This window comes from Xyrauchen texanus, chromosome 9 (assembly GCF_025860055.1).
Source record: "Xyrauchen texanus isolate HMW12.3.18 chromosome 9, RBS_HiC_50CHRs, whole genome shotgun sequence".
NCBI lineage: Eukaryota > Metazoa > Chordata > Actinopteri > Cypriniformes > Catostomidae > Xyrauchen > Xyrauchen texanus.
The window spans coordinates 29340486-29447330 of NC_068284.1; the positions used below are offsets into that span (position 1 = coordinate 29340486).

General features: G+C 37.1%; 5 protein-coding genes across 16 annotated transcripts; 2 read left to right on the top strand and 3 right to left on the bottom strand.

Annotated features, from left to right (window-relative positions):
- The first annotated feature begins 5774 nt into the window (after positions 1-5774).
- Positions 5775-17559, top strand: LOC127649400 (plexin domain-containing protein 2-like). The gene is made up of 13 exons (XM_052134472.1): positions 5775-6148; positions 8657-8883; positions 8969-9109; positions 9540-9609; positions 9690-9812; positions 11496-11614; positions 11710-11809; positions 11959-12054; positions 12334-12415; positions 13273-13333; positions 13417-13636; positions 15898-16058; positions 16197-17559. The coding sequence occupies exons 1-13, from the start codon at positions 6061-6063 to the stop codon at positions 16290-16292; spliced, it is 1584 nt and encodes a 527-aa protein (XP_051990432.1). The 5' UTR covers positions 5775-6060; the 3' UTR covers positions 16293-17559.
- A 50-nt stretch (positions 17560-17609) lies between these two features.
- Positions 17610-56508, bottom strand: LOC127649828 (rab effector MyRIP-like). 3 transcript variants are annotated; one of them, XM_052135099.1, is made up of 17 exons: positions 56322-56508; positions 52806-52967; positions 34469-34690; positions 31660-31796; positions 27762-27842; positions 26608-26705; positions 26434-26514; positions 26176-26301; positions 25860-26022; positions 24876-25465; positions 21981-23456; positions 21761-21820; positions 19789-19974; positions 19461-19622; positions 18581-18658; positions 18403-18463; positions 17610-18254 (listed from the first exon to the last, which is right to left on the bottom strand). In XM_052135099.1, exons 2-17 carry the CDS (start codon positions 52913-52915, stop codon positions 18241-18243), a joined length of 3645 nt encoding a protein of 1214 aa, XP_051991059.1. In that variant the 5' UTR covers positions 52916-52967; positions 56322-56508; the 3' UTR covers positions 17610-18240. The 3 variants fall into 3 exon arrangements, with proteins under 3 accessions (XP_051991059.1, XP_051991058.1, XP_051991060.1); XM_052135098.1 differs by having other exon boundaries at positions 18560-18658; positions 56322-56507; XM_052135100.1 differs by lacking the exon at positions 21761-21820 and having other exon boundaries at positions 18560-18658; positions 56322-56506.
- A 4069-nt stretch (positions 56509-60577) lies between these two features.
- Positions 60578-78276, top strand: LOC127648984 (atypical chemokine receptor 4-like). Of its 7 annotated transcripts, XM_052133851.1 has the most exons (4): positions 60578-60677; positions 61963-62145; positions 63727-64801; positions 77144-78276. In XM_052133851.1, the coding sequence occupies exons 3-4, from the start codon at positions 64638-64640 to the stop codon at positions 78261-78263; spliced, it is 1284 nt and encodes a 427-aa protein (XP_051989811.1). In that variant the 5' UTR covers positions 60578-60677; positions 61963-62145; positions 63727-64637; the 3' UTR covers positions 78264-78276. The 7 variants fall into 7 exon arrangements, with proteins under 7 accessions (XP_051989811.1, XP_051989813.1, XP_051989814.1 ...); XM_052133853.1 differs by lacking the exon at positions 61963-62145 and having other exon boundaries at positions 60590-60677; XM_052133854.1 differs by lacking the exon at positions 60578-60677 and having other exon boundaries at positions 61589-62145; positions 64736-64801.
- Positions 78277-80666: 2390 nt separating this feature from the next.
- On the bottom strand, positions 80667-88682 carry e2f5 (E2F transcription factor 5). Its single transcript, XM_052133858.1, has 8 exons — positions 88385-88682; positions 86389-86498; positions 86012-86176; positions 85529-85634; positions 85074-85359; positions 83451-83588; positions 81620-81658; positions 80667-80815 (listed from the first exon to the last, which is right to left on the bottom strand). Exons 1-8 carry the CDS (start codon positions 88523-88525, stop codon positions 80706-80708), a joined length of 1095 nt encoding a protein of 364 aa, XP_051989818.1. The 5' UTR covers positions 88526-88682; the 3' UTR covers positions 80667-80705.
- Positions 88683-89259: 577 nt separating this feature from the next.
- lrrcc1 (leucine rich repeat and coiled-coil centrosomal protein 1) lies at positions 89260-105948 on the bottom strand. 4 transcript variants are annotated; one of them, XM_052134301.1, is made up of 20 exons: positions 105781-105948; positions 105115-105179; positions 104786-104991; positions 104516-104581; positions 104226-104393; positions 103922-104091; positions 102639-102788; positions 102312-102511; positions 97529-97703; positions 97257-97405; positions 95585-95807; positions 94728-94867; positions 94356-94557; positions 93262-93447; positions 92823-92997; positions 92573-92736; positions 92264-92472; positions 91946-92083; positions 91729-91864; positions 89260-89987 (listed from the first exon to the last, which is right to left on the bottom strand). In XM_052134301.1, exons 2-20 carry the CDS (start codon positions 105156-105158, stop codon positions 89877-89879), a joined length of 3012 nt encoding a protein of 1003 aa, XP_051990261.1. In that variant the 5' UTR covers positions 105159-105179; positions 105781-105948; the 3' UTR covers positions 89260-89876. The 4 variants fall into 4 exon arrangements, with proteins under 4 accessions (XP_051990261.1, XP_051990262.1, XP_051990259.1 ...); XM_052134302.1 differs by having other exon boundaries at positions 95585-95789; positions 105115-105207; XM_052134299.1 differs by having other exon boundaries at positions 105115-105207.
- Between the last annotated feature and the right edge of the window lie 897 nt (positions 105949-106845).

The following is a 106845-nucleotide window of genomic DNA, read 5'->3' on the forward strand; positions in this document are numbered from 1 at the left end:
TATTGATTCCACGGAGCCGCCGGGAAATGATTTTCCAGGCGGCTCACTATAATCCTATGGCCGGTCACCTAGGGGAAAGGAAGACACTTCTCCGCCTAATAGCCCGTTTCTATTGGCCGGGCATTGGCGGTGACATCCGCAGGTGGTGTGCGGCGTGCCGCGAATGTCAGCTTGTAAACCCACCGGCCACCCCAAAAACGCCATTGCACCCCCTTCCATTAATTGAGGTCCCCTTCGAAAGAATTGGAATGGACCTCGTCGGGCCATTAGAACGGACAGCACGTGGACATCGCTTTGTGTTAGTCCTGGTGGATTATGCAACGCGATATCCGGAAGCAGTGCCTCTGAGCAACATCTCAGCACGTAGTGTTGCAGGGGCACTCTTCAAAATAATCTCCCGGGTAGGGATTCCGAAAGAAATCCTCACCAATCAAGGCACGACTTTTATGTCACGTACACTTCGCGAACTTTATGAACTGTTGGGCATTAAGTCGATTCGCACTAGCGTTTACCATCCACAGACTGATGGCCTAGTGGAACGATTTAATAAAACGCTCAAAAATATGATTCGTAAATTCGTGCACGAAGACGCTAGAAATTGGGATAAGTGGTTGGACCCCCTGTTGTTTGCAGTACGAGAGGTTCCGCAAGCCTCCACGGGGTTCTCCCCATTTGAGCTGCTGTATGGGCAACGCCCACACGGGGTCCTTGACGTCATCCGTGAAACTTGGGAGGAGGGACCTTCTAATAGCAAAAACGAAATTCAGTACGTTCTTGATCTTAGAGCAAAACTCCACACACTGGGGCAATTAACACAGGAGAATTTGCTCCAGGCTCAAGAACGCCAACGCCGGCTGTATGACAGGGGTGCTCAGCTACGGGAATTTGCACCGGGAGATAAGGTACTTGTATTACTCCCGACATCGAGCTCTAAATTGCTTGCCAAGTGGCAAGGACCCTTCGAGGTCACACGACGAGTAGGGGATCTCGATTATGAGGTTAAACGTACCGATAGAGGGGGCGCACGCCAGATTTATCACCTCAACCTCCTCAAATTGTGGAGAGAAGAGGCGGCCTCTGTGACGTTGGCAACGGTAGTTCCGGAGAGGGCGGAGCTCGGACCGGAGGTAAACAAAGCCCGCAATCTCAACACCCCGGTTACTTGTGGAGACCACCTCTCACCACGCCAACTCACAGAGGTTTCCGAGTTACAAAAAGAATTTGCAGATGTGTTTTCTCCGCTATCAGGCCGTACGAACATCATACAACACCACATCGAGACCGAGCCGGGAGTGGTGGTACGTAGCCGCCCCTATCGCCTGCCCAAACACAAAAAGAAAATAGTTTGGGAAGAATTGGATGCGATGCTTGAGATGGGAGTAATAGAGGAATCCCACAGTGATTGGTCCAGCCCGGTTGTTCTTGTTCCTAAGAGCGATGGGTCTGTACGAATCTGTGTGGATTATAGAAAAGTCAACGCGGTGTCTAAATTTGACGCGTACCGAATGCCCCGTGTTGATGAACTGCTCGATCGGTTAGGTACTGCTCGATTTTATTCGACCTTGGATTTAACAAAGGGCTATTGGCAGATCCCCTTGACACCAATGTCCCGTGAGAAAACAGCCTTCACTACGCCGTTTGGATTACACCAATTCGTGACGCTTCCTTTCGGTTTGTTTGGGGCTCCGGCCACGTTTCAGCGGCTCATGGATAGGATCCTCAGACCTCACACCGCATATGCCGCTGCCTATTTAGATGATATTATAATTTATAGCAATGATTGGCGGCGGCACATGCAACATCTGAGGGCCGTCCTGAGATCGCTGCGGCGGGCGGGGCTCACGGCAATCCCTAAGAAGTGCGCGATTGGGGCGTGTGGAGGTACGGTATCTGGGGTTCCACTTGGGTCATGGCCAGGTGCGTCCCCAAATTGATAAGACCGCGGCGATTGCGACTTGCCCTAGACCTAAGACCAAAAAGGGGTTGAGGCAGTTCCTGGGGCTGGCTGGCTATTATAGAAGGTTTGTGCCTAATTATTCGGACGTCACCAGCCCGCTGACTGACCTCACTAAAAAGGGGGCTCCAGATCCGGTTCAATGGTCGGAGCAGTGTCAACAGGCGTTTATACAGATTAAAGCCGCACTTTGTGGGGGGCCGCTCCTTCATGCACCTGACTTCTCTCTCCCTTTTATTTTGCAGACGGATGCTTCAGACAGAGGGCTGGGGGCCGTACTCTCGCAGGTGGTGGAGGGGGAGGAGCGCCCAGTGCTGTACATTAGCCGGAAGCTCTCTTTGAGGGAGACTAAGTACAGCACTGTGGAGAAGGAGTGTTTGGCCATCAAGTGGGCGGTCCTCACCCTCCGGTATTACCTGCTGGGGCGGGCCTTCACCCTCTACTCGGATCACGCCCCACTCCAGTGGCTTCACTGCATGAAGGATACTAATGCCCGGATCACCCGTTGGTATCTGGCTCTCCAGCCCTTTAAATTCAAGGTGGTCCACAGACCGGGGGTGCAGATGGCTGACGCCGACTTTCTCTCCAGAAATGGGGGGGAGTGGTAGACAGGCCGGATGGCGCCCCGGCCTGAGTCGGGCGGTGGGGTATGTGACAGCGGGGGCGTGGTCAAGCGCCCATCCGGGAGAGGAAAGCGGTAAGGGCGCTTACACCTGAGCTAAATTATGCCTAACACCTGTCTCTGATTCCAGTGAGCACGAGGAGAGCGGCATAAAAGCAGACTGAGAGCCCCAGTAAGGGAGAGAACCCAACACGCAACCCAGTGTACTGTGAATTGTGGTGATTAATATTGTAAACAAAAGAGAAAACGGCAATAAAAAGCCTACCTTTAGTTTACAACCCTGTTCCCTGTGTCCTCCTTCACGTAACTGTGTTACAGGTTATTACTGTAAAACCATGTTTCAAATACTGTAGCCTAAGAAACTTTAAGAATCTGTGTCTTTTATTATAAATACCAGGTCACCATGGTGCGGTTGATACATGTTTGTAAGCAATGGATTAAAATGAAAAACAAATCAGTATCTAGCAATTAATTGGCTAGTAGCTTTTAACCTATTTAAAAATACTTCTGTTATAATTTTATTAGCACATTACATAAACAAAAGAGCAGAGCACTGAATTCAATAAAAACAGGAATAAGAAAAAACGCCAAGGTATCGGGGAAAATATAGATATATCATTTATAATATTAAAATAAAATAGATAAAATAAAATAAGTAAACAACAGAAATTTTCAATCAGAAAGGAAAATAAGGTCATAATAGGCCTACTAGAAATGTGTTATGCTTGCCATTATTTAACAAATTTGAGATTGTATGCCTGTAGCCATGATACATTTCAAGTAAAAAGATTTTGAATCCATGTAAAGAATAAAGAAATGTGTTCTCAAATATAAAGTATTTGCAATGCCAAAAAAAATTCTAATTCAACAACATTATTATTAATTACCTTATTTTTAAATAGATAAATATACCCTCAGTGACAATATTGCCTCAGCAGTTTATTAAACGTGCACAAGTAATGTTTTCCTCCTAAATGTTTTTTTTACATTTTGAAACAGATGTATAAAATCATGAGGACTCACATGAGATGAAGGCACCCATCATATCAGGAACCTTATAAAATCTTTTCTACATGGGGAGGGTCCCCTCATGGGGGCTGCCATATTAGGATTACATGACCAACCAAATACTGTTCGCTTAGGCCGGGCATACAAAGTGCGAGTTCAGACTCTCGAGAGGTCGGGGGCCCTAGCACACGTTACGAGTCGTGCATGACACGACTTTACGATCTTGCGAAATACAGAGCAATCGCATGAATTTTCATGCCATTTAGACATAAAGCCAGAGGAGGATATTGCTTTAATTCCTTGTAGCTTGTGATTTAGAAATGAAAAATAGACTGGCATGGCCAGGGGCTGCATTAGCCGATTTAAAAAAAAATAAATATGGATAATCTGAGATGCTGTCCAACATTTGATGGATTCAGATTTCAAAGGGAGGCTGTGTGATTTCATGAATGCATACATTAATTATAACAACAGTGTGTTGCTGCTGCTAGTTTTTCCATGATAATGAAGTGCACATAAATGTACAAGATTAAAAAGTGCAGAATATTTGCGCACCGTTTCTGTTGGTTATACTTGGATTTAATTTAAGCGCCAGCATGGCATTTAGTGCAGAATTCTGAGGTGTTTTAATGGAGGTGAGCAGGCCACCTGTATTATTCAGATTTAGATGTAGGCTACTCCCTTCTCATCTGTGTCAATGCTTGCATGTTGATAGCAGACATTCTGAAGAAGATCTGTGAGGTTTTGTTCATGTGAATGTGATTTAAAGCCACAAGTTATTGTTTTAGTGCAGTGGTTGATTGACAGGAAGAACATTCAACCTATAAGTCCTTTGTTTCACCACTGTTATGGCACACCTTCCTTGGTCTAGGGGTATGAGTAGGTGGGTAACAAATGTTTTGGCAAGAGTGATCCTGTCTCCAGGTCCCAGAGCAACCACAAATTGCATCAACATGCAATAGAGCAAAAATATAAAAAACAAATATTAAAGAATTCAGAGGGATAAACAGACAAACTTCAGGAGCGGAATTGGCAAAAATAACAAGACATTCTTCCTAGAGGATTTAGAAAATAACTTACCTATCGAAAAGAAAAACACAAATCACTTCCCCAACTCTTTATAAATAAACAGGAGAAAACAGAATCTTTCAAAGTAAATGGTGTCCACCTCCCTTCTAAAGAATCCCACAACATAAACAGCTTAATTATGTTACACAAAGTAAAACTGGTGTAATAAAACTAGTGTAGAAATTGTCAAGTATTTCAACAGGAGTATAAGCAGTACACAAATTGCAAATGACAAGATTGTTATACACTTTAGCACAACAACAAATGTAAAGCTGGGACCAAGAGATAGAATAACTCATGCAGGAGAAAATATTCTCTGTCCTTTTCTCTCCAAGGTGAAGAGCTGTGGGCCACTTGTACTCTCCATTCCTGGGCTGAGCCAATCATAGGTAATGAACAGCAGGTGGGTCTCATTATCCTGCTTAATGGACAGCGAAAGTGACAAGGAAAGCACAGGGAGACACATCAGTACTGCCGCTTCCTATAAGCAGACTACGCAGTCTGCGAAGGGCACCAACTCCCAAGGGGGGCACCAGAAAGTCCAACGGCTGCCCTTAATCACATGTTATACGTTATTCAAGGAGCCTAAAGCAGTTGCAGAACACAGATGTTCTTCATGAACAGTCAGTTTTCACTGATTGTGTGAGTCGTAAAACCTTCTACTGATTGGTCAACTTCAGGTAGATCACTAAATCGGCTCATTCAACCGCAAACACCTCACGAGTTCAAGCCGATAGCACTCACATTTTTTCGACGGTATTAAAAATTACGAGGTCATGAGCTGTTCGTAAGCCGCTTGGCTGCGCTTATAATTCCTCTCACACAATGCATGCCACGACCACACGAGCACCAGCGATTTCCAAGCGATCTCTCCTGACTGGAAAAAAATGGTCGGGAGCTCGCATGACAACCGATAATCACACCGCGTACGCCCGCCTTTAATCCCAGAAACTGCCCTATTATTGGACCCTATACTCATGAATTTAGTTATTATAGTGAGTTTCTATAATGGCATTGGTAACAGAAACCTATTGCGTTTAAATGATACTGCATCCACACCACTAGGTGTCAGTGTAAGTTCAAGACGACAAATGAAAACAAAAATTTACCTTTCACCTTTAAAGGAGACTAATAAAACTTTATTTACACTCCTGAAACATGAGATACAGAATTTCTTCCTCCATTTTACAGAATACACAAATTCTATACATCACTCAGCTATAGCTGAAAGTCTCAACTCAAAACATGCGCGTCACTACAGCCTCGGTATAGACGGGACAGACTGGTGGGTGTATCGAGGAAGCTGAAGGTAATCGCATTTGCTTCTTGTCAGACGTGTGGAATAAACATTTTATTCGGCATCTCCTTCCATTTAAATTTACAAGGGCGCTTTAGAATATAGTTGGGCATGGAACTAGCAGCAAGACACCATGTTTTCTATGGAATTTCCGTAGTTATTCAGATTACATTTGCCATACAGGAACTTTCAACAAATGGTAAGGCATTCGTTTATTTGTTAAGTTTTTATTCAAAGCGATGCTTTGTTGCAAGAATAAAATAAGATTTTCCTATAATTAAATAATCTACTAATCTAATAATTTACCGTAGCCTAAATAACCAGAAATAGGCAAGCTCCTTAAATGATCTTTGCCCCTCATATCTTTGCCATATGATTCTTATTGGACTCTATATTAATTGTCTCGTGTCAGTCGCTTAATTTGTATCAGTTTGGTATAAAACTGCAATTGTTTGCAGTATATAATGTTACTTAAATTATTTGTTTTTGTAAAGTTATTTTAAAATACATTAAAAATGCAGTTCATACAAAAACATTATTTGAATATGCCTCTACTACAATGAATATCTGTTCAATTTATAATTTTGATATTTTTCTTAAAGTCAAACGTTTCTAAGTGGTGCAACCATCCGGAGACAGATAAACAAGTAAAAATTATTGAAAAAAAGAAATGCTGACATGATTGGAATTATATTTTATTAATATCTATTAAAAGATAAGCAGTGAAACAATTTTGATTAAAATAGTATTATTATTTAAAACACTTCTGTCCAGCTAATCAGTCATGTGGTGTTACCAACATGCTGGTATTCTGTGGTGATGTGACAAGAAAATTATAATACAGAACCAACAAAACCTTTACCTTCATGGTTTTATGTTTATTTTTTTTAGATATTATTTTTATATATTTTTGTAATCAGCTATTTTTTTAATTTTTGTGAAAAAGGCACACTATTTTCAGATCAAATGGAGTAACCCTATGAAAACATCTGATATATGTCTAAAAAACAATTCTTATAAAAAAATATCTTTGAAAACGTGTACCTTTTTCTTGACATTTGACACTATTATAATTGTTTTATTTATTTATTTTTGGGTAGATAATGCTGTAAAAAAATGTTTTTGAAAACGTATGAAATCAACATGGACACAAAGATTACATATCTACGAACCTGACACATGTCCTTTAAATTCAGATTTTTTTATCACTTAGGACAATCTTATTTTTGAGTAATGCATAATTCAGATGTATACTATCAGATGTATGTAGTATTACTGAGATAATAACAAGGTAATAACAAAGATTACATGAGAATAATGCTTGGCTTAGTCATTAAGAGGGGGGGATTACAGAAAATGCTTGACAATTCACAGGGTAAACAAAGCAAGTGATGCTAATATTTTTTTAATGTTATACAGTATGTTTTAATAATTAGAATTATTTACCTACAACCAAGTAAGTTATTTTTTTTTAACCATAATTCTTTTAATCATCCAGTAGCAACCATCCAGACCATTTTTGGAATGTCCTAACTCTAGACTGCGGTCTTTGACAGCATGTTGAAAATAAATGTGATAGACCAGCAGGGGTCACATCACATAGTTACAAAGCCAAACAGGGGGAAAAAAAAAAAAGTGTCCTCCTTCGCTGAGGTCCAGAATCCAGTCAGTTAACCTTCCCTTAAAGGGTAACTAAACACCTCCTCAGAGTCTGACTCCACCCACTAGAAATATTTGAAAATGCTGGAAAAGTGGGCAGACCCCGGCGGGGATAGAGGGAACGAACCGAGTGCGGGGCTGAGCGAGGGGGGGGCCACCTGAGACTCGTAGTGACGGATTAATTGACAGCTGCTGTCAGACTCTATGTTATTATTATTCCTCACATGGTCGCAAGATGACATGTACATGAATCTGGCATGGTGAGCTGGAACCTGCTTACGTCAGCTGTCACCGCTTACGTCACGCAGTACCGCAAACAGCCAATAGGAAAATTCAACTGCAGTAGCCACCGTTCAACCTGAAGAGGGCAGCACTCAGACGTTTTTACACCATATATTGTAGAATTAAAACACTTTATACACAAATGTCAAAAAAATTACTTGAATCAATGACCAGTACTAATAAAGCCCCATGCTTACAGATCATTAACTAAAAAAAGTTGGTTTAGGGTTTAGTTACCCTTTAAGAATAGGCCTATACTCTGATATTAACTAATAGCAAATCACATTAGGGATATTATATCAAAATTTTAAATGAGAAGAACAAAGGAAGAACTTTGCTGGATTCCTAAGGAAAAAGAAACTCTATGTTACCCCAGTCAAAGCATTGCCCTATCCTCATACTCCATTCCACCTACTGCCATGAGGAATGCTAAGCATGTTTCACCCTCTCTTGTGAAAGAAGTACTTTGGACACACTCCTGTCACTGGCAGGATGTGACAAACTGTGTTTATTTGCATTGTGGATTGTTTGCATCCATAGAGTCTCACAGATGCTAAACACAAGACAATCACCTATTGTCAATATTTCATTCTTCGATACAGTAGTTGAAACACCTACTCAACTATCATATCAGATCACAATAAGGTGACACAGATGTTACTTTCAGTTCTTAGACCAATTCACATTTAGGATTTCAATGAGTCCCCTTTTGCCAGCAATGCAAACAATCTAGCATAAACTGGTTTAATTAATCACCATTTGTCAGGGGTCTCCTACTTTGATTTTGAGAGGCTCTCCAAGCAAGAGAGTGTTGATGTATACTTCAAGCTTGTCCATAAAAGATGGAGGAGATGGCTGTTCTCATCTACACCAGAGGACCAAATCAGTCAGAAGAACCAGGATCTGGAACGGTATGAAGTGAAGAGCAGATTGGATTCAGGGCGCTTTCCAGAAGTTGTGACTAATAAAAATCATGACAACTCATCCATTGAGGTGAAGATTCAAAATAATGGCCTCCTTCTCAGACATACATCTGCGCTCTTACACTTACTGTGTTTAAATGTTCTGTTTGCTTCAGAGAGATATGGATCATATCTACTACACATCCAAACTCTATGGGCCCACACACAGTGCAAGCAAGGATTTGTGGGTCAATCTTGAGCAAATGGACATGGGAAAAGTTCATGGAATTCTCTCCAACACGCATCAACAAACTTCGGTATGGACTGGACTACAACCAAAATGTTATTTTTGATATTTTGTAAACATTGCAGGTGAAAATGCATGTTATAACAACATTTTTAGGCAACACTTCACAATAAGGTTGTATTTGTTAACATTAGTTAGTAATAGCAACATTAGTTCACATGACTAGCAATAAACAATACATTATCACCACTTATTAATCTTGGCTAATGTTAATCAAAAGTTGTATACTATAACATTAGTTAATGCATTATGAACTAATATGAATTAACAATGAACAATTGTTTTTTCATGTTAGTTCACTTCATATGATAACTAATGCATTTACTGATGTTAACAAAAATAATCTTATTGTAAATTATTACCCATTTCTGTCATTTTTATTTATTTTAAAGACATTTTTGTAAGGAAAATGTTTAATTGAAATGTGTTTTGTCTTATAGAGATTGAATCTGTCTTTCGATTTCCCTTTCTATGGACATCTATTAAGGGAAATACATGTAGCTACGGGAGGCGAGTGCTACACAGTATAGAGTGATTTATATATTATTTTAAATTAAACTGTTAAATATAATAATTGTATTTCTATTCAGGTTTCATCTACACTGGAGATGTAATCCACAAAATGCTCACAGCGACTCAGTACATTGCTCCTCTCATGGCTAATTTTGATCTCAGCATCTCAAAAGATTCATCGGTCATTTACTGTGATAATGGTAAAATGTGACTAAACATGATTTTTAAATATGAATTATACTGATTCATTTGCATTACTGAATTGGTTTTATTTGAATATACAACAGTTAGTTCCAGTATTCCAATCTGATTGGACGAGAGACGTTTTAGGAGTGCTGATGTCTCAGAACAGCAGCACTCAGACACTTTACTGTTTGTATCTCTCTGCTTGTGTTTGTGTTGTTCTAAACTAAAGTGTAAGAACAGCACAGATTTATAAAACAGCTACACGTGAAATTTATCCCTGTGACTTTAGCCACAAATTGTAGCCAGCAAGTGGCGAAAAAAGAAAAGTTTTGTGTGTAATGAGCCAGTTAAGCTGACGTTCATTTGAGTCAGCTCTTCCAGTCAGCGAGCGGTTTCTTTGAAGTCATAGGCAATTGCGTATCACTCCACGATCACTTGTATTACTACAACAAGACAGCTGGGAAACAGAGTTAAACTAACAGCTTCAGAATTAGCCTGATCTCACAGTGAAATTGGAAAAAATAGATAGACTTTTCTTTCGTCAAAATCGGTATACGTTGATCGAAATTCGGATTGAAATTCGGCAAAATGTTGTAGGGCATATGTGTGAGTTCCATTTATGTCCAGGAGAGGTCGCCAAATGCTAGAAGTAAAGCAAGTTATTTTCAGCTTATAAAAAAGCATATATTTATAGATTCTATCCCAGAACCTTACCTAATCCATTAGTGGAGTGAAAAAGTAACGTTATAGGGAAAATTTAAACCTCCGAATCATGCTCATCATTGATTATTCAAATATGGTTACTGCCAGGCTTTGAACCTTAGACTCCCACGCAACTGATGCTAAGAATGCTGCATGTCAACACGTCGGCATAGTGTCGCTGATCCTAGGGTACCGAAACTATCTGCCAACTTCACTTGTGATCATGTTGTCAGAATTAAGGTTTATCACATTTAAAAGACACAACAGACTGAGTAATAATGCATACAATTACCTGATACTTTTGGATAGTGGAGTGTCCACTTTAGGAGGAGATGTAAACAAACATTCAACATGGTGGAGGGAAGTACGGTGTCTATAGTGGACTCTTACGCACCACCACTGACAACCACGAAATGGGGAGGAACACCCCGGCTTGGATGGCTATTTTTACACAGAGAAAATAGGATGTATTTGACCAAAATTACATTATCTTCAGCAAGGTGGCTAACACTACACTACAGCTGAGGAATAAAGTGAAACATATAGCTTTGCTGTTCAGCTCTGCTTGAGAGTTGCGACAGACGTAGATAATCTGACACGTTCAATCTCTCTCTCAAACAAACACACACAAGCACTCTTGTTTCTTCAATAACTTGTAAGAAACAGCCCAAGCCATCGTTACTAGTTCTAAATTGATGTTTTCGAATTAGTAACGGAGGCTTTGGCACATCTTTTGAACTAGAAACGTCCGATTCTGATCCGTGGTGCAAGTAGTTCCATGCACGAGTGTTTTTTTTGTGACAATCCTGTTTTTCCTCATACTTTAATTTACTTGTTCACTGAACTGTTGTATAGAAGCAATCATGCTATATCGCCCTAAATCCGCACTGCTGTGATGTAGCTGAAGCCTTACAGCATTCTTGCTCGTATGATGTTGCTTTAATATTTTAATTTGAAATGTTATTTATTTATTTTATTTTTAAATTCTCTTTTAGGTACAGCTCTTGTTGTGCAGTGGGACCAAGTTTATCTCCAGGATGCTTCTCATTTGGGCAGTTTTACCTTCCAGACAATTTTGCACAATGATGGCAGAATCATATTTGCATATAAAAAGGTTGATATTTGTTTTTTTTACATAGTTCTTGGTTATTACTGCTACCATCACATCATTCTTGTGGATAAACCCAACAGACTCTTGTCTGTTTTTAGATTCCCATTGACATTAGTAAGATTAGCCCAGTGAATCATCCTGTAAAAGTTGGGCTCTCTGATGCTTTTGTGGTTCTTCATAAGATTGACCAGCTTCCCAGTGAGTAACCACTCAACTTCTCAATACTTTCGCCCACTAAAGTGATGTCTCTTTGCATATAACTGTATAATTGCTTTGGCCTCTGTACTCTGCCATTTCTTAGTTGTGTATTAAATCATGTCTTGCTCTTGTGGGTTTTCTTGTGACAGATGTTCGACGAAGAACAATATATGAATACCATCGTGTAGAGCTCTTAAAATCCAAGATCACCAACTCCACTGCTGTCAAGATGCTTCCTCTGCCAAGTGAGTCTGAGTGGCTGACAAAACTGAATCAGCCAAGATGGAAAACTTTTCATTTGTGGAAAATAGCTCTGCATACAAATTTGAGCTCACTCCCCCAAAAAAAAACAATAAAATTCCAGTAACCAGACATTGAAGCTTCTGTAACTCTATACACATTGTCTTGTTTATTTAGGCTTGACTTCAGTATATTTCTTCACTTAGTGTGAGAAAATAGAAATTAAACACATATCTTTATCATGTGTTTGTTAAAATATGCCACGGCTCATCCTGCTGTGTCAGCCTGCCTCCAGTTCTCCAGCTGTGAGATGTGTGTTACAGCTTATATTGGCTTCAACTGTAGCTGGTGCAATCGCCTACAAAGGTATACATTTTCTTGGTTTACTTGTATTTTTCGATATGCAGATCTAATGTTGTAATTTAACCAAAAACACTAAACTGTTACATTAACACCATGTACTAATATCTGAATCTGTGTAAGCACTTCTGTTGTTTAAAAAGATAGTTCACACAAAAATAAAATTCTCTCATAATTTACTCACCTTCATGCTACCCAGATGTGTATGACTTTTCTGCAGAACATAAAATTTGATTTTTAGAAGAATATCTTTGCTCTGTATGCCCATACAATGCAAGTGAATGGTGACTAGAACTCCAAAACCTCCTAGAAGGAGATAAGAGCAGCATAAAAGTAATACATAAGACTCCAGTAGTTTAATTAATGTATTCTGAAGCGATCTAGTTGGTTTTGGGTGAGAACAGACTAAAACATAACTCCTTTTTCACTTTAAAGTACATCTTGTAATTGCATTCTCTAGACATGATCATGATTTCAAGCTCGATTACACTTCCTAGTGCTTAACGCATGCGCAGAGCACTAGATGGTGCTATAGGAAGTGTAATTTAGCCTGAAATCATGATCGCCAAGGAGACTGCTGTAAAGATGTAGTGAAAAATGTGTTACATTTTAGTCTGTTCTCACCCAAAACCAACTGGATTGCTTCAAAAAACATTGAATAAACCACCAGAGTCTTATGGATTATGTTTATGCTGACTTGATCTCATTTTTGGAGCTTGAAAAGGCCTAATCACCATTCACTAGCATTGTATTGTCCTATTGTATGGACAATTGTTAATTGTTAGTTCATGATACCTAATGCAATGTTCAAAAATATTACCTTATTTTGAAGTGTTACCAACAAAACATATTCTCTCTTGCAGATGTTCCAGTGGATTTGACCAGTACCGTCAGGACTGGGTTGATAGTGGGTGTCTAAATGAGGTGAAGAGCCATTCTTGAGCCATTCCTCTTTTATAATTCCATCATATCTCATTATTACTAACTTATTTTTAATGTGTTTGAAGATAAAGAACCAGAGCTGTGGTCAACATCTAGACAGAAAACAACCTCTCATTAAAACCAGCACTCCAGCAACACAGACAGGAACAAAAACAACACAACTGATCAGAATTTCCACAACCACAACAACATCAACCACATCAATTGGAGGCTTCTCACTTACCACCAAAATAACCAGCACACCCTTATTCTTAAGAAACCCGCCAACCACCATCCTCACTAATGGTAGGTTTCGTGGTCTGTGACCCCCTCACATTGCTCCTCTCCCTACCCTCTCAAATGTGTGTATCCTCCAGGGTACAAAAATCTTTTTAGGGTTAATTTAGAAAAAGATCTAAATAAGTAGTCTAAATTATGCTAGAAATCAAATTCATGGAAATTAATAACAAAATTGTTTTTATATTCTTCCCTGGTTACAAAACTACAAAAGGTGAATCCTTTTTGAGGAGGGAATATGTGAAGGAAACATTGTTGAAAAGAGTGACAAAATGATACAAACCCACAATCATTGAGTTGTCATTTTGTTTCTCTTGTCCTTAGATTACAAAAAGTTCCCATTTGTGTGAGAAACAGATTTCCCGCTTAGGCTACATCTACATTAATCTGAATGTATTTGAAAACTGCATTTTTCGTTTTCAAAACGCTCTCCATCCATACTGCCATTTTCAAGTGTTTTCCAGAAGTTGCTCATCCACACTAAACTTTTTAAAATAATAAAACAAAAAAATTGCAGTTCCATATAAGGGCTGAAACTCAATTGTCCTCATGTTTCTTCAGAATCCCTCAACAGTGCAAATGAATGAGCAACTAAAGTCAGATTGTCAGATTCATCAGCCAATCAGATTGATTTATTTGTTCTTGGTGGGTGGGATCTTAAGGATATGTCCCGGTCAAGGCCTTTTAGCTGGCACAGTGATGCAATCACGCTTTAAGTGACGCAATTTGAAAGCAAAGAGCATAAGATCGTCATCACTGCCTCTATTGCCATTTAGAAGGTGATCCTTATGGATTTAAAAACACAAGATGTTCTGCATGACTGTGTGATTGCTTAATTTATTAATCACGAAAGGAGGACTGATTTTCACTTCAAGCAAATTGGTAAGTGTGTTTTGCATTGTTATAGCAACATCAGGAGTTTTCTAAGTGTAAATTAGGCTGCTGGAGCATTCAGTGTCAGTTTTGAAAAGTAGTGCTGCGTTCCATTCAACTTAGAATGTTGGATTTTCCTAATAGGAAAAGTGCAATGTAATGCATATTGAAATCAGAATTACAACTTGTAGGTTCGTGCAGAAATTCTTAACTCCGATTTCGCCAAGATGTAGGGGCATGAAGTCACACAAACATGTCCACACTCAAGGAGATATACAAAGTGAGTGATAAACATTCACTTTATTAAATAATATCGATAAATGAGTTCATTTCCACATTACATGATATTAAAGCTTTTTTAACAAATGCCTGCAGAAACCGGTGTATAAAACATTATAATCTCTTTTGATAATCGTACACCTGAAGCGCAAATGCTAGCGCTGCAGCATTGTTTATTAGTTGGGTTGCTAGGAGACATATAATATAACATAATAAGAGTCAAACACCTGCTAAGCTCAGGGGAGCACTGCAGTTTTGTATCCTTAAACGTCATCTTCCAAATATGGGGGAATGGAATGCATTGGCGGAGATATCAAGTTGGAATATCCCTCATCCAACCTGAATGGAATGCAGGATAACCCAAATGTATTGCAAGAAACATTTAAATCTCAAATATTATTAGATAGATTTTTACAGGTATTATAGACCTCCTTGGTTGACTCATATGAACAATTATCATTTTTGAATGTCTGTTCGGGAGAGGTTCATTTCACAAAAAAGTCATGTTGAAGTTAAAATTAGGCTTGCTTGAGCATTAAGTGTCATTTCAAGTTCTGGCTTTCGTGCGTAGACATATTTTTAAAATGTCAATTGGTATTATTAGTTAGCTACAAAATAATGTATGATGCCCAAAGGCATGGGGTGTCTTATTCATTGTGAAACTGTGTTTTCTTAATGGCATGAATCACACTGAAGTCCTAGACTTTAAATGCACGGCCCACCACCGATTCCTTGTATGTAGTTATAGCAATGGGAGGCACACACGATGTTATCAGCAACAAACTAGAGTTTTATTGAAGAGCATGTTCACTCAACTGGAGCACAACACTGAGCTAAAACAACTGAAGGGGAAAACATACTAATGCACTGACATGCTTCACTAACAGTTGCACATAATGTCAGAACCAAGCATTACTAGTATCAGTGTATAACACAATACACCTACACAAGCTCTCGTTTCTATTCTGATAAAAGATTGATTTTATGAAGCCATATCAGTTCAAATGAAGAACACGATTAATCAGAAAATCTATATTTTTACCCACGCACACACTTTTACTCAGAGTTCTTGTTGTAATTGTTGTTGTTCATCTTTACAAGCATGTTTTGATTTTCAGTGTCTAAGATTGGCAGTACAGAGAAACAGACTGAGGAGCAGATGCAGACTGGTCTGTTCATTAGCATCCTGGTCGTCATGATCCTTATGGTGGCAGCTGTGTTGGTATCTATATACATGTACTACCATCCCACCTCCAGTGCTAGTCTCTTCTTAATAGAGGTGAGCCTCAAGCAAAAACAATATATGAGTGTATTTATATGTACAGTATAAATACCTTTCAATAATTAAAAGCCTTTCAAAGCATATATTTTGCAAGTGCTCTAAAAATACAATATTTATATATCTATCTATATCTAGAGAAGGCCAACAAACTGGCCAGCCATGAAATTTCGGAGGGGTTCAGGACACCCGTCATATGCAGAGGTTGAGGCCATGGGGAAGGACAAAGAATGATTCATCATGATGGAACCTAAAGACAGTTTTATGGTATCAGACAGGAGAAAGAGCTCATTCCTAACTGACCAGAGAGAAGGATTTATTGTGGCTGACCAAAGAGAACGCTTCCTCATCATGGAACGCTGCTGACATGAATCCCATACTTTTTGAGAGGGAGTTGCACTGGGTACTGGAATGTATGTGGTATGTGACTATGTAATATGAAATGCAAACACTGCACAGTACTTGACGTATTGCAGCCTCAAACCATCTGCAGTGTAAACAGTGTCTCTAGGGTATGGGACATTGTTCCTTGTTCCCCCAGTCAAAGCCCCTATTCAGAACACATGGGGCTTTTAAGCTAAGCTCTGTAACTTTTTTGTTTGTATCATCTTAAATTTACACCAACACTTGGTTTGGATGCAGCATCATTCAAATTAAAAAATTTTCAGTTTCAGATGCTATTGTAGAAATGTACTTTTCGCAGTCAGGCATGATTACTTTAATCCATGAGTGAAAGTGTCAAACAACAGTGTGAGTACTGAGATTAAGCGAGTAGTATTCGGACATGCAATTCTAACATGGCAGCCCCTGTGAGGGGACCCTCCCCATGTAGATTAAAACTGCTTTTATAAGGTTACTGATATGACTAGAGTCTTCATTTTAATGTGAGTGGTTATGATTTATATATTTCAAAGTTACAATTTATTTCTTTAGGAGTAAATCTTTTTTAATGAGGAAAACATTACTGAGTGCACTACACTGGGAACAGTGAAGCAGAGAAGCTGAAAGGATATATTTTGCAGCATAAGTTATATCTTGTGTACTCTTTTTTAACTGATTAATAAATTAATAAATCTAAATTTATGTAAATAAGCCTGTTGTGGCTGAGGCACAGCTACAGTATAAAAAATTATCTTTAGAGAATCTTCTCTTATAAAGAAGATACTTTAGTGATTGTTTGAAAAGTTCTTAAATTAAATCTTTTTTGTAATTAGAATTTGTATTAATTTGTTTTAATAAGTTGATTACATTTTCTGTCCTACAACAAGAAAAACAACAGTGTTTATATTTCCAATTAACTGTACACTGGAGTGGTGGTGGTGTAGTGGGCTAAAGCACATAACTGTTAATCAGAAGGTCGCTGGTTCGATCCCCACAGCCACCACCATTGTGTCCTTGAGCAAGGCACTTAACTCCAGGTTGCTCCGGGGGGATTGTCCCTGTAATAAGTGCTCTGTAAGACGCTTTGGATAAAAGCGTCTGCCAAATGCATAAATGTAAATGTAAAGTGTAACTGAAATAAAAATTAACTAAAAAATTTAAACATTGACAAACATTTATTCATTTACACAGGTCATTTACAAATATATAATAAATCAATATCTTTACAATAGCTTGTGAATCCATCTTGTAACAAATCTACAATAACACATAACAGAATTTACATGATTTTTTATGCAAATATAAAAGGTTAGATGTTTGCGATTTTGATATATATGTATATATATAGCTGAGGCTTGGTCAGGATAATAAAATCTGCACTAAAATTCGAAATGTTAGTCAGCTGTGCAATAAATTACTTTCTGGAATTTCTTTAAAGGCTTAATTAAATTACTAGTTAAATTAACAGTAAATGATGACTTCCACATTATTATCTTATATATTGCATGAATAATTTTGATAACTATTTCTAAATTATTCTGACAATAGTACAGGCCATGATTGAGGTAATAAAGCAGCATGTTCCTGATCCTGAATGTGATCTTTGTGATCATTATGCCTTGTAAATGTAAGATGGAATCACTGCATCAACGATACTTCAGTCTTTGTAATCTATCCAACCAGATCTTAATATAATTTAACATATTCTATGACATACAGCTTCAAGGCACAGGTGAACATGGGCTTTGCTGAGCATAGTCATTTGATTCCTGACAGTTCCTGATGTCTCCCACAAACCTCTTTAGGCTTCTTTATCTAAAAGTGGCAGATAAAAATAAGTTTCCAATAAAGTTTGATCCCCCTCCATATATCACAAAGAAATCTATTGTACTTTTTAATTATGCCGATGTATAACAAAGTTATTTTAAAAAAAACATTCCATATCAGTAGCTCTTTTTTTTACCTTGTGTTGGGGGTGCTGGCAGTCGCCTCCTCAGTTTCCGGGATGAGCCAATGGTTTGTGTCTAAACAAAAGTATTATAACGGTAATATGAGTATGTTTACATTACTTACTGTAAGTAATGTACTACATAATATCATAAATACTGTGAAGACAACACCTTAGATTTTGAATTCTTGACCTTGGTAAATTGGGTCTGTGGAGCTACATTTAGGCCTGCGTTTTTCAGAGCAGCAATTCTGGATGCAATATCGAAAACCTGGAGAAGAGAAAGCGAGATCACACAGATCAAACTGAGCAGATCTGGAAATTAAAAATTTTTCATCTATTTTGTTTTTATTGTGTATAAACAATAAACAATTTTCTTATATCTTCAGTTTTAGGACACTTTAGTAAGTGTATAGTTCTATACAGTATGCATGGTGTTATAAATCTCTGGAAATCTACAATGCTTTCAGTAAAAAGTTGTGAATTATTATAACACTCTAAAGGACACAAAACCAAAACTGTGACAAAGCTAAAAAGTCATTTGATTAAATCTAATTAGAATACATAGTTAACTGGATACATAGTCTTAAAGGTAAACTCAATAATTTTTTTTTTTGTTTATGTTGTCTTGGACTTAAACTTAAATAGTTTTCAATTACTGATGCCATTGTAGAAATTCACTAGTTACATTCAGCCATGATCAATTTAATCCATGAGTTAAAGTGTCCAATAACAGAGATTACTGAGATTAAGCAAGTAGTATTTGTCAAGTCATGTGATCTCAACATGGCAGCCCCCATGACGGGACCCTCTCCTTGTTGGATAGAGCACCTTTTTATAAGGTTATTGATATGACGGTGGCATAATTTCATGTAAGTGCTCATGATTTTATACATTTGTTTCAAAATTACTATTAATTTCTTTAGGAGTAAAATGTTTTAATGAGGAAAAAGAACTGAGTGCACATTTAAGAATTAAAGAAGTGCTTAATAAGTGCCCCTCAATTCACGTGTTTGCAGCTTCAGAACTGAACTCCAGAGAGAGAGAGAGCACAGCATCCAGGTTGAACACACCTGAAGCTCAGATTGCTGCACCTGGGCTGCTGCAGAGGCCACCTGGTCCTCCAGGTGAGCAAGCTCTCTTTCAGAAGTGGATCCACAGATGCTGCGTGCACACTCCTCTAGATCTCTCAGTTCTGCCTCAAGCCCGTACACTGTACCTGCTGCCACATACACCTGCACACAGTTAAAAAAGATACACAGAAAAAGACCTCAATCGTACATTGTATACAAAATAATTAATACCTTATAGAGAGTTACAATTAGAATAAATTGTTAGAATAGATCCATTGTCACAGTGGTAAGTAGGAAAGTTACTCTGTATCTCAGAACGAATCCATACATTCTCCTCCAGTCTGCTGAGCTGTTCGTCCAGTCTCCTGGCCTCGACTGGGGGAATGGTTGAGAGGTCACTGTGGTTTGGCTCGCTTGTCCCGTCTCCCATTGATCCGTGAATCAGATCTTCTGTGGCGTTCAGTACTTTCAGCACCTCTGTGGTGATGCTGCGCAGTGATGCAGCAGAGTACCTCTATTTATGATAAAATATATGGATAAAGGCACATTAAGTGATAAGTCAAGCAACTTTAGAATGTAAAATAAATGCAGGAACGTTATGTTAGTCACAATGGTCAGACAGCACATGAAATGTACACTTACTGAGCACTTAGGAACACCTGTTTACCTACTTATTCATGCTATTATCTAATCAGCCAATCATGTGGCAGCAGAGCGATGCATACAATCATGTAGATATGGGTCAGGAGTTTCAGTTAATGTTCATCATCACAATGGGTAAAAAAAATATGATCTTAGTGATTTTGAGGATGGCATGATTGTTGGTGGCAGACGGGCTTGTTTGAGTATTTCTGTAACTGCTGATCTCCTGGGATTTTCATGCTCAACAGTTTCTAGAGTTTACTCAGAATGGTGCCAAAAACAAAAAACATTCAGCGAGCGCCAGTTCTGCTGACAGATACGCCTTGTTGATGAGAGAGGTCAGAAAGGCAATGGTAACTCCGATAACTACTCTGTACAATTGTAGTGAACAGTATATCATCTCAGATTGCACAACATGTCGAATCTTGAGGTCCATGCCGATAGGCTACAACAGCAGAGGACCACATCGGGTTCCAATTCTGTCAGCCAAGAACAGAAAGCTGAGGCTGCAGTGGGCACAGGCTCACCAAAACTGGACAGCTGAAGACTGATCTTATGAATTTCTGCTGAGGCACACAGATGGTAGGGTCAGAATTTGGCGCCAACGGCATGAATCCACTGACCCAACCTGCCTTGTGTCAACAGTCCAGGCTGGTGGCGTTGGTGTAATGGAGTGAGAAATGTTTTCTTGGCACACTTTGGGCCCGTTAATACTAATCAATCATCGCTTGAATGCCACAGCCTATTTGAGTATTGTTGCTGACCATGTGCATCCTTTCATGGCTACAATTTACACATCTTCTAATGGCTACTTCAAGCATGACAATGCACCATGTCACTGTGACACCACGTCAGGGTTTGTGTGTGGAAATGAGACGACGAGGAGCAGTGACATGCTTCAGGTCAGATTTTTTATTCTCTTCTTCTTTCTTTTGTGTACAGTGTATGTACTTTTTGTTGTTTTTCACTCAGTCAATAATTCACTCTCAACATAAACATAAATTACTTTGAAACACTCATTAGATCATGAATACTTTCAGAGAACACACACCAATGCTGTACACTCATTCTTCCTCCTCCTTCTCTGGCATATTCAGCTGTTTTAAGGGCTCTTTCCACTATCACTGTCATGAGAAACAGCTGTTAGAAATCATGTCAACCAGCTTGAAGTGCCACACCACTCACTCTCTGCCGCAAACAGACACATGACCACGCCCCTGTCACCACAGTCATAAAACAACATTTTATTCAAACTCGTTACATGAACATCACATTGAGTTCACTGTTCTTTAGTGGCCTTCCCAGTCACTGGATCTGAATCCAATAGAACACCTTTGGGATTTGGTAGAACGGGAGATTCGCAGCATGAATTTGCAGCTGACAAATCTGAAGAAATTGTGTAAATCAATCATGTCAACATGGACCAGAATCTCAAAGGAATGTTTTCAAAATCTTGTGGAATCCATGCAACAAAGAATTGAGGCTGTTTTTGTTTTACAGCAAAGGGAGGCCCTACCAAGTATTAGTATAGTGTTCCTAATAAAGTGTTCAGTGGGTGTATATACAGGAAAGGCAGGAAGGTGTACATTTGAAGATTATAAATGTCTTTTCCTCAGCATAAAATCATTCTTTCTTTTAGGATAGCCTACAAGTATCACCTGCTGTAGTATATTGGAGCTCAATTGTAGGTTTTTCCTCAAGTCCAGTTTGTGTGCATCCTAACAAGTACATAAAGAGGAGGAAGACAAACATGTATATAGAAAAGAAGACATAAGAAAGCAATAAACAGAGCTTCAGTGGAACTGATTACTAAGCAGATTAGAGTGTGTTAGTTGCAAGAAGGGTACTGTGGCCTTCAGCCTTTAGAATAGTTGTTACCTTGTAGATCTCCTCTGGTGACAAATACTCCTCCTGACCAGATGGGGTGCTATGCTGAAGAGAGTTCAGGGTTGTGAGATCTTTGTCTCTCAGTTCCTCTCTTTTCTTGGCACTTTGACTGTTGACAACCTTTTCCAGAACTCTCTCTTCGGATACTTTGAAAATAGTCTTGCATTCCTTGTCTTCTGTCCCCTCTGTATTTTCTTTGTGTCTTTCTAGGGCAACAGCTTTGTTGATCTTGTCCTCATTCATTTCTTTTTCCTTAACTTCCTTCAATCCACAACCAACAAAAGTCAGCTCTGATTCTATGCTGTCTTCCATCTCCTGTTTTACACAGTCTTTCTCGATTACGCTTTCCTCCTCTGCCTCTAATCTCTCTAGTTTCTCTCCCTCATTCTCCTCTGTGGTTAAAAATACCCCCTCACTAGTAAAAGCTTCTATCTTCTCTTCCATGTTATCCAAAGCCTTCACTACAGTATCAATTATTCTATTAAATTCCACCTTTCCATCTTCACTAATAAATCTAAATTCACTGGATAAGTTGACTGTCTCTATATTGTCAGCTCTGCTCTGCTCAGCTTCAACTGAGATTCCAAAATCTTTCATTTTTGCCTTTTCTTCTTCAGTCTGGACTTCTCTCTTTCTCTTTTCAAACATCTCATTTTGTGGATCTGTCTCAGCAAGTCTTTGTGTTTGGCTCCCAGTGCTCATTTCTTCTGACATTTGTGTCTTGCCATTAGTATAATTTTGCTCACTGTTTTCCTGCTCTGGCACACTGTCCTTATGTCTTTTCTCTGATCTCTCTTCTTCTGCTTTTTCAACTGTCATCTCTACATGATATTTGATTTTCTCTTCATCTTGTATTATTTTGTCTCTATCTGTCCATCCTTCATTGACCTCCAGAATATCAGTTTTCAACGGTTGATTTGTAGCTTCAGTTTCATACTCTAACCTGTCCAATTCATCTTCAGTGGAGGAAAGTTGTGTCTCGCAGACTTGACTGGTTAGCTCTCTGAGTTTGTAAGCTAGTGTATTTTCCTTCAGCTTCTCTGTTCTCCTTTGGAGATTTGTGGCTTCAATTTCATCTGATCTTTCTCCTGCATAAAACTCAATAACCTTATCTATCACTTCTGCTTTTGTTGAATCTTCTGGATACTCCAACCTGTCCAACTCATCCTCAGTGGAGGAAAGTTGTGTTTCTCTGACTTGACTGGTTAGCTCTCTCAGTTTATAAGTCAACTCCTGATCTAAAGAGCCAACAACACCAATGACCCCATGATTTGCATTGCTGGGAGCTTTGAGATCAGCTCCGAATGGGTCAGGGGTCACAGCTCCAGAGCTCAAGATGTCAGGGGTTGCAGTGTCTGAAGTGTCAACTTCCAGAGAATGATCACTTAGACTTTTTTCACGCAAGGCTGAGTCTTGTTTCACATTCCATCTATTCACCAGAGAGTTCGAGAGCTGGCTACTACAATCCTGCCAACAAAGAATCACAATGTCTTAGTATCAGGTTCTCACACTTTTGACAGATTAATTTCCATTACTTTTCCAATCATTTCATTTTGACTCAACTGAGTCATTCAAACTTACATTTTATTGAAATAAGTTTCCATTAGTTAACATTAGTTAATGTATAAAGTATCATCAACTAACAATGAACAAAATATTTTTACAGCGTTTATTAAACTTTGTTAATGTTAGTTAATAAAAACACAATTGTTAATTGTTACTCCATAGTGCAATAACTAATGGTAACATGTACAAATTGATTTAAAACATTTATTAAATGTGTGTTGAAATGAACATTAACCAAGATTAATAAATGTATTTTTCATTGTTAGTTCATGTTAACTAATATTGTTAACTAATGTTAACAAATGGAACCTTATTATAAAGTGTTACAGAATGATTTATTGAAACGAACTGACAAAAAATAAAATACAAATTGGAAATCATTACACAAATTAACAGTAACAAATTGTATTTATTTTTTGTTCCTGGGTAGTAAGTGTTATTTCCTAATTGCTTATGCCTCTAAAGTAACGAAAAGACACAAATGCACCCGTTTTCTCATTGGGAAAAGGTACATTTCAAAATATCACTGTCCTGGTTACAAAAGCAAAGTTTGTGGGGAATAATAGCCAGTTTCTATACTTTTGAGGCATAAGCAATTAGGAGATAACACTTACTACACAGGAACAAAAATTGTGCTACATAATGTTATTGCTGGCAAGCAAGTTTCACATGCTCTACTCAAGAGCAGTATCTTCTACCGAAATCTGATATATGGCCATATATGAACATACTGTACAGTATATATAAAATTATAGTTAATATATTTGAGCGTATACTGTATGTACATGTTCAAATTCTAGTATCTGTATTTGGGAAAATATGTTAATTTTTTTAGCATTTTGTTCCTTATACTGTATGTTCCATATTTGTTCCACATAATATATGTTCCATACACAGTATGTGACTTTTTATATCAGTGAAAACCATATGAACATATATTTCATATAGTATGTGTTTTACATACGTATATTGGCATATATCAGATTTATGCATGAGAGTGGACGAAATATTTTAGTGCAGAGCTTATATAAAAAAAAAGTAGAGCTACTATACCAATTTGTGACTTTAAATATTTAATTAATGCTCTTATAAGGTTTTTATTTTCCATGACTTTTAAGATTGTCCAGTCTATTTGAAGCCATGAAATTTTTTTTATTTTTTATTATTTTATATTTTCAGGTTTTCCGTGATATCAGAAACACTGTAGTATGAATAAGATCGTGAAAAATTGTCTCTCTGACCAAATACTTGCTTGTTTAACAAGAATATTACATAGTTCACAGCCAAGACATGTTTTATGACATAAATAATATTCCTCACTGGTACAGATGTAGACAATAATGACTGCCCTTTCCACTCTGCCTCCTCTCTCTTATTTTTCCTTCTTCGGCGTGACCTCTTGATCCTACTGTCCACTAGGCCATCCTCACTGCTCTCAGTCCCTGGGTTGAAATTACTATCCATGACACTTGGGCGGCGTGCGTATGATGGGCGTCTGTGTTCTGGAGCCACTTTTCTCTTCAGGAAGGGCAGCAGAACTTTGTGGGACTTGAGCAGTGGTCTGTCCTGGCCAGATTGGGCAGGGAAGTTATCAGTATCAGCGTTAAAGGTGTCTGCAATGAGCTGTTGGGTTTGAGCATCCAAAGGCAAAGTTGATTGACGGCTATAAGACTCAGGGAAAATTGATTTCTTGTTGGCAGACATTTTACGATGAAGTTCTAGCAGAGCAGCACCCCAGACCCCATCACCATCAGCCTGGGTTTCAGAGCCCATCTCGTCATAAGCAGACACAACACCAGACTCCTTTTCTAAGACACTGTGAACCAGGCTCTTACTCTTGGTTTGAAGACTTGGCCGAGACTGCAGGGTGTTCTGATTAGCAATCCAGTTCCAGTCAGTGCTCTGTATCACTGTAGTATAAGCATGTTTAGATATCAATACATTTACAATTTTAGTCACGTAAAGAAGTCATCACATTCTAAAATAGTTCCATGAGATGGCTAATTTAAAAAGTGTTATATAGTGCTCATATTTAGTATTTATCAAATCTTCAGCATATGGGTGAAGATGATAATTCACTTAAAAATAAAAATTCTCCAGTACAATTTTCTCTCTTCCATGGAACACAAAAGGAAATGCAATGAAAGTGAACTGAGACTGTCATTCTGTCCAACATCATTTTTGTATTCCATTGAAGAGTCTGAACATCATGAAGATGAATAAATTATATCATTTAAATTTTGGGGTGGACTATAGCTTTAAATAACTAAGTATATAATTTATTTAAAAGAAGGCTCTAACTACAATTGTCCATTCGGTCAACACTCCTCCATCTAGGCAAGGCCTGGACAGGCACTCCTCCGCCTTTCTTCATTTCCAGAGCATGTCCAATAGAGGCTGAGGGCCTTGAGCCATTGGTGACATGCTGGTCCACTCTCTCATCAAGACAAAAAGCTGATTGTGATCGCTGAATGGAGAGAACATGTATTATTCAGCTAATATCAAAGAACTACAAAAGCATTACATAAGCAAGCCAGAGTCAGTGTATGCAAAGGACCATTTCTTCTAAATTGCCACAATCACTGATTCAGTGATGGAAAGAAAGACATGGCAAGAGTACCCAAAGTGAAGCATTGAAGGCACTCTGATTTTGAACAGGAGAGTTCATTTCAGTGTTCTGGCCAGGCGAAATGTCCAGATTACACCCAGACTGCATCTCAGACAGATCCTTCCTCCGCCAGACAATCTGAGGTTTAAATATATTGTTTTTATAAAAAAAAAAACATTTTCAATTAAATATTCCCACATACTCCTCAACATATGATATCATATAATTAAATTCCCCATTGTCACACCAAGAATCATTCATGTTACTCACTTTTTGTACTATAGTTGTGGCCAGTTCCTCTATCAGCTCTCCTCTGTTCTCTCGCAGATAATGAGCTTCATTCCGCCTTTCCTTCAAAGAAAATATCAAGCAGTTGAAATTCACTTCATAAGAAAAAATAAACAATATACTTTTCCTCACTGAACATTAATGAGAAGGTCTTACTTCACTGTCAGCCTGGCTCTCAGCCTTAGCAATGGCCTCATCTATGGCCTCTTCTGCCACCCGCAGTGCCACACTGATAGTTTCAGCCATGCTGTGCTCTGGAGAGAGACAGTGTAACAGACTTATTAAATCCTTTACAAAAAAAAAAAATTACTTATACCTTGTCATATACGGTGGCCTCAAAATCAATTTGGACACTTAAGCAACACTCAAACGTCTGAATTTAATTTCATTAGATAAAATATAAGTGGCAACTGTAAATAAATTATCATATAAAGATTTCATTTTTGTGGATCTGTAAAGTTGTTAAACAGGGGCACACAGGAGCCCTACTAGAATAAACACAGTAGTAGTTTATCACATTAACTATGAACTACGACAACTAGGAAGTGCCAAATACATTTTGTCTTCATTTTGAACAGTACACACACACACACACACACACACACACATATACATATATATACATGTACATATATATATATACACATATACACACACACACACACACACACACACACACATATATATATATATATATATATATATATACACACACACACACACACACACACACACACACACACACCGATGAGCCAAAACTGCCAACAAATGCTGTTGGATTGGACTTGTTGGTCCAGCACATCCCACAGATGCTCAATCAGATTGAGATCTGGAGAATTTGGAGGCCAAGTCAACACCTTGAACTCTTCATTATGTTCCTCAAACCATTCCCAAACAATGTGTGCAGTGTGGCCTGCATGTACTGTAAGAGTCCACGCCATCAGGGAAAGATACCATTGCCATGAAGGGGTGTACCTGGCCTGCAATGATTTTAAGGTAGGTGGCACGGATCAAATTGACATCCAAATGATTGGCCGGACCCATTATTTAATGGTCAACAAACTTCTTTTTGTGAAATTTTTGCTTGAAAAGTGTGCTTGTGCTATCTCTCTTAAAAATATGTGGTTTGATATTTTATCTAATGCAATGACATTTGAAAATATTAAGTGTGGTGTAAGTGTCCAAATACTTTTTGGGGCCACTGTAGTTAAAATGTTCACTGAAAAGCAATTTATAGTGAAACTTCGTAACAGTGCATGTCTTATCAAAATCAAACCGTGAATAAAGATATAGTTCATATGACCACAAACCTTCACTTTGCCTGTAGAATGTAGAATCGCTCTCACATACACTGCCTTCATTGCAGATGCTCTCCTCATAAGTGCTTCCCTCTGTTGGTGGACAAAATATTACAGTTTATTGGATTAATAAAGCTTTATAACTAAAGGACAAAAATGTCTAATCTTTCCATATTCAGTGTTTAACATTCAGACAGTGTGTGCTTCATGCATGCCAAGAAGAAATGCTTAATGTTATCCTCAATTGCTGAGGGCACATCTTATATCAAAATGATTAACATGCACATAATGCAATTCAATGCACTGGGGTGCTCTGTAAGTTTCATATCAAGTGTTTACTAATGGTATTTTTCCATTAGCATTCCACTGTTCTTCAGCACACTATAGTGCTAAATGCAACAGTCTTGAAAATAATATCCTCAAGACTGATAAGATTAAGCAAGACCATAAGAAAGAGTTCGGCTCAATCTTAAACTAGGAAATTAAGTACAACCATATGCAATCAAACATTTTGTTGTTGTTTTTGTTTAAAAGACAAGCTGTTCCTATTACTTGGACAGCTTATTGATGGTTGGAGCATTTCAATTTGAGAGATACGACTGCACTTCCAACTCTGACACATGATTTATAAGCTAAAACGACTTTTTTCTCAGTGAAAGACATTGTCCCAGTCTCAGAGAGCTGATGGATGACAAATCATTTGATGGATAACCACTGACATATCAATATGGCCTCAGTTCCATACAGAGCCCTTTGAAGAGCTTCCCTTGAGCTAGTGAAGGTCAAAACGCCTCTAAAGTCGCCATCTACCACTTGCCCGTTACATCCAAGCCAATGCACAGATATTTAAACCTACTCTCCACTGAGAAGATTCCTGCTGAAAAAAAAAACAATAAAATGGGTCATGTGTCACCAACATTTACTGTGTTTCAGATGCTGGTCCCAACCAGGCTTCTTAACTAGCTTAAAATAATATTTCACCCAAAAATGTCAATTCATGTCATAATTTACTTGCATTTATTTAGTTCTAAACCCATATATTTGTATTTCTTTGTGCAGAACACATAAAAGTAGGAATGTTCATAGTGACTCATTTTATATGATAAAAAGCTTTTTTTCTCTCATAAAAGTAGCCTATGCGGACATAGACATACAATATGTTTTGGTGAGAAATAATCCAAGTCAATTTTCAAACATGAGAGCTCTGGCAGAAGTCAAGATTTTCCCAGTTAAGTAACTTAAATCTTGGCTTGTTTCACACCAAAACATATCATATGTCTTCAGAAGACTTGGAATATGATTCACAAGTTGCATGGACTACTTTCATGACACTTTTGAGACCTCTTTACGGTTTAAAGCTTAAAGTGAGTCAAAACCCCAAAAAACACCATAAGCCTTGACACATTTATATTGATTCCCCCCAAAAAAAGTATTAAGTATACTTAGTTAAGAATACTATAGAGGTGTGATATGAAGCACACAAGGCTCTTGGTGAACGGTTTACAATATCATATTTCTCACCTATATGGCGCAATGGGAATTTCGCTCCTGGTAAACTTCAAATTTTCAAATAAAATAAAATCACTTTATTGTCACACTACCATGTACACAAGTGCAACAGTAGGTGAAAGTCTGCACTGTAAGGGAATAGGTATGATTTGAGATCTATATAAAGATAACATTCTTCAGTCTTTTGACAGAGAAAAATACTGTATCCCCTGTGACGAGGAGGGCTAATCAGCCGGGAGGGGGATAAAGATGAGCCGGAGGAGCCAGTTCGAGAAGGAGAGAGAGATGCACATGGCCGCGCTGCATGTGTGTCTGTGTTTGTTTTATGATGAGATTTTATTAAACTTTTTGTGTTTAATGTGCAGCCGGTTCCGCCTCCTCTTCATTTTTGTTTGTTTGTTTTGTGATGTCTGTTTTGTTTATTCTTTTCTTTGTATAATTATTAATGCAGTTTTATTACTGCATGGGCAATGACAATTATGTCATCACTTACTCCCGCTCATGTCTTTTCTACATATACGTCTTTCTTTCTTTTGCAGAACACAAAAGGAGGAATATCAAAATCGACTCACTTTATATGCATACTATATATATAAATATATACATAAAGTGAGTAAAAATCCCTCCTTTTGTGTTCTGCAAAAGAAAGAAAGACGTACATGTAGAAAAGACATGAGCAGGAGTAAATGATGACAGAATTTTCATTATTGCCTGAACTATCCCATGACTTTCTTGATCTGGAGCTTTAGCAGAGAGATCATGCTGGTCGACCATGCTGGTGCATCAGTTAAATCAACATAAACCATCCTAGATCAGTTTGAAATTTCATTTTTGTTTGAGCCATTTTTTTTTTTCAGCTGAGAGCAAATTAAAGTACTGTTATGAATATAGCTTTAGTAAGTATATAATAAAGCTGAAGGCTGGTGCAGCTGAGAAGCAGCTTAAAAACCTATCCACGACAAGCTTGTCAATCCATTCTTAGCACTTGTCTGATGATAAACTCTAGCTTTTCTCTGTGTCAAATTTCAAAGGCCAGATCACATGGTATAATGTGTTTTGTAGCCAAAGCTCTTAATTTTAATCGTCACTGTAATGGTTTTACTCTCTTCCACATCAGTGATGTATTTGTCTTCTTACAAAGGCCTGCAGAGATGACAAACACCATAGCCATGGTCATCCATTGTTAATTTGGCAATGGCCTTGCTTTTAACTGCCTGCCTCTTCAAGCGCTTCAAGTCTTTATGGAAAAGATATTATACAGTATGTTCACTGACCACAGTAATGCTGGAATGGAGGCGGGGCAAAGATTACAACACTCAGTACATTTAGTGTTGTGCCCTCAAACACAAGAAAAGGAGCTTTAAGCTGAAAAGTGGAGGAGGAAAATAATCTTTAAGATCTTGTGATTCTGCAGCAGTTACAGTACAGAAAAAAGAGGTTTTAGTATAATTAAAACGTAACTCACACATAAGTGGGTGGCAAATATTATTCAATAAATCTCATTTTTAATTTCTAATCGATTTCTTTAGTTAGACCACTATAATAACTGCTGTAAATCACTTTAATTTTAGCAATGACTACATTCAATTATATTGTTTAGAACTATATGCATGTGTTGGATTTTGATTCACTATTTAAGGATCAGTTCATGTGTAAACTATCCAGTGACCTTTCCTCCATAAACATTAATAAATCTCTGAAATCTCGCTAAATTGGATACAGACGTAGAAACTCAGACTAGCGGATCACTGCCTGTTCTTTCCTTAAAGGAATAGTACACCCAAAAATTCACCTTTATGTAGTTCTAAACCCTTATGACTTTTCTTTGTTCCATGGAACACAAAATATGTTAGGCAGAATGTTAGAGTCTCAGTCCCCATTCATGGCATCTTTTTTCTCATTCAATGACTATCAAAGACTATTAGTTCATAACATTCTGCCTAACATCTCCTTTAGTGTTTCACGGAAGAGAGAAAGTTAAATGGGTTTGGAACATCATGAAGAGGAGTAAACTGTGATGGATTTTAATTTTTTAATTTAACCCTATATCAATTAGTGGCAAATGCATGCACATGCAAACATAAGGAGTCTTAAAAAAGACTGTCACATCTGTCATGATGTCTTTTGTGCTTTCAATCCAAGGATCTTCCACTCACAGAATTGTATATGAAATTAAAGCTTCCATGCAATAATCCTATTTTCCTGACTCTAGCATATCCAAAAGTTGACCTTTTTATTCTTTTATTCCAAAACCGAGGAGAGATTTCCATCCGGTGTGGGTGAACATTTATCTGTTACCCTCAGAATATAGCAAAAATACAGCAAAATACATTACAAAATACAGTGTGAAAACATATATTATTTTAAAGAAAGGTCATACAGCACTCCAGATGGACATTACCTGTAAGCTCTGCTAGCACTCCACGCTCTGATGCATGCCTCCTGTAGAGGTTCTTTAACACTTTGGCACTGCCAAACCTTTTAAAGCGCCTTCTCACATTATTGTAGAACCATTCCAGTGACTGGGTTTTCAGCAGCCTGAAAACAAATAAACAAAGGCACACTACCATGCTTAAAGGGTTAGTTTACCCTCAGGATGTTCCAAGCCCATATGCGTGGAACACAAAGGAGATGGTAGGCAGTTATGTTAGCCTCAGTCACCATTCACCTTCATTGCATCTTTTTTTTTTGCCACACATTCTGCATTCTGTTTCCATACATACAGTCATTCTGGCCTACATCTCCTTTTGTTTTTTATGGAAGAACAAAAGTAATACAGGTATAATTCAACTTGAGTTTGAGTAAATGTTGACAGGATTTGCATTTTTCGGTGAGTTGACACTTTACTTGAGACCCTTCCTGAATTTGTTTACATTACACTGGTTAAAAACCTTTGAAAAATTTAATAAAGTAACAAATATGTTTTAATCCAAATACTTTAAAAGATTCTAAATGAGTCAGAATAATTCAGCATAAATGAATGGCACAGTATGATTCCAAAGAATATGACATTAAATTATTGTTAATATTTATCACCATGTTAGCATTTTTTTCTTGGCAACCTACAGTAAATATTTTAATCATTTTTTTTTTTTTTTTAAATGGTTCACCAAAATAAACAGTCTGTCATCATTTACTCACCCTCATGTCATTCTAAGCCAATTTACTTTGCCTTAGATCTCATCATGTGCTCCACGGAAGACAGAATGTCATACAGGTTTTGGAACAACATGAAGTAAATCATGATATATTTTTATTATTATTATTATTATTATTATTATTATTATAGTATTTATAATGTTTTATTTTTATTTTTTTAGGTGAACTATCACTCTAGGCAAATGCAGAGAAATATGAATGATCATTATAATCATGCCTAAAATATCACTATGCATCCATTGACTAATAATGTACAGACACCCCCTGAAGATAAATTATATTTTCCCCATAGCAAAGAATTTTGCTTTAAAAGGCACTTTGTGCTGTTCATGGTAATTCATTTGCATATTTGTAACTAATTAGACCAGAGAAGCCCATGCCAAAATCAATACCAAACCACTGTAGGTGGTATAAAATGCATATTGTATCTATTGTACTGTATATTCCTCCTGTTCATAAACAAAGTAACATTTTGAATTGCCTTCTTCAATTCTGTAACAATCTAATTCTAATACATACTGAACTGATAGTTTGAATGAAAATGTGCATGAATGTGCATCAGTTTTATAACCCTTTATGTGACAACAGAGATAAACCTAGAGTGGAAGTGTCGTTGCATCAAAATTAAATTCCATTGATGGATATAATCTCTGCTTAAATGTGCGGGTGTGTATAAAGATAGGAATAAAAACAAATCCTCTTTCTGTTAATAAATAGATGTATACAATTATGTTTTGCACAAAAAAATACTAAATAAAGACTTAAATGTAATAATACCATAATAATACGCTTGTGTGAAGGTTCAACTTTTGGGTTAAACTGAAAATGATGCACCACAGCTTCAAAACATTTAGAAGCATAATATATCAAAATAAGACTGCAAGTTACCACATTCTGTCATAGCATCCAACACTGCTTCTGCTTGTTATTAAAACCCAATGACATAAACCTAAATCGTTCCAAAACATAATTGTGTATTTGTAGGCCTGTATGTGTCAGTGTGCATATTCAGTTAGGGGAACAAAAGTATTTTATGTGTTCCTTGTATAATGTTGTGTGTTATGACATATAGGATTCTGTACTCAGTTACCACTAAGTGACTTTTATAAAAAAAAAAATACTGCAATCTCATGCTATATGTGTATTGCACATTATTATTTTGATGACTGTAAAAGGGTCTGATACAATGAACCCTAAACAAAAGTGCACTGTTATAAGCAGTTAGCCCACTGCATTTCATCAAACCATAAGTGTAAACACACCCACACACACATTAATGTTCGAATGACTGCTAATATGCTTTGCCATACTGTATACAGTATATCATAACATATATCAATAGCAATAAGTGTACATTTTCACGCACACAGGGACTATTCATCCTGAACCCATCCCTACACCTTTGCCTGACAAGACCGATTTTATCTCCCATGTTGTTTTGTTGTTTCAACAGAAATTATTAGAGCTCATGTCAATTCACACTGATGTAGTTTAGTTGGATTTAAAGGTGTAGTTCACACAAAAGTGTAAATTTTATTTTCATAAATAATTTTCTCACCCTCATTTTGTTCCAAACCTGTATAACTTCTATTCTTCCGTGGAACACAAAAGCCAAAAATAAAGGCAAAATGTTAGCCTCAGTCATCATTCACTTTCATTGCATTTTTATACCATACAATGACAGTGAATGGCAACTGAGAGTAATATTCTGCCTGATATCGCTTTTTGTGATTCACAGAAAAAAAAAAAATGCAAATGCCTTTGAAATGACATGAGGGTGAGTAAATGATTAAAAAAAAATCCCATTTTGGGGTGAACCATCCCTTTAAATTATTTTCACTTCCCATGGATTTAGTTTAGATTTATTTAAAATAAGTGTGTACATCACCCCAATAACAGCCAATAGCATAAGCATCTTTAGTCATTAAAACCCAGGTGTTTCCCAAAAAAGCCCCCTGACTCTCTCTCACTGGCCTCCACTCATCAGTCACTGAATCACATCAGTTATAGCATAACTCTTGTAAGCGCTGCCCTTCTCCTGCAATACTGACCTGCTCTTCTGGCAGGCTGAGCACAGCCAGCCTTTGTCCTTCTTACTGTAGGTAGAGCAGCGTTTGCAGACGTTGTGGCAACAGTCCAGACAGAAGCGTTTGGGGTTGAGCAGGAAGGTGAATGGAGAACAGCAACGGATGCAGCAGCGCTCATTAAACCTGTGCTGCCGCGACAGCAAATCACATCGACTGCCCTCCTCAACCAGTGTCTGCTTCATCTCACTGGAGAAAGAGAGAGAGAGAGAGAGAGAGAGAGAGAGAGAGAGAGAGAGAGAGAGAGAGAGAGAGAGAGAGATGAACACAAGGGGAACAAAATGTGATGTACAGTATTTCACTATATAAAATGATGAATATATCCAGATATGAAAATATAAGTGGACACGTATTTGTCTGAGTATTAGAAGGATGCATTAAAGACCATTCACAAATAATCTTTATGTTAGGATGCTGTAGTGCCCTATAAGTGGATTATGTTCACATGACATGTGCGTGTTGACAGATGTGCTGCATTTGCCCTTCAGCGTCTTAAATCTGTCTGTATTTCTAGCTGTACAGCAGCCTCCAGAGATGAGTGCAGTTCTGCATCAGAATTGCTCTGGCATTTAGCAGAGAAACAAGAGACTTTACTCAATTTAATAGCGGGTTGACACATACACATTTTGTTTGGATATGGGCCATTAGATTTATGCTGCACAATTAAACTGATGCGAGTTTACGATATGAAATTAAAAGTGTAGTTTATGATAAACAAGACAGGACTGTAGGGTTCAAACACTTTTGCTACAGTGGCAAAGGGGGATATTGATAAAACAGAAGAGAGAAACTAAAATAATATAGTAAATAATACATCTTAAATCTTAAAGGGGTCATGAAATAGAGAATACAATTTTTCTTAATATTTAGACATTTAAAAGGTAACTGTACTATAAAAACATACTGTAAACTTAAAAACTCAAAACTTCCTCCCTAGTCTAAATAGAGCATTTATATTTGCCACCCTGCTGAAACATCTCGTTTTGAAATCTGTCCGGTGATGTGCGCCTCAGTGAGACCACAGTATGTGTGTGCATCATTTCACCATGCTTTGGAATATGATTTGTTGTTTTTTTCGGCTCATGTCAGTGTTGATTTTTTGTGAACAGTCATAATACGATTCCAGCTTTGCAAAGGTACTTTAATTGAAATACGGAGAGTTAAAAACCATTTTATTCATGTTTATTTAAACTGTCGTGACTGTTTGATAGTTTTTGGTACAGAGTTTTAACAGTTGTGCTTGAGATGAACAGTTTAATATATTCAGATGCAATGTGTAGGATATTATTTGTAAACCCTCAAATTTAGTTTTTATAATATTCTTCAGATCGAGTTTGCTGAATTTGAGGGGCTGTGTGATGTTAGCCAATCATAAAAGTGGGCGTTTATGATGAAGTTTTAAGGAGGCACTTATGCCAAAACTGAGCATTTCAGAGGGCCAAAAACAGGGTGGAAAATGATCATATATTACTAAATTGTGACTATTTTTGTGCAAAATCACTTTTATAACATTAATATTGGACCTCAGGGAAGATAATACAATTATAAAAAATAGCACATCATAAACCCTTTAAAGTCAAAGTGAAATTGTCATCTGCGACATTTTACTTCAGTAATGTCACATATTTATAGGGATCATTCATCCCAAAATGACAATTCTATCATCATTCATGTTCACACATGTTGTTCCAAACCCATATGACTTTATTTGTTCCATGGAACACAAAAGGAGATGTTAGGCAGAATGTTAGAATTTTGCTATATTTACACCCCTGTACACATTGGAATGACATTTTCCTCCACCAAAAAGACTTTATAAAACACTCTCTATAACAGCATACTTTGGAAAATTATGCCATTAAAAAAATGAAAATGAAGGTTTCAAATCAAGACAGCATCATTCATATTCAATGTATGGGAAACAGAGCAACACTGACATTATTTAAAACGTCTCCTTTTGTGTTCCACTAAAGAAATAAAGTCATTTGGGTTTGGAAAAGCAAGAGGGTGAGTAAATGATGCCTTAGGAGTGAAACAGGATATTCAACCAGACAAAATGTAAGGCTAAACTTAATTTTATCCATGGCAAATTGACTGGCTTGTGAAAAGTGGGTGTTACATACCAGAATGGATCAAGACCTGAATGTGAGTTTGCTAAAACGATGCTTAGCTATTTGACTGGTTAATATTATCCAACAGCCAGCACGACAAAAGTGATGTCAGTGGAAAAGGAAAGTCATTTCAAAAGGAAGTGCAATTTATAATTTTTGTATTAAATATTACAAATAATTAAATATGATTTTGTTTCTTTGGAATAACACCGATGAATCATATTAAGAATAGGAATGTGCATTAAGAAAGTAAACAGGGTCAACTGCTGAAATAAAATATTGCCTCATGATACACATGATGGAAAAGGGAATAAAATCAATAGAGATCGGAGAGGAGGTTGAGATAAAAAAGAAAAAGAATGCACTGTATTTAAAATTGCAGTTTGGTAGAGGTGTGATTTAACAATACAAACAGGAATTCATTAGGAATGATTAGAGCCAGCAGCTGGCTATCAGGACTGATAGTGAGATAGTGAGGCTTCAGTGGATAACGAGAGAGAGTGGAACTGAGGATAATCTAAGAAGATTAAAAGCAAAAAAGTAAAAAGGGAAAAGCAAGAAGGGTGTGTAATGACATAATACATATGCAAGGATGGATGCTATTTTTTGCTCTGAAGACTGTGTGCTTAGCAAACATAAATATACAGTGTAGTCCCCATAAGGAAAATAGCCGTTTGTACAGTAGTTCAATTTAACATGCTGCAGATAAAGGATAGAGATTACATACAGCCTTCTACCTTCTATACTGTATCAGTGGCAAGATACATTTACTGTAAAATACAGTATACTGCACTTAAGCATGATGGGGTAACAGCAAAGCACAAAAGAAGATCCATTTCATCTCAGTACAATCCCCTGCTGTGATCATATTCCAAAAGTCTCTCAAACAAATTTACAGACTAAATTGGATACTCAGCAGGCCATTTCCACAGAGTTCTGGGAAACATGGTCTGTTGTTTACATAGCAAGCTGTTGGCACTGAGGAGCAGAGGTGTCCTGTGCCAGTAGTAGCAGATCCAAGGGAAGGACTAAGTGACCCATGCCAGATAGCCAGACTGGACACAGGTGCGATAAACAGGGGGGCAACCGATGCCAATATTTTTATATATTTTCATATATAAAGTGGTGAGTGAGTGGTGGTGGTGTAGTGGGCTAAAGCACATAACTGTTAATCAGAAGGTTGCTGGTTCGATCCCCACAGCCACCACCATTGTGTCCTTGAGCAAGGCACTTAACTCCAGGTTGTTTCGGGGGGATTGTCCCTGTAATAAGTGCTCTGTAAGACACTTTGTATAAAAGCGTCTGCCAAAAGCATAAATGTAAAATGTAAATGTCATATATATTCACCCAGTCATCTGATCAAGCAGTATCTGTAACAAATGACAAGTTATATTATACTCTCAGAAAAAGTATTAAATTCTACCTTTCAAGGCACAAGGGCATTCACTGGGGATCTTTTTTGTACTTTGTTTTAAAGTTTGTAACTCATTTTGGGCACATAATTGTACCTAAGGAACTATTTTGTAACTTTGAATATGATTTTTTTTATGGATGAATGGATTTTCTCCATTTGTATGTGGCAGTTAGTAAAATCTTACTTCTGTTAACTATAATTTTCAAATAGGCAAGAGTCAAAATGTTGTTGTTGATATTGATATTACCAAAATGTACTGTTTTTATTATGAGGCCTATGTTGATATTAGTCTACCATTACGCCATGAATCTTTGCCAAATGTATAATTTTCCAAGTTAGAAGAAATTCATAATTATTTACAAAGTGGAATGCACTTAACACAATACTTGTGGTAAAATTAAGAGTTATTAACCCTCTGGGGTCTGAGGGTGTTTTGGGCCCTGGAGAAGTTTTGACATGCCTTGACATTTGTGCTTTTTTCAGTTGCTTAAAAACATATTAATGGCTAAAGTCTGATAACAATGTATTTTGCACAAACTGGGCTAAAATAATATTTTTGAGAAAATAACGTTTATGTGTGGTTTTTGAAAAAACAAAAAATTAAGTAATTTAAATAAAGGCCATATAACACATACTAAACATTTGTCCACAAGCCTTTTGAGAACTGGATCTTGTAGCCTAGAGTTTTTTCTACAAAATGATGTGAAAACCAAACAATATACAAATGTAACTTTTGTAAGACAATTTTAGTGTTGAAAGGCGATATGCAAGGAGGCGTTTATGATAATGAGGCAGCAGAAACACTAGTTAAAATATAATCTAAACATTCATATTATTTTTATATCATACAGCATACAATTTAAATACCTGCTTTAGCCAAAACAGCATTTAAATGTAACTAAAACTTGCTTATTAGGACATATTTCAAATGTCAATACACTGAATCCTGGCTGGCAAGTCTGGAAACAGTCCCACTAGTAAAATATGTACATGTTTATATAAAATAGCATGTCAGCTAAAGAAAACTAAATTACTTACTCGTCCGAAATTGTATCCTCTGCTGGATCAAGTCTCTCTTCAAAATACAAACGTTCATCGGAGTCCTGCTCTTCTTCTGAGGAAAATGTTAACTCTTCCTTAATATCCAGGAGTTTCATCGCCTGTGTAACATTTCAAACGCGCAGTAAAGTAAATGAATTGTTTACATCAAACCTCTGAACACTGTCGGGGGCATTTCTCATTTGCATTGATCGCCTCAGAACATTAGCGTATGAATGGTGCGCTCTGCTGGTGGATGGGATCACATTAGAGATAATGAGATGAACCGGTAAAAACTGTACATCGCTTTGTTTCATACAGATTACATTGCAGGAGAATATTTGTTTTAAATTTGAATTGTTTTATTTAAAAGTAGAAATCTTAAGCTTTCTTTAGACATATGTTTCATGTTTGTGTGATAAGTATTCACGGAGTTTCAGTTCATTTTTGTGACGCGTTTCAGAAATATGCTCGTAAACACAAAGACAGCTGAAAGCTCACCATTTTTATTTTCTTTATTTTACAAAAGCACAAGGTTTTGTTGTTATTGTGAGTGTACACAAATAAAAGACCCTTTATAGTCTCTAATGATGTCATACACGTATCTGTGTGCCCAAAATGACGGAGTATTTTAAGTTGTTTCCGCTGTTATGTCCAAATGACACAGTAACATTGGCATTTGTGGACAGGCATTAGGATGGTTTAGGTCCTATTTATCCGACTGCTACCACTTTGTTTGTGTAAACTAGGAGTTTTAAGATCAGGTAAAAGTAAAGTATGGAGTGCCACAGGGCTCAGTATTAGGTCCTCTGCTTCTCTCCTTGTTTATGCTTCCCCTGGGAGACATTAACAGGAACCATGAAATTAGATTTCACTGTTATGCCAACAACACTCAGTTTTGTATTTCATCTAAACCGGATGAAATTTCCAAATTTTTCAAGTTAGCAGAGTGTTTCAGTGATATCAAAGACTGAATGGCTAGAATTTCCTTCAGTTTCGATTCTGAGAAAACAGAGATACTAATTATTAGACCAAAAATCTCAAAACATAAGATTCTAGAACATAATTTGTCTCTAAATGGATGTACTGTTACATCATCATCTACAGTTAAGAAATTGGGTGTTATGTTTGATAGCAATCTGTACTTTGAAAAATCACATTTCCAATGTTTGTAGCACTTCAACCAAATATTGCAACACATGCTCTGTTTCTGATGCAGAAATGTGAATTCATGCGCTCATAACCTCAAGACTAGTTTATTGTAATGCTTTGCTGGGAGGATGTTCTGTAGGTTCAGCAAATAAGCAGCAGTTGGTTCAAAGTGCAGCAGCTACAGTGCTGACTAAAACTATGAAATATGATCATATTAGCCTTATTTTATCATCACTACATTGGCTAACCTGTTATTTTTGGTATAAATTACAAAATTCTGTATATTACTTGCAAAGCTTTGAATGGTCTAGGTCCTCAGTAATTAAGCAATCTTCTATCGTCCATCACGCTCACTATGATTGCAAAATTCAATCCTGTTGATATTCAATCCTGCTGACAACAAGTGGTAGATTATTTTCCTATTTAGCTGCTAAACTATAGAATAGCCTTCCTAGCATTGTTCAGGACTCAGAAACACTCTCTCAGTATAAGTCTAGACTCAAGACTCATCTCTCCAGCCAGGCTTACACTAAATGTATCACTCAACCCTTAGTTATGCTGCCTTAGCCAGGTCTGCCAGAACCCGGAAACACTTTTCATATTCTTATGACTAAGACTGTAATTCTTTCAGGCGAGATCTCATGTAAACAATGGAGAATATATCAATATTTCTCAGATTTATCACTTTTATGGCCAAAAAGTGCTATTGGATTTTTTTTAAATGAAGGCTTGTCATGGACAATTGACACAAGTGTGGCGAACTGTATTCATCTGGCGATCACGTTTTCATAAAGTTATGAAGTCCCGTTTTGATATTGCATGTTTTCATTTGTACTCCTGGCACAAATAACTAAATTGCTGTTTCTGGAGCATTGCTATCGTGAAACAGAGATCGGATATCAATGTTGAACCCTTAGACCTTTGAAAATATGTATAATTTTTAACATTAATTAAATTTACAGATGGTAAATTATATATTAAATGTAAGCAGAGGGACGTCACCACCACGTGTGGGGATACTGCATGTCAACAGGTTAAAGTGAATGGCATCTACGCTAACATTATTCAATTTGTTTCCCTGTCTCAACCAGATCTGCCGGATTCAGCTCTGGTCCAGCCCGATGTTCCACTCCTATCGCTATGTGTTGGTGAGCAATGACTACTAACTAAAGCCTGTGCCACCCAGACAGTGAGGGGGCGCTTCGTTGATCACTCTCTAGTATGATTGACTTCAGAGGATGAACTGTTGCTAACTCCAACTGTAAAACATGAAATACTTCACTGGACACTGCCTGAACCTCGGACTTAGGATGGACTTCACCGGAAAAGAACTGCCACAAGCTTCCAGCCGGACTGTGAGGCCAACCTCGCTGATTTCTTCCAGCATCATCTTGGTCATAGGATGGACTACACTCTTAAAATGGAATACATAGAAAATTATTTAACGGCAAATAAAGCCTTCTTCAACAAAATAAAAAGAACATTTCATCTATGCGCACTTCCGTAGTCGATGCTCGATGGAATTCAAAGACCAAAAATCATAAAAAATTGCCCAACAACATCTACTCCGTTTACTCACATAAAACAAGATTTGTACTGCATATAAATTTGTAATTTTGCCTTATTAGTCATGGTGTATCTCCAGAGGGGAACTGACTCCCCCAGCTGAGTCTGGTTTCTCTCAAGGTAATTTTTCTGCATTAACATATATCTTGTGTTCCTTAATACAGTTGCCTTTGACTTGCTCACTGGGGGCCTAAAGACAATAAGGCATGATTTTCAATGGCGTTACATTCATTTAAACCACACAATGAGCACTTAAAGACATATCAGCATTTTCTATTACAGCACAATTTTCTGCAACGCTCCTTTAAGAAGATGTGTGTTGTAAACAGCACAATACAAATAAAAATGTCTTGACTTGACTTCACTTAATTAACAAACTAGAGGATGCTGAATGAGCATTTAGTGGTACTGATGCTGCATTGGTCTACATATATTGTATGCGCAAACAGGAGCCATCAATCCAATCTACTGTTGTGTTATTACAGTGTAAGGACTCCAGCATTGTAGCAATTACATGCCCTTTTTCCTGGAACAACGTTTTAACAGATCAGCAATGCTCTGCCACACACTAACACATGGCAGTTGGCGCATTGGAAATGGCTCACTTCAGAGCAATGCCAAGAAACATGTTGTACTAATCTTGTCTGACAGTGTGTGTCAATCTGTCAAATGCATAGTTGCATAGATAATAACATTTGGAATGCTATGTGCATACAGCGACATATAAGCCTATATATAAGATGACACATTGCATTTCACACAACAGTGGCATTGCATAAGGGCAGGTGACATCAGCACTATAGAGAAAATCTCATCATCATCATTATCATTCAGTATTAGTGCAGTATAGGACCAGAATGACTATGTTCTTCACAATATGATCACACATTAAATCGACATGTTGATTCCGAATGTTTGTGTACCCTGAAATCAATCCGGAATGCCATCCCCCATCAGACATTTTTTAATCAATTCCAATGTGTTTACTAAGGCTGTCAAATTAAAATTCTAATATTTATAGAATTTAAGATAAAAATGCACATAAATTTTAAACTGCGCATTCAAATTTTGGATGTGTGCCAGGCACTGACAATGACATCAGACTTATCGTATTCTTGCAGTATAAAAGGATAGATGCAGTGCAACAAATACAGTTTAACAGAACGCAGATGTCTCTAGACAATATTTTAAAGGTTTAAGTTATCTTTAAGTTGACACAGAACACAGCAATCCTGCACGAGAAGCTAAAAAACCATAAAACATGGTGAAACGGTCAAAGATGTAAGTGTAGCACGTTAACATAAAAAAATATTTGAGAACTGTGTGGATGGATGCAAAAACATGCAGTGTGAACAGAGATCTGGAGGTCTTTGGTAGGGGTCTCAGAAACCATGGTGTCTTTCTCTCTTATTTGTGTTTCTCAGATTAAGCAGTGTTTTTAACCTTTTCAAGAGTATGGTCTAAATTCCTCTGCAGTGTCCTCTGGAGTGAGTTATTTTTACATATGCACTGCACAGCTGGTAGAAGAGGGCAGAGAGTAGAAGAGTATTTCTTTATTTTATTTTAATTTTTGATTTCTTGTCATAAAAAAATTAAATACTGTATATAATACAGTAAACATGTGAACAAATGGGTTATGTCTGCTGTACTGTATTTGTTTTATTTAAATATTTTTATAGCTGTAAAAACAAATGAACAAATAATATCAGAAGTAGGGTTGTGTCGATGGACGATGATGGCTGACCAACATCACGATGTAGAGCCACCATCGTGATGCCACGCCCCCTTTTGCGAGTCTTGCTAGTGTGACTCACTAATTCTAGTCTCTTCTATAGTTAACCTAAAAACTTTGCAGGGATTGCTCTGTAAATTAAATTGAGAATATAACTAATGCGTATATGCTATTTTAAATACTGTAGTATATGCCAGAGACGTGACGTGTTAGTCTGTGAAAATACCGTGTCAGGCAGGCTACACAAATATTGATCTTGACATTGTTAGCTTCTTGTCTTTTTTTTACATGTCTTACACTGTACATTTAGATTAAAATATTTTATGTTGTAGGCTACAAGAAAATAGCCTTTATTAATTAATTATTAGTAGTTAAATTGTCTCAGAAAATCTTGCTCATTGTCACATAGCTCTTGTATACACTGAAGCGGCAGTTTAAGATAAACCCAGACCAGCGAATGTCAAATAACTTTTGTCTGGTTAATACTTTTAAAGAAAAATTTCCTTGGCCATAAATCCATAATGTCAAATCAAATGAAAGAAACAAGGTGAATATGAATAACACACATTTATTAAAACATAGAAGAACAACACTCAGACCGAAACTCGGCATTAACATTTCACTTATAATTAGCAGCACAATTAACTTCAGCACAGGCTACAAAATAAATCATGTTATTGAAATATTGTAAAGTGGTCATATGAACTACACAAATGAACGTTTAAGAAATAATATGCAGAATCGAATAGCTCCGCAACGGATGGCGAAAAATGCAGATTGGTCGTCTGCCCATCTTTTGCGCGGATCACACATGAGCAGATCTTGCACAAAACTTCGGACGGGTCCCTTGGCTGTCCACTCTCATCAGGTCTAAATCCAAAAAATTGCCATATAGGCGAAGTAGTACCCTTTTTAGCAACCAACACCAACGCCATTGTATCAACTCTACGTGGAAGGAAGCTACTTTTTTTCTTACGTGCAATATATTAAAAAGCCCGGATGAGTACTAATTAGTTGGGCTAGTAAAATAACGAAATTATAGTTTTTCAGTAGAAAAAAAATATCTATGTAAAGAGATATATTAAAATAAAAAGTGCTTAAAAGTGCACAACTCTTCTTAAGTGGAAGAAATATTTTTCCCCTTACGTGCAACCTATTGGAAAGCCGGATGAGTCAGTTGGGATAGTAAAATAACGAAATTAGAGTTTTTAAGTGGAAAATAGTATTTATGTAAAGAGATATATTAAAATAAAAAGTGCACAACTCTTCTTAAGTGAAAGCTAAAAAAAAATGCTTCACGTGTCGTGCAAGCTACTGATAAAGTGCCGACGAGTCATTAGTTGGGTTAGTAAAATAACTAAATTATAATTTTTCATATAATTTTTGAAAATTATATGAAATTATATAACCCCCCGCCCCGCCCCACCCCACCGACGATATCATCGTCCATCGCGATGTTTTACTGTCAACATCGTCAACTGCCAATTTAGGGGACATCGCCCAACCTTAATCAGAAGTCCTGTTTACCTATATTTACTATTTGACTTCTCAGACATAATTTGGTGGTCTGTTTCAGAAAACAAACATATTATATGCCTGAAAAGACTGTTTTGAGTTGCTGTTTGTGTGAATGAAAACCGCATCTGCACCTAATAAGTAGACGTGGATGCGTGCATGGGAAGATCACGCTTTGATATGATGGCTGTGCATATACAAGCAGTGAAATGTTATCGTGGTACATTGGTGAAAATTAGGCTGTATGTTACATAAAATAAACATATTACATGCTTTAAAGTCTCTTTGTGCAGCTGTTTGTGGGAAGATCACATTTGGTGTATTGACTGCGTATAAGAGCTGTAAACTTTTTATCATGGTACTTTGGTGACGGGTTAGATGTACATATATAAAATAAATTTATTTTCTGGTTTAAAAAGACTGTATGAGTAAGTTTGAGAAAATACAAATTACAGACGCTTGACCAGTGCAGCCCGTGTCGGCGCAAAGCTTTTTTCCCCCTCGTTTCACTTTTTACTTATCATTTGAGAATACGAACTAGCTACAACTTTTTTATTTATGTATTTTTTTATGCACTTTAGTTTAAAATGGAATAAAAAATATTCAAATCCAGGATTGTACTTTGCAATAATCTAACATTGTGCTTAAAGGAATGTTCCAGGTTCAATACAAGCTAAGCTCAATCAAAAGCATTTGTGGCATAATGTTGATTACCACAAAAATTTATTTCGACTCGTTCCACATTTACTTAAAAAAAAAAAGAAGCAAAAATCAGTGAGGCACTTGCACAAGAAGAGAATGGGGGCCAGTTTTTTGTTAAAATTCTCACTTTTTTAAAAGTACGAGTGTAAACATGATTTTAGTGTGATTAAATCACTTACAAAATTTTCTGTGTAATGTTATAGCAAATTTTACAAATTTTATTCCATGATGATGTAATGTCAACAAACCTTAAAATGACTGTAAAAAAGATGATTTAAACAACTTTTAAGGTTTAAAAGAAGAATTAATGCAAGAGATTTTATAAAATTATAAGCTTTACATTTCTGTTTAAACCCTCAAAAAATTGGCATGACATTCTGGGTTGAATAGGAATCCCACTCTGTTCCTGCCTTAACCCATGGCACTACTGAGAGCGCTTTGCGTGAGCAATCTTCGAGCCACAGGTTTTGGTTTCATGGAAACCAGGAAATGATCATGTTCACTGCGAGATGAATTCACAGTGACATCAGTCTGGTTCTACAAACCAAACTGCCTGGTTAAACTCACGATGTTCTATCACATGTCCTCTTCATGTAATACATGAGAGAATTTAAATCCTAAATGAGTAGCAGTGTCAAAAATTTTAAATCTACCATCTGTTTGAAATCTATGATTTAATTAAACGAAAATCATGGATGAGTGCATGGATAGATAGAGGACTCTTGGGTTTCTCTCAAGAACATTTTAAAATGTGCTGTTATAGAGAACAATGTGTAATTCAGTATTGTTTTATTTTCATCACTGTTCAATTGTTTGTTAAATGTTGATCGAAGAACCATATTTTAATATTAAGAGATATTAGAAAGAATAAGGGAATCTGTAGAGGTTGGATAGGTTCAGACAATGAAAAAAGTACATGTATACAGAATGTTAAGTAAACAATCTACTTAACTATCATAATGAGGAATGATGTGGATCTAAATATACTACTGTGTTAAAGATAAAGTTTTGATAATTAACATTTGAACTCCATTTGAGGAGAAATTGAAATGTATGAATTAACGTGACTCAGTGAAATTTTCTCTAACAAAAAAAGGATTAAATATGAACTAGCTATTACAGGCTAAAGCAACACAAAAATTAACAAAAAATTATTCTTGTTATTGGTCATGTTAAACACATATCTGTGTGATGTCTCGCATTTCCAATGTTTATTTTTTTATTTTACTACATGTTAAATCAAATGGTTTCCTACAAGAGCTTTTCCTACTTTAAATAATAATTTCTACAAAATCTTTGTAAGCCCCTCTTTATGCATTTTTAGCATTATCTTTTTTTATAATCTTGCTTTTGTGCTCCTCCAATCTCTGATATCTCACTCAGCCCTGTTTGAAATTCAGAGATGCTCCCCAGGTGTCAGTGAGGATATTGAAAAGCTAGATGCATGCAGGCAGAACACACTTGGGAGAAGAAAGGGACAAAAAAAATGCAGTCTGCTTTTTGCTACATAGTTAACATAAAACTAAATCTGGCAAGATATATCTCAGATTCAAAAACACTGCAAAGTGTAATTCTACCATGTATTGCAGTTTTATAGTGCAATTGCCTGTGTATAGGCAATTGTAATTTGCACTATTCATCATTAACTTCATACTGTTTTCAATTGGTAGGTCACATGTTATCATCATCATTGTTATTATTGTCATACTAGATGCTGTCAAGAGTCTTTCCCATGCTTATGATCTAAAGTCAAACATCACCAGCTAACAGTTTATGGCTGATTTCTATGTTTATGTTTAAGGAGGATTTTAAAGGGGAAAAACATTTTTTGATTCCAAAACGAAAACAAAATCTAGTTTTAAAGAATAGATCAAAACAGATTTACACGTTTAGTGTGTCTTTTTATTTACTTATTCATAATTACTGTAAGTGTTGAACATTTGCCAGAATGTCTTCTTCAGCCAGACATTTGAACAGTTCTCAACAATAATTGATCAAATCAGATAAATTCTTCATTGAACTTTCTTTCCATCCATCCAAACATCCTCAACCACTTATCCAAAGTCAGGTAGCAGGGGCAGCAGCTCCAGCAAGGGGCCACAAACTTCCCTATCCCAAGCCATATTAACCAGCTCTTACTGGGGGACCCCCAGGTGTTCCCAGGCCAGTGTGGAGATGTAATCTCTCCACCTAGTCCTGGGTCTTCCCCGAGGCCTCCTCCCAGCTGGACGTGCCTGAAACACCTCCCTAGGGAGGTGCCCAGGGGGCATCCTTACCAGATGCCCAAACCACCTCAACTGACGCCTTTCAACACAAAGGAGCAGCGGCTGTACTCCGAGCTCTGGATGACTGAGCTCCTCACCCTATCTCTAAGGGAGAAGCCCACCACCCTTCTGAGGAAGCCCATTTTGGCCGCTTGTACTCGTGACCTAGTTCTTTCGGTCATGACCCAGCCTTCATGACCATAGGTGAGGGTAGGAATGAAAATTGACCGGTAGATCGAGAGCTTTGCCTTCTGGCTCAGCTCTCTTTTCGTGACAACGGTACAATAGAGCGAGTGCAATACTGCCCCGCTGCCCTGATTTTCTGGCCAACCTCCTGTTCCATTGTCCCCTCACTCGTGAACAAGACCCCAAGGTACTTACATTTACATTTATGCATTTGGCAGATGCTTTTATCCAAAGCGACTTACAGTACACTTATTACAGAGACAATCCTCCCGGAGCAACCTGGAGTTTAGTGCCTTGCTCAAGGACACAATGGTGGTGTCCGTGGGGATCAAACCAACGACCTTCTGATTAACAGTTATGTGCTTTAGCCCACTACACCACCACCAGTCCACTACTTGAACTCCTTCACTTGGGGATATACCTCCTTCCCTACCCGGAGTACGCACTCCATTGGTTTCCTGCTGAGAACCATGGCCTCAGATTTAGAAGTTCCAATCCTCATCCCAGCCGCTTCACACTCGACTTGTATCGCCCTAAGAAGGGACCGCCCCACCCCATACTCCCACAGTCTCTCCCAGGGGACCCAGTCATATGCCTTTTCCAGATCCACAAAACACATGTAGACCGGATGGGCATACTCCCAGGCCCCCTCAAGGATCCTAGCGAGAGTAAAGATCTGGTCCATCGATCCATGGCCAGGACGGAACCCGCATTGTTCCTCTTCAATCCGAGGTTCAACAGTCAGCTGGACCCTCCTCTCCAGCACCATGGAGTAAACTTTACCAGGGAGGCTGAGAAGTATGATACCCCTGTAGTTGGCACACACTCTCTGATCCCCCTTTTTGAAGAGGGGAACCACCACCCCATTCTGCCAATCCTTAGGCACTGTCCCAGACTTCCACGCAATGTTGAAGAGGCATGTCATCCATGACACCCCCTCCACATCCAAAGCTTTCAGCATTTCTGGTCGGATCTCATCAATCCCTGGGGCTTTGCCACTGTGGAGTTGTTTGACTACCTCAGTGACCTCCCCCAGGGAAATAGAATCTGATCCCCATCAGCCTATTGCTCTGCCTCTAGCATAGAGGGTGTGTTGGGATTTAGGAGTTCTTTAAAGTGTTCCTTCCACTGCCCAATAACCTCCTTGGTTGAAGCCAACAGAGTCCCATCTTTGCTGTATACAGCTTGGATGGTTCCATTTCCCCCTCCTAAGGTGGCGGACTGTTTTCCGGAAGCACTTTGGTGCGGACCGAAAGTCCTTCTCCGTGGCTTCTCCGAACTTTTCCCACACCCATTGCTTTGCCTCCCTCACAGCAGAGGCCGCAGCCCTTCGGGCCTGTCGGTACCTAGCAACTGCCTCCGGAGACCTCCGGGACAACAAATCCCGGAAGGCCTCTTTCTTCAGTCGGACGGCTTAATGACCACCAGTGTCCACCACGGTGTTCAAGGGTTACCGCCCATTGTGGCACCTAAAACCTTGAGGCCAAAGCTCCCCACCGCGGATTCGGCAATGGAAGCTTTGAACATTGCCCACTCCGGTTCAATGTCCCCAACCTCTGCAGGGATGCCTGAAAAGGTCCGCCGGAGGTGTGGGTTGAAGATCTCTCGGACAGGGGCCTCCTCCAAACGTTCCCAGTTCACCAGCACTACTCGCTTGGGTATTCAAAAGTTTTTTGGTTTTTTTTTTCAGAAATGTTGAAGGTTTAAGTGCTGTTCACCTGGGGGAGAGGTAATTTTTCAGCTTCAATACAGAACAGAACAACTTACAGGACATCCTGGTTAATATAATATTCACATTTTCAACCATACAAACCAGGGGATTTCTATGTGCAAATCGTGTCAGTACTTGCAACTATACTCTTATAACCTTCAAATTTTCAGGTCCTTGGATAATGATCCTCCGCTTCACAGCTGGAGGGCATAAACTCCACTGAACTTTAATGTTGTTTCGCTTTTCTCTTTTAAAGAGCGAATAATGTCGAAATTTCAAGAAATAATGCATGTTCTTCCGTGACCATCATGATGAAGCAGCTGTTTGCCTCGAGAGCAGAGTGCTGATGTGAGACAGGTGTTATTTGCACATGTGACAGTAGGAGGCGCTACTGACTCAAGTGAGTTATGAGAGAGAACCTTGGTTGATTTAAATCTATTCTCCAAAAAGCAAGTGTAAATGTCATATATGCGGCTTCGCAGGTGAATGCACATTTTTTTAAAGGATTTTTCAATATTTTAAACTATTTGTATTTTTAATATTATATTCAACAATCTCAGATAACATTTTTTCTTCTGTAGTATAGTTGCTAAAAAGAATTATGTTGTTTTAGGAGTTTTATATTGGAAAACAAACCAAATCAAAAACATTTTGTTGCAGTGTATAATGGGGCAAAGACTATCCTCTCTCACCTTTCTGTTCACTTCAATCCATCTTTAACAAAAAACTAAATCTCTCTTAATAATAAAGCTGCATATTGCCAACTTTCTTCACGAGAAGAAATGCACAGTGACATATGATTCAATAAGTCACAAGCTAATTACGTAGAAAATACGTTATAATCTAACTGCAGCAAGTGTGCTCTCGAGGGATGAGCGTCCCCACGACAGAATGTGCATCAGCCGGGTGCAGTTTCAGTCTCTCCCCCTCAGATCGGGACATTCATGCATAGAAGAGGTGCTGACTGCACAGAAAAATGCCAGTTTTGGAGTTTGTAGTTATTTACATGATCTGCTTCTTATTATTTGAACTTTAATAAAGCTATAACGCATTAAATATAACTGCATTTAAGATGTAACTTCGGGTTGTTTCCTTTAAAGATGCTCCACACGCAAGTTTTGCTTCAGCGGAGCGGCAGCTCCATTTAGTCCACAACGAGAGTGCTTCTGTATTAACTTACTTTGTATTTTTGAATTATAATTCTCTCATACTTTGAGATCTACATCACCTGAAGCTGTTTGGAAAGTTTAGAGTGCATCTGGTCTGTGAGCTGTGTACTTCTCCTCTCCAAAATCAGGTGCGAGCTGCGGTGCTGCACTCATCATTAAAGTTTAATGTGATCTCATGTTACATTAAATTAGATCAAACGACTATTCGACAATTAACATTTTTTTCGACTACGCCGATAATGTTGACTGATCATTACAGCCCTATTACCTAACGTGTTACAAGTAATCTGTTACCTCCCATGCCTGGTTATGACAAGGTAAGTGATACATTACATTGAAATTTTGAAATTGGGGTATAAAGTCCCAAGATTAGATGTGATGTTTTCTGAATCCTAGGTGACCTTTTAAATGCAATTACTCTGTCAAATAAAATCCTTGTTGCCTAGAGCTCAGCAAAAACCAATGCAAATTCTAGTCAATATTCTACCACAGAGAGTTACCAGCCCAATCAACCGCAGCCCAATCTACATAAATTTCAGGAAAATTGCCTAAAATCATGGAATCAACCATCTTGAGACCAGAAACCCTTTTATTTGTTTGTTTCTTTTATACATTTTTTGTATGTTTATTCCAATTTCCTTATTAATTATACAAGCATTCCCAGCAGTGAGGGAGAAAGTGAGTGGGATGAGAGAAGGTATGCTGTAAAAACAAGATGATTACAGAAGGCAGGGCATTTGTCTATCAGTCAGATAAAATCCTGTTGCCAAACAATCAACCAAAAGCACAGTACTGAGTAAAGTGCGTATTTGAGCCAATACGACATATTTTAAAAAAAAGAAGACAAAACAATAGTGGGAAAGATGGTAGGAGGGAAGGTTACACCAAGATTACAAAAAAGTGCAATAAATTAAAGAGTAAATTAAAATCACTAAATTAAGAGGATGCTAAATTTACTTTTGGAACATTCTTCATTTCTGATAACACTAAATAATAGAGTTAAAAAAGGCAAGTTATGTAAGACCATTAGGCAAGTATGCTGGCCATTTCCTGCAATTATACGTCGGAAGGTCCAGTACATCTGAATGAGAAACCCTAGGAACATCTGTTCATCTCTAGACAGGAAGAGTCCTTTCACTTGGGCGGTTTCAGTAAATGCAGAAATATTGGTTTCATATACAGCAGTGAACAAATATGTGGCCTAGATGCAATATTGATTCTGTCTAATTGATCAAAACTCTATACGGTATAATAAGTTAAAAGCATCTCCATGATGGGCTCAGGAAAGTGAGTCAAAACTAAAGAGGGAAGGGTGGGCCCATCCTGTCATTTTGTTTTTAAGTATAATGAAGAATAATGGGAACTTCCTTTTGCTCTCTAGCAATGATTGGAATACCATTCTGCCCACGCCACTAAGGAGAAAATTGTCAATAAGCTCATTTTCAAATATAGCCTAAACTTTTTAAATTGAAAATGATATGCTATTTACACACACATATACATATATATATATATATATATATATATATATATATATATATATATATATATAAAATGTATTAGTAGTATTATATATACACACATACACACACACTTGGCATTTACATATAACCATTTTTTTACGTATTACGTACTGTATTTTAAACACATAGTATTTTCACCATCACGTATTCAAAGTGGTTTTAAGAAAAGGGAGTTTTTAAAAGTTATGCTGCTAAGACAAACACGAGTTGGTGGGATTAACCTGAGCCGTGCCTCCTCTGTCCTTCGCAGCTGCATGTCCCGTTGCACTACCTGAAGTACATGGTCAGCCTCGTCATCCGTCAGACCAGAGAGATCCAGTTTACGCCCCATTCCTTCTCACCTTCATACAGTTAAAGGATACCTACCCTGTCCAAAGTGTTGGCTGAGGAAAGAAATAATGGGACAAGAGTCATATAATAGTAGCAAAAGCTTGGCACCAGATGCAGCACTGGCTTCATAATAATTGTGTAAAATTCTAGTACATCACTCTGTGCAGATGTGAATCAAAGTTAATTCTATTTTATTTATTAGGTGATTTCTTTTCTATAACATGCATTGCAGTTACAGATCTGTACAAACCTTCTAAAACGAGGCACTTCAAAATACAAAGCAAGTGGTTATTGGCGTAAAGCTTTTTTTTTGTCCAGATCTATTAAGTTATTCTAAAATAAATAAAAAATGTAATTCAGACAAAACAATTACTTAAATTTACCTCTTGATGAATATGTTTTTAATAACAGAGTTTAAAATCATTTTGAAGTTGTTTTTTTCTTCTGGGACTTAAAGGAAAAGTTGTCATGTGGTGTAACCATCCGGCAAAAATTAAAAGCTGAAATTCTTGAAAAAATAAATGTTGGCATGGGTAGTGCAGAATAATCTTTAAAATAAGCAAAAGAAAAATGTTTGTTGTTGTTGTTGTTTAATGTTTAAGCTGTGTGTGCGCTCTATGTATTCAAGGTGCAAGGAAAGTATTTAATTCCTTTTACATTATGGTTACACAACATGCCATTTTTAAAGTCATTAAATATATTTTTTTATTATAATTTTTTGGTAGAAAATGCTAATACATATATGAACTTGTCACGTGTGCTTTAAACTTTTTTTTTTAATATTGTATCACCTTGGACAACCTTATTTGTCAATGACCCACATATTTCAAAATACATAAATGACAGCTAAGATTTGCTTAGCCAACACAGATTTCTAAGTTTAACTTGAAATGTTGGCTGAAAACTATTACATTTCTTTAAAGAATACATTTGACTTGAAATGAAAAACTTCCATTAAAGCAGTGTATAAAAAATACAAATAAATAAAAGTGTAATTATTCATATTTCTGTTTTAAGGCAAGTACTTGCTTGTCTTATGTTAAGCAAACACTTAATTCTTAAGTTCCACAATTTTTCAGTGAAGTTGTCATGACCATGACAAGTAGAACAAAAATCTGTCAAGGTTTCTGAGTAAATGTTATCACAATTTTTATATATATATATATATATATATATATATATATATATATATATATATATTAGGGCTGTCAATCAATTAAAAATTGTAATCAAAATAATTACATGGTGTCCCGATTAATTAATTGCATATACAAATATTTGCTGAGAAAGCCCCTTATATAACAATGATTCAATATATAATGATTAAATAATTATACATAGTAATCTTTAAATATTAAAATATGATATATATATATATATATATATATATATATATATATATATATATATATATATATATATATATATATATATAAAATAAAAAATATTCAGATAAATAAAATGCATTACATTCTTGTGGCAGAAGAGTTAAACATTGATAAGACCATTCAAAAACCGGCTTTAGAATACAATGTATTGTTTACTACCATATTATTGACCATAAACCAGTCATTGGCATACAGTTCACAGCAATCCATTTCACAAGTGAATTTGTCAATCAGTTGGAGATTTATTTTGAGGGCTTGTTTAAGGACCCATCAATTTACACCTGCGTCAGACATTTTTTTTTTTTTTAACAAGCCAGGGGTATACACAGTACACAATACTACAGATATATTTTACAATAATAACAAGACATTATATTAATTACATAGTGCGATGCTTTTCAATGCTTTGGAGTTGTTGGAGGTACAAAGAGTATTTAAATAATATTTCAAGTCTTTTGCAAAGTGCAAATAGGGGCTTTATAGACATAAATTTACACTTATGTATAAAAAACCTGGCAAGAAAAATAAACAGATTAATCAGAAAATATTAACTTAAGTTATCAAAACTGTGAAAACCAAATAAAATGTCTTTATAAAGCAAAGAAAATCTAGTTAAAATAGAGGTATGTACAAACAAACAAACATTTTTCCAAAATATTACAGCGTGGACACATTCCCAAAAAAGGTGAGGGGCAGATTCATCTACAGCATTACAGAAAGAGCAAAGTGGAACTATTTCATGGAGCATGTTTCTTAAATAAAGATTGACTGGGTAAAAACGGTGTAACAGTTTAAAGGACACCTCCTTAACCTTGTTGGTAATTAAACATTTGTGAGGTAAAGACCATACGACCTGCATCAGACATGCGTGTCATGTCTCGGGTGTGTTGCGTCATAAAAATAAAATGTTTACGTCACTGTGTCAAGGTAAATATAGTTTAATACTCAATCTTTAACCACATCTTGAGATCCCTTCAAGTGTTTTGAACGCAAGAATGTAACGCATGTTTGTGTTGTGTGTCCGCTGAAGGACTGTTAATGTTTTGTTCACTGTAATAAACTGTGAGTTGCTCACACAGCTGAAATTTCACTTACTGCCCTCTGGAGCAAACAGGTGGTACTACAAGCTTGCATTTCTCAGGAATTTCTCAGGAAAGCATTGCAATTAATTGCGTTAATTTTTTTAAAGCATTTTTATATATATTCATATATATATATATATATATATATATATATATATATATATATATATATATATATATATATCTCCACCTAAAACAGTAAATTGCAAACAATGGAAAAGTAAACACTCTTACAGAAGGATATTCAGTCAGTCTGTACACAGATTTTGTGAGGGCCACAAGCTTTAAGCCCAACAATGCCATTTTTGTCCACTGTTGTGGATGTTTTCTTTCTTATTAATGATCTACTGTATGAGATCATACAAACCACATACAAACCAGTCTGGTGTATCTTTAAGACATCATGAACTTTTCCAAGTTACCACGTGCCTAGGGTTGTGACCTTACATCAAATTTTACAGTGATGTGAATAAAATGAAAATATAAAAACGTTTTTTTTTCTGAAAACTAGTAAACGGTGGCCCCAGCAATATACAACCCAATAGACTTTTGCACACAGTGCAATTAATAGACCTTTCTGTGCAATCTCGAAGCCTTGGACTGATCCAACTGAGAAAGCACACACAAACATTTTATTCATGAGGTCTAATTACAACTCTTCTGTCTAAACGTGGCAATGAGGACATCACATACAAACATGGAGAACAGTCACGTAATGTAGGCTGCGTTTGTGACAGCACAAAGTATTGTCCACAAAGGGCAAACATGGTTAAATCATACATTTGTTATTTAAAATAATAGGATTAATAATGCAGCCACATTGGTCTGATGGGCACTTGCAGTTCTATGCATGAAAATATCTATTGAAAGGAACAAAAATACAACCGTTATGCTAGGAAGAACAACTTAAGAAACACAGCTTGAATGCAGCACTCACCGTTGTGTCTTCAGCGCAATCCCTTACGTCAGATCTCTCTTCGATCAACCAGCAACTGCCAGAGTTGAAGGTGTTTAACTCTTTACGAATGCACGTATGTCGCTATTGCCGCCGCCTGCTTTTGGTGTCTTTTTGGAACTGTCAAAGTTTCGCTTTGTTTCAAGAGTTCAAGTGTTTAAAAAAAAAAAAAAAAAAAAGGCGCGGAAATGGTGCGTGTATCTACTGTGATCTCGTGCTATACAACCACGAGACCTACAATCCATCTGCCAGGAAAGTGAATAAAGATGCAATGAAAGCGAAAAAAGATGCAATGAAAGTGAAAAAATTATGGAATGAATGTGAAAAAAGATGCATTGAAAGTTAAAAAAAAAAGATGCAATGAAAGTGAATGGTTATGAGGCAGTAAGTCCCTAACATCATACCTTATATATCCTTTTGTGTTCCACAGAAGAAAGAAAGCCATATAGTTTTGGAACAAGATGAGAGTGTAAATTATGACAAAAATGTTATTTTGGGATGAGTAATTCCCAGTTTTACAAACACCACAGATTAATGACAGAATGTCACTAATTATTTTCATTAATATTTAGAGAGCTGTCTGGACAGAATGCAATTAAAAAACCCTCTCAACATATTTGAGAATGTTTTTCTTACAGTTTAACAGAGTGTGACTTGTTACAATACTGTTTTTGCAAATGACCATATTCCAAACAAATTACCAATGTTGACAGAGTATGTTCTTTCTAAAGGAATATTCCTGTTTCAACACAAGTTAAGGTCAATCAACAGTATTTGAGTCTTAATATTGAGTACCACAAAAATACATTTTGACCCTCATTTTCTTTAAAAGAAAGAAAAAAGAAAAATCTGGGTTGCAGTGAGGCACTTACAATGGAAGTGAATGGGGCCAATCCGTAATATTAAAATACTCACTATTTCAAAAGTATAGGCTCAAGACATAAAAAAATATCTGTGCTTACATGATTTTAGTGTGATAAAATAAAACCCTTTTAAACAACTTTAATACACTTCACAGCTCAAATACTATTTGAGTTTTAACATAATAATTAACTTAAGGGCTTTTATAAAATTAAAAGCTTCACATTTTTGCCTTTAAATATTCAAAAAAAATTCCTCATTCACTTCCTTTGTCCTTTCCTCACTGTAACCTCCATTTTTGCTTCTTTTTTTTTTTTTTTTTTTTAAAGAAAAGTAGGGACGAGTCAAAATTAATTTATGCTATGATCAACATTATAACACAAATGCTGTCACTGAACCTCTATTGAACCCAGTATTTTCTTTTGTCCCATCAAATTGGTCTGTCACAGATCTGCGAATTTAATCATGAAAATTCTGCAAATATATGTTCAAGCTTTTACAGACATTTACACTTATGCATTTGGCAGACGCTTTTATCCAAAGTGACTTACAGTGCACTTATTACAGGAACAATCTCCCTGGAGCAACCTGGAGTTAAGTGCCTTGCTCAAGGACACAATGGTGGTGGCTGTGGGGATTGAACCAGCAACCTTCTGATTAACAGTTATGTGCTTTAGCCCACTACGCCACCACCACTCCACATAAGCCTTGTCACATATAAATCCAGTCAGCTGGTTTGAGCAATGGCACAGAAAGGGCAAAGTTCTCTTTCTTTCTCTCTCTCTCTCTCTCTCTCTCTCTCTCTCTCTCTCTCTCTCTCTCTCTCTCTCGCTCTCTCTCTTCTTTCTTACACAACCCACCCAACATCTTAACACAACACTTGAAGACATTTAATCCCACAAAGAAATTGACCTTCTAAAGGCCCTTTTCCACTTTTCCCCAGGACTAGTAATTTTCATTTCTTTATCACCTAAGGAACTATAGTTCCTATTAACCGTTTTAAGGGGATTTTTAGCTCCTACTCTGGAGTAGGTTCTTTGGGGGCATATAGGGACTGTGACAGACTGTGAGCCTGTGATTGGTCAAAGATCTACGACACACAAAGCATTGAGAAAAGAGAGGAGTCCACTGCCAATTTGTAAACAATTAGCTGCACACGCATGCTACTCAGAGGATTCCACTAATTTTACAATTTCCTCAACAGAAATAAAATAAAACCAACAAAGTATAAAAAGAGGAACACCTGTTTCACATGTGTGTGTGTGATTTCATAGGGAAACACGCTTTGAGATAAAATTGCATTAGAACTGTTTGACTATACAGAAAAGAAAGTGATTTCTGGATTAGCACATTTTATTTTTCCTGGGATGACATATAAATATATATATAAACAGATATTTATCGAGAATGGGTAACTGAACTCACTAAGCCGTCATAAAATCTAGTTTAAAGTAACTGTGTGCCTGTTACTGTGTGGTAAATTTTTATCAAGACGTCTTTTTAAATTTAATGAGTATCTCAGTACAGTATTTGCTGAGTCATAAAAGACTATTGTAAAAGAATGTGTTGATAAATGGATTTATAGTGCATTTTCAACATGTTGTCCACTAAATTCTGCATGTAGTCTGACCGCTCGTCTCATTTTTCACTCCGGTTGCAGCACGCACAGCTCTCCCACCCAGTTTAAATTGTAACCTGAATATGAATGTCCGAAAATGAGAATGTGCTACCTTCAGTGGCTGTATAAGGCAGTAGGATGAAATTAGTTGCTTTTTAAACTGTTCAGAGACCAGTTTCTTAAGAGTTCCAGTCATCCAAAAACACTGTTGTTTAAACCATTAACTGATTAGGTCGTTGCCTACATTTTCTGATGTAGTTAAAGCTTGTGTACAACAGCCCCAACAAAAGGGTAACTCCGATCCTCCATCCTCCGTCGGTGCTGTTGAATTCTTTGTTGTTGTTGCTATTGAATCGCGCATGCCAACCACGTCACAAGAAACATTTTAGATACTAGATGACTTCACTACAGTGAATGCAAGAGGGAAAAAGTCACCTCTGGTGTTACATTCCTCGTAAAAGTTCTCATCTAGAAAGTTACTAAAGGAAAAGTACCAAGACTGTAGGTGGGAAAGGGCCTTAACTGGTAGAACACAACAATAGATAAACAGGAATGCCCCTTAAAGGTGCTGTAAGTGATTTTTTTCATGGATAGGAATGCAAAAACATTTCCCTACAACCTAAGAGGTATTAATGAAAATAAGTGCCCTGAGATATCTCACCAGCCTCTGTGAAAACTATAGGCTCTGTAAACAGCAAACAAATATGTGTCCTCGGTCCACAGACAATGAAGCTTTCTGCCTGTCAATAATTTTGCACGTTCTTATGGTATTGTTGTTGCAGTGAATTATTGAGGCATAATGCATTTTTATGCCATGTTGTTCATAACAGTTGTCAGTTGAGGGTGCTATTTTTATACTGTTGTTTTAACAACCATTTCTGCTCTCAATAAAGCTAATTTTGGTATCTTTACATTTCGGGGTTTCGGAAAGAGGGGGCGTGGCTAATCCAACGGTTCAGTCTAGTGGAAGTAGAATGGCTGAAATGGCTTAAAGCACCTTTAATTAAAGCTATGGTAATCATGAATGCATCTTGTGCTAGGCCACTGCCCCATCTTACTATTCTCTTTGAAGAAATCTCCTATAGGACACATTTAAATTATTTTTGGGATTTTACATTTGTGACTTTGTTTTCCTTAGTTTCAGAAAGAAAGAAAAATCGTAGGCCTAATAGCTGTCATCTATTTTCCAATTAACAAAATTATAAATCAATAGCAAGAACAATAGCTGGATGACAGAAAACAATAATAAGGCTATTATGGGAGACATCCTTCTCTATGTTCCTCAGCCAGAACAAATCACTAATGAAATGCTATATGTACTATTATGGGGTGCCAGAGTTCCCTACACAGGGTTGTTGTTCTCTTTAAACCTGCAAGTGTGTTTCATTAACAATGTTTACGAAAATGTGGTACTGTACTGCTCCCTCTTTGGACCAGACGCGGCGTCAGCCGATTTTGCCGGGGCCTCAACCCCGAATATTTTGAGTGTAGCCCCGAATGTATTTTGAAAAGTTGACTGACAAATATGAAACCGGACAATAGCCTATGTAAACCCCCAAAATCATAAGTTGCCTTATTTCATTGTGCTTTGGCTTTGCACATACTGCATACAGCCTGTAAAAATAGACATACAGTCTTAAAAATAATCTAGCCTATAGAATAAGTTTCTTTGCTGTCGGTAGCCTATGGGCTACTCCGTTTCTTCCTCTCTGTTGAATATGCAGCATGTAGGGGAGGAGCTAGCACAGTCGTTGACATCAACTAACGTTACTTAGTGGCGAGTTAACAGCAGTTAGCAGGAAAGACAGCAAAAATGAAGCAAATGAGGCTTTGGGGATTTTTCCAAAAGCAGTCAGTGGGTAAGAATTCACATTTTCTTTGGTCCTTAAAGCCTGAAGAGTCAGGCGCGTCGTTAGACATGGGCATCCGGGGCTTCAGCCTTTTTATAGCCCCGGATCTCAAAAAATTGAATTTATTGATAATTATTATTATTTTTTAATAATTTTGTATTTATTTAAAAAAATGTACCGGGTCTTTTAATCTATCCTTCGGAATCATGTATTAAAGACGATTAAAATGTGTTCAAGCAGATCAAAGTTACTATGGTTACAGAATGCTTGTATTTAGAGTGCGCACCAGAGGAGAGAGCCTGAAAGAGTCATCGGTTAACTTACAGCTTTAGTTTAGGGCTTGACTGTCATTGTTGTTTGTGGCTTCTGGTGGTAGCTACTATGGACATTAGACACTTTTTAAAAAGTAAAATAAGGAGTCATGAACGATACGAGGGAGGCAAGAAGAGTTATCTACTGGCGCCGTTCCCTCATCATTAAGCTCAGGTCGGTGAAGGCTCTTAAGCAAACCCTGGTCTAACTTACTAGCCCTGTAAGTTACTCACTGTGGTGTTAATGCAGAACATGTACTGTATCACTGACGTGCGGTCTGGGTAGGCAAACTAGGCACTGCCTACCCTGCCAAAATTCACAAATAAAATGTTTATTAAATAATAAAACTTGTATTAGTATTTTTACTTTTTATTCTTGTGATTTATATATGCAATATGTGTGTTATTCCAATTGTTTAGACGTTATGATGACAAATGTAGCAGTTACGCATAATCAACTAAAAACAAATGGTAGAATAAGCAGTGCTTTTACGGTCCATTCATTGCAGACGACACGCGGAAAACCCATGTTGCGCATGCGCACTTCGATCCTGTATTCTTTAACATGTACGGCAAAAGCACAAATCTGCTGTGCCTTTTGACGTAAATATGTTATGCCCGTAATCATCTCCGTTACGTATCAGACATGGACCAATTAAAATCGAGATATTCCTGGACATTTGCGTAGCTAACGTCATTACACCACAGCTAGCCTACATGCCTAATCCCCGCCAAATTCAAAATCAAAATGACAGCACCGGCCGTAATCACGGAATTAAGAATTTTTTCCAAGCTCGATTTTAATTCCAAATATGAGTTAATTGCAAGAGGGAGGTCTACGCCAGCCTTAGATTGACTAGTACAGCAAAAGGGCACAAAAATTATCCGATCATTTCAAACTGATTGGTATGTAAGAAAAGATTATGTGGCTGTGCTAACAATCAGCGGCTGTACTGCTATCCCTGCCTGCTTTTTTCAACCAGTCAGACTGTTTGGACTTCAGCGGGATATTGTGATTTGAACAACCTGCCCGCAGCTTTAACGCAGCTGAAAAGTCGTCAGCTCACATCCAGTGTCAAATTACACTGAAAACCTTTGGAAAATCTCGGATCGACCTTGCACTTGACGAGCAAAGGAAGCTGTATATAACCTACCACAATGAAAAGGTAAAGGATTGTTGTATTGTATCTTCTGTTATAAAGATGAAGATTGCACATAAAAAAATAAGCACATAATGTTGTAAAAAATAAACAACTTATGTTCTGTTATATGTTCTGTGTTTTGACTACTGAATTTTGTATAATAATATCTAATGAAGATATATTAACAAAATCGTATATATTATAACACATATATAAAATACATACATTTCTTGATATGCCGCGCTTGTGCGTAACGTTCACTGTGTGTGTGTGTGTGTGTGTGTGTGTGTGTGTGTGTGTGTGTGTGTGTGTGTGTGTGTGTGTGTCTGTGATAGAGAGAGAGAGAGTACACGATATACGTCCTGATTTTTTTAAAAAATTTTTATTGACAAATAATTCATCCTGATTTTTACATTTCTTGATATGCCGCGCTTGTGTGTAACGTTCACTGTTATTACGTATTATTAGCTTAAACAATAAATCAGGTAATCTGGCTTTCATAACTCAGTGCCTAGCCTCTTTAAGACATCACCGCACGTCACTGTACTGTATATATAAAGTACGTGGGACCTTACTATTTCGCCTATAGCTAATCCATTTTGTGAGCCATAATCCGTTTCTCGTGAGGAATGTAGATGAAGTAGCCTATACATCTGATTTGGCGATTGAAACACGATGTGTAAATTAACGTTATTCAGGGATGTAGTGGAGGCTAAACGCACATAAACGCCGTTTACGCACCTCCCAAAATTCGGAAATAGCGTTTACCCACCTCCAAAGTGGGTTTATCCACCTCTAAATTGCGTTTATCCACCTCTAAATAGATAGTTCCTAAGCCATTTTAAATTAAGCTTATGTCGTTTTAGTTTCATATTGTTCATTAATAGTTTCATAGGTTGTTTAAACCTAAGACGAAGTCTTTCATAATGCGCTCCATGCGCGTGCATCGATATTGACTACTACCAGCTATATACAGCGTGCTGTCTTGTTGACCAATCAGCAGGAAGCAGCAGACTGCATCAAGATTCATCCGTCACTCACTAGCCCAAACGTCTAATGTAAAAATGGATATCCGGCAATTTTTAAGCGCCGTCAAGACGGCAGTCCTCCACCTCCTGAGGCCAGCAAACGGCCTCGGCTACAATCCCAAAGTGAGTGAGCTCGGAAAACAGTACTAAACTTCATGTTTTTGAGGTTAATTTGGTTAGATTAATAGATAATTAGATTCATGTCACTGACTCAACAAGTCACCTCTACCTTTTCCCATTATCCAATGTTACAAGTAAAATTCAGGATACATTATTAATTATTTAATATTCATGTATTATTTATTTGTGTTTCTGTGAATAGCTGTTACAGTTCTACAAATAAAGCATTCTATCTTTTTACCTATCATTTAAAATGCTAAAAAAATGCACCTGAATGCAGGAAATGAAGCGTTTAATGGCCAACATTTCCTGGGGGAGGTCCCCCAGACCCCCCATTTATATTATTATTGCTTATTATTATGTGGTGGGGGGTGGGGACTGGGCTAAGCCCCCAATGTATCAAGATCCTAGCAACGCCCCTGCTGAAGATCATCATCTGGCTGGCTTTCACCCACAGGCTAGTTATTACCATAGGCTACGTTAGCACTTGGACCAGCATGCTTATCATCGCATTTGAAGATAAACAACGGCTACACATTTCGAGATAAGTGTGCCCAAACACTTTTTTATCCCACTGCACTGAAGTTTTCAGTGTTTCACTTGTTTTCTCTAATGATAACCAATAAGCATTAACATAAAATGTATGTGTGACTTGTTTTGTGATATTAGTTTTTCAGTAAATATACACTTTGATTTGATTAAATGTTTTGTAGAGGGTAGCAAAAATGAGCAACAGACTGAGGAGCCAGCAGCAGCTGTGCCCGAATCAGGCATGGAAACTGGTAACAATTAATCAGTCACTTTACTTTAGAGAAAGTTAAAAGTGAAACAATGCTCCTAATGATCCTAATTAAAGGATTTTGACAGATGAACATTGAGAATTATATGCCATGGTGTGTCAATGAACTTAGACTAAAGTCATTCATGTATTGCTTTAACTTATAATCTTATACATAATTTTGACTATTTATGTCAAAAAATATAAATTATTTATATTAAATATTTTTTTACATCACTTTACTCTCTATAACATATTGTGATGTGGTAATGTACATAAAAATTCAAGAATCATGATAGATCTTAGGGCAATCCAACTGATATGCTCTTCCCAATACATTTTCTTCAATGGTATTGGTTTACAATGTGCTGTATCTGTTCTTTTGCATCACAGATGATTCAGGGAGGAGAGAGGATGAGTTAGTCGAGGATAGTACTAGAGAGAGTGAGAGAAACAACAGCAAGTGATGAGAGAGACTAAATTAATTGATGAGAGAGACAACAGCAAGTGATGAGAGAGTGAAATATAACAAGTATTGAGAAGGACACCAGATAGACAGCAAGAGGTGAATAGTGTATGTTGTATGTTGAATGTGTGTGTGTGTTGAGAGAGAGAGTGTGTGTATGTGTGACTGTGTGCATAATGTTAAACTAATGTTAACATTAAACACCTTTTGTCTCTCTGGTAGCTTTCTGGTGGAAGGAGCGAGAAAAAGACAGCAACGCTTGATGAGAAGGGAGAGCGACAGGAGCAGGTGAAAAGAGATTGACTGAACTCTCTAGGACAGTTGTTTTGTTGACTTAAAATGTAATATACCAATACACAATAGTTCATATTATGTTCAACTAAAGTCTCACACAATTAAGATGTACTTTGACTGAAAGTAAAGTGTTACTGTAAAAAAAAAAAAAAAAAAAACTCTTCGAGTGATCCCTGTATTTGCATAAAATGGTCTGGGCTAAGCCCCGGATGTCCTTCAATGCTGGAAACGCCCCTGCTTTGGACATCTGGAACCAATTATATGTGTGAGTATAAAACATAGCTGAAGTGTGCTTGGACAGCTAAAAGCAGCAGAATGAAGTTTTGCGTGCAACTACGGCTGTTTTGTCTCAGCCTGCTCATTAACAGTATTCATGGAGAACAAATTGACACAGAAAGCAGCATAGAAATGCCACCAAATTTTGAATTTGAACAGGAGGATCTTCATCAGTTTGAGGTGAGTGTCTCTGGCAGTGTCTCTGATAAAGGAGAGTGTTAATTGCACTAGAATGAACAGGATATTTTAAAGAGGCACATTGTTTTGGGACATGGATTTTCATAATTTTTGTCATATCATGCTGCTATTGTGCAGTAGCATGGTAAAAACTATGTGCCATTAAAAAGCAGTTTGTTTACATTTGAACACTGGTACACTGATAATGATGAACATTGTATCTGCTGACTTGGTTATTTTAAATTAATCTTATCAGGTCTCTGAAAATGAACCGGAACCGAATCCTCTGTCTCGTGACTCTGACATCATGCCAATGGTATGCACACTAAGTCCAGACTTCATTAAAACCCCCAATGCATTCAGCAGATATTTCGTAATCACTATTAAGATCTTCAAAAGATAACATGATCTATAACTAAACTATATTAAGTAGTATATATATATATATATATATATATATATATATATATATATATATATATATATATACTTGTTTGCTTTGATTATTGGGGGGGTTACATTCCCCATCCCCGCTGGAATCTACACCCTTGAAAATATGTACAAATGTTTCTTATATGTTTTGATATTTTGTTATGCTCTCAATGTTTTTTGACAAGATACACAGAGTACGGCGACAGTCAGTCTCTACAGAAAAAGAAATTAATGCAAAGAGAGAAGTCTTCTTACAGAGAAGTGTAAGTAGCCAACACATATGATAATGTGTCTGGGTATCAGATTTTGGTGCATTCTTGTGAGATAATTTTTCAGATGCATTATGTAACCTTTCAAGCTAGAATACCTTTGCACATCAGTATAGACAACAATCAAGTCGATTTTACTCTCTCTCTCTATCTATCTATTTTTCTTCTGTCAGATAACTGTAGAAAGGTCGAAAACACCAGTTGTAAATTAATTATGAGTGCTGCTAGTTCATCTCTAATGTTTCAGTAATATCTCTGAGTACAGATATCAATCTGCCAAAAATAGATTTGTTCCATTTTCTATCTGAAGTATTTCCGAGAGTAACTGGATATCCAACATAAAACAAAAACAACAACTTGTTTTTATCTATTAGGTCTAATTGATTAGATTGTAAAAAGTGCCATTACATGCATTCAGATGGTTGGAGAGAGGGGCTTGAAATATAAGAGGGATTGGTGACATCACCCAAAAAGGAAAGTAATTTTGAAGGTGGAGCAAATTATTATTTAAAATAATACACTTATTTTGATTAAAGATTTGAAGAAAAATTATTTTTCTTATAACATGCACTGATGAATAGTGCACAATAAGAATGGCTCTACAAAAGTAAACAGGTCAATATTTTATTTCATGTTGACTAATTCTCCAAGCCATTATCAACACAAGCTTCACCACCGGCATAATTCCCTCTTTAAAAAATATATTTACATACTTTACACTGAGCTCATCTGATGGCTAACTCAATTAAACCATCACCACCAGAGCTTCCACACCATGAGGCAGGAGAATACCAAGGTTACCAGACAAAAAAGTCCTCCACGTCCAGGGAGCCTCACCCCTGTAGGAGACAATGGAGTAGCACAGGTACTCCCTTTCCTCCAATCAGCCTGTCAATTGGCCATTAATACCAATAATGATGAATAAATGTAAACAAAAATTCAGAAAAAAAACATTTCTAATTCTTTCCTTAACCTATTAACTGTAGCCTCCTCGTGCTAAGAGGCAGACAAACAATGATCGAAAACAACGCAAGAAGCCTAAACCAGGGAAGTTCTCTTTGTTAGGGAAGGTTCCTTCCCAGGTAATGTTTATTGCATATAGTAGTTTATATACTAGTTTATGTATATATTTTATATACTATTTTATATATTTTTACATAGCAAGAAACATCTAAGATCTAAACATCTAAGATCTAATAATTCTAGACATTACTGATGTTAATATTTCATAGTAGCCTATGTGTTCTCCTTGCAGGTTCCCACATTCCCTGGAACAGGAAAAATAGCAAATGCATAGGCAAAGGTCCAAATGTTTCCTACAGAGTGTTTCATTCTAAAGTTATGCTTTTGAAAATAATATATTTTCTTTCTACTTCATTTTCTTTAAAAGTGTATTTGGGATAAATAACTTCTGTACAGTCTTAACACGTTTATTCTAGCTCATCTGGAATACTAATAGTCACCACTAGGAGGCAGCGTTTACCCAAGAGATGTTTACTCAAGACAGCAGCTTGGTTACTATATAGGCACACTGTTTAATTGATGTATGTTTATCAGTATATCTCAACTAAAATAAAGCATTTGTATATACGTTTTTACTGTGTGGACCCAGTGCAAAACACTGTAGATGAAAATGCAAAAGCGAAATTATGACTGTTTCATGAGGTGTTTATCCTAAAAGCAGCTAAGCGCAAATAAATGAATGACGGCATGTTGATATAGTTATAAACACAAGATTTGGGAGGTGGACCGTGTGTTGATTGCTCTGTAAGTGATCAACCGCATATTTGAGTGGTTCTGCCTATTCAGTGTGCCAGAAAAGAATTTGGCAGCTTGAGAAAACAGAAAAAAGTAAGCCTCTTGCCAAGAACTTGTCAAAACAAATTAGCAGTCCAAAGCAAACAGAAAACAACCCTCCTTCCTTATCTGCATAATCCTTAATGAGGACAAAATGCTGATGTTTATTGCACATTTCACTCTGATGTGATCATGTCAGTAACTAAAATACCCCAAGAAGCAACCATGCAAAGGAACCATTTGCACGTCCAAAAACATGTACTTTACATGATAAACTTAAGATAAAGTGCAGATGGTAGACTTTAAACAAAGTCAACAGCACTCCTCCTTTGGGTTTTTTTTTTCCACAACAAAAATGTGCAGCTCAATTAAGCTGAAGAGGAAATGTGTAGTTAGACAATCCACATATACACCATGCTAAATATTGTATATGCGAATTACAGTTAAAGTTGGCTACGTCTGTTTAACCACAGGAAGAAGATAAACCAAAGTGAATCTAAAATTACTGGAGAAAAAAACTTGTTTCAAAATAAATTTGCTGTGACTGTGCAGTGCATTGATATTAAGTTATTTCATTTAGAAGACTTTATAGGCATGCTTATGGACAGTTGCTTGAAGAGTGTCAGACACAAACACACATAAGAACAGATACAGCTGGTGAGATGTTGGAGCAAACCTCTGCTTGCATGAGTCATAGCAAGCAGGCTCTTGCTTACAGGAAGAGCAGACGATAAGACTCCTCTCTGCCTTCAGGAGAAGCCCCCACTCTTACAAGGTAAGAAAAGCATAGTTTCATATGTTAAAAAAAAACAAACAATTTAGTTTTGGTTTGGAAATTTAGATTCTGTAGATGTTATCCAAAATACCTGAACGTTAATTTTCCAGTTTGGCAGATATGCCTTGAACAGAAAGTATGTGTCTGTTTAAATGTTAAAATCAGCTTGTCATAAACAGTATTCAAATGTGCCTGTCAGCTATTTTTAAAATATTGCACCTCATTTGGAAGCAACATTCCGACTTCCCGTGTGAACGTGGATTTTCAAAGGGTTTTCTGAAGAACCATACATTTATCAGAACAGTGTTAAATAATGTTTCTAATTATTCTCATTTATAATCAGAAACCAGATTGAAATTTTGTTTCACTTGTGGTCTAATAATAGTGACTACACTTAGTGAATAATCTTTCAATATTTTTTCAGTGTGTTGTCAATGCTGATATATTTGAAAACATATTTAGCTAAGATCTGGGGTTCATAAGATTTTAAAGTCTAAACAGTCTATGGGAAAGGCTTTCTGGTGCAATCTTTGTAAGTTAAAAAAAAAAACACTGCATTTCTATGGAAGGGAGGATTGTTTGACTATACGTTTTACAGTAAGTAAGCCTTGTGGTTTGTTTTAAGGAAATGATGACCACAGGAAAGCTGGGTTGAATTTATGATGTATAACTGATAGGAATTTTTAGCTTCAGTTGTATCTTAGATTTTAAGCATGCATGGAAAAGGACATTTGATAAAAGGGGGATCGGAATCTTTGGAATCAAGGCGCTGTTACACGCCCACAGCAATATTATATCCTGTCTGGTAGCTATATGCTTTCTCTCTGCTGTTCTGGGAGAAACTAAATTAACTCTATATTCGTCAATATAAAAACCTTTGACAATTGCCATATCTCTTTTTGTGAACTGAAAACATAAAAGTTCAAATAACTGATAATGCTATTGATTTTACACGTTGATTCATGGCGATTATGTAAAAAATTATCTGTAAAAAAATAATAGTGCAATTAATCGTGCAACAGTAATAAGAAATGTTCCTACTAATGGAACTATTCAACCTTCAAGTGCAACCTCCATGTTTTTTCGAGTCTCAATCAGCAGAAGGCAGTAAGCGTGGCTCCAGCTGTACAGGCAATGAGTAGCTGTACAGACACAAACTGACAGATTATCAAAGACAGATGGACAGAGCAGATTGCAAGAATCTCAAGACCAGTTTTTAAAGCTTCAGACTACATTTAACTTGACAAAGCATTTACGGCTATACAGGTGCTGGTCATATAATTAGAATATCATCAAAACCTTTATTTCAGTAATTCCATTAAAAAATTGAAACTTGGATATTATATTAATTCCACACAGACTGATATATTTCAAATTATTCATTTAATTGTGATGATTAAAACTGACAACTAATGAAAATCCCAAATTCAGTAACTCCGAAAATTAGAATATTACTTAAGACCAATACAAAAAAAGGATTTTTAGAAATGTTGGCCAACTGAAAAGTATGAACATGAAAAGTATGAGCATGTACAGCACTCAATACTTAGTTGGGGCTCCTTTTGCCTGAATTACTGCAACAATGCGGCGTGGCATGGAGTCGATCAGTCTGTGGCACTGCTCGGGTGTTATGAGAGCCCAGGTTGCTCTGATAGTGGCCTTCAGCTCTTCTGCATTGTTGGGTCTGGCATATCGCATCTTCCTCTTCACAATACCCCATAGATTTTCTATAGGGTTAAGGTCAGGCGAGTTTGCTGGCCAATTAAGAACAGGGATACCATGGTCCTTAAACCAGGTACTGGTAGCTTTGGCACTGTGTGCAGGTGCCAAGTCCTGTTGGAAAATTAAATCTGCATCTCCATAAATTTGGTCAGCAGCAGGAAGCATGAAGTGCCCTAAAACTTCCTGGTAGACAGCTGCGTTGACCTTGGACCTCAGAAAACACAGTGAACCAACACCAGGAGATGACATGGCACCCCAAACCATCACTGACTGTGAAAACTTTACACTGGACTTCAATCAACATGGATTCTGTGCCTCTCCTCTCTTACTCCAGACTCTGGGACCTTGATTTCCAAAGGAAATGCAAAGTGTACTTTCATCAGAGAACATAACTTTGGACCAATCCAGTCCTTTTTGTCTTTAGCCCAGGCGAGACGCTTCTGACGCTGTGTCTTGTTCAAGAGTGGCTTGACACAAGGAATGCGACAGCTGAAACCCATGTCTTGCATATGTCTGTGTGTGGTGGTTCTTGAAGCACTGACTCCAGCTGCAGTCCACTCTTTGTGAATCTTTCCCACATTTTTGAATGGGTTTTGTTTCACAATCCTCTCCAGGGTGCGGTTATCCCTATTGCTTGTACACTTTTTCTACCACATCTTTTCCTTCCCTTCGCCTCTATATTAATGTGCTTGGACACAGAGCTCTGTGAACAGCCAGCCTTTTTAGCAATGACCTTTTGTATCTTGCCCTCCTTGTGCAAGGTGTCAATGGTCGTCTTTTGGACAGCTGTCAAGTCAGCAGTCTTCCCCATGATTGTGTATCCTACAGAACTAGACTGAGAGACCATTTAAAGGCCTTTGCATGTGTTTTGAGTTAATTAGCTGATTAGAGTGTGGCACCTGGTGTCTTCAATATTGAACCTTTTCACAATATTCTCATTTTCTGAGATACTGATTTTGGGGTTTTTCATTAGTTGTCAGTTATAATCATCAAAAGTAAAGGAATGAACACTTGAAATATATCAGTCTGTGTGGAACGAATGTATACATTATCCAAGTTTCACTTTTTGAATGGAATTACTGAAATAAATCAACTTTTTGATGATATTCTAATTATATGACCAGCAACTGTAGACACTGAAACCCAGAGAAGCATGACAGGGTGTGTCTCTTAATGTCCTTTCATATTAGTCCAATAATTCATTGTTAATTTTAACTTGCGTACAGGCATGGGCATTTCTCCCTCCTCCACTTGCAGCGCTGTTATTGGAGAGGATCTGAAAGCACCACAACATATTCTTAGTGATTGTGTTAGTACGGTTTCAATTTTACTCATCAAGACTAGTGACGCAGACCCATATATTTTATATCCATAGTACAGACCTGATCAATGCACTATATATTCATAGTAAAGATATTCAACTAGCTCATCATTCCATTCCTGCTAGACATCTTAATAAATTATTACTTTTTTTTTACACTTATCTAATACTTTCTGAACATGAATCTTAAAAGTCAGCCAAGAATCCATCCATATCCATAAATATCTTATAACTTTAACCTGTTCAAGTACCCGATTGTATAGTTTCACTTTAATTTCAGGGATACATTTTTTCTTTGTAAAACAAAGCAGTTGAGTCACTGATAGCCGAAAACTCAATTTGTTGGCCCATTTCTCCACTTCATTAACTGCTGATGGTTTTATGGTGGACGGCACCAACATTAAGGTGCATTATCGCCACCTACTGTGTTGGAGTGTGGACTGTGTTGGAGTGTTTACCCATTTCGTGAAAAAAGAAAAAAAAAAAGAAATTCTCTTAATTAACTCTGTTTTCTTGAGATAATGAAATACACTCTCTAATCCACGAATAAGTATATTGTTAAGCTTTATTTCTTGCACTCCGCCTTTCTAAGTTCCCTTTCCATTGTTTCTCATTAGAATACTTTTGGCAGAGACAAATAACATGTTCTACTGACTACTCTATTCAGCAGTGCTCACACAATCCTGTTGGATGGTCATTCATTAATTTTAAAGTTTTATTCAGCATGGTATGCCCAACTCTTAATCTTGTTAAAATATTTTCCTCTTTGGTGCTACTATTAGCTATCCTTGCTACTCCTACTTCTCTTTGTATTTCATAAAGTTGACATCCTGTGTCCCATTTTTGTTGCCACTCCTTAGAAGTATATTTACATTTATGCATTTGGCAGACGCTTTTATCCAAAGTGACTTACAGTGCACTTATTACAGGGACAATCCCCCTGGAGCAACCTGGAGTTAAGTGCCTTGCTCAAGGACACAATGGTGGTGGCCATGGGGTTAGAACCTGTTACCTTCTGATTAACAGCCCTGTGCTTTAGCCACCACTCCAAGTCTATGCTTTAATTATTGCTTTTGCTTCATATGTTTTGCTAACCCATCAACCACTTCATTGCCTTTTATCCCCCTATGAGCTGGTATCCACATAAATATTGTCATGATGTTCATATTCTTTAATCTATACAGATTTTCATATATCTCCTTGACTATATCCTGTCTACTGTGAGATGTGAATGATTGCAGTGACTTTAATGCTGAACAAGAATCTGTACAAAGATCAGCCTTTAAAATTTGTGTCTCTTGTATCCACTGTAATGCTGTTGCATTTGCATCATCTCTACTGTGTATACTGACAAATGATCTGATGTTCTCCTATTAACAGAATTTTTAAGGATGGAATACTGAAAGCAAAACCTGTTCTCCCAGTCTTTAGATCCATCCATATATACTTGGACAAATGCTTGGTATACAGTTTGTACCCTATCTTCAACAACATCTACAATATTTCCAGAGTCTTTATACACTTTCATTAACTATAGAATATAAAAATCTATGAATACTGCAGGAAACATCCAAGGTGGGGTTATTGACAGCGACACTGCAGGAATGTATCTTTTCTGACTTAAAGTCATTTCTCTAGCTTCTTCATCACTATTCCATGCAAAGCACTTCTGTTTAGACCTTTCCTTTTCCCAGCATGGATGGGGTACCTTTACTGTTGGATGATGGTCTTCTGAATGACCTTGAAGATTTACCCAATAGTTCATCATTAACTGCTTGCGTCTGATTTGTAGCGGCATTTCACCCACATCAACCTGAAGAGCAGATACAGGAGTCATTTTAAAAGCACCACAACAGAGTCTCAAAGCTTGAGCTTGTATCACATCCAGCTTCTTAAACAGAGTTTTTGCTTCTGATTCATAAGCTATATTCCATAAACAAACTGGGATCTAATCAGTGCTATATAAATATTTTTCATTGCAGATCTACTCGCTCCCCATTCTGATCCTCTTAGACATCTCATCACATTTAAAATCTTTTTGCATTTAGTGACTATCTTATGAATATTTTCATTCCATGTTAATTTTGCATCAAACCACAGACCCAGAAACTTAAAAACTTTAACTCGTTCAATATTTTGTCCATACATCTTTATCTGTGTATCAATGCCTCTTTTCCTAGTGAACATTAATGTTTATGTTTTCTCTACTGAAAACCTGAATCCCCATGCAAGTGACCATTTTTCTACCACCTCAATTGCCTCTTGTATTTTTCCTGTAATATGATTTATATTCCTTCTCCTTTTCCACAATGCTCCATCATCAGCAAACAATGATCGCCCAAAGTCTCCTTGGATTGAGAAAATACATTGTTTATCACAATGGAAAGAGTATTGGACTAATGATGCTGCCCTGAGGGGGTACCATTTTCCACCATAATACTTGAATAAATCTATCAAATAAAAAGTCTTTAATCCAATTATAAATTCTACCTGCTATTCCTATCATATCAAGTTTGATAATTAATCCTTCTTTCCAAACCATAGCATATGCTTTTCGACGTCGAAGAAAACTGCCATCATTGATTTTTTATTAGCTTGAGCTTTCTTAATGTCTGTTTCCAGACATATAATAGGGTCCATAGTTCCTCTCCCTCTCCTGAAACTACTCTGATGAGGTGATAGAATTCCTCTACATTCAAAATAAAATCGTATTCTTTCTGTAATCATTCTTTCCATTATCTTTCCTATATGTGAAGTCAATGCTATTGTTCTATAATTCTTTGGATTTGATGGGTCCTTTCCTGGTCTCCTAATAGGAATAATCAATGCTTCATTCTATCCAGTTGGTAACTTTTATTTTTTCCAAATTTTATTATAAAAGCCTAGCAGCTTTATAGATGCCAAAACACCCAAATGTTTTAACATTATCTAGCAGATTTCATCCTTTCCAGGAGATGTTATTCCAGCTCTTGAAATTGCCCTCTTCATTTCTTCTATAGTAAACAGAGAATCCATTGAGCTGTTCATTTCATTCCATCTCTCAGCCTTCCAGGATAAGCTGATTTTGTTCATTCCTTTCCTCTCTTTACCTCCTCAGTTAGGTTATTTGAGCTATGGATTTCAATGAGTGCCTTTACTATCATTTCTGCCTTTTCTTCATCAGATACTGCTGCCTTTTCCCCTACCTTCAGAACAGGATATTTCCATTCTCTTCTGATTCCTCTCATACATTTAATCATGTCCCATACCTCTCCCACAGGTGTTGATCTACCAATTTTATTGCAAAACATCTGCCAGCTTTGTCTTTTTGCATTACGTATAATTTTCCTAATCTTTGCTTGCATTTGCTTATATTTAATTAATTTTGAAAAATTATAAGTTATTCTTATTTCTTTCTTTAACTACGCTACTACATTCATCTGTCCACCATGGGAACACCTTTCTCTTAATTTTTCCCTTACTTTTAGGAATTGACTCATTTGCAGCTTCAATCAATACTGTTTAAAAATTTTTATCAATCTCCTCAATATCTTCATTTATAAATAAAGCAAAACTCTTCCCATTTCGCACTGTCAAATATCAATTTCCTCATTGTTTTTCCTTTTTGTGTATTTCCCTTTAGTAATATTCTACAAAACACTGGATAATGATCACTCCCGATTGATGTTTCATATGATACATCCCACTCACATTTCCCTGCTAATTTATTCGACACCAAAGTTAAATCATTACTGACATATTCCCTGTATGTACATCTAGTCTCGTCCCTCTCCCATAATTTAAACAAACCATGACCTTTTCCTCTAACAGTTCTTCGATCACCTCTCCATTTACATCTGTTTTTATTCCTCCCCATAATGTGCTATGTGCATTAAAATCCCCATATATCACTCTCCTATTTCCATCCCTTCCTTCGATTTGCATTAAACTACTCAGGTCTAATTTCTTACAAGGATTATAGTAATTAATAATTATGAGCTCTACTTCCTTTGTCCAGATCTCTATGATTATAAATTCTTGCTCATTTCCTATTCCTGTCTCTCTAAATGCAATATGTTCTCTATTAAATGTTACACATCCACCCCCTACTCCTTCCCTCCTATCATATCTAACACAATCATATCAAGTAATTAATTAAAAATTTGGTCCCACTTTATAATAGGTTTCTTTAAATACTATGCACTTAAGCATTTGATACAATGTACTTATTATGTACATACATGCAGTTGCATTGTACTTACATTTACACTACCAGCATTGAATTACAGTACATTTGTAGTTACACTGTTAACCCTACCTCTAATCCTAAACCTAGCCTTAACCTAACCCTTAGCCTGAAATCTAAAGCCCAAAGTATACTGCAATCAGACGCTTGACGCAAATCTCTTCATCATCGGAGTGCTCAAGCAATGAACGCCTGCAGGCCGATTTTTCTAACCGCGTCTTTAAACGTGCAGAATGCGCCTGGAATATGTGCACTAATGAGTGCGTCCACAAGGAGGCAACACTCACATTTGAGCCTTTGCTGTCACGAAAAAGCGCTAGAAGATGTAATCACATCTTGATGTGCACTTCACATGTATGAGAAGGTCAGGAGAAACATGCATTTTTATAACTCAAGTCTGAAGGACAATAAAGACATCTTTATGCACTGTAAAATTTATTTAATTGATCTTACTTAGATTTCTCAAGGCAATTAGTTTGCAAATTATTTGGTGGAAGTAAACAGAACAAAAACATTTTAAGTAACGTTAACTAGTTACAATAACTTAACTCATCTGTGATTAAAATATCAATGTTTTTGTTTGATTATTTAAATGGTGAAGGTCTTGTACATTTTAAGGGCGATTGGAATCTCAGTTAGCCATATTACAAATTGAATTGTTCTCGGAACTTCTTAGTGCACTTTTGTGAAGTACAATTGAGTAAAGAAGATTAGCTTAAATTGAACAGGCTCCACGTTCACCAGAAACAACAGTAATCACCCTCATGGTGACTTCACAAAAATCTCCACTATCAACCAGCTACAACAAAAGAACAGCAGTAGTCATAAGAATTTACACTATATACATTTTTAAATAACAATTATTATTTTTCTACATTAGTTCCCTTGTTTTACCAAACAGTACATGATTTATTAAGGATAAGGGCTTTTGGGTATTCCACACAGCCTCAATTTTGTACTTGTTCATTTTGAGTTAAATGTACTTCAAGCCAAAGACCACACCACATGGAATGTATAAATCATAAGTTATGATTCCACTTTGACAGGCTCACGTTCGACTGTACGCAGACGCTGAGCATTTGAGGCAAAATTGATGTATTCCTAGGGATCAGGGCTTAACTCTAACCCCTAACCCTACCCCTAAACCTACCTGTGCCTTAACCTCAGTAGCAGCAAATGTGAATCTTGTGAGAATTTTGTGGAACAACATGTATTTACACTGTAAATACATTGTATTGTATGTATTTTAATGTTAGTACATAGTAGTTTAAGATACCTAATAAAAATTGTGACCACAAATTGTATTTGATTGATAGTAATAATTCATTGTTTTCATTTTCAGAAATCTCAACATTAGTGGAAGAATGGAGAGCTCAGAAGAACAGTACTACAACTACACTGAGTATGAAAACAACAGCTTCAACTTCAGCTATGATGACTATCAGATCATCTGTGAAAAGGGTGACATACGCTCCTTTGCGAGGATCTTCCTCCCAGCTGTTTTCAGTTTGTCTTTGGTGATAGGCTTGGCTGGGAATGGCCTGGTTGTGGCAGTGTATGCATATTGCAAGCAACTGAAAACAATGACTGACACATTTATACTTCACCTGGCTTTGGCAGATCTATTGTTGCTCCTGACACTGCCCTTCTGGGCCACTGATGCTGTCCATGGATGGGAACTTGGAGTTGCTCTCTGTAAACTTGTATCTTCTCTGTACACCATTAATTTCACCTGCAGCATGCTGCTCCTGGCCCATATTAGCATGGATCAATATCTGGCATTGACGCCGGGAACCAGAAACAGAGGTTTTGCTCGTGTCTTCCGAAAGAACCATTCTGGAAAAATGTGTCTGGTCGTCTGGATCATAGCTTGTTTTCTAGGTGTCCCAGATTTGGTGTTTTCAACGGTCAGGGAGCTACCTTACAAAAAAAGCTGTTTGGCAATGTATTCTTCGGACATGGCGCTCAGAGCTAAAGCCAGTTTGGAAGTGGTGGAAGTCATAATTGGCTTCTTACTGCCTTTGTTGGTGATGCTATACTGTTACACCTGTGTAGGGTTAGCTCTAGTGAAGCTCCCTCTAGAGAGAAAGTGGAGGAAGTGGAGGTCGATCCGTGTTCTGTTGGCTATGGTTGGAGTTTTTGTGGTCACACAGCTACCCTACAACGTTGTCAAGTTCTGCCGGACCATGGACATTGTGTACACATTTGTGACTCACTGTGAAACAAGTAAAGAGCTGGACAGGGCTACTCAGATCACAGAGAGCCTTGCACTGACACACTGTTGTCTAAACCCTATTCTTTACGCATTCATTGGTTCCTCTTTTAGGCAGCATGTAATGAAGTGTGCTAAAGGGTTTGGGGATAGAGGGAGGAGGTTAGCACACATAAGACAGCAGCAGGAAGTGGTCATCTCTTTAAATTCCCATTCACAATCCCAAGAAACCAGCACCTTTTCAATTTGAGCATACTGAAGAGAGAGAGAGAGAGAGAGAGAGAGAGAGAGAGGGAGAGAGAGTTGTTGAGGTTGTTTTTTAAGTCCAAAAAGGAGATGTTAGGCAGAATGTTAGCCTCAGCCACCATTAACCTACATTGCAATTTTTCTTTCCTTACAATAGCGTAAAAGTGAATGGTGACTGAGGCTAATATTCTGCCTAATATCTCCTTTTGTGCTCATTTTAAGGAAGTAAAACAGGTTTGAAACAACAGAGGGTGAGTTCAAACTTAAGGACATGTTGTTCTTCATCCCAAAGTACATTACACTGTATATAGAGAATGCAATTATTCATCATTAAGACTTTCCTACTTAATATTGTAATACTCTATGGATCTAGCATAATCCTAAAAGAATGTTCCTGTTTACAGAAGAATATTACATGCACTCATGTAATCTTTAGCCAATCTGTTCCAAGAGTTTATCTGATCACGGAGTGTTTTTCATTTAGTAGAAATGGTAAGTGCACAATTTCATGCAATTTATTTGTCCCTCTTGCAAAATGTCCAATTTAAGAATATTCAGAAGAATTTCAGGAGAACTAAAGATGCAAACTTGACCCATTGTTATGGGTCACAGCATTGGTATTGCATTTGTATTATCTCCAGCTGCAGAATCAAACAAACGTCTCCATATTTCAAACACCATCCCTATAATAACATAGATGCATTAGGAAATTCTTTTTGCATTTCAAAAGACACATCAGTAAAGAATGCGAATGGAGATAAGAGAGCTCATCTAATGTCAACAGTGTGTTTTTATAAGCTTTGCACTAGCACTAAATCAGCCATTTTCAAAATAAAAATTTTGCAAAGACATTTGTTGCATATAATGTAGTAGGGCAGTTATGCATACCTTTTCTTTATTATCTTTGTGGGCTGTTTTTTAATGGCTGTGATAAATGTCAAATCCTAGTGTTTATTTAAAACCTAATAATCAAACATTTGTTGATAAAGGAGATACATTCAAACATGCTTCATTTTTTAATTAAGCATTTATATACCTTACATAAACTGCCTAAAGGTAATAGGAAACATGAATATTAGGTAGAGCCAGGAAGACATAAGATGAGATATAAACAATTTTGTAGATTAATGGCACAGACTAGATTAAATACTGACAAAGTAAAATATAACAGTTGCTCAATATGTGAAAAATTATTATAAAAAGCCAGAAAGAGATTCTGTGCTGCACAGAAAAACAATATAATTGAGACCTTGAGATGGCTAAATGCCTTAGAGATTGACAACTCAAAACAATGTTTCATGTGGGTTATATTACAATGTTACAAACATGTCGAAATTCCACCATGAACATAAATGATAATAGGTACTCGAGCAATAGCAAATGTTTACATAAAACTTTTATCAAAAAAAGTGCAACAGAACAAAAACAATGCTCCTTTGATTAGAAAACATACAGAGAGAAAAGTTGCTTAGTAATAAAAAAAAGGCACTATGTTTTGTAAAGTATACACAACGATTGTCCAAGGCAGTTTAACAGCTTTATGTTCTCTAATTTAAGAATGTTACAAATTATATTAATCCAAATGTGTAGGATTGCCTCTACACAAACAAAATAACAAAACAAAAACAACTTCAATCAGCTATTCAAAACAAAGTGAATTCAACATGGCAATCAGTTAAGAATAGCAACAAAATTACAATATAAATATGCACAGTTGAGTGTCACCATGTTTCTATCAGAGGACTACAAACAAAACCAACTAACAGTCTCAAAAATAATCAGTGTAGTAATTAAATTAGACAAGATATTGAGCCATTCAAATAAAAAATTTGAAAAGTGTGCACACAGTTAAATTAAATGATACATTTTCATGTTACTTAGAAAGGCTCTTGCTTGCAATACTCAGTAAGAATATAAAGTATCATGTATCATAAAGAATGAGAAATGGTGGCACAAAAAGAATGAACAAATAGATGATCTAAAGGCACATGTCCCAACAAGTGTACAGGCAAAACAGTGTCAGGTTTGGGTAGTGTTAATTTCTCAAATTACATTCAAACTCCATTCACCTCTATGGATTATGCCATCACTTGTCAGAAATAATGAGCAACACCACAAAACTGAAAACAAACAAATGGCTGCATTACACAAAATGACAACAGACACACAAGGTAAGTGGTCCTAATGTCTAGCTTTTTTGGTGGGAAGGGGTTTATTTTTCCTGTCTCTTTCTCTGAAACATTAGTCATGGTTGAAGGCAGATAGGGAAACGCTGTTAAAGACAGCAAACCCAAGCGGAGAATGAAATGTAAATTAAAGTGAAACTGAGCCAAGGTTCAGGGAGCAGGAAGGAATGCAACCGTTGGCAGTTGGGGAAGACTCATTAACTTTTCATTTTTTTTGTCCTGTGAAAGCAAGTGTGGACCAGCGTGGCATGAATCATGCCTTAATAATTAAGAATCTGCACATCAAAAAGGTTGCAGACTCCCTCGTTGTCATCAAGGTTGAAACTGTAATCCACACCAGGGTTGGGTGAAAGTCTTAACAAGGGGAAAACTACAGGGGTTAAAAGAAAAATGTTACCAAAAAGAAAGAAAAATTGGTCATTCAAAATACAAAATGTTTAAAATTTGTCATGTTATGATGATTCATATAAAATTGATGACTTTATTTGATGTTTTTGTCTCAAACTGGCATGTGTGAGAAAACAGAAACCTTGAAATAAACTCACTCAAATGGGGATTCACTACTTCTCAGCTACGTTTTAAAATATGTATCTACAATGCTAGCTATATGATTAGCTGATAAGGACGGTGAGAATAAATCAAACAAAAAAGTTCTGCTATGTGACCACAAGGGGGCTGTGAAGAATGCCAATACTGAAGCAAATAAATAGACCCTTTACAGCATTTCTGCAATATTTAGAAGCGTAAATCTAGCAAACGTTTTATATTTAACATTTTTATAAATGATTTAATGTGTAATATTATAAAATTATATGTTGTGTTGTTACCCTGGCATTAATAAAAAAAAAATACAAATAAAATTAGTTAGCACATCTATGATGGTCTTTCTAACGCAGCTGCTAAAGGAGTGAGAGTAAATTTGGCATTTTTCTCTCTTCTGACTGCCATATTCGAATGCTATAGAATTTTTCCCTCTTATGGAAAGTTGTTAAAACAATATAATTTTTTTTTTGCTATTGGAGCAAATGGGAAATGTAATATTTTGCAAACAAATATTTTGCAGTGGTCTCCCATTCTCCGCTACAGAAGTTTACCCTGGTTTACTTCTGCACTCCCAATCAATCAGGAAATGTGAAAAGGGCAAATGGCTGGAAAACATGTTTGGAGAACTTACCATCTGATGACATCAATTCATCTATGAGGTCAGAAACACCTGGAGTAAAAAGGGTCAGCGTTAATTAACTTCAACTCTGCGGACCCGGCGGCGGGTCCAAAAGGGGGTACCAAGTAGCAGAAAAAGTTTACTTAAAATGTTAAAGTCTCTGAATACATAAGTCAGGCATATGGAGTATCGTTTGTAAACTTACACCGTGTCCTAACCAGATCTGGTATCTTTTCCATGTTAGAGTTTTTGTCCTAACCAGCCGTGACACGCGACGAGCGACAGGGCTTTCTATTTTTGGAATGGTTTCTATTTCTGTGGCATCGCACCGGGCAGCGCAGTCAACAAATGGGTCTAAAATTATTCTTATTACAGTATATTAAAGCCGGTATCTCACTAGCTGGTTCGCAACAAATCGATTGTGGCCGAGGGTGTCACACACCTACCGAATGTTCTGCTTGAGGTCTCGTTCTCTTCAGCCGGTGCTGTCACACACACTCCGGTTCAGATTCAGAATGGCAGAGGGGAGATATACCAGCTCATTATGACTTTCTCTCCATTTCCCTGTCATGTGGAGATTGTCGATATAACAGCATGAATACCACGTGAACATAATCGTAACACACTGAATAAGGGTGTGATTCATAAAGTAACTTTGCCCCGTGTATGTGTGTGATTGTGCATTTATCCCCACAGGGTTTGCCATAGAAAATGAATGCCCATACGGAACTTCAGTGAGTGTTCAATAAACACACTGATCTGTCTGTGATTGCTCTGACTTCTACATTTTATTGTCAATTATCCTCATTTTAGTGTATGAATATCACTGTGTTGCGTTTGGTGTGGACAGGCTGATAGCTTGTCGCTGTAATTTTATTGCGTTGGGTCTGGTTAGGAAACGGTGTTAGAATCTGAATTTTTCATAGAAAAAGCAGCATTACTTCTGCATTTATGTTACATAAAATAACAAAATAAGGCCTGAAGAAATTTGCATTACAAATCTGTGCCAACTAGAGGTTAAGGTAGAAATATTAATCTGAATATAAAAGTCAGCCCCTAATAGCTAGAAACTTTAGATCTGCTTTAACCTTAGGCAGTTGCATAAAAAATTTGCAATTTTTTACTTTTTGGTGAGCTTGCTTGTGTGAATAATCCAAAGTTATATCTTGGATGTCCAGAACAAAATACGCAGTCCAGCAGGAAAAGCATGCTTAACAAATCATCAGAAATACATGTTATCAACTATTAATGATTAATCATCATCATCATCATCATCACCGCAAAGGGGAGGAGCTTTCTAATGACACCTAGATTGAGAGATTAAATAAAACAATGGGGGTGGTCCGTGAATTCAAAATTAGACTGTATGTCTATGGACGAGCTCATCTGTGAGGAGTAGTGGATCTCAACACTGTTCCTGGAGCAACAAATTATAATTCTCCAATATTGCTGCCATGTAATGGAATAATAAAATACTTTTTGGAGGGTGATGTACATGCTTGCAAAGTTAGGACAACAAAAAAAGATTTTTTTTAAATGCATTCATCAAAAGATTGCAAACATATCCAATATTATTTTGATATTTTGATACTTTTTTTATTTGGGAGTGTTTCTGAAAAAATTAGACCAATTTTTTGCAATAATCCACAGTATGTGTAAATGGTGAGCTTTTAAATACGAGCATGAAAAATTGCAAGTAGCAACCCAAAAGATATCTCCTAAACTTATCTCACATAAAAAAAATATATATATATTATCCCCCAATTCTTTGAAAATGACTGCTCTGTAATGTTATCTTATTGGTTTGTCCCAGTTATTGGTAGAGTAATGGTATCCTTCTCACCTTCTCTCTCTTCCCTCATTTCCTCCAGCATGGACTGCAGATCCTGGTTCTCCCTCTGCTGTACTTCAACAGCCTCAGAATCACCAACAGACTCCTGCATTAACAAACACTGACTAGCAGGGGACTCAGGGTGACATTCTAATTGAAAAAGAAAAAAGGTAGAAAAAAATCATTATATTCAAATGCTATATATCAATTCTCATATTTATTTATTCAATTTAATCTTTCTAGAAGATATTTAAAGGTGATGCTTGTAATTTTTCATTTCACCATTTATAGATTGATTCTACAAAATCAATCTACAAATGTGGCGCTACCTAAACATTACTTTCTTTAGGAGTACTGACTGCCACAACACAGCAACATTGGTTCAACCACTGGTGTGAGGGTTGGTGCAGGACTTTATGTTTGTCTGCTCCAAAATGAAGGAAAGACCGTTTGGGTAGACAGATTCTAGTGGCACAAAAATTACACACCTCACCTTTAATCTCTACAACTCTGGGGCATTTTTGGGCTGTTGCCCTCCCCCTTAAAACAATACTCCCAAGCATCCTAACTTTGAAAGCATGTAATTCTGGTTCTGGTCACCCCATCTCCCTCCAAAAAGTCAGATTTGATTCCACTAGAAGAAACATTTTAGCCCTCACAGATGTGCTCGTAGATATTTTGTCAAATTATCAGTTCATGCACCACCACCAATGTTTCATTGACTATCTAGGCCTCTGAGTGGACTATTAGCTCAGTTTAGGTGTCATTAAAAAGCAGAGATCCTCCCCTTTGTGTAATACATGTATAACAACTTTTCAAATAATTTTATCATCAATAGTCAAAAACATATTTCTGTTTTATAGTTCTATTTTGTTTAGCATGCTTTTCCAGCTAGACTGCATATTTGGTCCTGGACATCTAGGATATAACTTTATTCACACAGATTAGCTTACAAACAATTAAAAAAATGTCAAATTTCTTTTAGAAATCTACCTATTGTAAAAGCAGATATACAGTTTTTAGCTATTTTGGGCTGACAGCAGCACTGACTGGCGCATAAGAGATATTTGTGTTTGATGTCCTACAGAAATCATATTACACATTGTAATTATTTAGAAAATCCTTTAAACTGTGGTACTAGTCCAATAAACTAAACTACACATTCCTGAGAATGACAGCTTTCATTTGATATATATATATTGTCCATTTACGTGCTAGTTGAAAGACTTTTATATTAATATTAATACTGTATTTCCACCACATGAATGCATGAACCTTTGCAGACCAGCTGGAGTACTGGGGGGAGTTGGCATGGCAGAGATGTCATGAATTCTAGGTGGTGCTGATTTGCGATGTGAATATTTTCAGAACTTATTTTGTTATTTTATGTAATAAATGCAGCAACGATAGTTAACAATCAAAATTTCAGATTCTAAGCTTTCTAACGATACCAAATATGCCTGACTTATGCATTCGGAGACAAACATTTAAAGTGTAAAACATTTTTGTGACATAGCGCCACTTTTTGGATCTGCAGGCGGGTCTGCAGAGCTGAAGAGGTAAAGGAAACATGACTAGTGCCACAAGTATCAAACCAACAGTGTGTAAGGGGTGGGGCCAGTATGAAGGACTTACCCATGTGAACATCTGGGGGTGTGGAGGATGGTGTGAGCTGGTGCTCTGCAGCCGGGCTTTTAAGCTGGCTATGCTTCAGATCACAGAGCTCTGTCGAGGAGATGGGAAACCTTTGCAGACCAGCTGGAGTACTGGGGGGAGTTGGCATGGCAGAGATGTCATCCACAGGAGGGACAGAGACAACAACAGGCTTGGAGCAGCTTGTCTCTCTGTTTATCAGCATCACTTGAATGGGAGCGGAGCGACTTCTGAGGTTCATCTGGTACTTTTTCTGACCATTGTGGCCCTGAGTCAACAGAAAAGGCATGGAGATAAAAAAACAAAAGAAAAAACAAAACAAAATGCCTATATAAAAGCAATTAAATATTTTAAAACGTGCACAGTATCATTTTTTTGTTTTTCCACTTTGATCAATTTTTCGATAAAGATAAATGGTCAAGCAAGGTATACCATACCATCTCAGGTACTGGGACCTCCAACTGTGTCCCTGATGGTGCCATCACAGCTAGAAGAGTATCTCCACTGAATGCATCACATATGTCATCATGTGTGACATAGCTGTATGTATGCAGTGCTAAGCAACATTTCCAATTGTTTTGGGAAAAAAATTATTGAGATAAACAGGATGAGCCGTGTATAACCTACTTCATGTTTAATGTTTAATCCGAGGAGGAATAACTGGTTATGAATTGAAATAGACTAGAGACTGGAAAAACTGGACTAGGGCTAGTACTCCAATACCCAACATTAACAAAGCACAGTCAAAGAGGACCAGTATACTGTGTAATTAGCTGCACTCTTCTGACAATAGTGTGAGAAGAGCCCCACTTCCTGGGAGTGTTAACAATACGGAAACCACCCAAAAATGAAAGAATGCAAGCGGGAATATTTATGACATTTCTAGCATTTACATTGATTGTAATTGTTGAAAGGAAGGATATCTGCAGCTGGAGGAGTCTTCATTCAGATGTTTGATGTTCTGTTGCAGACATGCTTTCTGCATGTCCAGTGCTCTCTCTTGAATTTCTAGCTCAGCAATATTTGCCTTGAGAAGATCCACCTGCTCCAGAACTTCCTGAGGCTGGCAGCCTGTACTCTCTCCCCTAGTTAAGACAATGAAACTGCTTTAGATGATGATGTAACAGGGCAAAGCAAGCATACAACATGAGATACAATAGAAAAACTCATAATTTTAGAAAACACACCAAAAATACATGAGGGGAACAAGCGTCCTTATTATCCCCATGTTTTTAACGTCAATACGATCAGTAGTTTCAGCATTGCCATTTCAAAGAGGATACATCTGCATACTCACTTCCACTGAATTATGTTTTTTGTCTTTTTTTCAATGAGCCCAATGCCTTCAAGAACATTGGTGATGTCATAGATTCTTCTTTTCTGTTTGACTGCCAAACTGTCAGCAGCCTGTTTAAAAACAAAAACACCATGTTATTATAAAAGACAGTCCAATAAGGCAAGAATAATTTTCTAATGATGATGATGAGCCAGGCTTTTCTATGAGGGGTCCACAGATCTGCATTATATACACTGGTGGCCAAAAGTTTGGAATAATGTACAGATTTTGCAATTAGGTTAAGAAATTGGTGCTTTTATTCACCAAAAAGTGGCTTTCAACTGATCACAATGTATAGTCAGGACATTAATAACTTAAAAAAATTACAATTTGAACAAAATGCTATTAAACTATTACAAAAGCATACTCATCAAAAATTCCTCCACGTGCAGAAAAAAGCTCAATGGGGTTAAGATCCATAACACTCTTCCAATTATCTGTTGTACAATATCAGTGTTTCTTTGCACACTCTAAACTTTTCTTTTTCGGTTTCAAAAGTGGCTTTTTCTTTGCAATACTTTCCACGAGTCTTCTCTTTACTGTTGTACATGAAACTGGTTTTGAGCAGGTAGAATTCAATGAAGCTGTTAGCTGAGGACATGCGAGGCATCTATTTCTCAAACTAAAGACTCGAATGTACTTGTCCTTGTTTGGTTGTATCTGGGCTTTCCACATCTCTTTCTGTCCTTATTAGAGCCAGTTGTCCTTTGTCTTCAAAGACTGTAGTGTACACCTTTGTATGAAATCTTCCAATTTCAAGAATTGTATAGCCTTCATTCCTCAATACAAAACAATGATTGACTGATGAGTTTCTAGAGAAAGACGTTTCTTTTTGGCCATTTTATGACCTAATATTGACCTTAAGACATGCCAGTCTATTGCATACTGTCAACTCAAAAACAAACACAAAGACAATGTTAAGCTTCATTTAACGAACCAAATAGCTTTCAACTGTGTTTGATATAAATGGAATGTGATTTTATAGTACCAAATTAGCAATTAAGCATGATTACTTAAGGATAAGGTGTTGGAGTGATGGCTGCTGGAGCCTGTTTAGATTTGATCAAAAATTACTTTTTTCAAATAATGATTTTTTACACCAGTAATGTCCGGAGTATACTTTGTGATCATTTGAATGCTACTTTTGTGAATTAAAGTACAATTTTCCTTCCAAAACAGCAAAAGATGTACATTATTCCAAACTTTTGGCCACTAGTTTAATATAAAGCATTATTTTATATAATTTTTGACATATAATAATAAAAAAACATAAAATATTAAACACTGTAATAATGTTCTTTTTTATATGGGGGTCCCCGTGATGGCTAAGGGATCCCTGGTTAAAACCCCTGATTTAGAGCACTGGGGTGGGGACTAAAGTGTATCTTTTGGTAGAAAGGCTGTCTTTGCTGGTTTCAGATAGTAGCTCAACTGTTATCAGTAGCGTTTCCCTAGACAAAGTGTGCTATCGTGAGAAGCATGGGTAGGTGTGTTTGCACTGACTGCACGGACTCAATGTACTGGAATTCTCATAACATTTTTGGCATGGCAGCTCATGTACTCGGATAATAACAATAAGTAAAGATTCTAAACAGAACTGAACATTCTAAATTCTAAAATAACGCACATCAGTTGTTTAACACTACTGAGTCTTAGCTGGCACAAGCGTCAGGTAACAAACACCTGCCATTTCTGAGAACGTCGTACTGTACACCTCACAGGTTTCGGTTCAAAAACGATCTCTGTCACAATACGCCATTTCAACTCGTTTTTTAACACTCTAAAGTAGTTTACGAGCCAAACACGTCGTTTTCTACATCTCTGACAGTCTCAGAATAACAAAGGTCCACTCAGGTAGAAACACTTTCTTTGTGTGACTTCTGACAGACCACCTGCCCGACTTTCATTCATTCATTCATTCATTCATTCATTCATCCGTAATCGCATTTAAACCCACCACTTTGAGATCAAGCACTCCGTCTTTGGCCTCTTGAAGCAGAGTGACGAACTTGACTGTGAGGAGACCCAAACTCTTCTCATGGCGACTGGACCCGTTCGGTGTCGCGTGAGGGACACTCGCGCTGTTCGACTCAGCCATACCATCCAAACCCCCAACTTTGGGGAATGCAATTCAAAACTTCCCCCTTTGTCTCGTTTTGAGGTGTAAACGTTTGCCTCAGATTAGCTGGTCACGGTCAGGGGGAGTGAGAAACATCTTTTTCACTTCTTTACCTCAAGGCAACACTACTCGAGGGTTTTTTAAATGAGAGGAAATGACGTTGAATTACCGTTACTATGGAAACATCTCCACTTTTTTACTTGTGTGAATGTTCGGACAGAGACGTTTAGAGATCCTAATCCTTGGTCAGAGGTACATGGCACTAAATGTAATAAATATATACATAAATAAACAATATAAAATGTATACAGAAAATGGCGATATTACATAAAAGTGCATTACATAATGGCGTAAGTTTAAGGTATGTCATCAGCTTTATAAATTATTAATATTTTGTATCTTATATTTTATAAAAAAATACTATGAATATTTTTGCTGAAAACAGCATATAAATTTAATTATAAAATTAAAAAGAGTAATTTCGTATTAAAGTGCATTGCATGATGGTGTATGTTAATGGTACATGTCTTCAGCTTCACAAAATTGTAATATTTAGTATTTTACACTTTATAAAATACACTGAATATTTATGACTGAAAACAGTACAGTTTGACAGCAAAGACCATTTTGTACAATGTAATCTGAGACAAAACAAAAAATGGTTTAACTATTTTAACATTTAAAACAGACACGGAATGAGAACAAGTTTATACATTTAATTATAAAATTGAAATTTTTTTACAGGTACAGGCTGCCAGCCTCAGGCAATTTTACATAAAAGTGCAGTGCATGATTGTGTATGTTTATGGTTGAAGAAATCAGCTTTCACTTGTAAAAAAAATACACTATGAATATGTTTATGACTGAAAACAGTAAAGGTCTTTTTTATTATGTAATCTGAGACTAAACTAAAAACAGTTAAATAATTTAAAATAGCAAACAGAAACAAAATGACAATGAGTTTATTAATTTAATTATAAAATGTAAAAGAGAAAACAGCAAAGGGAAATTGTACATAAAACTGCTTTACATGATGTCCTCATTTGCACAAATTATAAATATTTCAAAATGTACTAATAACACAAGTTTCACAGTAAAGGCCATTTTGTATTTTTGTCATTTGAGACATTAAGCTAAAAAAAAAAAAAGGTAAATACAGTTGGCTGGACACTCAGAAGTACAATCATTTCATGGCATGTTCATGTTGGCTGCCAGAAGGAGAACTGTAGGTTCATCATAGGTTACAAAAACGTGTGACTTATGTATTAAAAAAGGGCATCCTCCAAGTATTTTTGTCTTTTGGTTTTATAGTGGACCTTTCCACTATAGGTTAGAAGTCTTTCAGCACATGCGTAAGACGTCTCATTTTCTCCTGCATTACCTTTTTATTACTCTCAGTTTCCTCAAGCAGCTGTCGCATTTCCTCTTCCACCTGGAGCACCTGTGGTTTAAAAGTGGCAACCAAATTAAAAAACGTAAACACTATTTAATGTAGCCTGTATCGCACTTTATTTAACAAAGATTTGTTCATGGTTTTCAAGAATAAGGGCATGCATCAAGTGATTATTCGAAATTATTTTAGTAGTTAATGTCATAACTCTTTGAGGTCCAGTCTTTGAAGCCTGTTATGTATTTGCCCTTATATTTACAGTGCACTGGCATATAAGCAAAAGTAAGACCATGCAAGGTTCCTCATCATTATGATTAAGTCAGTGTACACTGTAAAAAATGTCTGTAAATTTAATGTAAATGCCTGTAAAAATGCTACAGTTAAAAAATGTTAATTGGTTAACGAGTAGTTACTGTAAAAGATACGTTAAATGTATTAATATATTTAAAAAGACAATACATGTAGTTTCTTGGTAAAAAGTATGATTGTCCTGTATAATTAATGGTTAAAATGTATATTATGTTTAACAAGAGAGTACATGTATTTTTTACAGTAAATTATTGTTAAAATTATGATAAAAACAGTAATCGGGCATTCCTAGAATTCCCTGCGTGACCCATCACGTTTCATAATATTTTATGGGAATAGTTATGTTTCTTCTTATTTTTAAAATCAGTTTTGTACTTTTGGGTGCTCTGTGTTATATTTGATGTTGTTAATTTAATGTTTATTGCATAATTTTAATTTCACATGTGTTACCCTGATGGTGTTTAGTGTTTGTGTGAGTGACACTGAGCACTGTCTCTACATACTTATTGGTCATTGCTCATGGAAGGGCCACTCCAGATGAACTACATGTCATCATGTGCCCTTCTGTAATGACTAAAGTGTTTAACAATATATTATAAAGTGAAAAGCAGATTTTTACAGTTTTAGAACATTAATATATTAAGTTTATCATTTAATAATATAAACAACATAAAATATACCATAAAAACAAAGTTTTAAATTGTAAAATGTACAGGTTGTTCTTTAAAGTTGTATACATTTCTACTGTATTTTTTAAATAATTATTCTGGCAAACACAGCTGCCAGTTTTTTTTGTGTGTGTTTTTTTACAGTGTAGATACAACTGCCACAGTTCTAATAATAATGAGGTCTAATAGATTCTACCTAATAGATTATTTAAAATGAAACAGTCAATTTCTTTTCAAAATATCAGTTGCTGTTACTACTGTAAAATTGTGATAATTTTTATTAAGGGTGATTGTGTAATTTGAAAAACTTTGAGTATTTTGAAGCATGCACAATATTGATCTTTTCCTTATCAGTGCTGTTTAGAATGTCAGAGCTATCCACTGTTTAAGTGGTTTGACTTCCTCCATAGCACTTAAAACTGGAGAATTCTCACTAGAGTTCAAATGGATCGCATCAGTTTTGTGGTCTGCACTGCAATATTGAGGGATGTCTGGTTGACGCGTGGGCGCTCCAGAAATACAGTAGAGCAGAACAGAGCAGATAACTGGCGCTAGTGGTTCTATGATTGCTTGCGTGAAAACCAGGCATCAATCACACTGCAAAAATATTGCATTGCAGATGAGAAGCATAATGAGCACGTATAAAGCGTAGATCGGACATTTTCACCAGATAGTGCCATGCCATTGTTCTTTTCCTGCTGTCCGCAACCCAATCCGAACATACCTGCAACCCAATTTTGGGTCACGACCCACCAGTTGAGATACACTGCTCTAAACAACAATACTAAAGTTATTCAATTTAGTGGCAGTAATACCTTCTGATTGGCTTTCTCTATCTGTTTCTGTTTGTCATTTGCAAGACTAAGCAATTCAGCCTGATGGGAAGCCTGCAGAGACTCCAGTTGTCTACGGAAGGCATCGTCCACACAGTGAAGCTTCTCCACTGCCGCTCTAGAAAGACAATAAATAATATTTTAATGTATAAAATCTTTGCTATCTTGTCTAAATGATGACCTGCTGCACACCTCTTACCTGTGTGCCAGTGAAGCTTTGTCTCGTTCTTCAATGAGAGCTCTCTCCTTGGAATCAAAACCATCCTTCATTCGCTTCACCTGGCTCTCAAGCCTGTTCAATAGCTCTGCCTTTTCCTGCCATTTCTTACTTGAAGCCCTACAAAAGTTTAATTCAATAGTTTTTTTAGTTTGTTGTTGAACCTAATTGATTACTAAGCAACTGTGTGACATATGTAGTAAGACATGAGACAACTGGTATACAGCCTTTGAAAGCTTGGAATCATAACATATTGATGATTATAATTTAAATGCACGTGTCTTGTCTGTTATTCCAGACCTGTAGGTCTCTTTGACCTCATTAAGCTCTGCCTCATTATCAAGTAGCTGTTGTTTCAGCTCCTCCTTCCTGATACTAAGTTGTTCCACTGTGTCTCTGAGCTCCCCTGCAGAAGCTGATTCTTCCTCCAGCTGCTGCTTAAACCTTCGCTGGGCCTGCACACTCTCATCACGAAGATTACGGATCTGCTCATCTCGCTCCAGCAGTGCCTAAGACCAACAATTTCACAGAACAACATGAGTCAGTCTGTGAGAACGGACACCACATAAGGTTTTTCTCTCTGGTCAGCTGCATTATATGGGACTTTACCTCTTTTAGTTTGCGAATAGTCTCTGTCTGGTCATCAACAATCTTGGCTTTAATCCTAAGAGTGTCATTGTCTCTCTCATTCCGTTTCTTCTGCGATTCCAGTTCGGTTAACAAAACCTCAATTCTGGCCTCTAGTCGACCTCGGTCCTGTGATAAGGATGCACCTAAACAAAACCACACACACAAAATTTCGCAGGAAAATAACCCCAACTACTTCAAAGTCATATTTTCTTTTAAATTACTGTTGTACCTTGCTGTGCAAGCTCCTGGCCCCAGATCTTCCTCTCTGCCCGTAGCCCATCTATGACAGACTCTTGAGCAGTAAGCTGGGAGAGCAGCTTAGACTTGTCCCTCTTCAGTAGCTCCACCTGAAGGTTGAGGCGCTTATCCTCCTCTAGCCTGGATTCCAATGACTGTACACGGGACTAGCATGCAAAAGCAGAGCATAATATTGTGACATTTGAATACATTATGTATAGAGTTATTAAAATTACAATCACAACCATTTCAACCGTACAAGAGAACACATGGCAACATTTTTATACTATGATAATGTTATGTATTGATATGATAATTTGATTCAAAGCTAATAAGGATACAACCAAACCAAGATCATATGGTAATGTAATTATTTTCTTAATTATTTATAAAAACCGTTCACACTTTTTCCACAAATGCTCCGAAGATACCTTGAACTCAGTGTTGGCTTCTCGTTTGGCTTTGAGGAGCTCAGCTATTCGAGATTTCTGCTCCTTCACCATGGCTGTGAGCTCCTGCACCAGAGTGGCTGACTGCTTCTCTTTCTGCTGAGATTGGCTGAGGCTTGACTTGACTTCCAGGAGTTCGGCAGACACTTGATCAAACCCCTCTTTTACCTACAATCACACAAACAGTCAGGGCCTGCATAAATAACCTGTCAACAAAATAAAATAAAAACAAACACTTGGGCAGTTCTGGGCTTAATTTCATTGAAATTGTATGTACTGCACTGACATTAAAGGAATATTCCAGGTTCAATACAAGTTAAGTTCAATCGACATCATTTGTGTTATAATGTTGATTACCACAAAAAAAATATATATATTTTGACTCGTCCCTCCTTTTATTTAAAAAAATTAAAATAAATAAAAATATGGAGGTTACAGTGAGACACAACGGAAGTGAAAGGGGCCAATTTTCAGATGGTTTAAAGACAGAAATGTGAAGCTTATAATTTTATAGAATCACATGAATTCTTCTGTATTATTTGAGCTGTAAAGTCATTTGTCATTTTTACATTAATTTGAGGGTTTGTTGACATTACAACGTCATGGCAACGAAGTTGTAAAATTGGCTTTAACTTTACACCAAAAAGGTTAGTAAGTGATTTTATCACACTAAAAATCCAGTTAAAACACATATAGTTTATGTCAAGTGGCTATAATTTTTAAACAGTTTTTTAACATATATGGATTGTCCCCATACACTTACATTGCCTCACTGAAACCTTTTTTTTTGTGCTTTTTTTTTTTAAGAAAAAGAGGGACATTTTTTTGTGGTAATCAATATTATGCCACAAATGCTGTTGATTGTGCTTAACTTGTATTTAACTATTCCTTTATTTCATTACATATTACCTACAGGGTATATACCTATAAATTAAACATTTTCCAAATAACTATACTTGAATTTGTAAACTAGACTCAATCCAATCCTTTCTAAAGTGTAATATCACAAGATCATTGTTTTTAATTTTAAGTCAATATGTTACCTCACAGTTTAGATTTTCAACAAATAACCCTACCTCTGAGAAACGCTTTGCCTCAATAGTGAGAGCTATGCGAAATTCATCCTCAAGAGAGGCATACTGATTTCGAGCATCAGCAATCTTCTGCTCCATATCAGCCTGTTTCTGGGTAAATCTCATCTCTGCAGCCTCCACCTCTTTGGTTACAGCCTCCTTAAACTCAGTACCACCAGGAAGCAGCCGGGACGCAAGCTCTTTCCTGTACCACAAAGTTAAGCACTCAAACAGGTGCAAGATGAAAACAGTTAGAGGTTCTTTGAGTTTGTAAACATGTTTTGTAAACTGAATCATTTTTAAGCAGTCAATCATTTTACCACTAAGAAAATGATAATGGACATGATTACAGGTACATGTAGTGCTTTCATGTACCTGTGCATCTCCTCCCTGGAGGCCAACAGTTCATGCAACTGCTGTAGCTTCTCTGTGTGCTGCCGGGCTGATGCTCTGAGTATTTCAATTTCCCTTTTAAAGGCAGATGCCTTTTTCTCCAACTCCTGAGTCCTTTTCATCTGAGATACCATAACAGGTATTCAAGTTTACAAAGAAATATTCCATTTTGAAAAGTAAATTATATAAATTAGTTATATGTAGATACATTTTCAAGTGGTGCTTCAAGCAACTTTTTTGAAGCAGTTGATTAACCTGTGCAAAAGGTCAGGTGTAAATATTCCATTGAATGTAACTCAATTCAAAATGTCAAGAAGAAATTGCACACATTCGCAATTCAGCCAAATACCTGTGCTGTGGGAGGTGCAATGGTGGTGATATTTATCTTGAAACTACTTCTGCAATCATCCCGCAGAAAGTGTCTGGGCATAGGTTAAACTGACTTAAATAACAATAACCAAAATAACAGCGAAAACTGGCCCCTAATGGATTAAAATGTAGACTATTAAGCACCTCATAAACAGTGGTGGGTCTATGCTGTGTTCATTATGTGTTTTTGGCACCATTGTCAGAGTCCCTCTGCTAACACCATGTCAGCAAATACCCTAAAGTAGCAATTGTTCTTTTCAGCAGTGAACATTCATGGTTTAAGAGTCTGAACTGGATTCCTCTTTCGCAATACATGAACCTTGCAGATCATTTATCTTAACACTCAGATTAAGCTATGGATCCACCCCTAATGAGGTTATGGACTGCCATTTAGGATGCAAAGGCACCTCCGTAAATTTTTTTCAGCCTGTTCGTTTAGTTTTATAAGCAACTTTGAAAAGCACTGTTACCTCTTCTGCATGTTGTTGTACCCTGTGAGCCTCTGCCTGGCTCATGCTGTCTTCCAGGCTGTGCAGTGCCCTCTTGTGCTGCTCCTCCCGTTTGTGTGCCTGCTCCAGCTGCTCTAACATAGACCTGTATCTCTCCTCCAATTCCCGCACACGTGCCTGCAATCCTGCTCGATCGGAACGCTCTTTTAACAACAACTCCTTCAGCCTAATGAATGAGTGAGATCTGCTTTTTAATAATATCTTTGAATCATAATCATTCCTATGTACCGATCATTGTACTTGCCAATCAAGTTTTAGGATATCACTACGGGTTCAAAATATTGAATATTACACAATTCTTTTCTTTACACAGTGGCCTATCATTTAATATTCATTCCTCAAAAAGGATCTGAAAGTGCTAATTTGTAATAGAAATAAATGTTAAACTCAATCTACAGAATCTGTGGCATAATATTGATTACCCAACATTTTTTACTTGCCCATCTTCTGGATTACAATGAGGCACTTACAATGGAAGTGATTGGAGCCAATCCGAAAACATTAAAATACTCACTGTTTCAAAAGTATAGCCACAAGACATAAACAATGTGCATGTTCAAATGATTTTAGTGTGATAAAAAAAGTTATAGCTACTTTTACAATTTAGCTGCCATGGTGATGTAGTCAACAAACATACAAAACCTAAAAACTACAATTTGAACAACTTTATAGCTCAAATAATGCATGAGTTTTAACAGAAAAATGTATGTTAGTGCTTTAAAAAGCAAAATTATAAGCTTCACATTTCTGCCTTTAAACCCACCAAAAATTGGCTCCATTCACTTCCATTGTAGGTGCCTCACTGTAACGATTTTTGCTTTTTTAAGAAAAAGACGGACGAGTCTTTATTTTTTGTGGTAAACAAATGCTGTCGATTGAGCTTACCCGGGATATTCCTTTAATTACAGATTAATCACAAGTCAATATTATAATTGACTGACAGCCCTACATTTAATACACGACAACGTCATGTTCATTGTATAAGTAGTGGTGCTTAGCAGGAGAAGAGTTAATGAAACAGATACTGGACTCTGTGAGGCAAGAGTCATTAACAGCAGAGTGCTGCAGGGGTGGCAATAAGAACAGATTAATGATCTACAGCAGACGTGTGCTTGTCACCACAACATCAATCTATAATTACAATTTATCACAAGGAGGAGCGCGTGGGCTATAAAATTAGAGCACAACATCGGGGCTATCATCACGCCCCAGCAACTGGCTCACAGATGGGATGGAGGGGCTTCATAAATAAGGGCCCAACAGTGGGGACACTGGAAACTTTAATTTAAATTTAATTATACCAAAGTGTATTCAGATCTCACATTTCAGCCGGAGCCGACACCAGTTAGGGTGCCAAGTCCTTGTTGGGAGAAAATGTTTGTGTGTTTGAGTGACATAACAGATGTCCAGAGTTGCATCTAATTGTGTTTATTGTGTGTGGGTAACTGGGTATCTTTATTCAGTTTTATTTTATATAATAATATTTAATTGGGATCCGCATTTCACATTAATTTCAGTGCATTTAATTTCAAGCGTTATAAAAAAAAACAAGAACTATAGAACAAAGGGGCAAAGTAAAAATATATTTCATATGTATTTCATATATTATAAAGAGAGGACTCTGCATTCTCACCTGTCTGTGGTGTGTACGGCCAAACTCTGAAGATCCTTCTCCTCACTGGCTTGAGTCTGTAGGCTTTTAACCTCCCCTGCAAGCCTCTGCACAGCCTGCTCTGCTTTCCAGCGTCGCTCCCGTTCCTGGTCTCTCTCTTCTACTATTGCCTAAATGTTAACACATACTTACTAATGTTATTTCCTTTTTTGCAAACTTACATATACCTCTTCACTTCATTTAGAGGGGAATATAACTTCATGTTAGACATAAGCAGCCTAGACATAGCATACCCTGTAGGTTTCCTCTTGAGACTGAGTTGAGGTTTTTTTAGGACTTGCTCTGACTGTTTGGGGGGCCTTTTTAACAAAATCAACTGTTTCCACAGACCCAGAGCTCTGGATTGAGGTCCTCCTACGGGTGCCAACAGCTTGCTTTGAGGACCTCTTCTTCAGTGTGGCTGTTGAACTGCAATGGAAATGAAAGCTATTTCAGAAGGAAATTGCTAATAAGTGAAAATAATATGAAAACATTCCAATAGTCACATCAAACTTCACATCTTTAACAGTTCTTGGACACTATGACCAATTATTTAGAAATATATATATGGAAACAATTAAGTGAACACTGCAAAATGAACATTTTTGTTTTATTCTATAAAAGTACTGACAATATTTCTCCCAAATTCAAAAATGACAATATTTTTATATTGCTGTTGGGTGACTTTATGCCACTCCTGGCACAAAAATTCAAGCAACTCGACTTTGTTTGATGGCTTGTGGCCATTCATCTTCCTCTTGATCACATTACAGAGGCTTGAAATGGGGGGTCTGGAGATTGGGCTGGCCATGACAAGATTTTGATACGGTGGTCCACACCTTGATTGACCTCGCATGGAGCAATCCTCAGAGTTGGCGAACATGGTCAAAGCAGAATGAAGCAAGTTTTTTTCCAGGATCAAATCATCCTTCACGTGCAGCAATGACAACTTTGCAGATCCTAGGCATTATACAGTGAGGAAAATAAGTATTTGAACACCCTGCTATTTTGCAAGTTCTCCCACTTAGAAATCATGGAGGGGTCTGAAATTGTCATCGTAGGTGCATGTCCACTGTGAGAGACATAATCAAAAAAAAAATTTATTTGTACGATACAGCTGCAAATAAGTATTTGAACACCTGTCTATCAGCTAGAATTCTGACCCTCAAAGACCTGTTAGTCTGCCTTTAAAATGTCCACCTCCACTCCATTTATTATCCTAAATTAGATGCACCTATTTGAGGTCATTAGGTGCATAAAGACACCTGTCCACCCCATACAATCAGTAAGAATCCAACTACTAACATGGCCAAGACCAAAGAGCTGTCCAAAGACACTAGAGACAAAATTGTACACCTCCACAAGGCTGGAAAGGGCTACGGGGAAATTGCCAAGCAGCTTGGTGAAAAAAGGTCCACTGTTGGAGCAATCATTAGAAAATGGAAGAAGCTAAACCTGACTGTCAATCTCCCTCGGACTGGGGCTCCATGCAAGATCTCACCTCGTGGGGTCTCAATGATCCTAAGAAAGGTGAGAAATCAGCCCAGAACTTCACGGCAGGAGCTGGTCAATGACCTGAAAAGAGCTGGGACCACCATTTCCAAGGTTACTGTTGGTAATACACTAAGACGTCATGGTTTGAAGTCATGCATGGCACGGAAGTTTCCCCGAGCACATGTCAAGGCTCGTCTTAAGTTTGCCAATGACCATTTGGATGATCCAGAGGAGTCATGGGAGAAAGTCATGTGGTCAGATGAGACCAAAATAGAACTTTTTGGTCATAATTCCACTAACCGTGTTTGAAGGAAGAAGAATGAGGAGTACCATCCCAAGAACACCATCCCTACTGTGAAGCATGGGGGTGGTAGCATCATGCTTTGGGGGTGTTTTTCTGCACATGGGACAGGGCGACTGCACTGTATTAAGGAGAGGATGACCGGGGCCATGTATTGCGAGATTTTGGGGAACAACCTCCTTCCCTCAGTTAGAGCACTGAAGATGGGTCGAGGCTGGGGCTTCCAACATGACAATGACCCGAAGCACACAGCCAGAATAACCAAGGAGTGGCTCTGTAAGAAGCATATCAAGGTTCTGGCGTGGCCTAGCCAGTCTCCAGACCTAAACCCAATAGAGAATCTTTGGAGGGAGCACAAACTCCGTGTTTCTCAGCGACAGCCCAGAAACCTGACTGATCTAGAGAAGATCTGTGTGGAGGAGTGGGCCAAAATCCCTCCTGCAGTGTGTGCAAACCTGGTGAAAAAACTGTAATTGCAAACAAAGGCTACTGTACCAAATATTAACATTGATTTTCTCAGGTGTTCAAATACTTATTTGCAGCTGTATCATACAAATAAATAGATAAAAAATCATACATTGTGATTTCTGGATTTTTTTTTTAGATTATGTCTCTCACAGTGGACATGCACCTATGATGACAATTTCAGACCCCTCCATGATTTCTAAGTGGGAGAACTTGCAAAATAGCAGGGTGTTCAAATACTTATTTTCCTCACTGTAGCTGTCAGTTTGTCCAGAAACTCAAGTGACATTTCACCCCATGCTTCATGTAGCACTTGCCATAGATGTGGCTGTCTTGTCGGGCACTTCTCACGCACCTTACATTATAGCTGATCGCACAAAAGCTCAATGGGGTTAAGATCCATAACACTCTTTTCCAATTATCTGTTGTCCAATGTCTGAGTTTCTTTGCACACTCTAACCTTTTCTTTTTGTTTAATGTTTCAAAAGTGTCTTTTTCTTTGCAATTCTTCCCGTAAGGCCTGCACACCATGAGTCTTCTCTTTACTGTTGTACATGAAACTGGTGTTGAGCAGGTAGAATTCAATGAAGATGTAAGCTGAGGACATGTGAGATGTCTATTTCTCAAACGAGAGACTCTGATGTACTTACCTCTTGTTTAGCTGACATCTGGGCCTTCCGCATCTCTTTCTGTCCTTGTTAGAACCAGCTGTCCTTTGTCTTTGAAGACTGTAGTGTACTCCTTTGTATGAAATCTTCAGTTTTTCGGCAATTTATAGCATAAGCATTGTATAGCCTTCATTCCTCTAAACAATGATTGACTGATACGTTTTAGGGAAAGCCGTTTCTTTTTTCCATTTTTGACTTAAGACATGCCAAAGACAATGTTAAGCATCATTTAACGAACCAAATAGCGTTCAGCTATTATCAAGGATAAGGTGTTGGAGTATTGGCTGCTGGAAATGGGGCCTGTCTAGACTTGATCAAAAATTTCTTTTTTCAAATAGTGACAGTGCTGTTTTTTATAAAAGTGGATGTTTTTTGTGCTGTTTGTGTGTGTGTGTGTGTGTGTGTGTGTGTGTGTGTGTATGTATACACACACACTAATGAGTCAAAGCATTATGACCACTAACAGGTGAAGCAACTAATGTAGGTCATCTCCTAACAAGGTCAAGGTTTGGATAGATTAGACGTAGTCAACATGTAGCCAACAGCAGGAAAAATTAGCAGGAGTAAAGACCTGAGTGACTTTGACAAGGACCAAATTGTTATGGCCAGATGACAGGGTGAAATGACAAGTCTGAAACAGCAAGGCTTGTGGGGTGCTCCCAGTCAGCAGACCAGGTACACCCCTTCATGGCAATGGTATTCCCTGATGGCAGTGGCCTCTTTCAGCAGGATAATGCCCCCTGCCACACATTGTTCGGGAAGGGTTTCAGGAACATGATGAAGAATTCAAGGTGTTACCCTGGCCTCCAAATTCCCCAGATCTCAATCTGATTGAGCATCTGTGGGATGTGCTGGACCAACTAGTTCGATCCACGACAGCTCGACCTCGCAATTTACAAGACTTGAAGGATCTACTGTTTTGGTGGCACGTGGAGGACCAACAGCATATTAGGCATGTGGTCATAACGTTTTGGCTCATCGCCCCACACACACAACAATAAAACCACCTGCCTAATATTGTGCAGGTCCCCCTCGTGCCACCAAAACAGCACCAACCCGCATTTCTGAGATGCTTTTATTCTCACCAAAATATAGAGCAGTTATCTGAGTTACCGTAGACTTTATCAGTTTGAAACAAGTCTTGCCATTCTCTGTTGACCTCTATCATCAACAAGGGATTTTCCATGTTGGTGCCAGATGGGCTGGTTTGAGTATTTTTGTAACTGCTAATCTGGGATTTTCACGCACAACAGTCTCTAGAATTTACTCTGAATGGTGCCAAAAACAAAAAACATCCAGCGAGTGGCAGCCCTGTTGACGAAAATTCCTTGTTGACGAGAATAGCCAGATTATTTCGAACTGACAAAGTCTACAGTAACTCAACTAACCACTCTGTACAATTGAAGAATTGAGAAGAATAGCAACTCAGAATGCTATTCTGATATGAGGGTTGGCGCTGTTTTGGCAGCACGAGGGGGACCTACACAATATTAGGCAGGTGGTTTTAATGTTGTGGCTGATCGGTGTATAAATATAAACATTTTCCTTCTCCAAGTCAGAGAGAGAATATTATTATTCACAAGATATATACAATTTTATACATACAATTATGTGCCCATCTAGTGTTAATAAATTGATGCATCTTAATAGACTGCAATAACATGGAAATGGAGAGAGAGCTTCCAAGTTTTCAAGAAGCCAAATGAACAGTTACTGACAGAATAATCAATCATGTGTGCAAGCAATTTTAAGTGGGAGGAGCAAAGACAATTAATAAACTATCTTGATTACTAGATTAAGGCAAAGCCTTTGTATGAAATGCAGAGCAAATTTTCTATGCCTTTAAACCTTATTTTCTTAGATGCACCATCCCCTCTTTACATAATCTCATTAAAAGTTAATGAGCAAATAGTGGCACAGAAGTGCACCAGTAGTGCATTTGTTTAATTCTTGCTAATTCCCTGACAAATTATTTGTTGTGGAGACCATTCAAAGCTTAAAGTTTTGCCATTTTTGGCTTGGAACATTTTTTTGGCCAGGAGTGTACATTTTGACATTATTATTCAACATATACATTTACATTATACATATACATATAAGTTACTGTACCAGTCAGATTGTTTAGGTTTGGTGTCCTTAGTCATCTTTTTCCCTGCAGCTCCTCTGGGGTAAGTAGGGATTCTAGAACGCTGTTGACTCTCTTTTACACTGTCACATTCACTCTCTGATGTCTGATCAATGTCTCGCTTTGCTTTACGTACCACAGAAGGTAAAGCAGAGCTTGTGTTAAAGCCACCCCCTGTTGGGACCTTTGTACAAATGTAAAATATAGAAAAAAAATTATGTATTCATATTCTAAATTTCAAACTGTACAATTTTAATGAAAAGACTGAAATATTTGAAAAACTGAAATTTAATTATCCATAGGATCGCTACCTTTTTAAAGAGGTGGGAAACCTGCTGCTCTAGCTTTTTAATACGTAGCTCATTTTCTGGATTTTCTGTGGTTGATTTTCCAACTCGATGTCGAAACTTGGTCAATACCTCATCAATCCGTGGAGTACTGAGAGTAGCATCTGATTTTGCCTTCATAACAAAGAAACAAACTGAACATGCAGACAGTCTCATTCTCGTCCCAAGTTAATGCAAATGTCAATGCTCATCTTAAAGCAGATAAAATCTCATGAACGAAAAAAAAAAAAGAAAAAAAAGAGCTGTCAAATTTAATGCGTAAATGCATTTGATTGATTTAAAATGTTTAACGCGTAAATTTTTCTTAATCGTGATTCACGCATTTATCGTAAATACAGCATAAACACTGGTGTAAAGGGCGGAAACTTTGTTATGTGTCTGCCCAGAGTCATTACACTGATGCACTCGCCACGGCGCCAGAGCCCTTCTACCAAGGAAAGCCTACAAGCTTAGCATACGCGGCGGTCCCATAAAATGCTATGGGCGGAACTGTTTTACATATACATTTATTCATTTGGCAGATGCTTTTATCCAAAGTGACTTACAAAAGAGCAAAATATAAGCGAATCATCTTAAGACAGTGGTAAAAGAAAGTGCCATATTACAAAGTTTCACTAGTATCAGAATAGTAGTATTCAAAACAGATTAAAGTGCAACAAGATTATAATAACTTTAACATACTAAAGTTGACCGTTACGCTCTCTCCTAATATAGAGCCGCAGAGGTTGTTATCTCTTAGATAGAATTATCTCTTGGGACTGAAATTAAGTATTTTTCAGCATATGTAAGGCACATGGTATAAGTATATATAGTATAAAGTGGCGCTCGATGCTGGTGTTGACACTCTGATGCGACTCATGGATGCCGCTTCATGATTGCTGTAACAAAACAGATGGCCACAGTCTACTGGCAGATTAATATTGTGGATGAAGGGAGTTAAAGAGATTTAATGTCCATTGCAATGAATATGCAACCTATGAGGGGACTAGTTCTTTCAACTCCCACTTTTAAACGTTTAATATTACTTGAATGGGTTATATTAATGCATTGCTTTATTTATATTGTTGAAGGCTTTGTTTGGAAAATGTAGGAAGATGGAAATAAATACCTTTTGAAAAGAAAAGAAGTATATATATATAGTGTCAAATTTCAGCACTTTAAAAATCTAACTACAAAAAATTATGCGATTAATCCCAATTAAAAAATGTAATCGACTGACAGCACTACAAAAAACACAACATGTTTACCAGTTCTTCATTAGCACTAATGTCTGATGAAATTAGAAACTCGAGAAAATCCTCAAGACCAGGAACATCCATGGGACTGTCCTCTGCTAAAGCAAATGCATTTCCCAGGCGATCTACTCCATCTAACGTAGTGACTTGATGCAGAGATTTCAGAACTATCTCCCTGTAGCCTACAAACAGTGGGAAAAAAACTGACAGCTTCCTTATTTTATTATTTCAAACTTTTCACAACAGCTCCAACACATGTTAAATATCTTGCTTGTTTCAAGGAAGGAAACTTATTTATTTTTTATTTTATTCAAACCTGGCAATGAGCAGACTGGATTCTGTGAGCCGTCCTTGCAAAGAGTAACATCTTTTAAATTCTGCAGACCCAACAAGCACTGCAGCAGATGGTTCATACTATCCAAGTGATTGCTGTGGAGCTGCAGGTATTTTAGTTTGTACTCAGCTCCATGGAGATATAAGAGGCCTGAAATCACAAAGTCAAATTATTAACAGAGATAAACCAAACGACTCAGGTCCTGCATGTATACATAAGAAATTTATAATGAACACATTTGCTACAAATGATCATGTAATATTCCAACCTACCTGTTAGGTCATTTATTTGATTGTAGGACAAATTTAGTTTTATGAGGTTTGTTAGTCCATTTAGCCCTGAAAATAATATACAATATTAAGAGATTACATAACAAAGAAACACAATTAGAAATAATATGTTACAGGAAGGATTAGAAAGTAAGAAAAAAGGATACTTCCATTTTTACCACCCCTCTAACATTGTTTTGCAATAAAAAAAAATTATACTACATGGGGAACAAATGATTAACAATTTTTCTGGCTCAAAATTCTGAGCTTTACCTTCCACCTTGGTGATTAAGTTGCAAGACAGGTTTAAGGTACGCAGTGAGGACAGGGAAGCTAATCCCTCTATACAATAGATGTGATTGGATGACAGGTCCAGATGTCGAATGTGCCATGCTGTCCTCAAGCCCTCAATCTTAGAGAGGCGATTACAGTGAAGATTCAGCGATGAAATACTGTGGCTCAGTGGGACCTCTAGTAGACTAAAAACAAAGATCATCAGTGAAGTCAACATTACAAATTACAGTAATTAAAATATATTCCAGCCAGTAAGCCTGTAAAAGGCACCGTTATTGTAAAACTGGTTTAGAATCTGTAAAGCTCACCTTGAAATATCCTTATCGATTAGACAGAGCTCTCCAGCAGCCATTAGCTGCTACAGACAGTGACACTGTGTCCACAACAAACTCTTTATTAGTCTGTCAAATTGACGGATGGTTTAAAAAAGCAATGAACAAATAACTCACAACAACAACATATGATTTTTTCATACGTATTTGAGGTACACCATAACTTGTTATTGTTTCACATAGACATTCATTTACTATGCCCTCGAGTAAAGGACAAAGTGATCTGGAACAAAATATTGTCATCAAAATAGGTGTTAAATCCTCTCCTTGCTTCAGATAATTAGTTACAAGTCTAAAACTTAGAATAAAACAGTTTGAGACACAGGACGTTCGTCAACTCAATACTTAACGCAACACTAAAATGTAAACAAAACCCTGTTCTTTCCAAGAAAAAACACGGATCGGTTAATTTGCCAATACTTCATGTGTTGTTCACGGGTTTACTTAAAAACGGGGATTTAGAGCAGCCAATGTTGTATAAAAGAAAACAAATAATATGTGACAATTCTGATATATTATAAACAAAGTGATTTTGTTGCTTGTATTTTAAGCTTTTATTTTTGTTTATTCCACAGTATCTAGTTAACCTTCGCCTACCTAATACAAATACTAATGCGTAAAAAGTACTTATATTATACTCACTTAACCGAGGTGTGTTAAACTTGAATTGTCTCCAGAGGACTCAAAGCTGTCCATGTTATTTAGCCGCGGTAGAAGTTAAAAGTCCCGCTTAGCAGTAATTCACGGTCGTTTCTACAAGGGACCCCTCGCTCGTCAACTTCTCGCGCATGCGCGTTCTGTTAAGATGCGTTCGCCCTGTGCTTTTCAGTTCTCGTCTCAGCGTATTAATGATGGAAACCATTAGAAACTTAAGTCATATAAATATTATAACATTATTATTATTAATATTATTATTATCAATATAACAGAGTGACTATTTGCACTAGGTGTAAATAACTACCGCATAATGCGTCTATTTGCACAGAAATAGTCTGGTGGAAACACAGAAACTGCTCTTTGAATATCTCTGCAAGTGTGATAAGATGTGCTTTTTCTATGCGGATGGCCTGGGTTTTAATCCACTTTTTGACCCAGTTTTCCCTATCCTGTTTACTTTCTCCACTCTTAATATTTCTCTTTAATACTACTTAAACTAATAAATAGGCTACAATGAATATAAAGGTTGATTTCCTTGCTGTAATAGGTTGGTGTAGGATGTCTGTGGCACTCTAAATAAACACACTACAGTGATGCCTTGTTGGTTTTTAATTAGGGGTGCAAATAGTATCTGTCCAACACTATTTGCACTTAGTGCAAGTAGCCTCTGCCTTATTACTATTATTATTATTAAATCCTGCTGTCTTCTTGAAATCTCATATAGCATACAATGTTTCTTGGATAAAGTAATATTTTTGACAGAAGTTCATGTTGGCACTTAATACTTTAAATCTTAGATTCTGTTATTGTGGCTTAATTGACATTAATAGTAATTCATGAATTTAAAATTGTTTGTGTTGAAAAAAAACAACAACTGCTGTTTAAAGACGTTTATCATTTTTTTCTAGTCGAGAGTCGATATTCGATATTCGTCTACTGAAGTGCTGATGCAATCTTTGTTTATTCAAATATAAAATAGCATTGAAGAGGATTTGAACCCAGGGCTTCTTTTAAAGGATAGAGTATATTACCGCTTGACCACCCATTCTG

Bases quoted from the DNA above. Each gene is read 5' to 3' on its own strand.
- LOC127649400 (XM_052134472.1), top strand. From the start codon at position 6,061: ATGGAACTAGCAGCAAGACACCATGTTTTCTATGGAATTTCCGTAGTT. The intron at 12,055-12,333 runs GTGAGTCTGAGT...CTGCTGTGTCAG, and splicing joins CAAGATGCTTCCTCTGCCAA to CCTGCCTCCAGTTCTCCAGC. The intron at 16,059-16,196 runs GTGAGCCTCAAG...ATCTATATCTAG, and splicing joins CTAGTCTCTTCTTAATAGAG to AGAAGGCCAACAAACTGGCC.
- LOC127649828 (XM_052135098.1), bottom strand. From the start codon at position 52,915: ATGGGGCGTAAACTGGATCTCTCTGGTCTGACGGATGACGAGGCTGAC. The intron at 26,515-26,607 runs GTAAGACCTTCT...TTTTCTTTGAAG, and splicing joins AGAGCCAGGCTGACAGTGAA to GAAAGGCGGAATGAAGCTCA. The intron at 18,464-18,559 runs GTGTTGTCTTCA...ACTTTTGTTTAG, and splicing joins TCAAGAATTCAAAATCTAAG to ACACAAACCATTGGCTCATC.
- LOC127648984 (XM_052133851.1), top strand. From the start codon at position 64,638: ATGTGTGTGTGTGTTGAGAGAGAGAGTGTGTGTATGTGTGACTGTGTG. The intron at 64,802-77,143 runs GTGAAAAGAGAT...TTTCATTTTCAG, and splicing joins AGGGAGAGCGACAGGAGCAG to AAATCTCAACATTAGTGGAA.
- e2f5 (XM_052133858.1), bottom strand. From the start codon at position 88,525: ATGGCTGAGTCGAACAGCGCGAGTGTCCCTCACGCGACACCGAACGGG. The intron at 86,177-86,388 runs GTGAGTATGCAG...TGTCTTAACTAG, and splicing joins AAAAACATAATTCAGTGGAA to GGGAGAGAGTACAGGCTGCC. The intron at 83,589-85,073 runs GTAAGTCCTTCA...TTTTTCAATTAG, and splicing joins ACCCCCAGATGTTCACATGG to AATGTCACCCTGAGTCCCCT.
- lrrcc1 (XM_052134301.1), bottom strand. From the start codon at position 105,158: ATGGCTGCTGGAGAGCTCTGTCTAATCGATAAGGATATTTCAAG. The intron at 104,394-104,515 runs GTAGGTTGGAAT...TTGTGATTTCAG, and splicing joins TCAAATAAATGACCTAACAG to GCCTCTTATATCTCCATGGA. The intron at 92,084-92,263 runs GTCTGGAATAAC...AAACTTTTGTAG, and splicing joins GAGGTCAAAGAGACCTACAG to GGCTTCAAGTAAGAAATGGC.